Below are 143,534 nucleotides of genomic sequence, written 5' to 3'. Positions count from 1 at the left end.
GCTGCTTCTGCTGCTGCTTCTGCACGTACGGACATGGCACAGGCTCGCGCGCGCACCGAACACCGCGCCGTAATCACCCGCACACCGCAGCGACACAACAAAAGCTGCGGATCGGAGCCGACACGCGCGCGTTCCGCTTCAGAGAGAGAGAGACAGAGACAGAGAGAGACAGAGAGAGAGAGAGAGAGAGAGAGAGAGAGAATGCGGCACCGATTCACCCGCGTGTCTTTTTTTCTGTGTCCACATCAAGCGCGAGGCGATGTCCACCCGGGACAGCGGCAGGACGGACGGCACATGGTCGCGGCACAAGAGGCGACCGCGCGTCAGACACGTCTCCGATCCGCAGCAGCCGCGTCAATCACAAGCGTTCGCGCGCGCGACGCAAGTCAACAACGACACTAATTGACAAGAGCGTGTTTAACCCAAATGCGCGGTGTAAGTTGTGGCAGAACCGTTACAGAACCGTTACGTTCAGCCCGGCACAAAAAAACACACAAAAACGCACGAAACAAGCGCGTATTTTTATTATTATTATTGTTGTTATTATTATTATTATTATTATTATTATTATGATGATGATGATGATTATGATTATTCTACCTTATTCTTCCGATGTCGCGTCTGGGCTCGAGCCGTTACTCCTGGACATGACACCTACATCTCATTGTAATCCCCAGTATTGGTCCTGACGCCGCAGTGCTGGACAGTGCTGGACAGTGCTGGACAGTGCTGGACAGTGCTGGACAGTGCTGGACAGTGCTGGACAGTGCTGGACAGCAACGATCGCTCCGTTTTTTCTGTAAATTACGCGCGCCAAAAAAAAAAAAAGAAGCTGTTGGTACAAAAAAATAACCAAAAAAATATGACGCGTAATTTCAAACAAAAAATCAGTCACGTTTTCACAGCTTTTGTCGTTGTTGGAGTGATGTCTTCTTGCTCCTGCCGCTGCTCCTGCCGCTGCTCCTGCCGCTGCTCCTGCCGCTCCTGCTGATGCTGAAGTGGCGCGCGCCTCTCGCCGCCGCTGTCGCTAAATGAAGCTGCTCTCGACGAGGTCCGCTGTGCTCCGCGGCTCTCGCATTGATTGGCCGAATGTGGCACGCGCGCGCACGCACACACGTACACGCAGACGCGCACACACACGCGCGCGCACGCACACACGCAGACGCACGCGCACACTACGGTGACTTCGCGTTCCTCAACTGGAAGCGGCAGACGCGGCGGGCGCGGCGGCCAATCGCGACGCGCGGTCGGAGCATCGCCGCGCGCGCCTCAAACTGAATTCCCGTTACATGTGAATGCGGTGCGCGGTGTGCGGGTTTTTACCGTTAACGTGACAGGTTCAAGGGGCCACACCTTTGGACCCGGATGATCAACAGTTTTACCGTCAGCGCGCGCGCGTGTTACCGGGAATCTCCGGTGGCGTCGAGCGACTAATTAAGATAATGCGGTTGTTAATGAAGTGAAGTCAACACTTGAAGTCTTTGTTGTTGCGTGATGAGGGGCGGCTCCCAGGGGCGGCTCCCAGGGGCGGCTCTGTTAGATGTTTAGGGGGTGTAATGTGGGATTGAGGTGGTTTGGTGCAGAGGAGGGTGGATAGAACTGGAGTTGCCGGTTTTACTGATCGAATAATCGTTACTCGGACTCGGCACGTGACACGAAAGGAGCTTTTATTGCACAGACAAAGCTAAAACTACATAATAAATGCCACAAAATGTATTCAAACGGCGTGATTTTAGCTTTATACGGATCAAATGTGGTTAAAACGAGTTTAAACTACTATTAATCAAAAGAGTGAGTTGTTTTAATCAAAATAATTGTTGCTTGCACCAGTATAAATAACAAATACTGACTAAAACAGAAAGTCCAAGAGGAACTTGATGGATGTAGTGAAAGAGGACATGGGGTCGGATGGAGCAAAGGTGTTTTATTAAATACTTTGTTGGTTTTCTCTGTTCCAGCGATCATCTGGGCCTAAACGGGGCGTGGCTCGGTCATGTGATGCAGTAACTGACGTCTATGATTTCAAATATAACAACACACAATGACATGACTAGAATGATACTGCAGTACAGGTACAGGTTTAAAAGATGACTCAAAAAAGTACAATTACCTAAAAAAATCCATTCAATTATTTTAACGTGAATATTTATAATTTACTACTTTCAACTCCCTGGAATGAGTCATTAACAGAAACGACAAAACAATTAATAATGCACTATTAATTGTGGAAGTATGGCTAAAAAGTTGTGTCAATCTTTTAATTTTTGTATTGATTAGTGATAGAGTTCAGACCAGATGCCCGTCTCTCACCACCTGAACTTTGTGTCAAAAATCAGACCGCTGAGCCCTGTCCGCGTCGCACATTTTCACCCACGCAAACTCGCGCTTTGAGCCGACAGCTGATTGGCCGAGCTGCCGGACGGACTCGCACGTGCACTTCCTCCTTTCACACTTTAACTGTGGATTATCGCTTCCAGAACGAGACCAAACCATGACTCACTCGGAAACATGACTCGGAAGAATATCGCTTGATAGTAATTGACTTCCTCACTTGGCGGCGCTTGTGTGTGTATGTGTGTGTGTGGTGTGTGTGTGTGTGTCGTGTGTGTGTGTGTGTGTGTGTGTGTGTGGTGTGTGTGTGGTGTGTGTGTGTGTGTCGTGTGTGTGTGTGTGTGTGTGTGTGTGTGGTGTGTGTGTGGTGTGTGTGTGTGTGTCGTGTGTGTGTGTGTGTGTCGTGTGTGTGTGTGTGTGTGTGTGGTGTGTGTGTGTGTGTGTGTGTGTGTGTGTCGTGTGTGTGTGTGTGTGTCATGTGTGTGTGTGTGTGTCGTGTGTGTGTGTGGTGTGTGTGTCGTGTGGTGTGTGTGTCGTGTGTGTGTGTGTGTGTTGTGTGTGTGTGTGTGTCGTGTGTGTGTGTGTGTGTGTCGTGTGTGTGTCGTGTGTGTGTGTGTGGTGTGTGTGTCATGTGTGTTTGTGTGTGTGTGTGTGGTGTGTGTGTCATGTGTGTGTGTGTGTGTGTGTGTCGTGTGTGTGTTGTGTTGTGTGTGTGTGTGTGTGTGTGTGTGTGTCGTGTGTGTGTGTGTGTGTGTTGTGTTGTGTGTGTGTGTGTGTGTGTGTGTCGTGTGTGTGTCGTGTGTGTGTGTGTCGTGTGTGTGTGTGTGTGTGTGTGTGTGTGGTGTGTGTGTGGTGTGTGTGTGTGTGTCGTGTGTGTGTGTGTGTGTGTGTCGTGTGTGTGTGTGTGTGTGTGTGGTGTGTGTGTGTGTGTGTGTGTCGTGTGTGTGTGTGTGTGTTGTGTGTGTGTGTGTGTGTGTGTCATGTGTGTGTGTGTGTGTGTCGTGTGTGTGTCGTGTGTGTGTGTGTGGTGTGTGTGTCATGTGTGTTTGTGTGTGTGTGTGTGGTGTGTGTGTCATGTGTGTGTGTGTGTGTGTCGTGTGTGTGTTGTGTTGTGTGTGTGTGTGTGTGTGTGTCGTGTGTGTGTGTGTGTGTGTGTGTGTGGTGTGTGTGTCGTGTGTGTGTGTGTGTGTGTGTGTCATGTGTGTGTGTGTGTGTGTGTGTCGTGTGTGTGTCGTGTGTGTGTGTGTGGTGTGTGTGTTGTGTTGTGTGTGTGTGTGTGTGTGTGGTGTGCGTTCGTCAGCGCGCGAGTCGAGCTGATTTCGGTGAGTAATTACGTGCGTTCGGGGCGGGGTTGCCCTCCTCTTCCGCCGGCTTTTCAATGGCCGCTTGATGAATGGGCGGAGAGGAGCGGGAGGAAGCGATAATACGGTGCCATCGGTTACCGTGACAACCGCTGCTCACACATCCCAGTCTGTTAATTATATATTTTTTGTCCCTCCCGGGCTCTTTTTGACTTTCGGGGATATTGGCGTCGGCTCGTTCCGCCCCTCGAGAGGAGCGGCGCGGGGGAGCTTTCCGCTCGACCGCAGACAACGTGCAAGTGAGTACGTTATGCAGGTAAGTACGTTTATGCAGGTGAGTACGTTTATGCAGGTGAGTACGTTTATGCAGGTGAGTACGTTTATGCAGGTGAGTACGTTATGCAGGTGAGTACGTTTTTATGCAGGTGAGTACGGTATGCAGGTGAGTACGTTTATGCAGGTGAGTACGTTTATGTGAATACGATATGCAGGTGAGTACGTTATGCAGGTGAGTACATTATGCAGGTGAGTACATTATGCAGGTGAGTACATAATGCAGGTGAGTACATGATGAAGGTGAGTACATTATGCAGGTGAGTACGTTATGCAGGTGAGTACATTATGCAGGTGAGTACGTTATGCAGGTGAGTACGTTATGCAGGTGAGTACATTATGCAGGTGAGTACGTTATGCAGGTGAGTACATTATGCAGGTGAGTACGTTATGCAGGTGAGTACGTTATGCAGGTGAGTACATTATGCAGGTGAGTACGTTATGCAGGTGAATACATTATGCAGGTGAGTACGTTATGCAGGTGAGTACATTATGCAGGTGAGTACATTATGCAGGTGAGTACATTATGCAGGTGAGTACGTTATGCAGGTGAGTACATTATGCAGGTGAGTACATTATGCAGGTGAGTACATTATGCAGGTGAGTACGTTATGCAGGTGAATACATTATGCAGGTGAGTACGTTATGCAGGTGAATACATTATGCAGGTGAGTACATTATGCAGGTGAGTACGTTATGCAGGTGAGTACGTTATGCAGGTGAGTACATTATGCAGGTGAGTACGTTATGCAGGTGAGTACATTATGCAGGTGAGTACATTATGCAGGTGAGTACATAATGCAGGTGAGTACATGATGAAGGTGAGTACATTATGCAGGTGAGTACGTTATGCAGGTGAGTACATTATGCAGGTGAGTACGTTATGCAGGTGAGTACGTTATGCAGGTGAGTACATTATGCAGGTGAGTACGTTATGCAGGTGAGTACATTATGCAGGTGAGTACGTTATGCAGGTGAGTACGTTATGCAGGTGAGTACATTATGCAGGTGAGTACGTTATGCAGGTGAATACATTATGCAGGTGAGTACGTTATGCAGGTGAGTACATTATGCAGGTGAGTACATTATGCAGGTGAGTACATTATGCAGGTGAGTACGTTATGCAGGTGAGTACATTATGCAGGTGAGTACATTATGCAGGTGAGTACATTATGCAGGTGAGTACGTTATGCAGGTGAATACATTATGCAGGTGAGTACGTTATGCAGGTGAATACATTATGCAGGTGAGTACATTATGCAGGTGAATACATTATGCAGGTGAGTACGTTATGCAGGTGAATACATTATGCAGGTGAGTACGTTATGCAGGTGAGTACATTATGCAGGTGAGTACATTATGCAGGTGAGTACGTTATGCAGGTGAGTACATTATGCAGGTGAGTACATTATGCAGGTGAGTACGTTATGCAGGTGAATACATTATGCAGGTGAGTACGTTATGCAGGTGAATACATTATGCAGGTGAGTACATTATGCAGGTGAATACATTATGCAGGTGAGTACGTTATGCAGGTGAATACATTATGCAGGTGAGTACGTTATGCAGGTGAGTACATTATGCAGGTGAATACAATATGCAGGTGAATACATTATGCAGGTGAGTACGTTATGCAGGTGAGTACAATATGCAGGTGAGTACATTATGCAGGTGAGTATGTTATGCAGGTGAGTATGTTATGCAGGTGAATACATTATGCAGGTGAGTACATTATGCAGGTGAGTACGTTATGCAGGTGAATACATTATGCAGGTGAGTACATTATGCAGGTGAGTACATTATGCAGATTATGCTGATAGTTCTTATTAACAGTCTCTGTAGACTCTGATCAGATAAAAGGCGGATTAGACGCGTTGAGCTCCGTATGTTGTGGAGGCAGAAGCCCGTCTCCTGATACGAAGGTCAGCGGTTCAAATCCCGCTGCCGACATTAACGTTGCGGTGCGATCCGAGCTGCCTCAGGTGAATACTGCTGTTGTGTCTTTGGGCAGGACACGACTTCTTTGTCATAAAGCGCCTGAATGTAGAAAAGCGCTATATAAATCTGACTTATTTACCGTATTCTGATTTGATTTACCGAGTGATTCAAATATATATGATATGATAGATTTGGTTGAAAATATTCAAGTTTGTGACAGTCCGATCTGAAAAAAACAAGAAACAATCTCATTCAATATTCTACTTTTTGGATGATGGATTACCATAACTGTTCAATGGGGAAAAATAGACCTTTTCTTACCCCCCCCCCCCCCCCCCCCCCCAAAAAAAAAAAAAAAAAAAAAATCACATCTGTATTTGAAAATGATCTGAAACATATTGAACACTGCCGTATACTCTTATTAAATCTGTTATTTTGCATTGCATTGTCGCTCTGCTCTTTGTGCTGCTGCCTCTTGATCATCATCACTGTAAATGAGAATTAGCTCCGTAATAAAGTGCAGCAAAGTATAAAAACAGCCGGCCTGGACTAGAGGAGATTTATGGACTTAAAAAAACAGGGATGATTTTCGCTGGCGTGAGAGACATGTAAATTGATGAGTTGCCCACACATAAAAATAGCCAAAAGACATATTTACTGTAAACTTTTCCACCAGTTGTTGCTGAGGTTGTGGGTGTCTGGAGCCCACACTGGTCACACACTGGGACGTGTTTAACAGACAGAGCAGGGCCTCCAGATAGATTCACTCTGACAGCGTCACATGGACGTCATCAATGACCTGACGACGTCCACAGACACACAACATGTTTCAAATGAATTACACATTCAAAGGCCAAAGGTACACGACACTGGGACTATGATAATAAGCAATTTAGGGATTTGGGTTTGGATACGAGAATCTTTATTTGTCCCACATTGGGGACATTCCAGTGTTGCAACACAGATTAGGAAGTGCAATAATACAAAAAGATAAACTTCCTTAAAACATACTTAAGAGCAAAAAAGAAAAGAAATGTAACAGTTTTATTTACAGTAAGTGGCTGTTGAATGGACAGAAAATATTGCACCATTGACGATTCGAATTATGTCACAGTATTGCACATGATTATGACAGTATTGCACATGAATATAACAGTATTGATCATGATTCTAACAGTGTTGCACATGACAATGACAGCATTGCACAATATTATCACAGTATTATAACAGTATAGCACATGATTATGACAGTATAGCACATGATTATGACAGTATTGCACATGATTATGACAGTATTGCACATGATTATGACAGTATTGCACATGATTATGACAGTATTGCACATGATTATGACAGTATAGCACATGATTATGACAGTATTGCACATGATTATGACATTATTGCACATGATTATGACAGTATTGCACATGATTATGACAGTATTGCACATGGGTATGACAGTATTGCACATGATTATGACAGTATTGCACATGGGTATGACAGTGTCTGTTATAAAGTCTGACAGAGGCAGAAGGAAAGACCTATGAAACCTTTCCTTCACACAGCGAGGGTGGATCAGTCTCTCACTGAAGCTGCTCTCCAGAGCGGACAGAGTGTCCTGCAGGGGGCGACACTCATGGTCCAGCATAGACGTGAGTTTAGTCAGGACCCTTCTGTCCCAGAGCACAGCCCAGGACGGAGCTTCTCTGTGAGGGCCACAGCACAGGAGGCTGATGCCACCTCAGAGTGGCAGAAGGTCCTCAGGAACACAGTATAAAGGTCGTTTCAACATGTACAGTGCAGTTTTATTTCTTTTTTTACTCATTTGTCATGTGCAGCTCTTTGGAATCGTGTTTATAAAATGTGCTGTATAATAAAGTGGATTGGATAATTACCTCATTATATTTCTAATGTAATACATTTAAAATGTGCAGAAAAAAACATCCCTGTGATGAAAACACCTTCGGGTTCGTTAAGTCTCACGCTTCAGTCGCTTTGTTGTAGAAGCAACGCCACATCCACAGCTGCTAAAGATATGATTCTTTTCTTTGTACATGATGAAGGCAAATACTTTCATAACACTACCTATGTGAATGTTGAGGTTGCCATAGCGACGGACAATTGAAAACTACATATTACAACTTTTGAATGGCAAAAAGTCCTCAAAATCCATGAATGGTTATTTTACGGCACGGTACGATCTTTTATTTAAGCTGCGCGTGAATGTGATGTTTGTTTACCACCTGCTCGTCTCCATGGAGATGTTATTGAACTGCATGCTATTTAACTGAACTGCAGGTGTTTTTACGCTCACTAATACTCCACAGATAAAAGCAAAGCCGTGGAGAAGAATCCCCCCAGAAAGGTTCCAGAATGCAGCTTTAACGCCCTCTCCCCGATCGCAGTATCAGGCTGTAAAGGCAGTGCAGTTGTTAACATTATTTCCACACCGTTTGAAATGGGCCTTTATTGGATTCCTGGGGCCTGCGTTTGCCTGGTTATTATAGCCCCTCCCATTACGCGGCGGCGAGTACGATCCGTCATGGTGTCGCCCCGTGAGAACGTGAGATTAGATTCACTTTGAGCCCCTCATTTATTCATGTTTATGCAAATGAATTCTTTATTTAAGGCGGGGCGCGTCCGGAGCTTCCTTCTGCCTGAAAAGGTGCGAGCGAGTGGTTTTTATCAGAGCTGCTCCTGATGTCAGAGGAGAATCATTTACTTTATTAAAACTGTGCATCGTGGAAAATTAACTGGCAAATGTTAATTCATCAAATACAAATTCATGAAGGCAAATCACTGCAGGAAAAGCTTTTCATGATATGTTTTTGGGACATTATAACTTATGTCTTCTGAGCCCAAGCTCGAGGTTGGAATCCTGGTCTTGACATGAAAAAAACATCCTTGGTTGAGCAGATCAAACGTTTCACCTCTGTCTGCAGATCTAACTCATTCTAGCAGGTCTTTACAGGCTGTTACAGGCTATTACAGGCCGTTACAGGCTGTTACAGGCTGTTACAGGCCGTCACAGGGTGTTACAGGCTGTTACAGGCTGTTACAGGCCGTCACAGGCGGTTACAGGCTGTTACAGGCCGTAACAGGGTGTTACAGGCTGTCACAGGCTGTCACAGGGTGTTACAGGGTGTTACAGGCCGTTACAGGGTGTTACAGGCTGTTACAGGGTGTTACAGGCTGTCACAGGGTGTTACAGGCTGTCACAGGCTGTTACAGGCTGTCACAGGGTGTTACAGGCTGTCACAGGCTGTTACAGGCCGTCACAGGCTGTTACATGCTGTTACAGGTCGTTACAGGGTGTTACAGTCTGTCACAGGCCGTCACAGGCTGTTACAGGCTGTTACAGGCCGTTACAGGCCGTTACAGGGTGTTACAGGCTGTCACAGGCTGTCACAGGGTGTTACAGGCCGTTACAGGGTGTTACAGGCTGTTACAGGCCGTTACAGGCTGTTACAGGGTGTCACAGGGTGTTACAGGCTGTCACAGGCTGTTACAGGCTGTCACAGGGTGTTACAGGCTGTCACAGGCTGTCACAGGCTGTTACAGGCCGTTACAGGCTGTTACAGGCTGTTACAGGCTGTTACAGGCCGTCACAGGCTGTTACAGGGTGTTACAGGCCGTTACAGGCCGTTACAGGGTGTTACAGGCTGTTACAGGCCGTTACAGGGTGTCACAGGCCATCACAGGCTGTTACAGGCTGTTACAGGCCGTTACAGGCTGTTACAGGCCGTTACAGGCTGTTACAGGCCGTTACAGGGTGTCACAGGCTGTCACAGGCTGTTACAGGCCCTTACAGGCCGTTACAGGGTGTTACAGGGTGTCACAGGCCGTCACAGGCTGTTACAGGCTGTTACAGGCCGTTACAGGCTGTTACAGGCTGTTACAGGCCGTTACAGGCTGTTACAGGCCGTCACAGGGTGTTACAGGCTGTTACAGGCCGTCACAGGCTGTTACAGGCTGTTACAGGCCGTTACAGGGTGTTACAGGCTGTTACAGGCCGTTACAGGGTGTTACAGACTGTCACAGGCTGTTACAGGCTGTTACAGGCCGTCACAGGGTGTTACAGGCTGTTACAGGCTGTTACAGGCCGTCACAGGCCGTTACAGGCTGTTACAGGCCGTTACAGGCTGTCACAGGCTGTTACAGGCCGTTACAGGCCGTTACAGGGTGTTACAGGCTGTCACAGGCTGTCACAGGGTGTTACAGGCTGTTACAGGCCGTTACAGGGTGTTACAGGGTGTTACAGGCTGTCACAGGGTGTTACAGGTTGTCACAGGCTGTTACAGGCCGTTATAGATCGTTACAGGCCGTTACAGGTCGTTACAGGCTGTTACAGGTCATCACAGGCCGTTATAGGTCGTTACAGGCCGTTACAGGTCGTTACAGGCTGTTACAGGTCATCACAGGCCGTTATAGGTCGTTACAGGGAGTTACAGGCTGTTACAGGCCGTTATAGATCGTTACAGGCTGTTACAGGTCGTTACAGGTCATCACAGGCCGTTATAGGTCGTTACAGGGTGTTACAAGCTGTTACAGGCCGTTATAGATCGTTACAGGCCGTTATAGGTCATTACAGGCTGTTATAGGTCGTTACAGCTCATTTAAAGCTCATATAAATCAAGCTTGTAAAACAGCCTATTTCCATTTGCGCAACATAGCCAAAATCAGAAGAATTCTGCCTAAAAGTGATGCCGAAAAACTTATCCATGCATTTGTAACGACTAGATTAGACTACTGTAACTCCCTGCTTGCAGCGTGTCCTAAAAGCTCCATAAAAAGCTTTCAACTGGTTCAAAATGCAGCAGCAAGATTACTAACAGGAACAAAAAGAAGAGAGCACATTACGCCAGTGCTGGAGTCTCTTCACTGGCTCCCCGTCGAGTCTAGAATCAAATTTAAAATTCTACTCTTGACCTACAAAGCCATAAATGACATGGCCCCATCCTACCTCAAAGATGCTATAGAACCATATAATCCAAACAGAGCTCTTCGCTCTCAGAATGCCGGCCTTCTGGTGGTGCCAAGAGTCTCTAAAAGTACTGTAGGAGGTAGAGCGTTTAGCTACCAAGCTCCTGTGTTATGGAATCAGCTCCCGACCCATGTTAAATATGCTGACACAGTCTCTTCATTTAAGTCCAGGCTTAAAACGTTCCTCTTCGAAATCGCTTATGGTCGGACTAGTTAGGAACAGAAACATAAACCCACAGCTTCAGCTACGCTGCCCTAGGAGTAACTATGCTGGGGGAAGTATGACAGCTTGAGCACTATCCTCTTCTTCTGACTACTTATGCTATCAAACAATATTTATTTTTTGATTCCACTTGCAAACTGTTCACCGCCTTCTTTTTCTTTCTCTCACTCCTGAGGGCCTGTGGACCCAGATGCCCCTCCCCTGGTGAAGTGGTCCCTGCCCTGTGTGGATGGTCCCTCATTTGCCTGAGGAGTGGGTCCAGCTCGCCCCCGACGGTCCCTCATCTGCCTGAAGAGTGGGTCCAGCTCGCCTCCGACGGTCCCTCATCTGCCTGAAGAGTGGGTCCAGCTCGCCTCAGACGGTCCCTCATCTGCCTGAAGAGTGGGTCCAGCTCGCCTCAGTCGGTCCCTCATCTGCCTGAAGAGTGGCTCCAGCTCCAGTCTCCTCGTGTCCGTCTGTGAGAGTCGGATCTCTCCTTCACTGGAACTCCTCCAGGTTTCTACGCTTTTTTCCCAAAGAGGTTTTTTTTGTAGTTTTTCCTGGCCGAGAAGGAGAGTCTAAGGACATAGGACCCTGGGACATCGTCCCTCGCCACCACAGACATTGTCTGACTCCATCGCCACCACAGACATTGTTGATTCATTTCTCCCTGTGGCCCTCAGAGGCAACTGTTGTTGTGATTTTGGGCCTTACAAAAATAAATTGATTTGATTTGATGATGATACAGGGTGTTATAGGCCATTACAGGCCGTTACAGGCCGTTACAGGCCGTTACAGGCCGTTACAGATCATCACAGGCCGTTACAGGCCGTTACAGGCCGTTACAGGTCGTTACAGGTCGTTACAGGTCGTCGCAGGCCGTTACAGGCCGTTACAGGTCATCACAGGCCGTTACAGGCCGTTACAGGCCGTTACAGGTCGTTACAGGTCGTCGCAGGCCGTTACAGGCCGTTACAGGTCATCACAGGCCGTCACAGGCCGTTACAGGTCGTTACAGGTCGTCACAGGCCGTTACAGGTCGTCGCAGGCCGTTACAGGCCGTTACAGGTCGTTACAGGCCGTTACAGGTCGTTGCAGGCCGTTACAGGCCGTTACAGGTCGTCGCAGGCCGTTACAGGCCGTTACAGGTCGTTACAGGTCGTCACAGGTCGTTACAGGTCGTCACAGGCCGTTACAGGTCGTCGCAGGCCGTTACAGGTCGTTACAGGTCGTTACAGGCCGTTATAGGCCGTCACAGGCCGTTACAGGCCGTTACAGGCCGTTACAGGTCGTTACAGGCCGTCACAGGTCGTTACAGGCCGTTATAGGCCGTCACAGGCCGTTACAGGTCGTTGCAGGCCGTTACAGGCCGTCACAGGCCGTTACAGGCCGTCACAGGCCGTTACAGGCCGTTACAGGCCGTTACAGGCCGTCACAGGCCGTTACAGGTCGTTGCAGGCCGTTACAGGCCGTCACAGGTCGTTACAGGCCGTTACAGGCCGTTACAGGTCGTTACAGGCCGTCACAGGTCGTTACAGGCCGTCACAGGCCGTCACAGGTCGTTACAGGCCGTTACAGGTCGTTACAGGTCGTTGCAGGCCGTTACAGGCCGTTACAGGTCGTTATAGGCCGTCACAGGTCGTTGCAGGCCGTTACAGGTCGTTACAGGCCGTCACAGGCCGTCACAGGCCGTTACAGGCCGTTACAGGCCGTCACAGGCCGTTACAGGCCGTCACAGGCCGTTACAGGCCGTTACAGGCCGTTACAGGCCGTCGCAGGCCGTTACAGGTCGTCGCAGGCCGTTACAGGCCGTTACAGGCCGTCACAGGCCGTTACAGGTCGTCACAGGCCGTTACAGGTCGTTACAGGCCGTTACAGGTCGTTACAGGCCGTTACAGGTCGTCGCAGGCCGTTACAGGCCGTTACAGGCCGTTACAGGTCGTTACAGGTCGTTACAGGCCGTCACAGGCCGTCACAGGTCGTTACAGGCCGTTACAGGTCGTCGCAGGCCGTTACAGGTCGTTGCAGGCCGTTACAGGCCGTTACAGGCCGTTACAGGCCGTTACAGGCCGTCACAGGCCGTTACAGGTCGTCACAGGCCGTTACAGGTCGTTACAGGCCGTTACAGGGCGGTTAGGATACAAAGGTTCCGTCTGGTGGACGGGCTTACGTATGTTACGTAATCCACCTTTAAGAACCTTTAAGCCCATCCCACCAGCTCGAGAGTCACAGTCCAATCCTCAAACATGTTGTTGTGTCCTTGGGCAAGACATTCCATTCCAATCCCACAAAGATAAGACAAACGTTGGACAACAGAATGCACTTCTTTAACATTCAGGAAAGATCCAGTTTTGTTCAATGACTTACTTTAATTTCCCCCCAGTATCGATACTTGTTCAAATCTAGTTTGATGCTAGTTTTTTATTGTCTGGGTATGGAGTATGTGAATATGTGAATATGTAAGTATTTTTGCATTATAATTCAGACGTATCCCAGTTTCCACATGATTATTGAAAGCTCCTGCAGTGGAGCCACAACTTAAGCACCTACAAACTGACCAAAGTGCCTTGCCCTGGTTAAATCTCTCCTTCAGATGGATTTGAAAGAGTCCTTCCTGTTCCCTTTCTCCCACACCATTCATATTTAATGTTCAGTCCTGAGGTTTGAGCCGAGGAGCTGCCACACGGAGCTCAGCACAATCTGTGTGTGCGGCTCAAACTTTACAAACACTGGCCTACTTTAGTTTCACTTCAAGTATTCCTGGGACTTTGCTCAAACAGAGATCGATTCATTTTTGTTCTAATATTTTCTCTCCCAAAGCTGCATTTTGCCTCCCTGGATTCTCATACATGAGTGAGGTCAGTGTGATGGATGTGCTGCTGCTGCTGACCGGTCATAATCGATGACACGGTGGTCAGAGGGTAAAGGACGAGTCTGTGAATCTGAGACATGATCACGGCTCAGACCAGGTCCATTACACAGGGCTAAAGATAAGATAAGATATTCCTTTATTGTCCCACATGGGGAAATTTCATTGGTGCAACGCAGGTAGATACAGAGGTAGATACAGAAGAAAAGAACAGATCACTTATAGGAAGTCTGAAAAACACTTTCAGTGTAAAGAAGGGTCTATGGAAACTGGCAGAGTGGTTAGCCCTGGAGCCTGGTCCTTATGGGGAAAGATGAAGACTCTCCCGATCCTCCCAATCCTCCCGATCTTCCGATTCCGTCTCCCATCTCCTCCACATGAACAGTTCTGTCTCCCTTGCGTCCTGTCTGACAGGCTTAGACAGGGAACCCTGGGACATTTGTCCAAGGTCACGAAAGCTTGGGACATTTGTCTAAAGACACGGGACCCTGGGACATTTATCTAAGGACAGGAGACCCTGGGACATTTATCTAAGGACAGGAGACCCTGGGACATTTGTCTAAAGACAGGGGAGCTTGGGACATTTGTCTAAGGACATGGGATGCTGGGACATTGTCTAAGGATACGGGATGCTGGGACATTTGTCTAAGGACACGGGATGCTGGGACATTTGTCTAAGGACACGGGATGCTGGGACATTTGTCTAAGGACAGGGGACCCTGGGACATTTGTCTAAGGACACGGGACGCTGGGAGATTTGTCTAAGGACAGGGGACCCTGGGACATTTGTCTAAGGACATGGGATGCTGGGACATTGTCTAAGGACACGGGATGCTGGGACATTTGTCTAAGGACACGGGATGCTGGGACATTTGTCTAAGGACAGGGGACCCTGGGACATTTGTCTAAGGACACGGGACGCTGGGACATAACTTGAATGCTGATGTGATCATCATGAGACTGAACACACTGTTGACTCTGATGTGTTAAGTGACACTAACCTAAAGTCAATATTGTCCCATGAGACATCAGACAGTTTGGACACGATGATAAAAAGCTCTTGAATATTTAATGAAGTCAGAGCACTTTTCTCTTTTCTTTCCTGGATGTGTTGAAGACAAAGCTGGAGACGAGACGGAACGTCCAGTTTGACCCCTGAGAACGAGGCGGACGCAACAGTCGGATAGCGACCGCATCAGGTCACTCTCGGGTCACACTCAGGTCACTCACAGGTCACTCTCAGGTCACTCTCAGGTTACACTCAGGTCACTCTCAGGTCACTCACAGGTCACTCTCAGGTCACTCACAGGTCACTCTCAGGTCACTCTCAGGTCACTCACAGGTCACTCTCAGGTCACTCAGGTCACACTCAGGTCACTCTCGGGTCACACTCAGGTCACACTCAAGTCACTCACAGGTCACTCTCAGGTCACTCAGGTCACACTCAGGTCACACTCAGGTCACTCTCGGGTCACACTCAGGTCACACTCAGGTCACTCACAGGTCACACTCATGTCACTCTCAGGTCACACTTAGGTCACACTCAGGTCACTCTCAGGTCACACTCAGGTCACACTCAGGTCACACTCAGGTCACTCTCGGGTCACACTCAGGTCACTCACAGGTCACTCTCAGGTCACTCTCAGGTCACTCACAGGTCACACTCAGGTCACTCTCAGGTCACACTCATGTCACTCTCAGGTTACACTCAGGTCACTCACAGGTCACTCACAGGTCACTCTCAGGTCACTCTCAGGTCACTCAGGTCACACTCATGTCACTCTCAGGTCACACTCAGGTCCCTCACAGGTCACTCTCAGGTCACACTCAGGTCACACTCAGGTCACACTCAGGTCACACTCAGGTCACTCTCGGGTCACACTCAGGTCATTCACAGGTCACTCTCAGGTCACTCTCAGGTCACACTCAGGTCACTCACAGGTCACTCTCAGGTCACACTCAGGTCACACTCAGGTCACACTCAGGTCACTCTCGGGTCACACTCAGGTCATTCACAGGTCACTCTCAGGTCACTCACAGGTCACACTCAGGTCACTCACAGGTCACACTCAGGTCACTCTCAGGTCACACTCATGTCACTCTCAGGTCACACTCAGGTCACTCTCAGGTCACTCACAGGTCACACTCAGGTCACTCTCGGGTCACTCTTGTACATGACACTTTGACCTCTGGGTTTGAATGATCAGAATGTCGGTGACACCAGCATCGGTCACCTTCAGCCGCAGTCGCACTCTTGGAGATCTGATCCGATTCTTTTCTTCTACCTTCACGCTGCAGGTCATTTACCTTTTCTTTGCCCATGTGACCTGGACAGTGTGAACATCAAATTTTCTTCAAATACGACTTTCATATGTGAAAATAAATCCGTACCGTCCTTTTCCGTCCTTTTAGAATGTGACTTCGGTCTGAACGCTCAGGTCCGGTTCATGCGACCTGAACGTCATCAATAGGCGACATTTCGAGGATAAACGTCACATTTCTGAGTCAAAAAGGAGAGAAATTGCAGACAAAAGAGACAAAAAGTTGGGAACTAATCAATATACGAGGTGACGAATCGATTCAGGCAAAAACAGAGGCTTCGTACCGTGATCGTGCGGGATGTGAGGAGATGAGAAAGAGCCTTCATGACTGTGAGATGCTACACAAACGCAGAGCTGTCGGGGGCCGCACAAGAGGACGATGAAACCCCTGAATCCTCGCTCGTCACGCACCGTCCAAACAGAAGCTGTGGACGGACGACACAAAGGATCTGAAGCTCAGACTGTGTGGAGGAGGCAAACATATGATTCACTCCAGGTCCTTCAGCAGCAGACTCTCCTGTCGTCGTGTGAAGAGGACGCAGCGCTCTGATTGGACCAGAGCGGTCACATGGACAGGGCCGCTAAGGCATTTTTGATTCAGTTTTATGTTGTCCAACCGAAGACTTTGACCTCTGACAGTTTGAATCTAAAACAAAACAACAATGAATCACTTTCTTTCACGGTTTAAAATCAAATTGATGATGATGAAAAGGATTTTTGTTCAAATTGTGTCAAACGTTCCAAATGCTTCAATAATTCTTCCTTTTTTCCTTTTTCTTTTTGATTCCAGCTCGTCGCGTTTCGCCCGGTCTGAATCAGAATGCTTCTCCAAAATAAACAGCGAGCGGTTCGAGCCAGGTCAGTCACCTTTGACCCCGGACAACATCATCATTAGGTTACCGTGGAAACAGCAGCCGCCAAACAATGTCCCATTCTCTGACACCAAACACAGAGGAGTGACTTCGACTATGATGATGCAGCGAGAGAACCTGGAGAAGGGAACGCTCAAATGTACATCTTAAACCAGGAAGACACGTATATGTTCCACCTATATGTCTCCCAGCTCATGGAGACACGTATATGTTCCACCTATATGTCTCCCAGCTCATGGAGACACGTATATGTTCCACCGATATGTCTCCCAGCTCATGGAGACACGTATATGTTCCACCTATATGTCTCCCAGCTCATGGAGACACGTATATGTTCCTCTTACACGTCTCACAGCTCATGGAGACACGTATATGTTCCTCTTATACGTCTCACAGCTCATGGAGACACGTATATGTTCCTCTTATTCGTCTCCCAGCTCATGGAGACACGTATATGTTCCTCTTACACGTCTCACAGCTCATGGAGACACGTATATGTTCCTCTCACACGTCTCACAGCTCATGGAGACACGTATATGTTCCTCTTATACGTCTCACAGCTCATGGAGACACGTATATGTTCCTCTCACACGTCTCACAGCTCATGGAGACACGTATATGCTCCTCTCACACGTATATGTTCCTCTCACACGTCTCACAGCTCATGGAGACACGTATATGTTCCTCTTACACGTCTCACAGCTCATGGAGACACGTATATGTTCCTCTCACACGTCTCACAGCTCATGGAGACACGTATATGTTCCTCTTATTCGTCTCCCAGCTCATGGAGACACGTATATGTTCCTCTTACACGTCTCACAGCTCATGGAGACACGTATATGTTCCTCTCACACGTCTCACAGCTCATGGAGACACGTATATGCTCCTCTCACACGTATATGTTCCTCTCACACGTCTCACAGCTCATGGAGACACGTATATGTTCCTCTCACATGTCTCACAGCTCATGGAGACACGTATATGTTCCTCTCACACGTCTCACAGCTCATGGAGACACGTATATGTTCCTCTTATACGTCTCACAGCTCATGGAGACACGTATATGTTCCTCTTACACGTCTCACAGCTCATGGAGACACGTATATGTTCCTCTTATACGTCTCACAGCTCATGGAGACACGTATATGTTCCTCTTACACGTCTCACAGCTCATGGAGACACGTATATGTTCCTCTCATACGTCTCACAGCTCATGGAGACACGTATATGTTCCTCTCACACGTCTCACAGCTCATGGAGACACGTATATGCTCCTCTCACACGTATATGTTCCTCTCACATGTCTCACAGCTCATGGAGACACGTATATGTTCCTCTCACACGTCTCACAGCTCATGGAGACACGTATATGTTCCTCTTATACGTCTCACAGCTCATGGAGACACGTATATGTTCCTCTCACACGTCTCACAGCTCATGGAGACACGTATATGTTCCTCTTATTCGTCTCACAGCTCATGGAGACACGTATATGTTCCTCTTACACGTCTCACAGCTCATGGAGACACGTATATGTTCCTCTTATACACGTCTCACAGCTCATGGAGACACGTATATGTTCCTCTTATACACGTCTCACAGCTCATGGAGACACGTATATGTTCCTCTTACACGTCTCACAGCTCATGGAGACACGTATATGTTCCTCTTATACGTCTCACAGCTCATGGAGACACGTATATGTTCCTCTTACACGTCTCACAGCTCATGGAGACACGTATATGTTCCTCTTATACGTCTCACAGCTCATGGAGACACGTATATGTTCCTCTCACACGTCTCACAGCTCATGGAGACACGTATATGTTCCTCTTATACGTCTCACAGCTCATGGAGACACGTATATGTTCCTCTTACACGTCTCACAGCTCATGGAGACACGTATATGTTCCTCTTATACACGTCTCACAGCTCATGGAGACACGTATATGTTCCTCTTACACGTCTCACAGCTCATGGAGACACGTATATGTTCCTCTTATACACGTCTCACAGCTCATGGAGACACGTATATGTTCCTCTTATACGTCTCACAGCTCATGGAGACACGTATATGTTCCTCTCACACGTCTCACAGCTCATGGAGACACGTATATGTTCCTCTTATACGTCTCACAGCTCATGGAGACACGTATATGTTCCTCTTACACGTCTCACAGCTCATGGAGACACGTATATGTTCCTCTTATACGTCTCACAGCTCATGGAGACACGTATATGTTCCTCTCACACGTCTCACAGCTCATGGAGACACGTATATGTTCCTCTTATACGTCTCACAGCTCATGGAGACACGTATATGTTCCTCTCACACGTCTCACAGCTCATGGAGACACGTATATGTTCCTCTTATACGTCTCACAGCTCATGGAGACACGTATATGTTCCTCTCACACGTCTCACAGCTCATGGAGACACGTATATGTTCCTCTTATACGTCTCACAGCTCATGGAGACACGTATATGTTCCTCTCACACGTCTCACAGCTCATGGAGACACGTATATGTTCCTCTTATACGTCTCACAGCTCATGGAGACACGTATATGTTCCTCTCACACGTCTCACAGCTCATGGAGACACGTATATGTTCCTCTTATACGTCTCACAGCTCATGGAGACACGTATATGTTCCTCTCACACGTATAATGCTGAATCAAAGGTAAATTTAAAATGGTGGTCGAAATAAAGAATATAAGTGATAACTATAATTGTGTAGATAATGTAGAGGTGGGAGTAGGGCCTATATATTCTAAGAATCCAAGAAAATGATTTAGAATAAAATTGTATTTTCAAATCCAACTCTTGCTTCTAGACGGTGGATGTAAATGAAGTCATGAGCTGCATCATTTATAAAATATGTGGCTCTTCATTGTGACAGCTGCATGTTGTGTTCTGCTGCCCGGACTAAATTCACTTAACTTAAGTTCTGACTTATTGTGTTGCCTCCAAGTTTATTGACTTAAAACTGCAGTTTATTGATGCTATTAAGGCCTTTTGTGATAAAAGCATTTTCATTTTAATAAAGTATCTTCTAATTCAAGTCCTCATGAAAATAAGACTACATCAGTATTAACAGCACTCCTCTTGAGTCTTCAGCGACAGTGTGAGGGGGGAGGGGCTGTCAGTGTGAGGAGGGGAGGGGCTGTCAGTGTGAGGAGGGGAGGGGCTGTCAGTGTGAGGGGGGAGGGGCTGTCAGTGTGAGGGGGGAGGGGCTTATTTCAATGAGATGCAAATGAGCACATTGTCCTTCCTGTGACTCAGGTGAGAAACACTTTAAGCCCAGTTTTCTAAGGAAAAGGATTTCACAGTTGTTTACATTCAAATGACCACAACTTCAAATTCAAATATGATCAGATCTACACGAGACATCATTGCATAACTTTCAGAATCTGTGACTCAATAACTCAGAATGTCTCTGGAGAGACTTGAGCCTGGTTGTGATGGTCGGTCACATATGTTCCTCTTATACGTCTTTGCCTCGCTGTGTCGTAGATGTGCTGTATATGAACCTGCCCTGGGCCTGATGGACCTGTACTTTAAAAGGGTCGTGGGTTAGGTTATTATGGTTGTCATGGTTATCGGCGATATATACGATCACGCTACTTTGAGCCTGATACAATATGTACTGCGGCTTCAGTGTAGTGTCATACATAAGATACTGCAAGGGAAAGAGGGGGAAAGACAATACACAAAGTTGATTGGTTCAATATAAGGAACTGCAATACTTTGCCATGAAGTACTTTAAGTACGACAAAAAGCATCAGTAAATGAGGCATTTGTGGGTTTTTCTTACCATGACGACAACACCAGCTTTGTCCACTTAGTCATCAAACATAAGTATATTTAAGAACCACATGAATGACAGAATGTATGTCTACTATAAGTATACTATAAGTATAAGTATACTTATACTTATAGTATAAGTACACTTATATACACTTGCATACTTATACTTATAGTATAAGTATATACTGTATGACGTTTTGTTAATGTACTTAAAGTAATACATGGTTCTGTAACAATTTTTACAAAACTCTAATCTAGTTCTGTCGTTAATGTCTGGTGTTGTCTGAGCCCATGTGCCACGCCCCGTTTGTCCTCAGGGCATCTGACACAATATGTGTTTAACACACAATATTTAATTTCCCAGACAAATACATTCAGTTTTTATTTTTAGTTAATTTGTGCACCTGCATATAACATAACATAACATAACAAAAATTGGTTAGTCTTCTTATGGATTTTAAAATGATCAATCAATCAATCAATCAATCACTCATCATTATCTGGGTTAAAGAGCGGTGGAAGAAGAGATATAATACTTGTTATATCTCTGCTATATAAAAAGCACATTTGGGTTAAACTTATTACCACATGTTCAATATAAAACACTGTAACTCTGAGTCTTTGAGGCTCAAACAGACTTTACTTTGTGATCGTGAGTCGACTGAAGACGCTGCAGCTTGTTACTCTCCTCCGTCTGCGCTCTGATTGGCTGCGGTGGCTTTGACTCATAGTTTAGCTTCCCCTGCAGGCTGTTAGCATGTTCTGTTAGCATGTTCTGTTAGCATGTTCTGTTTGCATGTTCCGCTCACATCTCGGGCCCAAACCGGGTCCAGAACCAGAACGGGCCCCCGGCGACCTCCAGACGACCTTCACACCCTTTCCTGCCTCCATCAAAATGAGCAGAAAAACCAGGAAACTTGTGAAACGTTCTCCGGGCATTTCCCGCCTCCGTAGCTCGTCGCTATAGTTACACGTATGAACGGATAAGCATCAAACCAGAATCTAGGTCAAAGCAAAGATGGCGTCCGCTCGCTCTGAGGTACGAGCATGAAACGGACCGAGAGGAATGTTCTTCAAAAGTCGCACTCGTTCCTGCAGCGTTCCTCTCTCCAGGGATCGACTCGCTGCACGATCACCACATGCAACATTTACATATAGAAGAGTATAATATGTATATAATATGTATATGATATGTATATAATATGTATATGATGCAGTTTGTGACGACAGAGGAGACGATGGCGGCCAAATACATCACCAGGAACAATCGTTTTGACAAAGTACACGGTTTGTTTCTTTGTATTTTAAACGTAAACAACGGAAATTAGAAGCGGAAAGTTATCATTTGTACTTAAAAAAAAAGTATTTACCGTATTTTCCGAAGTATAAATTACACCAGCCAAAAAAATGCATAATAGAGAAGAAAAAAACATATATAAGTCGCACTGGAGTATGAAATGTGGTTGCAAGTGTATAAGTATATAAGTGTAAATATAAGTATAAGTCGCACACTGGCCCAAACTATGAAAAAAGGTGTGACTTATAGTCCGGAAAATACGGTATTCAAATGACTCAAAGATTGTCTGTGCCAAAGTGTAACTCCTTCATCTACTTTTACTTTCTCTTGAGATTACTCGCCGTGTTTAGACACTTGGAGATTACAAGGCAAAATAAAATACTTTTAACGAGTTTAAATGGAAATGCAACGGTTCATATTTACAAAGATACTTATGAAAACTATATTTATTTAACTGAAGTACAGACTATGGCCTCACTTACATTACTTCTAGCTTAATCCTTGCAGAACCAGACCCCTACGGCCCCTCTGGCCCCTCCTCCTGCCCCGGCCCCTCCGGCCCCTGCACCATATGTTCTCTCCATAAAAACTATGAACAGAACCGGTGACAAAAGGCAGCCCTGAGGAATCCCACCTGCACTGGGAACATGGTCAGACTTACAGCCGGTCAGAAAGTATAATTGTGTGGCTGTAGTGACCGGTTGTACTCCTCCGGGGCAGATCCAGGCCGGGTCCACGTGGAGGGTCCCGCACAGAGGCGGTGGTTCCTGGGGACTGAGGACTGACGTGGTTCTCTGTCCCAGACCAGCTTGACCCGAGTACCAGTCACATGAGTCAGAGTGCTGAGGTCAGAGGTCAGAGGTGACCAGTGTACACTGAGAAAATACATTGAGCCAAGTCTTTTATGTGAAGCTCCTCCTCCCATAATGCAACAGCAGCTTTTGAACTCACACAAACCTTTTTACTGAGGAAAAGTATTTCACTTCAAGTATTGGCAAGTTTCTCTTGGAAAATACTTCAATTTAGGGATTAAAAAAACATATATTTTACCATTTTGAGTGTTGTCAATGTAAAGGACCAGACCCAGTGCTACAAGATCTTTAAACTGTATCACTCTTTTCACCACCTGCCTGTCGCCATGGAGATGTTCCACAGTCTGGCATTAATCTACAGGCAGAGGATGCCATCGATACGACTTATTTCTGTTTCTCGTACTTCTACTTCGTATATGAACAGCTTCTCCTGATGGAGCAGTAGTTTCCTGATATACTGTGTGCTTCTGTGATATATTGAAGTACTTGTACTGCACTCTTCCGTCCTGTAGCGCTCCAGGTATCGCTCTGAGTGTTTGAGAAAGTCACACATGAAGTAAAGTCTGACCCCACATCTGCAGCTCTGTCCTGGGGGAGAGTGCCCCGCCCTCCCCCACATTCACCCAGTCTGGACCCAACAGCACAACATATGGCCCCACGCCTCCTCCATATGCTGGAGAGGGAGAGGGGGAGAGGGGGAGAGAGAGGAGGAGAGAGGGGGGAGAGGGAGAGAGGGAGAGGGGGAGAGAGAGGAGGAGAGAGGGGGGAGAGGGAGAGAGGGAGAGAGGGAGAGGGGGAGAGAGAGGAGGAGAGAGGGGGGAGAGGGAGAGAGGGAGAGAGGGGGAGAGAGAGGAGGAGAGAGGGGGGAGAGGGAGAGAGGGAGAGAGGGGGAGAGAGAGGAGGAGAGAGGGGGGAGAGGGAGAGAGGGAGAGAGAGGGGGGAGAGGGAGAGAGGGAGAGGGGGAGAGAGAGGAGGAGAGAGGGGGGAGAGGGAGAGAGGGAGAGAGGGGGAGAGAGAGGAGGAGAGAGGGGGGAGAGGGAGAGAGGGAGAGAGGGGGAGAGAGAGGAGGAGAGAGGGGGGAGAGGGAGAGAGGGAGAGAGGGGGAGAGAGAGGAGGAGAGAGGGGGGAGAGGGAGAGAGGGAGAGAGGGGGAGAGAGAGGAGGAGAGAGGGGGGAGAGGGAGAGAGGGAGAGAGGGGGAGAGAGAGGAGGAGAGAGGGGGGAGAGGGAGAGAGGGAGAGAGGGGGAGAGAGAGGAGGAGAGAGGGGGGAGAGGGGGGAGAGGGAGAGAGGGAGAGGGGGAGAGAGAGGAGGAGAGAGGGGGGAGAGGGAGAGAGGGAGAGAGGGGGGAGAGGGAGAGAGGGAGAGAGAGAGAGAGAGAGAGGGGGCGAGAGGGGGGAGGGAGAGAGGAGGGGGAGAGAGGGGGGAGAGGGGGGAGAGAGAGGGAGAGAGGGGGAGAGAGAGGGAGAGAGGAGGGGGAAAGAGCAGAGGGGAGAGAGAGAGCTCTCTCTGGAGAGGGCGGAGCTAGGGGGTAGGTGGAAACAGCAATTTTCTGAACTCTCAAACTTCCAAACACAAGACACAGAACGACTCAAACATGAACGAATCCTTCAGAATTCAACCTTGAGTAAACTGAAGTGGGTTAAAGCTGACTTCTGTCGAGCGGTTGTCCGGGGCAACAGCTGTGTCTTCACACACACACACTCGGCTCAGGAGCGGTCTGAGCGCTGAGCGAGGGCTGAGCGGGCGCTGAGCGAGGGCTGAGCGGGCGCTGAGCGAGGGCTGAGCGGGCGCTGAGCGAGGGCTGAGCGGGCGCAGCGGGCGCTGAGCGAGGGCTGAGCGGGCGCTGAGAGCCTGTTCTCCACATTAGTGTCACCTGCTCGCTCAGGCTGAACCTCACGGAGCCGCTCGGGCCCTTCACCTGCGACGGGGCCACAAAGCTTTTATTCACTCACACGCATTAGCACAGCCGCTCTTCCTGTTCCACGTCTTTACACAACCAGGTCAGAGCCAGAGCACCAACTTCAGCTCTTTCTGACGCTTTGAAGCCGGGGCCCATGTGACTCTGAGTGAGGCCCCTGCAGGTCGCCCCAGAACAAGACCCCGCAATTCTACAGACTCTGGGACGGTTTTTTCGTGTTGTTCTTTTTCAGTTTGTTTCTTTATGTTCGTTCTTTAATTAAAAAAAGGAGGTCCACTGCCAGAGTCCAGACACAATGTGCACGAGCAGCGCCCCCTGCAGGACGACTCCATGAACTAACACTCAGTTAAGATAAATATATTTTGAATGATGCTAAAAATTATAACATTTTATCACAGAATAGAACATGTTTTGGGTTTATATTTTCACTTCCTGTTTGTAATTAATGACATCACACTAGGAAATTACCCAGCAACCACTGGGTCAAAGCTCATCTGATGTCACAATGTTTTTTATTTGACAAATACATAAATATTCAAGCGCTTTTATTTTGTTGAATTCATGTTTAGAGAGTCAAAAAATATATAGATTTTGTAAAAATTATGCATAAATTTTGGCTGGAATGAGTGTTCCTGGTGTGATGTCACTTCCTGTCATTATTCAACAGATTTTCCAACATTTTCTCCACAAATACCTGCTCGGTCGGTGCATAACTATCATTTATATGTACAACAGGTACAAATACACCAAATAAAGACGACTACAGTTACCATGGCTACAAGCTGGACCATAACTGGAGAATAACTGGGATGGCAAAAGGTAAATGTATTTGCGCAGCCAATGGTACTCGAGTACAAACACAATGTAGTGATCCAAACAATTACTCGAGTCACGTTACGAGTAAAAATAAAAGTATTTGGATGTGAATTATTATTTCACAAGCCGGGACCACGCCACAACAATGGAGTATGAAAGAATATTTATTGATAATAACGACGATGGAGCGAGGATGCAGCGACGATGGGGATCGACGATGGAGAGATTATGGATCGACGATGGAGAGATTATGGAGCGACGATGGAGAGATTATGGAGCGACGATGGAGAGACGATGGAGAGATTATGGATCGACGATGGAGAGATTATGGAACGACGATGGGGATCGACGATGGAGCAACGATGGGGCGACGATGGAGCAACGATGGAGCGGCGATGAGGAGCGACGATGGGGAGCGAAGATGGGGAGCGACGATGGGGAGCGACGATGGATCAACGATGTAGCGACGATGGGGAGCGACGATGGGGAGCGACGATGCAGCGACGATGGGGAGCGACGATGGGGAGCGACGATGGGGAGCGACGATGGGGAGCGACGATGGATCAACGATGGATCAACGATGTAGCGACGATGTAGCGACGATGCAGCGACGATGGGGAGCGACGATGTAGCGACGAAGGGGCGACGATGGGGAGCGACGATGTAGCGACGAAGGGGCGACGATGGGGCGACGATCGAGCAACGAGAGTTGGCTGGGTAGAGACTCGGGGGCTCTGTGTGGGGTAATCAGCCCAGCCGTCTCAGAACCCCCCGAGAGCAGAGACGACAAGAAATGCTGTGAATATGTCTTATAAACAGGGCTTCTGGGTAATTAGAGGTGTGGTCAGAGAGTGGGCGTGTTTACTGGTGGAGTAGAGGTTGAGGCGTGGTCTCGCTCCTGAACCCCCGTTGGCGATTACCATCTCCAACTCCACTTAAAATCATTCATGTCTGAAGGTGTAAGAAGTGCAAATGTTACACTAGTTTAATACAGTCACCGTAAAGTTATGACAAAACCTTTACTCGCATTAGAATACTGTTACTTCAAACTAAATATGACTCAAGTACAAGTCTTATGACATTAAAGTAGTTATTACATGTTATTAGCATTAGCATTAACATGTTATAACTGCGCAGCCAATGATTCTCATTCTGAACTTTTGCTTTTATGCACTTCCTCTGGGTCAGTCCTGGATTAAACCTTCTGTAGAATCATGAGCAGCAGAAAACAGAAGCCCACGTCATAATTATATATAACTTATACTTATAATTGGCCTTTATTTAACCAGGAGAGTACGTCAAACACGCTGCGACGTCTCAGCGGATACGATTAGCTTCACAAACCACAAACCACAAGGGGGATTTTCTGAAAAGTAATTCTTTTATTAATATTTTACAATCCTTTATTCGTGGTTATGTCATTATTAGGTTTCGCTGCCACTCGGCTTCCGCACCTGTCAGGGTCCGTCAGGGTCCGTGTCCGTCAGGGTTCGGGTCCGGTTCCGGGTCAGTCGGCATCTGTACAACACGTCGAGGAGCGGTATTCACATTTGAGCCGGCCTTGCCCTCTCGCTGAAGGGTTAAAGGCGCGGCTGTCAGTCAAATCTGTCCGGCCGGGAAAAGGCCACGCCCACATCGGAAGAGCGTCATTTTAAAAACAGGTTTAAAACGCTTTCCGCCGTTTCCGGAAAAGGGGGGGGAAAGTGTACGAGCTGCGACGACGAATCCAACGCGTGGAAAACACACACGGCAGAGTTTGGAAATAAAAGAAAGAAAAAGGGGCGGAGCTGGAGGAGGGGCGCCGGTGTGGAGGGGGGAGGAGGGGGGGACAAACGTGATTGTAGAAGGTTGTAGAAGGTGTAGAAGGGTGTAGAAGGTGTAGAAGGTTGTAGAAAGTTGTAGAAGGTGTAGAAGGTTGTAGAAAGTTGTAGAAGGTGTAGAAGGTCGTAGGTGTAGAAGGTTGTAGAAAGTTGTAGGTGTAGAAGGTTGTAGAAAGTTGTAGAAGGTGTAGAAGGTGTAGAAGGTTGTAGGTCGTAGAAGGTTGTAGAAGGTCGTAGGTGTAGAAGGTTGTAGAAAGTTGTAGAAGGTGTAGAAGGTCGTAGAAGGTTGTAGGTCGTAGAAGGTTGTAGAAGGTGTAGAAGGTCGTAGAAGGTGTAGAAGGTTGTAGAAGGTTGTAGAAGGTGTAGAAGGTTGTAGGTGTAGAAGATTGTAGGTGTAGAAGCTCGTAGAAGGTGTAGAAGGTCGTAGAAGGTGTAGAAGGTCGTAGAAGGTTGTAGAAGGTCGTAGAAGGTTGTAGAAGGTCGTAGAAGGTTGTAGAAGGTGTAGAAGGTTGTAGGTGTAGAAGGTCGTAGAAGGTTGTAGAAGGTTGTAGAAGGTCGTAGGTGTAGAAGGTTGTAGAAGGTTGTAGAAGGGTGTAGAAGGGTGTAGAAGGTTGTAGAAGGTTGTAGAAGGTCGTAGAAGGTTGTAGAAGGTGTAGAAGGTTGTAGAAGGTTGTAGAGGGTGTAGAAGGTTGTAGAAGGTCGTAGAAGATGTAGAAGGTTGTAGAAGGTTGTAGAGGGTGTAGAAGGTTGTAGAAGGTCGTAGAAGATGTAGAAGGTGTAGAAGGTTGTAGAAGGTGTAGGTCGTAGAAGATGTAGAAGGTGTAGAAGGTTGTAGAAGGTCGTAGAAAGTTGTAGAAGGGTGTAGAAGGTTGTAGAAGGTCGTAGAAGATGTAGAAGGTTGTAGAAGGTTGTAGAGGGTGTAGAAGGTTGTAGAAGGTCGTAGAAGATGTAGAAGGTGTAGAAGGTTGTAGAAGGTGTAGGTCGTAGAAGATGTAGAAGGTGTAGAAGGTTGTAGAAGGTCGTAGAAAGTTGTAGAAGGGTGTAGAAGGTTGTAGAAGGTCGTAGAAGATGTAGAAGGTCGTAGAAGGTTGTTCTGCTGCTGGCGATACATTTCCTCTGAAAAGATACTTCCTGAGAAATAAGGAAACTTCTACCTGGACTCGGCCACAAAGAAGGTCAAAGTAAAAGTGTAAAAAAGGTCTAAGAGTCACAAACGTGTCTCACTCTGGTCTAAACCCGGCTCAGCTTTAACTCTACGTCAATATTTGTTAAAAATGGTCGATCTTCAAGCGTTAAATTCATTCTTCTAAAACGAAGATTTGCTACTTTTATTTTTTAGGTTTGGCAAAAAAAAAAAAAAAAATAATTCACAATTTATCTTTAAATGTATATTTTTTGGCAAAAGATATATAAAAACGATCTAAAAATACAACTTATTAACACTCGCTATAGGCAACAAGATTGAAATAGTTTTGTATGTGGAAATATTTTTTATAACAAGTGAATTATGTGTCACTTTCATATGTTCAAATAAATATGTGTTTTTTTTAATAATAATTTGCCTTTTCTCATCTTATCTAAACAGAACACGTCTGCAGAATGTTACCGCCATCTGGTTTTGGAGAGTTCACATCGCGTTTGTCGCTTGAGACCAGTTTGAGACCAGTTTGAGAGCCTGGGTCAGTCGAGGCTGGACTCAGACAATGGGCCGTCGTGTGTGTCGTGGGCTTGGTGCAAACTTGGAGCAGAAGGGCGCGGCAGAAGGGCGTGGCAGAAGGGCGTGGCAGAAGGGCGTGGCTGCTGGTGATTTTTGTGTTAGTGGCGCTCGGAGGAGAGACACGGGGAAAATGGTCAAAAATACTCTCAGCCGGTGAAATGTGAGGAAACTTTCACAAACTGCACTAACACAAAGTGGCCATTAGGGGCACAAGGACTAATCATCAGTAGAATCTCACATTTGCATGATTATCTCATGTAGAATATTGGGTTCATCGTTTATTCTCAAGATGTTTTAAATTGAGCTGAAAAGACAGAATAAAGTGAGTTCTTTCGTTTCTCATTTGTCTGATACTGAACTCATCTAATGCATTTATAGACGTTTTATATCACACTCCAGATGTTATTGTGATTCAAATATATTTAGACTCTTTTGTGGTTATTTACAGGCATGTTTCTGTTTCCGACTGTGAAAAACGATTATAGTTATTGAGATTATTAGTCAGTATTTTTGCAAAGCTGCTGAAAAGGCGAGTTCACTCGAGGTGCAACACTTTGTCCAAACACATTAAAATATAAATGATTAAAAAGCACCAGCTAAAAGTTTAAAAACTAAAACAGCACAAAATGAGCTGAGGTAAACAGACTTTGACAAGTTGCATAATCGGAATGTGATGTTAAGGTATAAAAATGAACAACGTCCCGAGTCAGTCCTGAGCCATGTCGAGGGAGGGCATCTGCTGTAAAGTCTGCATCTGCTGTAACGTCTACATCTGCTGTAAAGTCTACACCTGCTGTAAAGTCTGCACCTGCTGTAAAGTCTGCACCTGCTGTAAAGTCTGCACCTGCTGTAAAGTCTGCACCTGCTGTAAAGTCTGCACCTGCTGTAAAGTCTACACCTGCTGTAAAGTCTGCACCTGCTGTAAAGTCTACACCTGCTGTAAAGTCTGCACCTGCTGTAAAGTCTACAGCTGCTGTAAAGTCTGCACCTGCTGTAAAGTCTACACCTGCTGTAAAGTCTGCACCTGCTGTAAAGTTTACACCTGCTGTAAAGTCTACACCTGCTGTAAAGTCTGCATCTGCTGTAAAGTCTACATCTGCTGTAAAGTCTACATCTGCTGTAAAGTCTACAGCTGCTGTAAAGTCTGCACCTGCTGTAAAGTCTGCACCTGCTGTAAAGTCTGCACCTGCTGTAAAGTCTACAGCTGCTGTAAAGTCTACACCTGCTGTAAAGTCCATACCTGCTGTAAAGTCTACAGCTGCTGTAAAGTCTACACCTGCTGTAAAGTCTACACCTGCTGTAAAGTCTACAGCTGCTGTAAAGTCTACACCTGCTGTCAAGTCCACACCTGCTGTAAAGTCTGCACCTGCTGTAAAGTCTACATCTGCTGTAAAGTCCACACCTGCTGTAAAGTCTACAGCTGCTGTAAAGTCTACATCTGCTGTAAAGTCTACACCTGCTGTAAAGTCTACACCTGCTGTAAAGTCTACACCTGCTGTAAAGTCTACACCTGCTGTAAAGTCCATACCTGCTGTAAAGTCTACACCTGCTGTAAAGTCTACACCTGCTGTAAAGTCCATACCTGCTGTAAAGTCTACACCTGCTGTAAAGTCTACACCTGCTGTAAAGTCTACAGCTGCTGTAAAGTCTACACCTGCTGTAAAGTCCACACCTGCTGTAAAGTCTGCACCTGCTGTAAAGTCTACATCTGCTGTAAAGTCCACACCTGCTGTAAAGTCTACAGCTGCTGTAAAGTCTACATCTGCTGTAAAGTCTACACCTGCTGTAAAGTCTACACCTGCTGTAAAGTCTACACCTGCTGTAAAGTCTGCATTTGCTGGGGTCGATGTGAAATTCCTAAATCAGGAATTAAACCTTAAAAGTATTTTTTTTAGGATTTCAATTTTTTTTTACAAAAACTGATCCCAGTTACCACGGCAACTCATTCTGTACTTGACTACACCTGATGCCCTCCCATTGGGCCACACACTGAGGGGGCTGGACCACAAAACCACAGCAATTAAAAAAGGTAATTAGCATAAACTAACCATTTCAACTGAGACAATCGATGATCTTTGAAATACATGAAGATTTTAGTCATGCCTCAAAGGGCCCATAAAACTACTACTAATACTTATTTAATGTACCTCACATTTCACCATTACCATAGTTAGTTTAGGAAAACGTTTATGACATTTTCTGAAAGCAGCGTCCTGACTAAAGGTGCACTGTGGAACATCTCCTGGGGAACATCTACTGTGGAACATCTACTGTGGAACATCTCCTGGGGAACATCTAGTGTGGAACATCTACTGTGGAACATCTCCTGGGGAACATCTACTGTGGAACATCTACTGTGGAACATCTCCTGGGGAACATCTAGTGTGGAACATCTACTGTGGAACATCTACTGTGGAACATCTCCTGTGGAACATCTCCTGGGGAACATCTCCTGGGGAACATCTAGTGTGGAACATCTCCTGTGGAACATCTCCTGGGGAACATCTCCTGGGGAACATCTAGTGTGGAACATCTAGTGTGGAACATCTAGTGTGGAACATCTCCTGGGGAACATCTAGTGTGGAACATCTAGTGTGGAACATCTCCTGTGGAACATCTCCTGGGGAACATCTACTGTGGAACATCTACTGTGGAACATCTACTGTGGAACATCTACTGTGGAACATCTAGTGTGGAACATCTAGTGTGGAACATCTCCTGTGGAACATCTCCTGGGGAACATCTCCTGGGGAACATCTACTGTGGAACATCTCCTGTGGAACATCTACTGTGGAACATCTAGTGTGGAACATCTAGTGTGGAACATCTCCTGTGGAACATCTCCTGTGGAACATCTCCTGGGGAACATCTACTGTGGAACATCTACTGTGGAACATCTAGTGTGGAACATCTAGTGTGGAACATCTCCTGTGGAACATCTACTGTGGAACATCTCCTGGGGAACATCTACTGTGGAACATCTCCTGGGGAACATCTACTGTGGAACATCTACTGTGGAACATCTACTGTGGAACATCTCCTGTGGAACATCTACTGTGGAACATTTACTGTGGACTCCTGCCGTCGCCATGGAGATGGTATGGCTTTGCCTTCAATGTTTCTAAGAACAAACTTGTCAAACTTGTCTTGTATTTATTAAATTACTCATAAGATCTGACCTGTAACTCAAGCTCGTGTCTCCATGGAGACTGTGTATGTCCAGTGTGACTAAATACATGTACTTTCATTTGGTAGTACTCAGAATACATTTACTCTAAACTCCACAGAACACGTGGCTTTTAAACGGTTTGAGTGGAAACCATGGAAACCGCTGCTGCTGAGGCGCAGACGTGTGATTGGTGGAATAAACGTAATAAACGTAACTGTTTATGACATGATTCAGAATGCAGCTCTCTGATTGGACCAGCTTCTGGAACGTGTTCAATACATTTTCATTCATATTCAGATTTCTGTGACGCGAGGAGTTTCCAACACTGTTAATGCCGCACTGTGGAACCCTCCAGGCAACGCAATTTCCATGGAGACGAGTATAAAGGTTCCATGGTGCAGCTTTGAGCCTGAGCCAGCTCTTCAATCATGCCAACGTCCTTAAACGGGCCCCTGCCCACCGGGTGCTGTTGCCATGACGCCCCTGTACTCGCTCACTCCTCCAGCTCCTGAACACTTCATTATTAATGTAAAGTGTGATTATTATAAAGTATCTACTGCAGCTGGGCAATGTACACAAATGTAAATACTGTGAATGTTACTTTGGAGTTCTGCACAACTGTAATAGAATAAAGTGAAAAGTGTTGTAAACATTTAAACAAGGACATGTGGTCGCTTGTGTTTCATTTTAGGGAGATTTAAAATGTCTTTGAACATTGTTTTTAACACATTTATGTTCGACTATAGTTATCGTCTGAGACACTCCAAAAAATACATCTAGATATTCATTTTTGATCTGCAATTCATTTCAGGAAACAAATGCAAGCGAGAGAAGCAGCCAATCAGATTTTGGGGGTGTGGTTAAACAAAACGGCGGGAAAAACTGTATGAAAAACTATCCTGGTGCTGTTTAGCGGCCGTGATCGCGCTCAGGGATGAGACTCGTTTCAAACCTCGTGTAAAGTTTGGCTTTTAAACTCCATTTCCATAAATCAGAATATTCTTCTCATTAAACTACATAAACTGAGGTGTGGGTGTCCCTCAGTCGCCCCGGCGTGTTCAGATGCGAATCAGGTACTCAGGGAGGAGAGCGATGGTGAGCCAGGGACAATAGGAGGCCGATGGCCCATTAAAGGACTGATAGTAAACAAAGAGGCTAGTTTGATAGAAAACAAAGAGGTTTAGTTCCTGGTGAAACCAAAAACACCTTTTCATTAGGAGGACCCGCCCGGTGGGCAGGGCCTACACAGAGTAGGATAAATATCTGAGTTCCCGGTCTTGATTGGCAGATTGAGAATGACTCTTGGATGAGAGTCCAGATGAAACAACTGAAAATTTTTCTACATAAACTGAGCTTTAACTATATTTTGAAATGCTCCACTTTCTTTGCACTGAAATCTTTAATACCTTTAATTCTGAAACGGTTTTGAAATACTAGAATAGTAAAACGGAATAAAAAAACAAGCAATATTTAAGGGATTTAGAATAACTTTTGAATTGTATTAAATGGTTTCAAAATGTACTAATTCAAATGAAAAAGGGAAAAAATGAATAAAAGCAATTTATTCATTTTTAAGAATTTTCAAGATATTTAAAACATCTCCTCCTGAATTTCATTTATTAAAACAAAAAAGGAAAGCATGATTTTTAAATAAAACCGCTGATTCGGTGCCGATTCCACATTCCACGCTTGTTGCCCCCGGCTACAGATGGGCCACTGTCTGAGTCCACACAGTCAAAAGGATGATGTCGTTAGAAGCTTCTAGTCTAGCTGCCTGTTTCACACCAAAACAAATGGGACTAAACCAGTTTCTTTGGTTCTTAAAGGGACGAGTACAAATAAAAACAGGAGGATTTTAAAGCCGACGAACAGAGATGAGGAAACCTGTGGCAGGAGTAAAACAGATCCAGTTTGAGATGCGGGACGAGCCTGCCGATGATGTGACCGCGGCAGGACGAGCCTGCCGATGATGTGGCCGCGGCAGGACGAGCCTGCCGATGATGTGACCGTGGCGGGACGAGCCTGCCGATGATGTGACCGCGGCAGGACGAGCCTGCCGATGATGTGACCGTGGCGGGACGAGCCTGCCGATGGTGTGACCGCGGCGGGGGGAGCGGGACGAGCCTGCAGATGGTGTGACTGCGGTGGGACGAGCCTGCTGATGGTGTGACCGCGGCGGGACGAGCCTGCCGATGGTGTGACCGCGGTGGGACGTTTCAGAGGAGAAAAGTGTCTGTGCGCGCCCCCCATCCCGTCCAGGCCTGTCCCGAGAGGAGAGGAATGTGGGCTGGGATCGGGCCGGACCCCCTTCTCTGTGTGTGCTGAGGTCCATCTGCTTCCGGGCCGTCCCGCCGTGGAGGGGGGGCCAAAGGGCCGGGTCACTGCAGGTCCCTGTCCTCCAGATACCGGTACTCGAATGTAAAACCCTCCTTCTTCCTCTGGCCCCACTTCTCATAGTCAAAGTAAATGTATGTTCCCTGGAATGAAGCAGAAAGACAGTTTATTCTAGTTTCCACAAAACAAATAGCAATAGTTTAACCTGTTTCCATCCGCCTATTTGGCCCTGTGCACAACGGTTGGACCCAAATGGCATTGCTTATTAAAAGAGGATCTTACAGCCCACATGTGAGTGTGATGCATCATTATAAAGCTTAGGCCTTCTAGTTTCTGCAGATGTGCACATGAACACTGTCAGGGCTTCAGAACTCACACTACAGAAACCCAAACATAAACAAAACATCCTTTTTTTTTTAGTCTCGCTTGAGTATTGTCAATTTGTAATGGTCCTGAGCATGACATACTTCATTGTGTGCATATGCTGTTCACTGTACATGCTTTTTATCTTGTTGACAACAACTGTGTAAAGTTTCAGATCTTTAGGAACAGGCATTTTGGTGCTGTTGACCTTTTTGTATCAAAAAGTATATTCGGAGTAATCCAAATATGTGCCAACTGTGCCAAACTGTTTTATTACAATTTTAGCTCCTCTATGATAAAAAAAAATACATTTTGATGTTTTGTAGGCCACTAATACCTATTATAACTGCTAAAAACAATGTATGTGAAAATGCGTAAATATGAGTTTACCCATGAATTTCCCATTAAGAGGTGAAAAAACAAAAAAAAAGAATGTTTTTATTTTATTTTTGTATTGGTATAATAATAATACATATATCTTATAAAATGCGCGTCCAAAAGGCTAATTAAATCAGAAAACGTGATGCGTAAAATCTAGTCGCCTCCTGCCGAAAAATCTAGGCTCTGACTGTCTTTACGCACGTGAATAGAGACGATTCTGTGTGAGGGACCCCTAAGTCCCACCCACCATTCGAAAGCTATTCTCATTGGCTAGAATAATATGTCAATCAAAGTCTTCTACGTCACCGTTAGCTCGCGCATTCTCAATGTAAACTGAGGCTGTAAAAAGCAAACGTGGATGGTCTCATTCTGTAGCTAACAGTCTGAAGAAAAGATCGATGCTAAACACCATCTTATAAGTCAAAGAGGTCATTTGTTATGGACGGAGAAATGTGCCGGACGAGCCTTAATCCTGAATATTTTCACTGAAGAAAACTTTGTTTACTTGACAATATCTCAAAATCGGAAAACTTCAGGAAAAATGGATATTGTTTTTCTATGGATTCTTACGGACAGACTGAGTACAAGAATGTACAGATTGAAAGCCGCTTCGTCCATCATAAACAGCAAACAGGAAATGCGTTTGTAAAAGTTGAGACTTTCTCACAAACTATTGGCAATTGCTTCTTGAGGCATATCATTCAATCAATGACATTCGTTTTGTTGAGAAAATAACCTTTAAAATTATGTATAACCTGCTGGTATTGACCATGGAAATAAAAGTGATGATGTAAGAGAACTTTTCTTCAGGTGGATGGTAAACAGGTTAAATCATAAGACCGGTCTCAGTTCAGTCACTCCAAGTTTGTGGTGAGTCGAGACGTCGCTAAAGCGCTAAAGCTAATGTAAAAGAGCCAGTTCATCGTCCACTTTTTTTCCATGTCTTTAAAAAGTTCTGAGTTCAGTCCGCTGTCCCACAAACACTCTGGTTCATACAGTGAACATGGGCCCCAGAGCCACTGTGGCACAAACATGTACTATTGTTAGTTTCACCTGCTCAAACTCGTCTGTGATGGTTTTAGGCTCCTCGTGTCGCTGGAACCACATCATGTACTTTGTGTGAAACCTCCACGACTGCTTCTTCAGGGCTTTGGCTGCCAGATACTGGGCCTTAGTGCCCTGTGAGGGGAGAAAAGACACATCTTCATACAGTATATATATACAAAATCAGTCAGTTAATAAACTAGTTATATCACATTTTGTGGCCTTTTCAACATTTGTATTTTTAACTCTCGCTCTCTTTATTAGAGCTCCCTCTGCTGACACCAAGAGGCATTAACCATAAGAAAAAGCCTTTTAGCGGCTAATTAGCGACAGGGCTGTCATTTTAGAGCAGAAATGATAAGGACTGTAATAGTTTATAGAGTTAAAACTAGCGGGTTGCTTTCATGTTACACAACTACTGAGGGAAAATTGAAATGGAGTGATTTCTGAGGTGAAGATGTTCTCGTAAACAGGATAAACGAAAGTGTGAATGATGTAAATACAACTCCACATGTGTTTTTGATGAGGGAACATTATCATTATTTCTCCATATGTTGTACCTCCAGGTAGTAGAAGATGAAGAAGAGCGTCTCCGTGGACAGTCTCTGGTAGAACTCCACCGTGTCCGAGTGCGGTGGCGGCACCTGGTGGTGGAAAGGCAGCGTGGGACAGGGGTTCCTCATCAGGTACTGTCTGTAACGCACACACAAGGAAACCATTAGTACAAGAGAAATCCGACCACAGCCGGCGTAACCGAGGCGACGGAAAGGACAGCCGATGTTTGTCCAATAGTTGTTGGGCTGAAAGGACGGGGAAGAGACATTCAGCAAACCCACCACATGTTCCACTGAGCACACAACAAAAGGCCTTAGATCGCAGCCCGGCCCCCCAAGAGTTCACACCTTTCTATTCCACGTGATTGACAGGTGGATTAGCCAATCAGAGAAGCACGCCAGTATAACAAACACTGCAGCTTAAGTCATTAAACCTTGATTCCGTGGCTGTGTCTGCGTTTTGGCCTGAGACACAGAGGAGATGGTGCCCAGACTGACACGGGGAGAACCAGTCTGGATGCCAGGCTAGCAAACAAACACGTGCTTATAATATTCATAGCTCAAACGCTCAATAAGATAAACTACGATGAAAAAGGACATACGGTTCTAGCTTTGGGCGCTGAGTACAAGATGTGGAAACAAGATGAGTTCGAGCTCTTTAGAATGGACGAATCTGCACATGTGGCTCCACATGTACAGATTCATCCATTCTAAAGAATTCTCTTTCCTGATGCACTCTAAATAACAGGACTCTAACATGAGCTCTATGTTCTTCTGTCAGCTCCATCTGTCACTCACACCGTGCTACACCAGCCATACAAGAGAAATGAGGTAAAAGTGACTATAAACAAGACTTTAGAGACTATTGGTTCTAGTTACTGCTTGGTGGACGTTTTTGGGGGACAGAGCACTAGATTCTGTGGTTATTGACCAGAAGAGATCGATATCCCAAATGGATCTGTGCAGAGTTGGAAAGTCCGGTCGCCACAGCCACACGACCACCACTGACATTTAAAGCGACACATTTAAACACTCTTTTAAAAAGGTGCTCGCTTTCTGACTTAATGTATTGGAGGAGTCTCGTCCGAGCTCTTAAACACAGAGGATTTTAGGGAATCCTTTGTAAACGCGTTCAGAATTAAAGCATGATTCTGATGGAGTCAGATCACAAGCATCTGTTAAAGGAGGTTATGTAGCTTGTGCTTTTACTGTGTGAATCATACAATCAGAACTGAAGCTGAGAAAAAGCTCATGATCTGAAAGAAGGAAAGAAACAAAACACCACCAACACCAGCAGTTTGTTTTGACAGAAAAATGTAGAGTGTGAAGGACGTTCTCCCTGCAGTTCCAACTCAGGACGGGTTTAAGCGAGCACTACTCCATCCAGATCGAACCGCTTACAATGAGGCGGAGGTCATGGAAATTGTTTAGGCCAATCGCAAGACACACTTCAAACTAAAAGACAAAGATAGTGGCTCATGTTCAGCAGCTCCAGAATTCCAGACTCACCGGTTCATGATGGGTGCTGGGCTTTGGGGTCCAGGCCATTCAGATCAGATTAAATGATTAGCATCTCGAGAATTGAAAGACATGACCAAAAACCACTTGGGTTGAATCACTTCTGTCATTTCAATGTAGAAGACCTGCTCTATGACCCGCTGTTTAACAACTACAGGAGTTTAGATTGTAGCAAACACATGGAGAAAAACAACACGGTCCAACAGCCCAAACCTGTACGAACAGCCAAGAATGCTAACGGCTAAAAGCTACCATGACATGCGCCACCTGCAGTTCAATAGTTTAGTTTTCTGAACCCACAACGTCCATCAAGCCTCGACACCGCTCGAATACGTTGCTGCTCGTGACACTGTGATGGAGTTTGATGAAGGTTGACTTTCCCCTCCCCGTCCTCAACGCAAACGCGCTAAACTTAAAAACGACCGCGGTAAAATGGCAAAATAGCTAAAACCTGATTCTCTCGGAGTCAGACGGGTGCGGCATGTGTGTCCAGGCCGACTCCTCCATGGCCTGCTGGTAAACCTGGTCTTTGGACAGCGGGACCGGCCCCAGAGGACAGACGCCCAGAGACGGGGGGATGTTCACCTCCGACAGAGAGGGCTGCGGGGCCGAGGGCGGGCCGGAGGGCGCCGTGGAGCTGGGGAACATGTCTGAGGAGAAAGGAGACACTTGTGTTGTATTCATTATTTATAAGTCATTTTAATAAGGAGGACCCCCACAGGAAATATCTTGAATGTAGCGGTTAGCGGTGGGCGTTTGTATCCCCCGATTAGCTTGTGAATTACACAGGTATTCAACATTAAGTCCATCAAATATGTAATAAAAAAGCCGTCTTGAACTAGTTTTACAATTGCAAAACTGAAATAAATCCCCCACCTACATTCTTATTCATGAGATACTGATTGATGCCCATTAAATAGAAGTAAACGTAGATTTGTCTCTTAAATATTTGATTAACATGTGACTAAAACAAGTATGCTATAAACCCAAAAGGTCAGTAAATAACAGCCAATAGGGTTAGATACAGGGTTATATAGCGTGTCATAGGACTGCTGTTGTAAAGGAGTAAGAGCGCTTGATACAGCTTTTTAAATGATATTCAATACAGTAAAACAATTATAAAACGCAAAAGATTCAAGTGTCTGTCCATATTTCCTCTTAAAGACTTTTTAATAGAAAAAGTGGGACTCAGAGGGACAAAGAGACCAGAGCTTCAGCAGAAGTTGAAGCTCAATTATTCTTTTTTTTTACCATCAGCAGTTTTTAAACTCGGGAGCAGCAGTTGATTTATGCCTTTAGAAACTTTCCCCGTTCCTCTGCACTTCAGCACTAACCCTTCATGGAGTCACACGGAGGGTCTAAGTGTCATTTATGTTCCCACAGTGTCGGGACAGAGTGTAAAAGGCCTGAGCAGTGACATTCTGGGCTGAAGACAGGGACAAATTACATCTGATAAGAATCGATATCAACTCCCTTATTTCTACTTAACAAACCACATTTCTGAGTAGTACAAAAAGGACATAAGTGAATATAAACTCTATGAATGTGATTTGTATCTCGCTTGTATTTTTATACCCAGTGTCTAGTATTTAGAAGATGTAATATCTAAAAAGGGTCAATTCAAATTCTAACTAACTGCACCAAGTCGTCTGCATTTTCCTGTCCCTATTTTATTTTGTATTGTTTATTATAATCTTCTTCAACAGTGGACGCTTCTGCTTTAAATTTTCTCCTCAACACTTTTATCACGTCCCATACGCTTTGTACACGCCCACTGGAGGAGGAGCAGCAGCAGGAGGAAGAGGAGCAGCAGGAGGAGGAGCATGAGGAGGAGGAGCACTGTACCTGTCGGGAGGTGCAGCGAGGACACGTCTCCATCTAACCCTGAGCTGTGTGCGGCGCGCTCGGCCATCGACTTCAGGCTGCTCAGAGGCTCCTGCGGCACGCACGCACGCACGCACGCACGCACAAACAAACAAACAAACAGGTAAGACAGTGGTTTATACTCTGATGTCCTTAAAATCTAAAGAGGTGCAGTCGTGAAATCCTCCTAAAGCTGCAGCGCCTGTAGCACTGGTGTATGAGCGTGACAGGAGTCGATCACTAGAATAATCACATAACCCAGTCATTAGGTCTGAGTTCTTCAATAACGTGTCAGTTAATTAGTGGCTTTTTAGTTTAGTTTAGCTTTGAAGTACAATGACTTTTTGTCCTTGCCACATCAGGTTTTACACCTTTATTGAAGCATCGTTTTCCTTCTCACCACCTGCACACGTGTGAGCAATCAGAAAGAAATCCCATCATGATCAGATTTAGGTGTCCATGTGACCATAGTGTGCAACATCGTGACGGAGAGACGTGTGACCTCTGACCTTGATGCCGTCCCCGGCCTGAGAGTACGACATGGGCCCGTTCAGCAGAGACCCGCTTCCTGTTTTGGCTTCACTGAAGGAGGCGGGCGACGGCGAGCTGGAGGAGAAGCTCATGGAGGCCAGAAGACTGGAGCCGCTGTCTTTACTGGACACACACATCAATGCAGATATAGTGAGTATAAACAGCTAAAAATGAGACCGCCGTGTGCCGTCTGCATCTAACTATGGAGCGATTTTATTAGCGACTTGATTCGACTCACGGCTGATTGGCTGCGGAGGAGAGAGACGAGGACTGGCTGTTCTGCGATTGGCTGGCACTGCTGAGGGCGGAGTCTGTTGTGCTGTCGGCCACCACGGCGCTGTAACCTGGGGAAACGCAGTCATAAAGCTTTATGTAGGACATGGAAATGCAAGAGTCAAACATGCATTACTTTTATTTTTAGGTTTTAAATGTCACTTCCTGTTTGTAATCGATGAAATCACACAAGGAAACTGGGCCAAAAACTCATCTAATGTCACAATTATATTTATTTGACAAATAAAAACATATGAGAGTGAATTTATTTAGCTGAATTAATGTTTAAAGAGTCAAACAAGTTGTTTATTTGTGTAGATTCTGCATAAACTTTGACTGGAATAAGTGTCCCTGGTGTGATGTCACTTCCTGTCATTTTCCACACATTTATCCACGTTTTCTCCACAAATACCTGCTCGATTGGTGTAAAATCTTTTACATGCACAACAGGCATAAATAAACCAAATAAAGTTAAAATTAGAACATCGTAAAAACCTGTCATGGGCACTTAAGTTTGCCCTTTTGTTTTTTTTGCGCGTCAATTTAATATTGATCATGTGATATTTAAGGTTTTTAAATAACTTTTTGACCCTTTTGGGTGCCTCAGCTTCTTTCTACTTTTCATTCAAGACTGAACACCAAAAGGTTTAATGACACCAAATGGCACTTCTAAAAAAATTCTAATTTAAATATGTTTATAATAACATTGATATATAGCAATGTTACAACTCAAAGTCAAATTAATTTACATATACATCATCATCGACTAATTAACGGACTGAACATCTAAAGAACTACGGCCGTACTAGTTGCAATTTTGTTTGACTTTCAATTCATTGCACTTTAAATTGCACAAAACCCCCAATAAATCCAGCTTTTAAAGAAGTGGTACATCCACACGTCTCCGTTAATCCGCTCCATTACGGCCGATCTTAAAGAATAAAGATCTCCGGGGCCTCGTGCTCCCGCTGCATTGGCGCCGATGTGATTAACTATTAGCGAGCTCTAAGTGTGATGCGCGAGCCGGCTCGTCTCTCGCTGTAACGGGGCCCGCTCTCCTACCGATAATGCTCGGCTAATGAATTATTTGTTGCCTGCGCGGCGCGGCCGGCGTTGCGAGATCCCCGCGCGATAACAAAGGCACTTAAAGAGCTTTGAGAGTGTTACTGTGGAGGGGAAGATAATTAAGATCGTTATCGTTATTCAGAGCGGTGGTTCAGAACTGTGTAGCTTTACAATGACAAGCAATTACGGCTCCTATATTATGCTGAACAGACTCTTTAAACTTTAACCATCTCTAAGTTTAGTGGCCATTCTTTTACTTCAGTGACTATTACTTTGGACCGTGGTAAAAAAAAAAAAAGGGATATAATCTATGAACCGTATTTTCCGCGCTATACTACTACTTATATACTTATACTATGGAGCTACTTATATGTGATCTTATTTGTTATTTTCACACTTGCAACTGAATTTCATACTCCAGTGCAACTTATATATGTTTTTTTCGTCTCTATTATGCATTTTTTGGCTGGTACGACTTATACTCCAGTGCGACTTATATATGTTTTTTTCTTCTCTATTATGCATTTTTTGGCTGGTACGACTTATACTCCGGTGCGACTTATACTCTGGAAAATACGGTAGTAATACTATAAATATATTTTTTTAGTTTGGCAGATGACAAATACTTACTATGCCAAGTATTGCAGGATCGATCAGAATAAGTGACCAAAATGTGACCTGACGCCAATGAGTTTTGTATAAAATGCACTGAAACTCTTGAAAAAAAGAAAAAATTGTCCCTTACGTATTTATAGAAGTGATTATTGTTGCTCTATTTTGCTTATCGATGTGTGTAAAATTAATAAAAAGAAGTGTTAAGTAAAATATACAATATGAAATGTATTAAAATTGTATTGGAAACAGAGAAAAAAACCTTTTAAAGTACTGTGTTGATACTTCAGCAGCAGAATCCATACCTCTGTACTTTTCTATACCTCGTCAGTATAAATCAAGCGTTTGGTATTGATCCGTCCGTCACTACTTTTCATTCCTACTGAAACGCTCCTTCAAAACGTCTCCGTGTTTGTCGTTCTTCACTGAAAACGCCTCGCATTTTGTTTAGTTTTTTTTCCTGGTCTGAAGGCTTTATTTGAGAGCAAACTGGAGAAATGGGGAGAGAACGTGGATAGACATTCAGAAAACTGTCACCACCGGGAGTCGAACCCACAAGGCCGAGGTGGTAACTGCACCCAACAGTCGTTTTTGTTTCATTCATTTTTTTTATCAAGTCAATACTCCTCCGCCAGATTATTTCAATGACATTTCTTTGCCTTTGCTACTTCTTTTAGCCTCATTTAAACCGCTTCACATCTAGTGGTGTTATAGAATGTTTAAGAGCTAGAACTACATATGATCAAAGAATGACAGTCTGCGTACAATACTCACTGGAGCTCCCGTTCTGCTTCTGCTGGCTGGGCGGCCTGATGGGCAGCGTGTTGCCCGCTCCGCCGCCGGACCCCGAGCTCGGCCCGTTGCTGCCGATGGCGCCCAGTCCGCCGCCCGGCGCCAGACTCGCCGCCGGGCTTTGGCTGAGCAGCGACGACCCCTGCGCCGCGGAGGAACCTGAAGACCCTAAACCCAAAATCCCCGCCGCGATCGCGCTCCCCACCACCGAGCTGGACGTGGGGCCGCCCACGGTCACCGAACACAGCGAAGTGCTGACCCCGCCGAGCGACCCGGGGAGGCCGGACGACGCCCCGATCGCCGCCGCCTGGGCGTACGGCGCCGGCGTTGAGCCGGACAACAAGTTTGACAGCGAACTGAGGGACGCCGGCATCCCTGATAAACCGAGACTGCTGGACATGGGACTCGGCGCCATGAGACCGGGCGCTTTCCCCAGAGAGAGCCCCAAACTTAGCCCTAAACTATTGGACGCCGACCCTATGGGGGGCTGAGATGAGGGCGCGATCGGGCCGTGGAGGCTCGCGTTCGGGGGCGACGGACCCGAAGACGCCGGGTGGTTGTTGTTGCTGCTGGCGACGGAGGCGGTGGCGTTTGAGAGCTTGGGCAGGGCGTTCTGCGGTGGCGCCAGAGGGTGCGGCGGTTGCTGCGTGGCGTTGCTGTAGCTGCCGGCGGAGGTGTTGTTGGACAGGTGGAGCGAGGAGGAGGCGGCGGCGGAGGCGGAGATGGAGGAGATGGAGGAGGAGATGGAGGCGTGGCTGATGTTGATGAGGCTGTTGCTGATCATGCTGCTGCTGCTGATGATGCTGCTGCTGTTGGCCACGCCCCCTGAGATATTCGCCATGGAGACGAAAGAAGAAGAGGTGAACCCCGAGATGGAGGAGGAGGAGGAGGATGAGGAGGAGGAAGAGGATGAGGAAGAGGAGGAGGAGGAGAGCAGCGACGGGTTTCCGTTTTTCACAGGCGACTGCAAACAGGACAGAGGCGTTAGTGTGATGACCTTTGACCTGTGAGTCGGGCCGCACCATATTGGAAAAGACGTGTTAATTATGCTGTTAATTACTTCAATTTTTAAATGTTATATTGAAACTAAAATGAACCTTAATTTACTGATACAGAAAGTCAAAATAGAAACTTGACACGATTAAATCAAGGTTAATTTAGCACTTATTTTTCATTTAAAAACACTATTATTTATTTAAAAAACAGTTAATATTGTATTTAGTTTTAAACATTGCGATATTGATGTTTTGCCATATATTGTGCGGCCCCTTAAGGACATTTGTTTATAATTTCCTCCTTGAAATCATCATCTTTGGACTGACTCTACAACCTTTGAATGAGACTTCTAAACACAAGGACGTTGTATTCATTTATCCCCAAAATGAAAGTCGTATTCGGTGAACGTTGTAGTTTGAGCTGAAACTGACAAAACGGTAACGGAACGAACACAAAATGTACCTGACAAACTTCGCTGTCGGTTGATCGCCCTCTTTTTTTGTCATCCTCCGAATTCTCCTGCAAAGAAAAAATATTATATAACAAACGGCTTCAACGTTTTCTTCATCAGTCGTCGATTAAAAAGGCAAAATAACTCGATATGATGAAGATCTTGTGCAAAAATGACAATGTAAAGGTGAAAAAGCAGATTTAACAGTTCATTTCAGTATCAACAAGTGGCACAAGTCAGTTCTTCTGCCACTTTGTTTGTTCTAGACATTTTGCATAATTAGAGACGGAGAATATATGGATCTTATTGGTGGATTTTACACCTTTAATATTAATAATGGACATGTGTTGGCTGTACCACCATCTGAACCCTTTATTATCAGAGTCACATATAGTGCGAGCCTTAAACTTCTTATCAGAACCCTTTAATATCATTGTCACATATAGTGCGAGCCTTAAACTTCTTATCAGAACCCTTTAATATCATTGTCACATATAGTGCGAGCCTTAAACTTCTTATCAGAACCCTTTAATCAGTGTTACATATAGTGCGAGCCTTAAACTTCTTATCAGAACCCTTTAATATCAGTGTTACATATAGTGCGAGCCTTAAACTTCTTATCAGAACCCTTTAATATCAGAGTCACATATAGTGCGAGCCTTAAACTTCTTATCAGAACCCTTTAATATCAGTGTCACATATAGTGCGAGCCTTAAACTTCTTATCAGAACCCTTTAATATCAGTGTCACATATAGTGCGAGCCTTAAACTTCTTATCGGAACCCTTTAATATCAGTGTCACATATAGTGCGAGCCTTAAACTTCTAATCAGAACCCTTTAATATCAGTGTCACATATAGTGCGAGCCTTAAACTTCTTATCAGAACCCTTTAATATCAGTGTCACATATAGTTCGAGCCTTAAACTTCTTATCAGAACCCTTTAATATCAGTGTTACATATAGTGCGAGCCTTAAACTTCTTATCAGAACCCTTTAATATCAGAGTCACATATAGTGCGAGCCTTAAACTTCTTATCAGAACCCTTTAATATCAGTGTCACATATAGTGCGAGCCTTAAACTTCTTATCAGAACCCTTTAATATCAGTGTCACATATAGTGCGAGCCTTAAACTTCTAATCAGAACCCTTTAATATCAGTGTCACATATAGTGCGAGTCTTAAACTTCTTATCAGAACCCTTTAATATCAGTGTTACATATAGTGCGAGCCTTAAACTTCTTATCAGAACCCTTTAATATCAGAGTCACATATAGTTCGAGCCTTAAACTTCTTATCAGAACCCTTTAATATCAGAGTCACATATAGTGCGAGCCTTAAACTTCTTATCGGAACCCTTTAATATCATTGTCACATATAGTGCGAGCCTTAAACTTCTTATCAGAACCCTTTAATATCAGTGTCACATATAGTGCGAGCCTTAAACTTCTTATCAGAACCCTTTAATATCAGTGTTACATATAGTGCGAGCCTTAAACTTCTAATCAGAACCCTTTAATATCAGTCTCACATATAGTGCGAGCCTTAAACTTCTTATCAGAACCCTTTAATATCAGTGTTACATATAGTGCGAGCCTTAAACTTCTTATCAGAACCCTTTAATATCAGTGTCACATATAGTGCGAGCCTTAAACTTCTTATCAGAACCCTTTAATATCAGTGTTACATATAGTGCGAGCCTTAAACTTCTTATCAGAACCCTTTAATATCAGTGTCACATATAGTGCGAGCCTTAAACTTCTAATCAGAACCCTTTAATATCCGTGTCACATATAGTGCGAGCCTTAAACTTCTAATCAGAACCCTTTAATATCACATATAGTGCGAGCCTTAAACTTCTTATCAGAACCCTTTAATATCAGTGTCACATATAGTGCGAGCCTTAAACTTCTTATCAGAACCCTTTAATATCAGTGTTACATATAGTGCGAGCCTTAAACTTCTAATCAGAACCCTTTAATATCACATATAGTGCGAGCCTTAAACTTCTTATCAGAACCCTTTAATATCATTGTCACATATAGTGCGAGCCTTAAACTTCTTATCAGAACCCTTTAATATCAGTGTTACATATAGTGCGAGCCTTAAACTTCTTATCAGAACCCTTTAATATCAGTGTCACATATAGTGCGAGCCTTAAACTTCTTATCAGAACCCTTTAATATCAGTGTCACATATAGTGCGAGCCTTAAACTTCTTATCAGAACCCTTTAATATCATTGTCACATATAGTGCGAGCCTTAAACTTCTTATCAGAACCCTTTAATATCAGTGTCACATATAGTGTGAGCCTTAAACTTCTAATCAGAACCCTTTAATATCAGTGTCACATATAGTGCGAGCCTTAAACTTCTTATCAGAACCCTTTAATATCAGTGTCACATATAGTGCGAGCCTTAAACTTCTAATCAGAACCCTTTAATATCACATATAGTGCGAGCCTTAAACTTCTTTTGTCGCGGCGTTAAACTTGAAGCACCGCCCACCTCCTCATTGTCATGGCGAACACCTCTGCAGCGTCTGTACGTGTGGGAGGAAGCGTTCAGCGGGCGACGTAAAGGCGCCGCGCCGCCACAATATGTGCAATTATCCCACACGGAGTTAAATAATGGCTTGACCCAGCCCCACAAAGAGCGGCGGTTCACTCAAGTGCTAATATTACGCTGTCGGGCTCGTTAGACACGCGCTTGTTTGCACAGCCTTTCAAATGTGAAACTGGAGCAGGTTCTGAGCACATTTCAGCAAGATTTTCACCTTAAAAATGTGTAATAATGATGACGATTTAGGCCTTGCATAACCTGCTGCTTCTTATAAGTCTGACCTCATGTATAATTAAAGTACTTCATACAGCATAACTCTGGAGTGTGTAAAAGTATATGACTCTGGAGTGTGTAAAAGTATGTTTGGACAATATCTCAAGGCCCTAGTCCAGCGCCTCCTGCTGGCTTTAGTTAGTCCAGCGCCTCCTGCTGGCTTTAGTTAGTCCTGCGCCTCCTCTAGGCTTTAGTTAGTCCTGCGCCTCCTGCTGGCTTTAGTTAGTCCTGCGCCTCCTGCTGGCTTTAGTTAGTCCTGCGCCTCCTGCTGGCTTTAGTTAGTCCTGCGCCTCCTGCTGGCTTGCTTTAGTCCAGCGAGAAGTAATGATTATAAGACACAAAAATAATAATCTGAAGGCAAAACAAAAAGAAAAGGCTCCACTAACAATTATAAACCTCTATATAAACATGCAGTTATTGGAAGTTAATAGCTTTTTTCTAGCTTTAAAGTTAGATTTTTTAACAGAGCGGAGGTCAATTGTTTAAACACAAATAAAGTGTATTTTTGATGAAAATCAGATTATTATTTTCTTAAACATTTTGATTTGTTATAAAAAACTTTTAGAGTCTGAATAGTCCAGATAACAACTGTAATGATCAGACTTTTTACAGTCAAAGTCAGGACTGTTTACAGCTTTGGAGCAGGATTACTGTGATTACTGTACGACTGTACCGACTGCAGTGACTGTACAGACTGTTGTGACTGTAGTGCATGTACTGACTGTACTGACTGTAGTGCATGTACTGACTGTAGTGCATGTACTGACTGTAGTGCATGTACTGACAGTAGTGCATGTACCGACTGTACTGACTGTAGTGACAGTACTGACTGTAGTGCATGTACTGACTGTAGTGCATGTACCGACTGTACTGACTCTAGTGACTGTACTGACTGTAGTGCCTGTACTGACTGTAGTGCATGTACTGACTGTAGTGCATGTACTGACTGTAGTGCATGTGCATGTAGTGCATGTAGTGACTGTAGTGCATGTACTGACTGTAGTGCATGTACTGACTGTAGTGCATGTGCATGTAGTGCATGTAGTGACTGTAGTGCATGTAGTGACTGTACTGACTGTAGTGAGTGTAGTGCATGTACTGACTGTAGTGACTGTAGTGCAAGTACTGTAGTGACTGTAGTGCATGTACTGACTGTAGTGACTGTAGTGCATGTAGTGACTGTAGTGCATGTAGTGACATCGAAGGAAACCTTAGGATCTTAAAGCAGAGTAGGACCCGTTTCCGGCGAGTCGTGGTTCACGCAGGCGGTAACGACGCCCGGCGGAGTCAATCAGAGGTGCTCAAAGTTCAAGTAGCCGCGGTGTGTGACCTAGCGAAGTCGATGTCAGACACTGTAATATTTTCTGGTCCCCTGCCCAATCGGATCAATGCTGAATTGTACAGCCGTCTCTCAGCATTCAACAACTGGTTATCCAGATGGTGCCCTCAAAACAACGTTGTCTTTATTGATAACTGGAGTGCGTTTTGGGGAAAGCCCGGGCTCATACGCAGGGATGGCATCCATCCGACTTCGGAGGGTACATCCCTATTAGTTCGGAATTTGACCGATAGTCTTAGTCGTGTTAAGTGACCATCTAGGGATGAGCCCCAGGTGCAGAGCAGCAGTTCAAGACGCTCCTCTGTCGCCGAACTCTCGCCCGTTCTGTTACATGTGAAGTGTTCAGATTCAAGACAGATAGAGACTGTGTGTGTCCCTCGTGTCCCTCGTGTCCCTCGTACAAATAATGCCAAAAAGTCACATCTCAGAAAAAATATTTCCGGCGTCAGACCAAATAACTTAATGAAAATAACAATCACAAATGACACAAATACACAAATGAATAAACACGTAAAATGTGGACTGCTAAACATTAGAGCAATTTCCTCCAAATCGCTCTTAGTTAATGAATTAATTAGTGACTATAACATAGATCTTCTAGCTCTAACTGAAACGTGGCTTCAACAAGACGACTACGTCAGACTAAATGAGTCCACCCCACCCAGCCATGTTAACTTTCAGACTGCCAGGAGCACAGGCCGAGGTGGTGGTGTGGCAGTGATCTCCCACTCAAGCCTACTCATGAGCCCTAAAACTAACAATGCATTTCACTCATTTGAAAGCCTTATGCTGTCGATCACATGTCCAAATATGAAAAACCTAAAAGGAGTTTTGTTCATAGTTATCTACCGACCTCCTGGTCCCTATTCAGAGTTTTTAACAGAGTTTTCTGACTTTATATCAAACTTAGTGTTAGCCTGGGATAAAATAGTTATAGTTGGAGACTTTAATATCCACGTGAACATGAGGCTCTCAGTAATGCCTTCAGCGCCTTGTTAGACAGCATTGGTTTCACTCAGAATGTAAATAAACCGACTCACACTCACAAGAACACTCTGGATCTTGTCCTAACGTATGGAACAGAGATTAGTGACCTCATTGTCCTCCCTCAAACCCCTATATTGTCAGATCATTTCCTAATTACCTTTCAGTTTATTCTTAAAGATCATCCAGTCCCACAAAATAAAGTTATAATGAAAAGGACAATATCTGAAAAATCTATCTCAAAATTCAAAGAAATAATAGAGCCAATATTCAGTGACATGTCATGTGATCCTGCTGAGAACAGTTTTAGTCCCAGTTTAAGTGATCAATGTGTCGACTTGACCATGAATTCTCTGAAGTCTGCTCTTGACGTTGTAGCGCCGTTAAAACAGAAGGTTATTAGGCCAAAGCGCGCCTCCCCATGGTACAACCAAGAACTGCGTTCACATAAACAAAGAGTTAGAAAGTTAGAGGGATTATTTCGTCGCTCTCACACAGAAGAATCCCTAAAAGCATGGAAAAGTTGCCTGCTGTCCTATAAGCAGGCTCTGCGTAAGGCCCAAACCAGATATTATTCAAATCTAATAGAAGTCAACAAAAGTAACACTAAATTCCTTTTCAGCACTGTAGCTAGGCTAACAAACTGTCACAGTGCAGTAGAGCCCTCAATCCCAGCTACACTTAGCTCTGATGATTTCCTCCTATTTTTTAATAATAAAATAAAAACAATCAGAGATAAATTAGATGAAATTACCCCCGCTATTAGCCCTGAACTAGCCCAAGCTCTAAATCTAACGTCCCATATAAATCCACCTGTAAACCTAGAAAGGTTCACAGCTGTTGATCAAGCAGAGCTAACTTCAGCCATTATGTCCTCTAAAAGCTCAACTTGTGTCCTAGACCCCATTCCAAGCAGACTCCTCAAAGACATTCTCCCCCTAATTATAGACCCTATTCTTAATATAATAAATACTTCACTCCAAAGTGGCTATGTTCCACAGTCCTTCAAACATGCAGTCATTAAACCTCTTCTGAAAAAGCCTAATCTAGATCCCGACCTATTGGTAAACTACAGACCTATTTCAAATCTTCCCTTCGTCTCTAAAATCCTTGAAAAAGTTGTAGTAAAACAGCTTTGTCGCCACCTGCAGGACAATAACTTATTTGAAGTTTTCCAGTCAGGGTTCAGAGCCCACCACAGCACTGAAACTGCACTAGTTAAAGTCACAAATGATTTGTTATTAGCCGCTGACGATGGACTGGTCTCAATCCTGGTTCTGTTGGACCTCAGCGCAGCGTTTGACACCATTGACCACAACATTCTACTGCAGAGGTTAGAATGTGATGTAGGTGTTGGAGGAACAGCCCTCAGCTGGTTTAAATCCTATCTATCTGATAGGTTCCAATTTGTTAATGTAAACCAGAGCTCCTCACCAAGCTCTAAAGTAATTTACGGTGTGCCACAGGGTTCGGTACTCGGTCCAATTCTGTTTACTCTTTATATGCTGCCATTAGGCAACATTATCAGAAAGCATGACATTAACTTCCACTGCTATGCAGATGACACTCAGCTGTATTTATCAATGAAACCTGATCAGAGCGATCAAGTAGACAGACTTAGTACTTGTGTGAAGGAGATAAAAACCTGGATGACACTAAACTACCTGCTTCTTAACCCTGAAAAAACCGAGGTCATTGTGCTTGGCCCTAAGCATCTACGAGACGCTCTATCTGAGCAGATAGTCACACTGGACAATGTCAGTGTAGCCTCCAGTTCTACTGTAAGAAACCTTGGAGTCTTATTTGACCAGGAGCTCTCATTTAAAGCTCATATAAATCAAGCTTGTAAAACAGCCTATTTCCATTTGCGCAACATCGCCAAAATCAGAAGAATCCTGCCTAAAAGTGATGCCGAAAAACTTATCCATGCATTTGTAACGACTAGATTAGACTACTGTAACTCCCTGCTTGCAGCGTGTCCTAAAAGATCCATAAAAAGCTTTCAACTGGTTCAAAATGCAGCAGCAAGATTACTAACAGGAACAAAAAGAAGAGAGCACATTACGCCGGTGCTGAAGTCTCTTCACTGGCTCCCCGTCGAGTCTAGAATCAAATTCAAAATTCTACTCTTGACCTACAAAGCCATAAATGACATGGCCCCATCCTACCTCAAAGATTCTATAGAACCATATCATCCAAACAGAGCTCTTCGCTCTCAGAATGCCGGCCTTCTGGTGGTGCCAAGAGTCTCTAAAAGTACTGTAGGAGGTAGAGCGTTTAGCTACCAAGCTCCTGTGTTATGGAATCAGCTCCCGACCCATGTTAAATATGCTGACACAGTCTCTTCATTTAAGTCCAGGCTTAAAACGTTCCTCTTCGAAATCGCTTATGGTCAGAGTAGTTAGGAACAGAAAGATAAACCCACAGCTTCAGCTACGCTGCCCTAGGAGTAACTATGCTGGGGGAAGTATGACAGCTTGAGCACTATCCTCTTCTTCTTCTGACTACTTATGCTATCAAACAATATTTATTTTTTGATTCCACTTGCAAACTGTTCACCGCCTTCTTTTCTATCTCTCACTCCTGAGGACCTGTGGACCCAGATGCCCCTCCCCTGGTGAAGTGGTCCCTGCCCTGTGTGGACGGTCCCTCATCTGCCTGAAGAGTGGCTCCAGTTCGCCTCAGTCGGTCCCTCATCTGCCTGAAGAGTGGGTCCAGCTCGCCTCCGACGGTCCCTCATCTGCCTGAAGAGTGGGTCCAGCTCGACTCCGACGGTCCCTCTTCTGCCTGAAGAGTGGGTCCAGCTCCAGTCTCCTTGTGTCCGTCTGTCCGTCTGTGAGAGTCGGATCTCTCCTTCACTGGAACTCCTCCAGGTTTCTACGCTTTTTTTCCCAAAGAGGTTTTTTTTGTAGTTTTTCCTGGCCGAGAAGGAGAGTCTAAGGACAGAGGACCCTGGGACATCGTCCCTCGCCACCACAGACATTGTCTGACTTCATCGCCACCACAGACATTGTTGATTCATTTCTCCCTGTGGCCCTCAGAGGCAACTGTTGTTGTGATTTTGGGCCTTACAAAAATAAATTGATTTGATTTGATTTGATTAGTGCATGTACTGACTGTAGTGCATGTACTGACTGTACTGACTGTAGTGCATGTACTGTAGTGACTGTAGTGCATGTACTGACTGTAGTGACTGTAGTGACTTTAGTGAGTGTAGTGCATGTACTGACTGTAGTGACTGTACTGACTGTAGTGACTGTAGTGCATGTACTGACTGTAGTGACTGTACTGACTTTAGTGAGTGTAGTGCATGTACTGACTGTAGTGACTGTAGTGCATGTACTGACTGTAGTGACTGTACTGACTAGTGACTGTAGTGAGTGTAGTGCATGTAGTGACTGTAGTGCATGTACTGACTGTAGTGACTGTAGTGTATGTACTGACTGTAGTGACTGTACTGACTAGTGACTGTAGTGAGTGTAGTGCATGTAGTGCATGTACTGACTGTAGTGCTTGTTGTGACTGTAGTGCATGTACTGACTGTAGTGACTGTAGTGCATGTACTGACTGTAGTGCATGTACTGACTGTAGTGACTGTACTGACTGTAGTGACTGTACTGACTAGTGACTGTAGTGAGTGTAGTGCATGTAGTGACTGTAGTGCATGTACTGACTGTAGTGACTATAGTGCTTGTTGTGACTGTAGTGCATGTACTGACTGTAGTGCATGTACTGACTGTAGTGCATGTAGTGACTGTAGTGCATGTACTGACTGTAGTGCATGTGCTGACTAGTGACTGTAGTGAGTGTAGTGCATGTAGTGCCTGTAGTGCATGTACTGACTGTAGTGACTGTAGTGCATGTACTGACTGTAGTGCATGTACTGACTGTAGTGCATGTGGCGGGCGAAGGCGGGATGGGGGACGAGGACGTGGTGGAGGTCGGCGTGCTGCTCGAGTGCTGGAAGATCTCGTCTTCTAAAGTTCCTGGAGACGTGGCCATCAACGACGGAGCGGCTGAAGAGACAAGAGCAGAGCCATCTAACATCTGCATTTGACCCGGATCTGGACAAACATGAATCTATCACGAGGAACATTATAACATGAACGCTCATGAAGGATATGACCTGCACGTGAAGGACACATGTTTCCACACTGGACCTGATTGATGATTGACAGCAGGTGCTGGGCTAAGGCGGGTTCAAACCAACACGAGGCTCATTCTGCTTTCTGATTGGACGATCATGTCTTAACGTTTTTGTAATTAAGAACAAAATCAACACCACAATTGTTAAAGCTATATTTGATTTGAGCATGTTTACCTCACATCGGGGGCACAGACTGGTCAAGATTATGTTCACAGTTCTTTTAATCAGCATTTTAGTTTAGTTTATTATAGTTAAATGTTTATTTCTCATATTTTTAGCAGAGTTAAAATCATTACAAACCCCGGCACGTTCTAGACAAGTGACTGACCTGAACTTCAAATCGAACATAATTAACGCAAACTAATTAGCCGCGTGCCTCGTTAAACGTCTAAACTCTGTACTCACGAAGATCTTCCAGGTCGATGTCGTCGTAGATGAACTCGTTCTCCTCGAAGTCCGGATCCTGCGATGAGTCGATGTAGTACTCCACGTCGTCCTGCGGGGGGGAGTAAAGAGCTCAGAGTAAAGACTTCCGGAGAGATTCGACGCGGGACAATCACCGACGGCGACGGACCTTGATCTTCCGGATGGCATCCACCTGCACCGAGTCGTTGTCCAGCATCCTCAGAATGGTCTCCAGCATCCGGATATGGAAGCGGTGCCTTTCGATGAACTTCTTCAGCTCTTCAATCCGGTCCTGTTTCTATGACGACAAGCGCCAATCACTGGAGAGGTCAACGTTCTGCATATATACGGCTGCAGAGTTTGGGGGAGTCACTAATTACGACGAACTGCGATTACGATTACAACTCGCAATTGATACGACGACTGTTTTGTTGTTGTTGTTTTTTTATAATAATACAGCAGAATGTGTCGTTTGCAAAGGAAATGACGTCAATAATCGCGGTTCTTGTGATTTGTTAATTGGAGCGACTCAAATTGCGATTTCAATGTAATTATTTCAGAAGGCGACGAGTCAAACAAGGACATTTTAAAGACATTTTTAAAGAAATAAAGGTGTAAATATGGTGAGTGAAGGCTTCTAGACAGAGAATATTTACAATGAACGTATATTATCGATTGTCTATTCCTTTTTCACAGAGTTAACCAAAAATACAACGATTATTTTGTTGAATAATCATCGCCAAAAGACGATTAAACATTTCAGCTGATACTACATATATCTGTATACATGTTTAAATTGGTAACGAGCTCTAAAACTGGTCATATAAAACGTGTTCTGAAATGTGATTTTTACTCATTTTAATTCAGTCTTTGTGCAAATGCTCACGGACGTGCTAAAAAGAACTAATAAACGTAATAAACATAAAAACATAATGTCCAAAAGGCCTTCTAGATGAGCTTAAATCATTCATATTCACCTCTGCAGTGTTTCCTCTACAATGACATTACTTATGTATTGCTAATATTATGTAATGTAATATCCAGCACTGGGAGCGTTGGGACATAACACACAGTCATCAATGGTTAAGAGGGAATTATTCATTGTAAGGAAGTTTCCGACAGCTCAAAAACACAGACTTTAAAGTTTAAACAGGTGAGGCGCGGCAGCACGAGCAGGTGTAGCACTAATGGATTAATGTACTTCAATATTTAATCCTCCACATGCGTCGCTCCGGCACTTTCACCGCACAAATATATGTTTGTGTTTAGAGCCGCGGTTTGTGGGCTTCAGACAGGAAAATGTGATCAAATATGTGGTTTTTTGAGTACCATCAGTACTAAAGCGAGAACCAGGTCTAAACCAGGTCTGAACCAGGTCCAAACCAGGTCTAAACCAGGTCTAAAGCAGGTCTAAAGCCAGGTCTAAAGCCAGGTCTAAAGCCAGGTCTAAAGCCAGGTCTAAAGCAGGTCTAAAGCAGGTCTAAAGCAGGTCTAAAGCAGGTCTTGTCAGGTTGTTTGAGGCCCTCTGCTCTGTACAAGTTTTAAAATGCTCTTCTGTGAAAACATTTTAGACACGCCTGATGTTGAGGTTTCATTCATGTATTACTTAATGAACTTATATAAAGAGCATATTCTTGAATTAACAAACAAACATTGGGTTTGGCCCTTTTTTTGTTATTATTATTATTATTGTGCGTCTCACAGAGACAGGACTGAGGAAAGGCTCATGCTCCAGTTTTTAGCCCAAAAGGGCTCATCTGGTTTGGTGTTGTTCTCTGACATAAAGTGTAGGGTAAACTCATGTGTTCTGGACCATCAGCTGCATTAGAGGGCCATGTACTGCGTCTCATTTATCAATAGTGATACAATAATGCTGGCGTGAGTGTGGAGGCATTACTCTGAGCACAACTGCTAATGCAGGACACAAATGCACACACAGGACTGAGCCATGTCATAATGTAATGATCTGATTATGCTCAAGTCTAATCCGGTTATTAATGCCATTATCAGCCACCGCCGAGAGAGAATGTATGTCCAGGATTTACAGAGTTATAATCCTTTTATTCCAACATGGTTTAAAGGTCAATCACCAGCTTCATGCTCTTCCTCTGCATCCACATATCTCCTCTTTGCTGTTCCTCTCATGTTTCCTGCACCTCATGATCCTTCTTCTTTTGTCTGAGCCATTTGCAAGAACTAATCACATTCTGTTTTCCTCACGTTCATCAATCTCACTTTTGGATTTTTCTTCTTGTCGAAAACACAATAATTGAATGATTTCATGAACTTAAACGATACGGACTTTTAATGATCTGCCATTAAACATAAAACTCTGTCAAACGTCTTCCTCTGAAGTCTGAGCATGGCCCGGCCCTAATATTCTACACTTATACTCACTCTTGGTCCTCTGCACACGTCCAGAGCTTCTCCATCTGGACGCTCGGTGACAGAAAGGGGACCCCAAACAGGTGCATCATGGGCCGTACTCACCTCTTTGTCTCCTTTCTTTTTCCTGGTTTGGACCGATAAAGACTCCACTTCGCTCTCGAACTGGTCCACCTGCATGTTCAGAGTGTCGATCGTATTCTGCAACAGACAACGGAAGAAAATCACCAACAAACTCCTTAAAAAGAGAAACACAATGAGCTTTCCGTGCCTTTGCAGGCTCCAGGAACACGCTCAGCATCACCACCGCTGCAAAATGAAATACTACAACAACTACTGCAGGGTAAATCCTTCCTCCAGTATTCAGAGGGTTTGTATATATTCAGGCACAGTTAGAACCAGGAACCTATGAGTGAGTGAACCATGGACCTCTGAGTGAGTGAACCAGGGACCTCTGAGTAAGCAAACCAGGAACCTCTGAGTGAACCAGGAACTTCTGAGCGAGTGAACCAGGAACTTCTGAGCGAGTGAACCAGGAACCTCTGAGCGAGTGAACCAGGAACCTCTGAGTGAGTGAACCAGGAACCTCTGAGTGAGTGAACCAGGAATCTCTGAGTGAGTGAACCAGGAACCTCTGAGTGAGTGAACCAGGAACCTCTGAGTGAGTGAACCAGGAACCTCTGAGCAAGTGAACCAGGAACCTCTGAGCAAGTGAACCAGGAACCTCTGAGTGAGTGAACCAGGAACCTCTGAGTGAGTGAGCCAGGGACCTCTGAGCGAGTGAACCAGGAACCTCTGAGTGAGTGAACCAGGAACCTCTGAGTGAGTGAACCAGGAACCTCTGAGTGAACCAGGAACCTCTGAGCAAGTGAACCAGGAACCTCTGAGCGAGTGAGCCAGGGACCTCTGAGCGAGTGAGCCAGGGACCTCTGAGCGAGTGAACCAGGAACCTCTGAGTGAGTGAACCAGGAACCTCTGAGTGAGTGAACCAGGAACCTCTGAGTGAGTGAACCAGGAACCTCTGAGTGAGTGAACCAGGAACCTCTGAGTGAGTGAACCAGGAACCTCTGAGTGAGTGAACCAGGAACCTCTGAGTGAGTGAACCAGGAACCTCTGAGCAAGTGAACCAGGAACCTCTGAGCAAGTGAACCAGGAACCTCTGAGTGAGTGAACCAGGAACCTCTGAGTGAGTGAGCCAGGGACCTCTGAGCGAGTGAACCAGGAACCTCTGAGTGAGTGAACCAGGAACCTCTGAGTGAGTGAACCAGGAACCTCTGAGTGAACCAGGAACCTCTGAGTGAACCAGGAACCTCTGAGCGAGTGAGCCAGGGACCTCTGAGCGAGTGAGCCAGGGACCTCTGAGCGAGTGAACCAGGAACCTCTGAGTGAGTGAACCAGGAACCTCTGAGTGAGTGAACCAGGAACCTCTGAGTGAGTGAACCAGGAACCTCTGAGTGAGTGAACCAGGAACCTCTGAGTGAGTGAACCAGGAACCTCTGAGTGAACCAGAAACCTCTGAGTGAGTGAACCAGGAACCTCTGAGTGAACCAGAAACCTCTGAGTGAGTGAACCAGGAACCTCTGAGTGAGTGAACCAGGAACCTCTGAGTGAACCAGAAACCTCTGAGTGAGTGAACGCCGGGGCCGCAGCGACTCGCCAGAATAACCGTGACTCGTCGTGACTAATCGGCAGCGACTGTTTTAAAATGTCCTAATTGAGATGCCGTACTGTTAACACACGTGTAACATGACATCATTATTAAACCAAAATGGCAAAGAATAAATAATTTGGGCCTTTCAGGAGATCTACCGTGGCACTTCAGGGATAAAGCCTTCAGCAGATATATTTAACATGTATTTTATGTGTTTTTTAAATATCTGTGTATATACTGCAAACATAAACACTGACTACTGTATTTTCTGTACTATAAGTCGCACATTTTTTCATAGTTTTTGCCGGGGTGCGACTTATACTCAACCACAAGAGGGCGCTCTAGGCTCTAAGCGACGCAGAAGAAGAATCTGCACTTCCTCTTCCTCTGGAGTTTGTGGAGTTGTTTAGAAGTGACACAGAGGAAGAAGAATTCAATGGATTTAGTGATTTGGGGTAAAACTGATGCTTTGGTAAACTTGTTAGCATGTTCTTTATGCTATAGTTATCTGAATAACTGTTCATATGTTACGTTAACAACCCCCCCCAAAAAAAAAAACTCCCAACAATGCGACTTATACTCCAGTGAGACTTAAATTAGTTTTTTTCTTCTCTATTATGTATTTTTTGGCCGGTGCGACTTATAGTCCAGAAAATACGATACTCGGCTACTAAAACAGTTGTTAGTTTATGTTTATGTCACATCTTACTAAGCTTGTTTTGTTTTAAGCGAGGTAAAAAGGTAAAAAACACATGTATTGAAATAAATAAAAGTAATGAAATAAATGATGAATGCATAAATAGTGTAAGTCAAACGTTCATGATCCATTATAAAAGCCTTTGGAGCATTGTTGTGACATGGTTAGAAGCTCATGCAGCTGATTTAAAGTCATTATATTTGAGCACTCACCGTGAGCCACGTGCCCACCTCCTCCTTCTCCTTCTGGGCCGGGTCCACTTTCTGGGCCAGGCCGAGGCCCTCTTTAGAGTACGCTTTGGTCTTAGTTTCTCTTTCTACGATCTTGAACCGCTCCATTTGCTGCAGACATCAAACGACAGAAAAGTATTATTAGACGCTGGACAATCTCAGCAGGACGCCCCGTCTGGGTCAATATAAATACAACTTTCAAGCGTTTCAGGAAAGAGTTTGACATCAAAAACAATACTTCAACTAATGCTAAAGTCAAGAGTGAATGAGTCGCTCAAAAAAGGTCAGATTCAATGACCTCTGCACTAATAAAACAATTATTTATCAAGTTTCTACAACCCAAATGTCCATGTGTAGACTGGGCAGTAAACAAATGCATACTCTGTAGTACTTGTACATGTAAACAGACTCACTCTGTTGTATTTGTACATGTAAACAGATTCACACTCTGTAGTACTTGTACATGTAAACAGACTCACTCTCTGTAGTACTTGTACATGTAAACAGACTCACTCTCTGTAGTCCTTGTACATGTAAACAGACTCACACTCTGTAGTACTTGTACATGTAAACAGACTCACACTCTGTAGTACTTGTACATGTAAACAGACTCACACTCTGTAGTACTTATACATGTAAACAGACTCACTCTGTTGTATTTGTACATGTAAACAGACTCACACTCTGTAGTACTTGTACATGTAAACAGACTCACACTCTGTAGTACTTGTACATGTAAACAGACTCACACTCTGTAGTACTTGTACATGTAAACAGACTCACACTCTGTAGTACTTGTACATGTAAACAGACTCACTCTCTGTAGTACTTGTACATGTAAACAGACTCACACTCTGTAGTACTTGTACATGTAAACAGACTCACTCTCTGTAGTACTTGTACATGTAAACAGACTCACACTCTGTAGTACTTGTACATATAAACAGACTCAAACTCTGTAGTACTTGTACATGTAAACAGACTCACACTCTGTTGTATTTGTACATGTAAACAGACTCACTCTGTAGTACTTGTACATGTAAACACTCACACTCTGTTGTATTTGTGCATGTAAACAGACTCACTCTGTAGTACTTGTACATGTAAACAGACTCACACTCTGTAGTACTTGTACATATAAACAGACTCACACTCTGTAGTACTTGTACATGTAAACAGACTCACACTCTGTAGTACTTGTACATATAAACAGACTCACACTCTGTAGTACTTGTACATGTAAACAGACTCACACTCTGTAGTACTTGTACATGTAAACAGACTCACACTCTGTAGTACTTGTACATGTAAACAGACTCACACTCTGTAGTACTTGTACATATAAACAGACTCACACTCTGTAGTACTTGTACATGTAAACAGACTCACACTCTGTAATATTTGTACATGTTCGGAGGACAGAGCGTGCTCGCAGATGGCATAAACAATCGACCACGACGCGCTCCAGTGCCAGCTCAGCACAGCGGCCATATTGTGTGTCACTTTGCACTTTTCACACATTCAATCTATTCTGAGGCGAGCCAGACCCTGGTGCTCCTGCGAACGAGGGAGGAACCAGGGCTAAAGGAGGAACCAGGGCTAAAGGAGGAACAAGGAGGAACCAGGGCTAAAGGAGGGAGCCAGGGCTAAAGGAGGAACAAGTAGGAACCAGGGCTAAAGGAGAGAGCCAGGGCTAAAGGAGGAACCAGGAGGAACCAGGGCTAAAGGAGGGAGCCAGGGCTAAAGGAGGAACCAGGGCTAAAGGAGGGAGCCAGGGCTAAAGGAGGAACCAGGGCTAAAGGAGGAACAAGTAGGAACCAGGGCTAAAGGAGGGAGCCAGGGCTAAAGGAGGAACCAGGGCTAAAGGAGGAACCAGGGCTAAAGGAGGAACCAGGGCTAAAGGAGGAACCAGGGCTAAAGAAGGAACCAGGGATAAAGGAGGAACCAGGGCTAAAGGAGGAACCAGGGGGAACCAGGGCTAAAGGGGGAACCAGGGCTAAAGGAGGAACCAGGACTAAAGGAGGAACAAAGCCCTCCATCTTTCTGCACGCTGGCCCATGGACAAACTTGTGGCCCCTGTACATGTGTTTAAGGCGGGGGAGAGGGAGAGAGGTAGAGAGGCCGGTGAAGTTTGGAGAGGAAACTGTGGCTCAGACAATTTGGCACATTTACACTTCCAGGTGCTCCAGCTTCAACAGCCCATTCAGGTGTTTTCTTTGTGTTCTTAAAAACGTCACTCAAGGCACCTTTTCCCAAAACACCACCGCCGTTCAGTTTGTGTGTGGCAGAATCTACTTTCCATAATGTGATTTTACGCCAAAAAACTGTGTGTTTTGTGATAAAGCGCCTCCTGTAGTGCGGGTTTGTGGTTATCTATTTAATCTATTCTGTTCCCCTGCTCCCCTGGCTCTCGCTCCCTCATTCCCTTGTTCTCCTGCTCCCTCGTTCCCTCACTGCCCCGCTCCCCTGCTCCCTCGCTCCCCCGCGCCGTTACTCACCGTCTCTATGAGTTTGCGGTTCTCCACTAGCTGCCGTTTGTCTTTGATCTCGTTGGAGGCCACCCACGTCTTGATCTGGTCTCGAAGACGCTGCGGGACCCGGCGGCGAGCGCGACGGCGAGCGGAGAGAGGGAAACACGGAGACGTCAGACAAAACGAGTGCAGACTTGTCATTACAGTTTTGATGATGTGAACTTTTTTGGCTTGGTTTGGTCCAGAATGAGGCCGAATGTGGCTGACTGAGGAGAAACACGAGAGGCCCAAACACAAACACATCCTGACCCGTGGGCTGAGCTCGTTTATCATATTCACAACAAGTCAATTCAACTGGAGTAATGACTGAAACAACTACTTTATTTCTGTGTCCTAAATCTTGGCTATAATAAAACCATGACAAAATATATTTGTTTAAAGGTGAAACTATGTCTTTTTTTCTGGTGAAGGGTCCACCAACTGCTTTAATATAATTATTAAAAGTTTTCTTCTGAACACAAAACCTTGAAAAGCATTCATAGTGCACTTTAGCGTTGTAGCATTGGATCTGTGCTGTGATTGGCTAAAACTCTGCTGAACAATTCAAACTGTCTACAGAGACGTGTCGGTGTAATCCCTCATTCGTCCAGGTGTGTTCCATAGTAGAAAAAGCTTCAGTTGTAGTCATCTGGACTCAGTTTGAAAAAATAGACGTTTCGACTCTCATCCAAGAGTCATTGTCAATAAAAGAGTTACACTTTAAGACAAAAACGGGTTCACCCTAAGGACAAGTTGCCGACTCAAAAACAGAGCAATGTAGTTTATTCGATCCAATGCAGTGAAGAAAGCTGTAAAGAACGGTACATAGGTGAGATAAAACAGCCTCTACACAAGAGGCTCTATCAGCACAGAAGAAATACAAGTTCAGGACCTCAGAGTGTCGTGCATCTCCATCTTGAAGCCTCTAATCACTCGTTTGAAGACGATGAGGTGAAGGTTTTAAGCAGGGAGAAAAGATGGTTTGAAAGAGGAGTCAAGGAAGCTATTTTTGTTAAAAAAGAAAGACCTTCTTTAAACAGAAATGGAGGGCTAAGGTTTAATCTTCCTGTTATTTATAATGGGTTACTGAACCCCTGGAAAGGTAGAGGACCAGGCATTTAGATGCTAATCAGGTACTCAGGGTGGTTGAGCCAGGGTCTCACAAAGACAAAGAGGATTCTAATAGCCCATTAAGATTCTGAATAGGCTAGCTCGGTAGATACAAGGGGGGAGTTTCTGTTGAAACAAACAACTCTTTCTACAGATGACTACAACTGAAGCTTTTTCTACTGTCGACAGAGACATTAAAAAGGAGACGCAAGAAGCTCTACATTCATCTGTTGTGACCACTCTTGGCTCGTGCTTCCCAGAGTTACGTCCCATACTAATCCTCATTAATTTATTTCATTAACCAGTTTATTTCATGACTTTCGTGTGATGTGTGGTCAGCGTTTAGCTCAGATGACCCGTTTCAAACTCTAATATTGCCAGGCCACACTAGGCTCCAGGACTCACGCCGGAGCCGGAGCGCCCAGAGTAAACCCCGCCCAGGCACGAGCAGAAACTGTGGCTGTACATGCGTTTGCGGTGACGTCGTACATCCGGGACTTCCCCATAGCGGCCATTTTGAAAGGGCCACGCGGTATACTAGCAACCACCACGACTGCATCCTACAGAACGCAGGTTTTTGGCATTTTGGCCTCATATATCCTGGGTATCGTATGTAATAGACGTGCTGTTGTGCCCCTTTCAAAATGGCGGACTCGATTGCTACTGTACAAGTTCCCGGATGTGCTAACGCATGTATTGTGAAGTGATCAGTAGCATTAGAATCCAACGCCGCATCTCCTTCTCTGTGCCGTTCGATATTAAAGAGCTCGTTTCGTAGCTCGGTGACATCAGTCCGGCTCCAGCACCGCGGCCTCACCTGTAGCTTTTTAATCTCTTTCTTGAGGTCGGCTTCATATTTCTCTTTCTGGTTTGCGTTAGCTGCATTGTGAAGCTGTGCAAATTAAACATAACAATTAAACATGTCATATGAACAACCGCTTTGTCTTGTCGAGTCGTAGCTTCGTCACGTTTTATCTTACCTTTTGCCAAATGTCTTCGAACTGTTCCACTCCTTCCGCTACTTTTTTCAGACATCGATCTATTTCCCCTGAAAACGAGAGAAAGCAGAGGTGAAGTTACGAGGCGAGCGCGGGCAGGTGTAGCGAGCGCGAACGGCTGCTTTTGTGCACGTGCAGGTACGTCACTTTCCTTCATTCGAGCACTTAAACTGTTGATCATGAAAGATTCAAGCCGTGAAAAGTGCATTATTTACACCGACGCTCGCTTTTTTGCTGATTTCTGACAAAAAAGCCCAACATTTTAAAGCCGGCGTTTCCATTAGTGCGACGGGAGCGGAGGAAAAACACGACAAAGCGAGCTTTTTTTTTTTTTTTTTAAATGGAAAACAGGCACAAATACAACTAAAGCGACAAAATGTTCGGATTGCATTTTACAGAGGTTTATGCATGTGCTGAAGTCAGACTATCGACAGTAAACGTCTTGTTTGTTGTGGCGCCCAATGTCAGTATTGTCAGATTAAAAAAATGAATTAAATATTGGTCAGATACTGAAAGATTCCCCCATATTTTACATCAATACTTTTACACGCTGTTCAGTCTCTGTCAGTTTGATGTGAGTGGAAAAGCAATGAAGCTAAAGAGCTGAAATACACAATAACCGTCATGTGTTCTGGGATTGTCCTGTTGCTCAGAGGTTTTGGATTGAGATCAATAAAGATATAAAGAAAAATATATGATACTGATGTACCGCTGGATTTCAGAACTCTGTATTTGGGCCTCAGAACTCCTGCCATGGATACAACCGGCACATATCACAGCAAAAAAGGCCCTCACAAAAATCAATGACACAAAATGCACCGATAATCAAAAATTGGACAGACATTAGATTGGATATTAGAAAAATGAAAAAAAAAAAAAAAAAAAAAAAAAAAAAAATCACATTTGGACTAAAACTGAACATAAACAAATTGGACATTTTGTGGGGAAAATGGGATAATTTTTTGGGTGCTTAGGCCGCAGTTATTTTACGGATTTTTAAAGGAAACATATTGAACGGGCGGACGAAATATGAATATAATTTCCATTTCAAAAGATTTTTTCTTCCGGGTTTTCCCAAAATGGACCACGGGAGGAAAGGGTGGCGCGGAGGTGAGTGAAACAGTAGATTTAGCCCGTTTTGCATTGGTAGAACTGACGCTTCTAAGTGTGCATCCTTAACTCACGGCAAAACGCGCTGGAGAAAATGTGCTAAACGGGTTTAAAATGTGTATTTTCGATATAAAGGCGCGCAGCAGAAAGGGAAACGGGCGCGTGCGCTCTCCCGGGGCCGCGCACAGGGACGTCGCTCCGTCACAGACTCCCGCAGGATTTTGACAAAAAATTGCCTCACGCGCTCTTATCTTTTGACTTAATACCGCTTTTTTTCATTTAATGCTATTTTGCGTTGTCGGCGGTATTTTATGAAAAAAATTAAACATTTTTTTAATTTATATTGTAGAAATCAATCATTTAAGTGCGGCGGATCCGTAAACCAAGTCATAAAATAACCGTGGCCTTATGCTTTGAAAAATAAATACAAATCTTAATCTAAAAAAAAAAAACTAAAACTAAAACATGAACTTCCAATTTGTGAACTTTGCAATGGATTAAAATAAACTGGATTTTGGCTGAAGATTGTTTTAAACTTACGTTGACAAAGGCTTGATTTTGATTTGTCTTTCTAAAAAAAAAAAAAAAAAATATATAAAAACTGATTTCAATATAAATTCCTTGAAACTTTTTACAATTTTATCCCAATAGTTTGGAACATTTCTTTCTCGAAAATCTGAATTCTGCTCCAAAACAGTGCATGGCCTCCTCTTTACACACAGACACTGGCAGGCAATTAAAACAACAAAAGCCGATCAGAAATATCCCAATCACAGCCTCAATTTAAATGTAAATAACTGCACGGCCTCATATCAAACACATTGCATAGCCTCTGTGTATAATCCTGCATTTTATGGTTGTAATTCATATTTTCTTCTACTCCTTGTGTCCAAATGTATTGCTAAACCATTAACACAAATCGTATGAATAAAAGACCCAAAGACTCAAAGCGAACTCGTGCGTTTTGAAGCGCCGTCCCAGATGTTGGCGGCGCGGACGAGTTGCGGGGCCGAGCGTAAACAGGAAGCGTGTATTTCGGTCCCGTTTTATCATTTCTGACCTGGATGTTCGGCGCGGCGGTGACGCAAACGCTCACTGTACGTTCCCGCATGACGCTCGTCTTTTGTGATTCCTCAAAACTCGCTTAATGGTCTGAAAAGCTCGAAATGCGCTGCTCGTCTAACGGAGCGTGGACGTGTGCTAATGGAATGATGAATCAAAGCGTTGCATCGTGTGAGCGAGCGGCGGTTCTGGACCAGACTCAGAAGAACCGCCGTTTGTGACGCTGCGTGAGTCATGGTTTAGACAGACTTTTTGAACTTGTGTAAAAAGTAGGATTGGATGTATAACGCTGGGTTTAAATATATCCCTGTGATGCTCAGACGTGAAGGGAAGAAACATTTATTTAGAAGTCGCAGTTATGAGAGTTTTAAGTCAGAATTTGCTTTTTAACCGTTGGATTGCCGATTGGTTGATCTGGTTTATGGTTCATACGTCTGTAATTACTGGGTCTATTCACAAGAAACAAAAACAGGCACAAAGTTCAGCATCTTCTCCGTCAGCATATTTCAAAAGAGACATACCGTATTTTCCGGACTATATACTTTTTCATAGTTTGGTGCGACTTAGACTCCAGAGCAACTTATATGTGATATTATACTTATTTTCACACGGAGAACTGCATTTCACATGTTGATTATTTTCACACTGACAACCACAAGAGGGCACGAGTTGTTTAGAAGTGACACAGAGGAAGAATTCAATGGATTTAGTGATTTGGGGTAAAACTGATGCTTTGCTAAACTTGTTAGCATGTTCTTTATGCTATAGTTATCTGAATAACTGTTCATATGTTAACATACCAGACACGACAGTTCGTTGTCTATGCGTCATGTAGCTGAAGGACCTTCTCCTTCTTCTTCTCCTCCTCCAGTGTTTTATGGCGACTGGTATCCAAGTGTTACATTACCTCCAGACTTTTATTCATCTTCATTTACTTCTTCTTTGGTGTGTTGTGGCGGTTGTTGTTGTTTTATGGCGGTTGGCATCCAAGTGTTGCATTACCGCCAGACTTTATGCCTCAGACTTTGTCGTATTCTTTAGAAGTTCTTCTTCCATTTCTTTGGCGTTTCGAAAAGCCCATGAGTTCAACGCACGTTAGAAAATCCTCTTGTTCCTCATCCTCCAAAACACCCCAACTCTATGGTATCCAACTGTTACATTACCGCCAGACTTTATTCTTTAGACTTTATTCTTTAGACTTTGTTCTTTAGACTTTGTTCTTTAGACTTTGTTCTTTAGACTTTGTTCTTTAGACCTTATTCTTCAGTTCAAAGCCCACGAATTCCAAGCACATGAGATCCTCTTCTTCCTCCGCCTCATCTTCTTCCTCTTCTTCTTTGGTGTTTTGTCTTCTCCATTTCCATGGGTGGGGGATACCGTGGGTTCTCTCCGGGTACTCCGGCTCCTCTCACCGTCCAAAGACATGTATGTATTAGGCAAATTGGCAACTTTAAATTGGCCCAATGGACAGGTGTTGAAAATGAGCATATTCTGCTACATACACTTAAAACATTGCATCTGGTTCGTCCAATGTAAATGCTATGTCATTAAATAAATAAATAAATGTCCTCTCGCCGCATGGAGTGCGACTTATTCTCCACTGTGTACTCCGGTGCGACTTATACCCCGGTGCGACTCGCGTACTCCGATGCGACTTATACACGTTTTTTTCTTCTCTATCATCAGCGATTTATAATCCGGAAAATACGGTCAATTTTTTTTCACACTAGCTTCAGAAAGGTGTCATTAATCAACAAAAGTGACATGATTGTTGTTGTTGTTGTTGTTGTTTTCAGCACATGGACATTGTCTTTGAGTTACTTTTCAACAGCGCCACCAAGGACCCTGGCATATGTATTACAACGTTTTCAGTCGTCGAGTGATGCACACATTTAAAGAGAGCTTCCCGTGTTTACAGAGAGCATTTCGAAATTCAGACTTTGGAGGAAGAAATTGGACTATTTGCTGGTGTTAAAGGGTTATAAATCTATCATTTAGCTTCAGGAAATGATTATTGAAATGTATTTTTCTTTGTTTGTAATAAGACGAAACCAAATGGAATCAGAAATTGTGATGAATCAATATGAGGAAAGACTCCTGTGATATCGTGCGTGTTGCTATAGCGTCCAGCCCTTACGTCCCCTTAAAATAAGATAAGATATTCCTTTATTGTCCCATATGGGGAAATTTCATTGGTGCAACGCAGGTAGATACAGAGGCAGATACAGAAGAAAAGAACAGATCACTTATAGGAATTTATTTAATCACTTATAGCATTTATTTCTGAAGTAATATCTGAGAAGTGTTAAATATTCAGATTTCCCCCCGATCCAAACCAAGGTTATGATCCCGCCTGCAGCTCCACGGGATTATTAGTGGAAACATGAGCCTTTACTGTACCAACAGAGTCTAACACTTCCTGGGAACACCCCCCGTGGCCCCCGGCTCCGTGAGTACTCGGTGATGAAACGCTCAAACGTGAATGGAGAGTGTCGACAGATGCGACAGGGGCCGGACCTGACCTTCAGCAGACGCGATGTGAAGATACTGCTGCGCCCACGTGTTATTTTTAGATGAAAGAAATAATACATAACTCTGTGCTCGATCCGCTCGCGTGGAGCCGGGATTTAGGAGAAAGAGCCACTTTTGTCTCTGCGCTCGCGGGAAGTTTGGACCGAGAGACTGAATTTAGACGATGTGCACAGGATCCCGCGGAAATACTTCCTCCATCTAACCTAAGAAAGTGTGGGTTTCTATTGTGCAGTGGTAGTTAAAATGTGCTTTTATGTGATGCTTGTCACTCAAAGCCATTTACAAGCACATTTTAGCACACGCAGAAGATCATTTGCTGAATTATTATCTGATTATTGTCATCAAGAGACTTTAATCAGCCTTAAATGTCCAGCAGAGGCATTAAGCAAACACACTCCTTTTATTTGAATGTGACTTCACCGTGTTGTGGAAAAAATATAATCTGGCCCTTTACTTTTTAACTTTCAATTCTATTTCTAATCAGATTTAGTTCTAACAGCCTGACAACCCCTTTTGGCCTGGATATTTACATGTCCGGACTCCCTGGAGTGGCTAGGAAGTCCCACGTTATGTTTCACACTAGGCAAGACATGTGAATTGAATGAATGCAAATGTTATGTACTGTCTCCTTCCTGAAACCACTGTTTCTTTGATGTCCCATTTGCTCCTTGGTTCCTTTGTACCTGAGAGACCAGTGACCGGGAACTTCTGTGTGTGTGTGGTCATGTGATCATCGGTGATTTAAGGAAGGGGACAGAGGGGGGACGGGAGGATTTGGGAGACAGACATTTTGGGAAGCAGGCAAGAGACAGACGCGTGGACTCGGCCTTCTATGAGAATGGCCGAGTCCACTCGAGTTTCTTTCTGATTCAGCCACAAGATTAAACAGTTTACTTTTGAAACGAGACAACTTGCTTCTTTGTCTTAACTAGAGATTTTTGCCACTACAATTTGGCGTTGTTGACAGGGTCCCTCGACCGGCAATTCCAATTTCCAGGGACCGTGTGATTCAGCAATTTTGCCACCTAAGCCTCGTACCTCCACTTCTGAGACGTGAGGGCTGCATCACAGGGGCCCTGGAGAAAGGACTCCGGCGCTGGGTGAAAAGGACCTTGTGTGTAAGTTGTTTTGTTTTGATTTTTGTATTTCAATTGTAAGACTAGGATATATATATGAAGACAATTGGGTTTGAGCTGTGTGAATGACTTAAAGACATGTTCTAAATAGAACATGTCTTTTAGTTTAACTGTAACTCAAAAAATAAAAGAACTGTGTGCAAATATAATCTGTAAGATAGCCACCTAGCCACAACGGGTAACTTGTTTTCGGAGTCCAACTCCTTTTTAAATCAGTCCAACTGATTGTACGTACTTTTACACGTGTAACGTGTTTTCGGAGTCCAACTCCATTTTTTTTTATTATTTTTTTTTTATTTATTTTGTATTTAAACAAATTTTTGGGTTAGAGCTGTGTGGATGAGTTAGGGCTTTGTTTTAAACTCTGTGTGATTAAACAAAGCTCTAATTCTAACTGTAACTCAGAAACAAATATATTATGATTGAGTTAGAGCTGTGTGAATGAGTTAGCGCTTTGTTTGAAACTTTGTTATTAAGCAAAGCTCTAATTCTAACTGTAACTTCAACAAATAGAGCTGTGTGCGAATAATGATCGAGTTAGAGCTGTGTGAATGAGTTAGCGCTTTGTTTGAAACTCTGTGATTAAACAAAGCTCTAATTCTAACTGTAACTCCAAAATATTAGAGCTGTGTGCTAGATTACGACGCCAATCCTATTTCGAGTTGGATTGGAATCTTAATTTTAACTCTAACATTTTTATTTATTGATTTTTTTGTAATTTTGTTTTTTTGTAGACCCTGCAGAAAAGATGCTGGATACTGTTTGAATGAGTTTGAGATATAATGAGTTGATGTTAAAAAAAAAGGAGATATTGAACACATTTGTGATTTTTGGATTTTTTATAATTATTTGATGAAATATTGAATGTATGCAATATAGTTTTGGGAAACTGTAATAATGTGAAAAAGAGAGAGCGAAAATCCTTGTCCACATAACACACACACACACAAACATCCGCACCTCCACTTACAACATAACACACAACAACAAAAAGAACAAATTACTGTGTGCAGAATTTTTCTCTTTACACAGAGTGGACCTGTCGGCGCAGCTGGGCTCATCCTCCTTCTCAGTCAGTCAACCCATCAAAACATCTGAAGAAAACTACACTGGAGCCACTTCGTTCAGAGAAGCAGAGGATCATACAAGAAACGCTGGACACGCCGTGCGAGGCGTCCACTGTTTGGGCGAAACTCAAAGACCCGAGCCAGAACATTGTCCAAAATATTGAACTAACTTGTGTGTGCGGCATTGGGCAACCAACGCTCAACGAACTGTACAGGCACACACGCCATTATGACACTCTATGCAGTAGCAGTAGCAGCAGCAGCAGCAGCAGCAGCAACAACAACAGCAGCAGCAGCAGCAGCAGCAGCAGAGCCAACAAAGCCAAAGACGCAAATGTGGCGCACGTAACGTACAGAGGGTTTGGATACGACAGCAGCATGGAATCACCAGATCTGACTGAGAGGGGAAAGAGTCCCAGCTCGCCACAGAAACCACAGCCTGGACAACACAAAGACAAGCCCAAGACAAGATAAAAGTGCAAGCCTGAGCGCTGCTTTTCATCTGCACCCATTTACACTCACACAAACACACATTCATGTCTCCAGACACAAACATGTCCCACCCTCCGCGTGAGGTGGGAACCTTGGACACACAGAGCTCTAAATGGACCCTACTGGATGAGAAGATTGAATCTAAAACCAGAACATTGAACTTTAGAATCGTGATTTACGCTATTGGGTTGGTTTTTGCCCTGATTCTTTTGACATTATGGTTTCATAGCCTTTGCGATCGTTATAGTAGTCATTCTGATTCTGTTCGCCTGTGTGATCCCATGTTTACAAAGCGCGATCAGCATCACACTAACGGGCCATAAAACCTGTTTTTTTTTTTATTTCTATCCTTTTACTTTTGGTTGTCACCCTTATTTTTGACAGTGAACATGATTACATTGTTGTTGGTTTTCATTTTACTTATCTTTTTATTATCCTTTTACTTTTTGACTTATTTTCATACTGTAATATTTCTATATTGTGATCTGGTTTCTACATAACTTTGATTGGTTTACTTCATCTCACAATCTTATGTTGTTTGTACAATGACCATTTGTCTTTCAACTGCTGGAGTTTATTATGTTTTGTTTATTGTTTCATTTTATTTTGTTTGTTGGTTTCCTCCATGAATCCTATGCCTGTGTAGAACTTTAAGATAGACTTTGGATGGAATTTTTAAATTTTTTTACTCTTCCAAACAGCAGCTCATTAATGGTGTATTGACGTAGTGATATTTTATTTTTTCTTTCTGATTGTGATTAATTAGGAAAGCGAGTTTCCTAAATTATCACGGGAGAGGTCTGTTGTGGAAAAAATATAATCTGGCCCTTTACTTTTTAACTTTCAATTCTATTTCTAATCAGATTTAGTTCTAACAGCCTGACAACCCCTTTTGGCCTGGATATTTACATGTCCGGACTCCCTGGAGTGGCTAGGAAGTCCCACGTTATGTTTCACACTAGGCAAGACATGTGAATTGAATGAATGCAAATGTTATGTACTGTCTCCTTCCTGAAACCACTGTTTCTTTGATGTCCCATTTGCTCCTTGGTTCCTTTGTACCTGAGAGACCAGTGACCGGGAACTTCTGTGTGTGTGTGGTCATGTGATCATCGGTGATTTAAGGAAGGGGACAGAGGGGGGACGGGAGGATTTGGGAGACAGACATTTTGGGAAGCAGGCAAGAGACAGACGCGTGGACTCGGCCTTCTATGAGAATGGCCGAGTCCACTCGAGTTTCTTTCTGATTCAGCCACAAGATTAAACAGTTTACTTTTGAAACGAGACAACTTGCTTCTTTGTCTTATCTAGAGATTTTTGCTACTACAACCGCTTTCTCATCCCATTTGGGCTGCAAAATACGGGGAAAAAATCATCAAAAATTGTCCCTACTCATATCTAATCCACACTCACACTTCAAGACATTTACAGACATGTTTCCTCTGTGCTTTTGTGGATTGCAAGATTATAATCGTTATCCAGAGAATTAAATAAATGCATTAAAGCTTTTGTCTGCGAAACCCAACTACAGCCGATATAAAGCAGTTTTTTGTTTGTTTTGTGCCTGGGGTGAGAAATGTCCACAAACTGGACTGGACTCATAACACAGACGCACTGTACAGGAAGAGCCAGAGTCGGCTCTACCTCCTGAGGAGACTCAGGTCTTTTGGAGTGACAGGGCCACTCCTGAAGACCTTCTAAGACTCTGTGGTGGCATCGGCCCTCCTGTATGGTGTGGCCTGCTGGAGCAGCAGCATCACAGAGAGGGAGAGGAAGAGGCTGGACAGAGTCATCAAGAAGTCCAGCTCCGTCCTGGGCTGTGCTCTGGACTCGGTGCAGGAGGTGGGGGACAGGAGGGTCCTGGCTAGATTCACATCTATGCTGGACCATGAGTGTCACCCCCTGCAGGACACTCTCTCCGCTCTGGAGAGCAGCTTCAGTGAGAGACTGATCCACCCTCGATGTGCGAAGGAAAGGTTCCGTAGGTCTTTCCTTCCTGCTGCTGTCAGACTTTATAACAAAAACTGTTAGTACTGAACACTCGCAATACTGACCTAACCTAATACTGATGTGCAATTCTGTCATATGTGCAATTGTTGGAATTCATGTGCAATTCATGTGCAATTACTGTGAAATTCATGTGCAATCTATGTGCTGTCGTGACACATATTCATGTGCAATTACTGTCGTGCTCACATGCAATGGTATTTATGTATTTATTTATTTGTCTATGGGAGTTTTTATTTATTTATAGGAGATCTTCTACTGAAAGTGTTTTTCAGACTTCCTATAAGTGATCTGTTCTTCTGTATCTACCTCTGTATCTACCTGCGTTGCACCAATGAAATTTCCCCATGTGGGACAATAAAGGAATATCTTATCTTAATTCTAGACAATTCTATCCACGACTCAAGTGTAATGAAATGTAACACGTCTTTACGGTCCAGCTGATGATGCCACGACGGCTTCTGTTATGCAGTGAACTCGCACAGAACTCCTGGACTGACGCCGACATAAAAAGCGGATTCTCAAATTGATGACGTTGGACTTTTCGAGACATTGTGCAGAAAACAGCATTTCACTAACGGAAAAACGTGCGAGTGATTTAGAGCATTATGCAACCGTAACACGACAGACTGACAGCTTCCACAACAAGCCTCTGGACCGCCGCCGCTCCTGCTCCTGCTCCTGCTGCTGCTCCTGCTGCTGCTCCTGCTGCTGCTGCTGCTGCTGCTGCTGCTGCTCCTGCTGCTGCTGCTGCTGCTGCTGCTGCTGCTCCTGCTGCTGCTGCTGCTGCTACTACTACAAACGCCGCCTTGAGCATCTCCTCTTTGTCTTCTCCAGTTTCCTGCAGCTCTGATCTCATCATCATTATGGACAAAGAGAACCGCAAACACCTCCAACATCAGGACCTTTATGAATATTACTGTCAAACATTTCCATGGCGACGAGCAGGAGGAGGCTCTTCCAGGCCAAGTACGAGTCGAGTCAGGTTTGCGGAGAACATGGTAGGTTTGTCTATTTTCCCCCCAGTGCAATAAAAACATCAAAATGTAAAAAAAAAAAACACGCTTTTATAGAATTTTAGTATTTTTTTTGTTGCTAAAAAGTTATTATCACTTCAGCTGTAGAAATTTACCCCCCAAAAAAGCACTCCACAAATGCTCAATCAGATGAAGATGAATCATGTTGTACAATTATTACACAAATGGCACATTAAAAGGCCTCTTATATTGAGTCCAGTGTTGTCAAGCTACTCACATATATTAAATAAACTAAGGAAAAGGCTTGTTACACGATGCCAGTTTCATTTCAAAAGTAAAGAATAGTTCATTTTAAAAATCATTGAGGAAAGGTTGTTCAGATAAGTGCTATGTCATACTCGCTTTAGAATCGACCTGTATCTGGGAATCAACCGTTACAACGAAACGACTACAGGCGGCCGTGAAGTTGTATTTTAACCGGCCGGAAACAAGACAACGTCAGCTGCAGCTCGAACATGTCCACGTCTGGATTCAGCAGAGAACGTCAACGGAACCACAACAAACAAACAAACAAACACACGCTCATTTGAATATGAACGCCGCAGAGCTGGTCCTCACCTTGGAGTTTCCTTTTATCGGCCATGACTGACTAGGATGATGTCTTCATGCCTTTCACTGAAACAGAAGAGAAACAGTCAGTGATAGAGCTCAGTTTGTAGCAGCTTTATGATTTGTCACCTTAAATACAATAACTACTTTATAACTACTTTATAACTAATACAAGATGAAAGGGCAGAGGCCATTCAAATCCACAGAAATACTTCAATTGCATTAATGGATTGAAGAAAACAAGCAATAATCGACTATTAAAATAATGACTGACTATTTCAATGATTAAATGTCATCTAAACAAAAGCATCTAAAAATACTTGTACTTTATGCATCATTTTGCACACTTTTCACTTTACCTGGTTATAAATGAGTTTTGTGCAAAGAAAATGAGTTTAAATCAATTGTTGCTCCTATAAAACAGTAAAATCAGATGTATATAGTTTAGGAGAATATTGATAATGAACAAAACAAAGTGTGAGTGATTTTAGTGGGATTCTGCAAATGTACAAACACAAAACTGCACTTTTTAACTCAACGAAGTGCAGTATTTATGACGAGCGACGCAGTTACAACAAGGTTTTAACTGTTCACATTTATTATTATTATTAACACTTGAAACTGCTAAACTAATACAAGACTCACATGAAAGTCTAAAGTACAGGCGCACAGTAACTCGAGCGCACGGTAACTCGAGCGTAACTCGAGCGTAACTCGAGCGTAACTTACGCTCGAGCGTAACTCGAGCGTAACTCGAGCGTAACTCGAGCGTAACTCGAGCGTAACTCGAGCGTAACTCGAGCGTAACTCGAGCGTAACTCGAGCGTAACTCGAGCGCACGGTAACACGAGCGCAACTCGAGCGTAACTCGAGCATAACTCGAGCATAACTCGAGCGTAACTCGAGCGCACGGTAACTCGAGCGTAACTCGAGCGCACGGTAACTCGAGCGTAACTCGAGCGCACGGTAACTCGAGCGTAACTCGAGCGCACGGTAACTCGAGCGTAACTCGAGCGCACGGTAACTCGAGCGTAACTCGAGCGCACGGTAACTCGAGCGTAACTCGAGCGCACAGTAACTCGAGCGCACGGTAACTCGAGCGCACGGTAACTCGAGCGCACGGTAACTCGAGCGCACGGTAACTCGAGCGCACGGTAACTCGAGCGCACGGTAACTCGAGCGCACGGTAACTCGAGCGCACGGTAACTCGAGCGTAACTCGACGCACAGTAACATAACAGTAACTCGCGGATACGTCGTTATAACATTCACGCAGTCGAACAGAGCTTCCCACAGTCACGACAATAATTTTGCGATTATATTGTGACCTGAATAATCAGGATTGCATGAAATACTTCTGCAGTATCTCTATGGCAGAGAAGTTACAGCTCAGATCTGCGGAGGGGGGAGCGTGCGAACAGTAAGAAACGGCATAACCACTCAAGCATTAGTGATTGCATCTTATTCATACTTTATAAATTGATTTTTTTTTTTTTTGACAGTTTGACGGGTAAATTAAGGCACATCTTTGTATCACTTTAAAATGTTAAAATAATGCAATAACAAAAATCTGACATGCAAGTTGCAATAGCAAACTGATCTAATGTAGAATGTAACACTTGAAAAAACTAGGAAAGCAGAGGGATTGAGTAAGTAGTAATATATAGTACATACTACTATATACTATTGTGTACTACTATATACTACTATATACTACATAGTATTCTTCACTTCAGCTTTAATACAATTCATGCAAAATGACAATATATCAACTGGATGGCATTGATTACAAGTGTCACTATATGTAAGTTACTGTAGTAAACCAGAGTATGTTACTGTAGTAAACCAGAGTATGTTACTGTAGTAAACCAGTGTGTGTTACTGTAGTAAACCAGAGTGTGTTACTGTAGTAAACCAGTGTATGTTACTGTAGTAAACCAGAGTATGTTACTGTAGTAAACCAGTGTGTGTTACTGTAGTAAACCAGTGTATGTTACTGTAGTAAACCAGAGTGTGTTACTGTAGTAAACTAGTGTGTTACTGTAGTAAACCAGAGTGTGTTACTGTAGTAAACCAGTGTATGTTACTGTAGTAAACCAGAGTATGTTACTGTAGTAAACCAGTGTATGTTACTGTAGTAAACCAGAGTGTGTTACTGTAGTAAACCAGTGTGTTACTGTAGTAAACCAGAGTATGTTACTGTAGTAAACCAGTGTGTTACTGTAGTAAACCAGAGTGTGTTACTGTAGTAAACCAGTGTATGTTACTGTAGTAAACCAGAGTGTGTTACTGTAGTAAACCAGAGTATGTTACTGTAGTAAACCAGAGTGTGTTACTGTAGTAAACCAGAGTATGTTACTGTAGTAAACCAGTGTATGTTACTGTAGTAAACCAGTGTATGTTACTGTAGTAAACCAGAGTGTGTTACTGTAGTAAACCAGAGTATGTTACTGTAGTAAACCAGTGTATGTTACTGTAGTAAACCAGTGTATGTTACTGTAGTAAACCAGTGTGTGTTACTGTAGTAAACCAGTGTGTGTTACTGTAGTAAACCAGAGTGTGTTACTGTAGTAAACCAGTGTATGTTACTGTAGTAAACCAGAGTGTGTTACTGTAGTAAACCAGAGTATGTTACTGTAGTAAACCAGTGTATGTTACTGTAGTAAACCAGTGTATGTTACTGTAGTAAACCAGTGTGTGTTACTGTAGTAAACCAGTGTGTGTTACTGTAGTAAACCAGAGTGTGTTACTGTAGTAAACCAGAGTGTGTTACTGTAGTAAACCAGTGTGTGTTACTGTAGTAAACCAGTGTGTGTTACTGTAGTAAACCAGTGTGTGTTACTGTAGTAAACCAGAGTGTGTTACTGTAGTAAACCAGTGTATGTTACTGTAGTAAACCAGAGTATGTTACTGTAGTAAACCAGTGTATGTTACTGTAGTAAACCAGAGTGTGTTACTGTAGTAAACCAGAGTATGTTACTGTAGTAAACCAGTGTATGTTACTGTAGTAAACCAGTGTATGTTACTGTAGTAAACCAGTGTGTGTTACTGTAGTAAACCAGTGTGTGTTACTGTAGTAAACCAGAGTGTGTTACTGTAGTAAACCAGAGTGTGTTACTGTAGTAAACCAGTGTGTGTTACTGTAGTAAACCAGTGTGTGTTACTGTAGTAAACCAGAGTGTGTTACTGTAGTAAACCAGTGTATGTTACTGTAGTAAACCAGTGTATGTTACTGTAGTAAACCAGAGTATTTTACTGTAGTAAACCAGTGTATGTTACTGTAGTAAACCAGAGTGTGTTACTGTAGTAAACCAGTGTGTTACTGTAGTAAACCAGAGTGTGTTACTGTAGTAAACCAGTGTATGTTACTGTAGTAAACCAGAGTGTGTTACTGTAGTAAACCAGTGTGTGTTACTGTAGTAAACCAGTGTGTGTTACTGTAGTAAACCAGTGTGTGTTACTGTAGTAAACCAGTGTATGTTACTGTAGTAAACCGGTGTATGTTACTGTAGTAAACCAGAGTGTGTTACTGTAGTAAACCAGTGTATGTTACTGTAGTAAACCAGAGTGTGTTACTGTAGTAAACCAGTGTGTGTTACTGTAGTAAACCAGTGTGTGTTACTGTAGTAAACCAGTGTGTGTTACTGTAGTAAACCAGTGTGTGTTACTGTAGTAAACCAGAGTGTGTTACTGTAGTAAACCAGTGTATGTTACTGTAGTAAACCAGTGTATGTTACTGTAGTAAACCAGAGTATTTTACTGTAGTAAACCAGTGTATGTTACTGTAGTAAACCAGAGTGTGTTACTGTAGTAAACCAGTGTGTTACTGTAGTAAACCAGAGTATGTTACTGTAGTAAACCAGTGTGTTACTGTAGTAAACCAGAGTGTGTTACTGTAGTAAACCAGTGTATGTTACTGTAGTAAACCAGAGTGTGTTACTGTAGTAAACCAGAGTATGTTACTGTAGTAAACCAGTGTATGTTACTGTAGTAAACCAGTGTATGTTACTGTAGTAAACCAGTGTGTGTTACTGTAGTAAACCAGTGTGTGTTACTGTAGTAAACCAGAGTGTGTTACTGTAGTAAACCAGAGTGTGTTACTGTAGTAAACCAGTGTGTGTTACTGTAGTAAACCAGTGTGTGTTACTGTAGTAAACCAGAGTGTGTTACTGTAGTAAACCAGTGTGTGTTACTGTAGTAAACCAGTGTATGTTACTGTAGTAAACCAGAGTGTGTTACTGTAGTAAACCAGTGTGTTACTGTAGTAAACCAGAGTATGTTACTGTAGTAAACCAGTGTATGTTACTGTAGTAAACCAGAGTATGTTACTGTAGTAAACCAGTGTGTTACTGTAGTAAACCAGAGTGTGTTACTGTAGTAAACCAGAGTGTGTTACTGTAGTAAACCAGTGTGTTACTGTAGTAAACCAGAGTATGTTACTGTAGTAAACCAGTGTATGTTACTGTAGTAAACCAGTGTATGTTACTGTAGTAAACCAGAGTATGTTACTGTAGTAAACCAGAGCATCTTACTGTAGTAAACTAGAGCATCTTACTGTAGTAAACTAGAGCATCTTACTGTAGTAAACTAGAGCATTTTACTGTAGTAAACTAGAGCATTTTACTGTAGTAAACTAGAGCATCTTACTATATAAACCAGAGCATCTTACTGTAGTAATCTAGAGCATCTTACTATATAAACCAGGGCATCTTACTGTAGTAAACTAGAGCATCTTACTGTAGTAAACTAGAGCATCTTACTATATAAACCAGGGCATCTTACTGTAGTAAACTAGAGCATCTTACTGTAGTAAACAAGAGCATCTTACTGTATTAAACTAGAGCATCTTACTATATAAACCAGGGCATCTTACTGTAGTAAACTAGAGCATCTTACTGTATTAAACTAGAGCATCTTACTATATAAACCAGAGCATCTTACTGTAGTAAACAAGAGCATCTTACTATAGTAAACAAGAGGATCTTACTATATAAACCAGAGCATCTTACTGTAGTAATCTAGAGCATCTTACTATATAAACCAGGGCATCTTACTGTAGTAAACTAGAGCATCTTACTGTAGTAAACTAGAGCATCTTACTATATAAACCAGGGCATCTTACTGTAGTAAACTAGAGCATCTTACTGTAGTAAACAAGAGCATCTTACTGTATTAAACTAGAGCATCTTACTATATAAACCAGGGCATCTTACTGTAGTAAACTAGAGCATCTTACTGTATTAAACTAGAGCATCTTACTATATAAACCAGAGCATCTTACTGTAGTAAACAAGAGCATCTTACTATAGTAAACAAGAGGATCTTACTATATAAACCAGAGCATCTTACTATATAAACCAGAGCATCTTACTGTAGTAAACTAGAGCATCTTACTGTTGTAAACTAGAGCATCTTACTGTTGTAAACTAGAGCATCTTACTGTAGTAAACTAGAGCATCTTACTGTAGTAAACTAGGGCATCTTACTATATAAACCAGGGCATCTTACGGTAGTAAACTAGAGCATCTTATTGTATTAAACTAGAGCATCTTACTGTAGTAAACAAGAGCATCTTACTATAGTAAACAAGAGCATCTTACTGTATTAAACTAGAGCATCTTACTGTAGTAAACAAGAGCATCTTACTATAGTAAACAAGAGCATCTTACTATATAAACCAGAGCATCTTACTGTAGTAAACTAGAGCATCTTACTGTAGTAAACTAGAGCATCTTACTGTAGTAAACTAGAGCATCTTACTGTAGTAAACTAGGGCATCTTACTATAGTAAACAAGAGCATCTTACTATAGTAAACAAGAGCATCTTACTATATAAACCAGAGCATCTTACTGTAGTAAACTAGAGCATCTTACTATATAAACCAGAGCATCTTACTGTAGTAAACAAGAGCATCTTACTATATAAACCAGATCATCTTACAATAGTAAACTAGAGCATCTTACTAACTACATCTGCTGTATATTAATAAAACTAAATGTTTAACATTCTGATCATTATGAACAGCAGCATCACTTGATCTGACGCCTCATTACGCGCTTATGTAAGACCCTCCTGAGTGCATCATTAGCCGTGTGTGGTGGGCCTGGGTCAGAATGTGTGCAGGGGTCAGACTGTGTGCAGGGGTCAGACTGTGTGCAGGGGTCAGACTGTGTGCAGGTGAGCCCCGCAGGTGAGCCCCGTGCACCGGGGAAGCCCTCCGCACCGAGTGTCACGGTGCACAGCCCGGGATGTTTATAAACAATGCGGGCATCTTTGGCGGCGTCAGCGCCCGGGCACCATCTTTCTGCACGCTGGCCCCTGCACAAACTTGTGGCCCCTGCACATGTGTTTAAGGCGGGAGAGAGGGAGAAAGGCCGGTGAAGTTTGGAGCGGACACTGTGGCTCCACCGGCTGTGCTGTTTGATGTGGAACAGACAATTTTGGAAAAGGGAGAGCGGCAGAGCTGTGCCGACACTACGGACCAGTTATGGACACGGAGAGTTTACCTGAATTTCCCCGACCACTTTCTTCACTCGTCTGGATGCAGCAAATCTTCAGGGGACGAATATAAAAGCTAACATTTAATAAAATGTCAATTCTTTTCGCTAAACAATCAGTCCGCACATCCAAGATGGCTTCCAGGAACACCTCCTCCTCCGATGCCCCGCTGGACACAGGCCCCGCCCCGCTGCCTCCTGATTGGACAGCAGAGACATCTCCCGCTTTTCTATTGGTCGAAACTCGCTGTCGGTCAAAACTTGCGAGTTTTACTACTTCCCGCTAAACTTTAGATTGTGATTGGTCCAGAGGGAGGTTAAAGGGCAAACTGCAAGTGGATGTGGGAAATGAAGTTCCTACAAATCTCCAACGTTAAAACGATCCCAAAATGATTTATTGCTGTAAAAATTGTCCGTTTTTACTTCCTAATCTAAACTTGATTAACTTTACTTGAAAGGACATTGAATACATGAGTGATATTAAAGGGAACATTTGCAAATCAAACTTTATATAAGCGTATAAAAGCGTTTAGCCAGGTTTTAACTGTGTTCCCTTGTCATTAGTTGAATTCAGGTTTGATTCATGTTTTTTTAGTAATCTTTTATTGGTCTGCATTTGAGGCTAGAGTGTTGAAATGTCCGTTTTCACCTACCACCTATACCCGGCCACGTCCCTTACGTACATGTGTTTGTACGAATAATTGTGATTGCTCCAGGTCGTACGTGTAAAGTTTGGGGATTTTGTGCTTTCTACGGTGAAATACAACTATATATAAATCAATTCAAGAACACGGTAGTAAAAAGCTTAGTAAATAGCACTTGACTAGATCTATTATAGAAGGATTTTGCCACCAGAAGACGCAATAGCTCTTAGTTCCTCTGGAGGGCGCTGTAGGCTCAATAACCAAGACAAGTATTTGCAAATCTTGATTTTTTTTATAATTTTGTGTTCATTGCAACTTTTAAATTTTCAAAACAAACCAAAAATATTGTTAATTGTGAAGTTAACAAAACATAACTTGAGGATAAAATAACATAACTAACATACAACATTTCCCCAAGTTATGCGCTTCCATAAATAAATAATAAAACAAAATATCTTGGCTATTAAAATTCAAGCCCATCAAAATAATACAATCTTTATATTCTGCTTTTTACATAACACAGAACGAACGTGAACAAAGCAGAGTTCAGTGAACATACAGGCTCCGCACTCGACATTGTTGGCCCCGGACTGGTCTGCAGGGGTCAGTTTCTGAACCTGTAGGAGATGGGCAGCAGCTTGTGAGTCTTCTTCATGGTCTGGACTTTGGCATGAGTCTCTTCGTCCATCATTTTGTAACAGCGGCGGGCGTAATCCAAGAGTTTCTCCTTCGACGCCTCGAACTCTCCCACTTCCGCCATCTGGAATGAACGCACGAGTCACAGGGGTCACAGGGGTCACAGCAACATTTCAAACTCAAACGACAAGCAAAAGCCACATTTTAAAAAGGATTGATTGGCGTGTCAAACTACAACTACTACAGATACTTCTATTAATACTACTACTCCTACTCCTGTAACTACTACTACTACTACTTCTGTAACTACTACTACTACTACTTCTGTAACTACTACTGTAACTACTACTTCTGTAACTACTACTTCTGTAACTACTACTACTACTTCTGTAACTACTACTTCTGTAACTACTACTACTACTTCTGTAACTACTACTTCTGTAACTACTACTTCTGTAACTACTACTACTACTTCTGTAACTACTACTTCTGTAACTACTACTGTAACTACTACTGTAACTACTACTACTACTACTACTACTACTACTACTACTACTACTACTACTACTACTACTACTACTACTACTACTACTACTACTACTACTACTACTACTACTACTACTACTACTACTACTACTACTACTACTACTACTACTACTAGACTTTAAAGACTTTTTCTACTAGAACATTTTGGGGTGAAATGGGGAAGAAGAGCGGGGTGGACATTCAGCAAACTGCCAGGCTGATACTATCGGACAACAAAAATGTTTCTTATACATGATCACATTATATTATGCGAGTTTAGATAAAGAACAAGACCCAGGAAAGGTCCTACTGAGAGTCAGCCATGTAACTGTACTTTTGAGCACACGTTTCCTCGGACTGAGCTCTTTGTACCTTCTCCGGCGCGATGAGCAGCAGCTCGGCGATGGGCGAGGTGGAGGCCATGGTGTTCCGGTCGACTCCGTGGACCTGAAAAGCTCTGGACATGCTCCTCACCCTCTGGTACGTGGTCAGGATCTTCTTGTAGCGGATCAACACGCCGTCGGGGTCCTTCACTGAGGAGGGACGCGAGCCGGAGGAGAAAAGCATGAGCATGCGTGTGGACTCGCAGCAGGCACGCCCATAAATATGTGGAGAAATGACGGTAACTAATACTTACATTAACTTACAATACAAGTATTCTTAGCAGTAATCCACGTGCTCTATGTACAGTATATTCATGCACTGATTGGATGACTGACCTCTTTGCCTCTCGCGGCCATGTGTGATCCTAAAGATGCGTCTCATTTTCATACGCGGCTCTCCGCTCGCTCGGCCCCGGCTCTTCTTTGATCCTTGCTCCACCGACGAGTCTTCCTCCTCCTCCTCCTCCTCTGCCTCCTCCACAAACTCATCCTCTGTGTAGAACTCTCCTCTCTCCTCCTCCAGATGGTACTCTTGTTTCACTACAACCACCAAGTCCAGACAGATAGAAATACATTTAACCAATTTGAGATTCAAGTCCATTTCAAGGGTTTGCAAGGCAAAATGTGAGGCTTTTTAATCGTTACGTGATTATTTAAAACCAGTTTGGCTGGTACCATTATATATGTATATACATTTTATTTGTTTTAATTAAAAAGGGGGGGAAAATTGTTCTATCATTTATTTTGCTTGAACTGGGCCGTTTCAAATCCCATCCAGCATCATGTCCAGGTTCAGTCCAGGTCGTTTAGGTTTAGTCCCCAATTTAGTTCCAGTTTTGAACCAATGTTAATGCTGTGTGTGTTCTAGCATCCAGAGTACCACATTTTAGTTAAAAAAAATGAATAGAAGCAAATTAAATCTGTGTTTAAATAACCTTCATTTAATCAGGAAAATCCCACTGAAGGACACAATGCCCAGACCCTGTTGCTGTGAGTCCAGAGTGCTAATCCAAGCTGTTATTGCACTGATGATCGTATCTGCAGTCGAGATATATGAGAGTAAATAATGTGGCATGGATGTCTTACCGGGTATGGCCGCGCCGCGGTGGCGTATCCTGGCCCCTGCCCCCTGCAGCCGCTTCAGGGTCATGCCCGATCGGGTCGTCATTGGAGACGGAGGAGATGGACAGCTGTCGGGCTGAACCTTCGCACTGCGCTGAGGATCCGTGCACCAGTCTGACAATCGACACCGTATCCATGAGTTTCAGAGTTATTAACCATCAAAACTAAATATTACATTCTTTTGAAAGGTGAAAAGTGCTAAAAACATACATTGCGATATATCTCCAGGTCTAAAGCAGATATAAAACCTTATTATTGCGGTCATTACCAACAACAAACACACGCGTCTTGTATACAGTACCCTCTTGTGCCCTCGTGATGAGCTTGTGTACAGTACCCTCTTGTGCCCTCGTGATGAGCTTGTGTACAGTACCCTCTTGTGCCCTCATGATGAGCTTGTGTACAGTACCCTCTTGTGCCCTCATGATGATCTTGTGTACAGTACCCTCTTGTGCCCTCATGATGAGCTTGTGTACAGTACCCTCTTGTGCCCTCATGATGAACTTGTGTACAGTACCCTCTTGTGCCCTCATGATGAGCTTGTGTACATTACCCTCTTGTGGCCTCATGATGAGCTTGTGTACAGTACCCTCTTGTGCCCTCATGATGATCTTGTGTCCAGTACCCTCTTGTGCCCTCATGATGAGCTTGTGTACAGTACCATCTTGTGCCCTTATGATGAGCTTGTGTACAGTACCCTCTTGTGCCCTCATGTTGAGCTTGTGTACAGTACCCTCTTGTGCCCTCATGATGATCTTGTGTACAGTACCCTCTTGTGCCCTCATGATGAGCTTGTGTACAGTACCCTCTTGTGCCCTCATGATGATCTTGTGTACAGTACCCTCTTGTGCCCTCATGATGATCTTGTGTACAGTACCCTCTTGTGCCCTCATGATGATCTTGTGTACAGTACCCTCTTGTGCCCTCATGATGATCTTGTGTACAGTACCCTCTTGTGCCCTCATGATGAGCTTGTATACAGTACCCTCTTGTGCCCTCATGATGAGCTTGTGTACAGTACCCTCTTGTGGCCTCATGATGAGCTTGTGTACAGTACCCTCTTGTGCCCTCATGATGAGCTTGTGTACAGTACCCTCTTGTGCCCTCATGATGAGCTTGTGTACAGTACCCTCTTGTGCCCTCATGATGATCTTGTGTACAGTACCCTCTTGTGCCCTCATGATGATCTTGTGTACAGTACCCTCTTGTGCCCTCATGATGATCTTGTGTACAGTACCCTCTTGTGCCCTCATGATGAGCTTGTGTACAGTACCCTCTTGTGCCCTCATGATGAGCTTGTGTACAGTACCCTCTTGTGCCCTCATGATGAGCTTGTGTACAGTATCCTCTTGTGCCCTCATGATGATCTTGTGTACAGTACCCTCTTGTGCCCTCATGATGATCTTGTGTACAGTACCCTCTTGTGCCCTCATGTTGAGCTTGTGTACAGTACCCTCTTGTGCCCTCATGATGAGCTTGTGTACAGTACCCTCTTGTGCCCTCATGATGAGCTTGTGTACAGTACCCTCTTGTGCCCTCATGATGATCTTGTGTACAGTACCCTCTTGTGCCCTCATGATGAGCTTGTGTACAGTACCCTCTTGTGCCCTCATGATGAGCTTGTGTACAGTACCCTCTTGTGCCCTCATGATGAGCTTGTGTACAGTACCCTCTTGTGCCCATGATGAGCTTGTGTACAGTACCCTCTTGTGCCCTCATGATGAGCTTGTGTACAGTACCCTCTTGTGCCCTCATGATGAGCTTGTGTACAGTACCCTCTTGTGCCCTCATGATGAGCTTGTGTACAGTACCCTCTTGTGCCCTCATGATGAGCTTGTGTACAGTACCCTCTTGTGCCCTCATGATGAGCTTGTGTACAGTACCCTCTTGTGCCCTCATGATGATCTTGTGTACAGTACCCTCTTGTGCCCTCATGATGATCTTGTGTACAGTACCCTCTTGTGCCCTCATGATGATCTTGTGTACAGTACCCTCTTGTGCCCTCATGATGAGCTTGTGTACAGTACCCTCTTGTGCCCTCATGATGAGCTTGTGTACAGTACCCTCTTGTGCCCTCATGATGAGCTTGTGTACAGTACCCTCTTGTGCCCTCATGATGATCTTGTGTACAGTACCCTCTTGTGCCCTCATGATGATCTTGTGTACAGTACCCTCTTGTGCCCTCATGTTGAGCTTGTGTACAGTACCCTCTTGTGCCCTCATGATGAGCTTGTGTACAGTACCCTCTTGTGCCCTCATGATGAGCTTGTGTACAGTACCCTCTTGTGCCCTCATGATGATCTTGTGTACAGTACCCTCTTGTGCCCTCATGATGAGCTTGTGTACAGTACCCTCTTGTGCCCTCATGATGAGCTTGTGTACAGTACCCTCTTGTGCCCTCATGATGAGCTTGTGTACAGTACCCTCTTGTGCCCATGATGAGCTTGTGTACAGTACCCTCTTGTGCCCTCATGATGAGCTTGTGTACAGTACCCTCTTGTGCCCTCATGATGAGCTTGTGTACAGTACCCTCTTGTGCCCTCATGATGAGCTTGTGTACAGTACCCTCTTGTGCCCTCATGATGAGCTTGTGTACAGTACCCTCTTGTGCCCTCATGATGAGCTTGTGTACAGTACCCTCTTGTGCCCTCATGATGAGCTTGTGTACAGTACCCTCTTGTGCCCTCATGATGAGCTTGTGTACAGTACCCTCTTGTGCCCTCATGATGAGCTTGTGTACAGTACCCTCTTGTGCCCTCATGTTGACGATGAAGCGGTCCAGTTGGCAGCGCAGGAAGTTCCTCTCCTCCTCCAGCTCCTCGATGCGCTTCAGGAGCCAGGCGTTCTTCTCCAGTGCCACGTAGAGGTGGGCGCGCAGGTTTGACACCAGGATGAAGGGGCTGTAGGGCGAGGGCTCCTGGACCACGCCCTCTGGAACAAGGACATAAAACATTAATACTTGGCTGTACCCGCACCTTCAATGACCCCCTCAAACTATGACCAGACCGACATATCATTTTGTCTTTCAGTGAGGTCATGAGCATATAGCAGACTTTTCATCAAAGCGATAATGTCTAGTACAATAATAGTAGTATTAATAGTAGTATTAATAATACTGCATAATCAATTTGTTCCACTTGGTGGTGGTAAGCTACTTTTGTAGCCGCAGCTGCCCTGGGGCAGACTGATGCATGTGAGGCTGCCTATCTGCCATACGCCTCTGACTCACACATACTCATACTAGTGTCTTATCTAAGGATACGACAGTTGTAGTAGTAGTTGTAGTAGTTGCAGTAGTAGTAGTATTAGTAGTAGTAGTAGTTGCAGTAGTTGCAGTAGTTGTAGTTGCAGTAGTAGTATTAATAGAAGTATCTGTAGTAGTTGTAGTTGCAGTAGTTGTAGTAGTAGTTGCAGTAGTAGTAGTATTAATAGAACTATCTGTAGTAGTTGTAGTAGCAGTAGTAGTATTAATAGAAGTAGTAGTAGTAGTATTAATATAAGTAGTTGTAGTAGTATTAATAGAAGTAGTAATAGAAGTAGTTGTAGTAGTAGTAATATAAGTAGTAGTAATACAAGTAGTAGTAATATAAAGTAGTAGTAATATAAAGTAGTAGTAGTAGAAGTAGTAGTAGCAGTAGCAGTATTAATAGTAGGAGTAGGAGTAGTAGTCGTATTAGTAGTAGTATTAATAGTTTTAATAGGAGTAGTAGTCGTATTAGTAGTAGTAGTATTAATAGTAGTAGTATTAGTAGTAGTAGTATTAGTAGTAGTAGGAGTAGTAGTCGTAGTCGTATTAGTAGTAGTATTAGTAGTAGTAGTAGAAGCACATGTACCGTCCACCATCCTCGGGCCTTGGTTGATGTGATAGGCCTGAGGTCGCTCCACACTTTCATCCAAAGGGAAGGACACTTCGTAGGCGTCCAGGTACAGACCTCCACCTCCCGAGCCACCTCCTCCTCTTCTAGCTGGGGCCTCCTCGTAGGCGTCTAGATACAGACCTCCACCTCCCGAGCCACCTCCTCCTCCTCCTCTTCTGGCTGGGGCCTCCTCTGAGGGGCCCGGCACCAGGTAGTGCTCTGGAACAACACAGGGACATTTTCACACTATCCTCGACTGAGCGGTTTAGTGAACGTGTATAGAGTCATGACTGAGGAAAATGAAACTACAATCAGCATATAAATGTATAATAGTTATGTTTATAGTTAGTAGGCCACAAGTTTACTGATGATGTACATGTGGCTGCAGACGTGCATACGTCAGTAAGAGGGTGTTTTAGTCAGAAAAGGTTCCAATAAATGACACAGTGTTAATGATACAAGACAAACTGATAAAATAGTGAATGATCCGCAGTTTGTTAGCCACAAAAAGCACACGCGCCATGTGCAAACCAATTAGTGCAATGTTACTGTCAATGGCCATGATATGCACGTGATATGCACATGATAATGCACGTGAAAAGCACGTGAAAAGCACGGGTCACACGGAGCATTACCGTCTTTCTTCCAGTCAAATTGTGCAAAAGACGATGTTTTGTGCACAATTGCCTGATTTGTTTGGCACACTTGCACTGCAGGAGTGACTGCGGCGTTACCTGGGTTTGCGTCCTCTCTGCCGCTCCGAGGGTCCATGTCTGCGTAATAATGAGGTTTTAGTGCGTTATTATGCCTCCAATCCTTGAGTGTAGACTTATACTTGAGTAATACGGTCTGGGACGCGCAGCTGCCGCTCTGCGCTCTGAGCTCACGCTGTCAGCGGCAATTACCTGATTATAAGTGGCGCACAGGTGGCGCACAGGTGGCGCACAGGTGCTGCTCACACATGCGCAAAGGGGAGACGCGCAGGTGATGAGGAGGTGCGCCAAACAGGCCCGGGGTCGGGGCTTTTGGGCGCGTCTCTGAGCGTGTCTCTGCGCCAGTGTCTCTGCGCGTGTCTCTGTCACATTTCACTCCAACGCTTTTAGTTTGAAAGGCTTTGTGCTAAGGAGGAAGTGCGTCAGAGCCGGGCGTGGCGCGGGGCAGGTGAAGACAAGCAGCAGAAAGGCGCAAACACGCAACAAAAGTGCGCTGCAAAACAATGTGCAAAACCCCCAAAACCCCGCAACGACATTTGTGAAGAGAGTTTCTGAGGACGAGTGAGCGACACGATCAGGTGAGAGGAAGAAACGCCTCAAAGATGAACTTTGACCTGTTTTTAAAGTGTTTTATCGAGACACAAAGTTTGGAGATGTTTTTGGGGGTTTTGGGTTTGGACCTGAAACAAGGACATGAAAGTGTAAAACAAACTCTGCATTTTAGCACTTACTATTTCATTAATAGTTTACTAACTCTAATATAATCTAATAAAAGTCTAAGTGTAGTGTTGATGTTCTGTGTAAAACTCTTACTGTTTAAAATGTAGATAATTAAAGTAGCAAAAGATAAGATACACATACATACAGATGAGTATAAGTACAAGTTGAATAAATACAAGTTTATTTAAAGTATATCTAATTATAACAAAGGAGGCATACAGAGAGCGGGCTTTGACTAGAGCTGAAAGTCTCTGGGTTTAGGACTTTAGTTTTAAAACACAATAACATTCTGAAACTGAAGACATAAGATGACCTACATTAATAACGTTACATTTAAATATCTTGTTTTATTGTGGAAAGTCAGGAGCCGTGTGCAGAAAGCTCATTGATCTGTGTCGCCTTGTGCCTCCCCCAGGTGTAACATGTGTGGGGGTCTGTCCCACTGTAAACTGGCCCTGGGCTTCGCTGTGTTCATGGACTTACTGGGAGGCTCCGCTCTGCTGGTGGGGGTCTTTGCACCGCTCCGGTTCAGAGGGAAGGACTTCGGAGACCTGTTTGTGTACACGGGTAAGAGAATGTCTGAAATGTGGCTTCTAAAACAGCACGAATCCACAAATGCATCTGAAAACGGTCAAATAGTCACAAACTTGACCTGTTCTTTCAGTAGAAGTGCTTCAGCATCGATCCGTTCATGACGAGGGTGAAAACATGAGGCTTCTTCTGTTGAATGTGTCTAAATTGAGATTATTCATAGAAAACATATTGTACTTTAGTAATTTAAAGTGCTTTACAGAATAAGAAAATGCATTAGAATCAAATCAAAGGCCGGTCCATGTTTAGTCCTGACTCTGGCACCAGCAGGAGGCCGGTCCATGTTTAGTCCTGACTCTGGCACCAGCAGGAGGCCGGTCCATGTTTAGTCCTGACTCTGGCACCAGCAGGAGGCCGGTCCATGTTTAGTCCTGACTCTGGCACCAGCAGGAGGCCGGTCCATGTTTAGTCCTGACTCTGGCACCAGCAGGAGGCCTGTCCATGTTTAGTCCTGACTCTGGCACCAGCAGGAGGCCGGTCCATGTTTAGTCCTGACTCTGGCACCAGCAGGAGGCCTGTCCATGTTTAGTCCTGACTCTGGGCACCAGCAAGAGGCCGGTCCATGTTTAGTCCTGACTCTAGGCACCAGCAGGAGGCCGGTCCATGTTTAGTCCTGACTCTAGGCACCAGCAGGAGGCCGGTCCATGTTTAGTCCTGACTCTAGGCACCAGCAGGAGGCCGGTCCATGTTTAGTCCTGACTCTGGCACCAGCAGGAGGCCGGTCCATGTTTAGTCCTGACTCTGGCACCAGCAGGAGGCCGGTCCATGTTTAGTCCTGACTCTGGGCACCAGCAGGAGGCCGGTCCATGTTTAGTCCTGACTCTGGGCACCAGCAGGAGGCCGGTCCATGTTTAGTCCTGACTCTGGGCACCAGCAGGAGGCCGGTCCATGTTTAGTCCTGACTCTGGCACCAGCAGGAGGCCGGTCCATGTTTAGTCCTGACTCTGGCACCAGCAGGAGGCCGGTCCATGTTTAGTCCTGACTCTGGCACCAGCAGGAGGCCGGTCCATGTTTAGTCCTGACTCTGGCACCAGCAGGAGGCCGGTCCATGTTTAGTCCTGACTCTGGGCACCAGCAGGAGGCCGGTCCATGTTTAGTCCTGACTCTGGCACCAGCAGGAGGCCGGTCCATGTTTAGTCCTGACTCTGGGCACCAGCAGGAGGCCGGTCCATGTTTAGTCCTGACTCTGGGCACCAGCAGGAGGCCGGTCCATGTTTAGTCCTGACTCTGGGCACCAGCAGGAGGCCGGTCCATGTTTAGTCCTGACTCTGGGCACCAGCAGGAGGCCGGTCCATGTTTAGTCCTGACTCTGGCACCAGCAGGAGGCCGGTCCATGTTTAGTCCTGACTCTGGGCACCAGCAGGAGGCCGGTCCATGTTTAGTCCTGACTCTGGCACCAGCAGGAGGCCGGCCCATGTTTAGTCCTGACTCTGGGCACCAGCAGGAGGCCGGTCCATGTTTAGTCCTGACTCTGGCACCAGCAGGAGGCCGGCCCATGTTTAGTCCTGACTCTAGGCACCAGCAGGAGGCCTGTCCATGTTTAGTCCTGACTCTGGCACCAGCAGGAGGCTGGTCCATGTTTAGTCCTGACTCTGGCACCAGCAGGAGGCCTGTCCATGTTTAGTCCTGACTCTGGGCACCAGCAAGAGGCCGGTCCATGTTCAGTCCTGACTCTAGGCACCAGCAGGAGGCCGGTCCATGTTTAGTCCTGACTCTAGGCACCAGCAGGAGGCCGGTCCATGTTTAGTCCTGCCTCTAGGCACCAGCAGGAGGCCGGTCCATGTTTAGTCCTGACTCTGGCACCAGCAGGAGGCCGGTCCATGTTTAGTCCTGACTCTGGCACCAGCAGGAGGCCGGTCCATGTTTAGTCCTGACTCTGGGCACTAGCAGGAGGCCGGTCCATGTTTAGTCTTGACTCTGGCACCAGCAGGAGGCCGGTCCACGTTTAGTCCTGACTCTGGCACCAGCAGGAGGCCGGTCCATGTTTAGTCCTGACTCTTGGCACCAGCAGGAGGCCGGTCCATGTTTAGTCCTGACTCTGGCACCAGCAGGAGGCCGGTCCATGTTTAGTCCTGACTCTGGCACCAGCAGGAGGCCTGTCCATGTTTAGTCCTGACTCTGGGCACCAGCAGGAGGCCGGTCCATGTTTAGTCCTGACTCTGGCACCAGCAGGAGGCCTGTCCATGTTTAGTCCTGACTCTGGGCACCAGCAGGAGGCCGGTCCATGTTTAGTCCTGACTCTGGGCACCAGCAGGAGGCCGGTCCATGTTTAGTCCTGACTCTGGCACCAGCAGGAGGCCGGTCCATGTTTAGTCCTGACTCTGGCACCAGCAGGAGGCCTGTCCATGTTTAGTCCTGACTCTGGGCACCAGCAGGAGGCCGGTCCATGTTTAGTCCTGACTCTGGCACCAGCAGGAGGCCGGCCCATGTTTAGTCCTGACTCTGGGTACCAGCAGGAGGCCGGTCCATGTTTAGTCCTGACTCTGGCACCAGCAGCAGGCCGGTCCATGTTTAGTCCTGACTCTAGGCACCAGCAGGAGGCCGGTCCATGTTTAGTCCTGACTCTGGCACCAGCAGGAGGCCGGTCCATGTTTAGTCCTGACTCTGGCACCAGCAGGAGGCCTGTCCATGTTTAGTCCTGACTCTGGCACCAGCAGGAGGCTGGTCCATGTTTAGTCCTGACTCTGGCACCAGCAGGAGGCCTGTCCATGTTTAGTCCTGACTCTGGCACCAGCAGGAGGCTGGTCCATGTTTAGTCCTGACTCTGGCACCAGCAAGAGGCCGGTCCATGTTCAGTCCTGACTCTGGCACCAGCAGGAGGCCGGTCCATGTTTAGTCCTGACTCTGGCACCAGCAGGAGGAATAGTGAATGTGTAGGTAAAAGATGCAAGAAACAGGAGGCTAAGACGAAGAGGAGACTTGTGGATGTATAAGATCTAATATGTGTATATGACATTTGCATTGCAGGGGCCCTGTTCGTGCTGATGTCCCTGGGAGGTTGGGTGCTGTGGTACACCGGCAACATCGAGGGCCTGAGTTCCAGGAAGGAGCTGGGACACATCGGCAGCGCCGTCGACCGATTGGCCCGGAATCTCAGTCGCAGGTTCCGCGGCTACCAGAGCCACCGCTGAGCGATACTGAGCAATACTAAGCAGCACGGAGCATTTCAAGTCCAGTGGTTGAGGCGCCATCTGCTGGAGACAGTATTACATTACAAGGAGGGTCTAAACTTTCATACCAAGTACAATTTCAAAATAATTTAGCCTTCAAAGTATTATTTCAATCATAAAAATGGTCTCAAGCTGTTGTCGGTCTAATACTGGACTAGACCTGATTTCTCTGGAGAATAAGTTGTAACTAAAACAGATCTAAACCAGGACTTCAGTTCATCTTGGTTAAAAAGGCTAAATTCAAATGAAAGGTGCTTTGTGTAACTTTAGTTGAGACGTCTCCATGGAGACGAGCAGGCCACACTGCGTTGTTGTGTCATGTTTTTCAAGATTTATTTGGTAATGAAATCAATCATCCTACACAAGTTTAATGCCATAGTGTGGAATATTCAAGTAAAATAACATCTCCATGGAGACGAGAGCTGCCCCTTGAAACAGGAGCTATACTGGCCTAAAACAGACTGAATAAGGTTTAAATGACGTTAAACCTGTAATTATCAGACCGAAATGGATCACGGCAACACTAACACATGTACTTTTATTTAAAACCAACATTATCTGCTTCAGAGTGAATTGTTATATTTCTGTTTTTAAACTTTATCAGTGTTACAGTATTATGCATGCTTTTAGTTTGTTACATGTACTGTATTTCAATTCAAAACTTAAACTTGCTTTATATACCAATTAAAATAACTGTATGTTCTCTTTTTATGAATGACTTAAAATTTCTTACAGGTGTATTTATAATAAAATACCTGCACAAATCTGTAAGATTCATTCTTTTTAATGGAAAATGTACCATGCGACTATAACTATACTCATTTAAGCAAGTATCGATAGTAAAAATATAATTTATATACAAGACTTGTCTAAGACCACATGATAAAGTGTTTAATATTGTGTAATTGAAATAGTCACAGAAGCAGGTCCATTCCTTATATAACACATGGTGGTTTCTTAGTGTCTCATTCCACATGACACACCCTCTACTAATGAAAGTAAACAGGAAATGACGTCACAGGAGATTCCTCAGAGGAAACTCCCCTCGTTCTAATCCCACTCACCTTTGACCTTTATTTCCACAGACTTTAAAAATGGCGTCAAACCCAGGGATTAATTGTGGATTAGTGACCTCCTGTGTCGTCACCACACTGCCCTCTAGAGGGGACTTTATGTATTATTTCATCTAAATTATTTTAAAATTCATTGCTGCAATGCAATTGCATGTTATTTATGTAGAAAGTATAGTGTGTGTATATATATATATATATATATATATGAGTATATTTATATATTCATATATATATATTCCTCCAGTTTGGGAGTCACTGCCCTAAGTGCTCCGGTCACGTTGGGCACCACTGATACTTTCAGGCTCCAGGCCTTCTCCAGCTCCTCCCTGAGGCCTTGGTATTCCTCTAGTTTCTCATGTTCCTTTTTCCGGATGTTACCGTCCCATGATGCACTGCAATGTCCACCACCACGGCTTTCCTCTGACCCTTCTCCACCACCACTATGTCTGGTTGGTTCCATTACCATTCGGTCTGTGTCTGGAAGTCCCAGAGGAGCTCGGCTCAGTCGTGTGTGACACTGTTTCCTCTGAGCTGCATCTGTGCGTTTGCACAATGTTCACACACTCAGCACAACAACATGTATGGAGCGCAGAAAATAAAATTCACACACGTGTGTGTGTGTGTGTGTGTGTGTGTGTACGCACACACGCACATACGTATGTATGTGTATGTATGTATATAAAAATGTATGTATATGCTTTGTCAATAATAATTGGTTCATGTATGTGAGTATGTACTCACATACATGTATCATGTATGTGAGTACATGATACATGTATGTGAGTACATACTCACATACATGTATCATGTATGTGAGTATATACGTACTCACATACATGAGACCTGTTTCTTGTCACGTCCCCTTTTCAGATCATCATTAAGTAGAAGTGAAAAGTGCAGCATTAGCATTAGCATTAGCCGCAGACAGTGGCTCTAATTGGATTACGCTCTCCGTGTCCCGAAGCAGTAAAGTTCAAGGCTGGAGTTTGGGACAGTCAAATACATCAAAGGCCAAACAGTTCTAAATGGACTGTTTTTGTGGTTGTTTCTCATCAATAAATATACGTTGTATTTTGTGTCGTTCATAGTTCGTTAGGCTGTGCAATTAATCACATTTTGATGAAGGTCCATTGCCAGTCCTCCTATGTCAGTAAAAGTGTGTGTTTGGAGCAGAATATCTCACTATTTTTATGTTTTAAATGGGAATTATTAAAAGTCTGTCTTGTTTATGCTCATGAAATTGATATTGAGAAGACAAAACTAAATGATATCCAGCTCGTGCACGTGTGAGTCAGTCATTTAGTCTCAAAACGCTCAAATCTGGCTTATGTGAAATCGAACATCTGATCATATCTGACCATATCTGATCATATCTGACCATATCTGACCGTATCTGACCATATCTGATCATATCTGACCATATCTGACCATATCTGATCATATCTGACCATATCTGACCGTATCTGACCATATCTGACCATATCTGATCATATCTGACCATATCTGACCGTATCTGACCATATCTGATCATATCTGACCATATCTGACCATATCTGATCATATCTGACCATATCTGACCGTATCTGACCATATCTGACCATATCTGATCATATCTGACCATATCTGACCATATCTGACCATATCTGACCATATCTGACCATATCTGACCATATCTGACCGCGGTGTTCGTGACAGCGGCAGATTAGAGCCGTTTTTGGCCTGGACTCTTTAAAGGACAAGCCCTGGTCCTAATCGAGTGCCTCTGAAGCTTTGGATGTTTGCTTTGTCCTGCTGCCAAATCCTGTCCAACCCCCACAATGCACCTCCTCACAAGTATCTCCTCCACTTTAGCTTCTAATCCTGCTTTTAATGGATTCTCCTTCTGATTCCTCCAACTACAACGAGGCGGGAGTGTCCAGGTTCTGCACAACAGCCAAATGTAATCCAGGAAACACGTTTCATTTAGTCATTGGTCTCAAACATCTTTCTGATGGTCAAAGTTCATGTGAGGTGAGCGGCAGCAGCAGAGGGTGAAGCCCCATCAGCCCAGGCTCCTGAAGGTGTGACACTGTCACTCACTCCAAAAACTGCTTTACTTTACTTGACTTGACTTTTATTTCCAGTTTATCCTAGACCAGCTTTAAAGAACATATCAAACACATGTATTCAGAACAACACGTGCACACTCAAAAGTGCTTTACAACCATAACAATATAAAATCACACATTTGATACTTATTGTAGAAGAAGGTTCAGTTTTATCATCTGGAGAAAAAACAAGGTTTTTTTTGTTTTTTCTAACCTGAGTCAGGATGATAAAACTGAACCTTCTTCTACATTGGAACACTCCTGGATGAATGAGGGATTACACCCACATTTGATACTTATAAATAAAACAAAGTAATCCCCATGTGACGTAATACATTATGTTTTAATAAGTAGTTATGTGTAACGAATGACTTTTGAGTCATAAACACAGAGCGCCACAGTTTAGATCCTGTGAGGCTGGACACATGTTTACACAGTTATTTTTACAGCAGATCAAACTTCTCTAATCTCATTAATGTTTGGAGTGAGTCCTGACCCGAGGTGCAGGAGGCGCGGGAGGTGCAGGAGGCACGGGAGCTGCAGGAGGCACAGGAGGTGCAGGGGGCAGAGGAGGTGCAGGGGGCAGAGGAGGTACAGGAGGCAGAGGAGGTACAGGAGGCAGAGGAGGTACAGGAGGCAGAGGAGGTACAGGAGGCAGAGGAGGTGCAGGAGGCAGAGGAGGTGCAGGGGGCGCAGGAGGCAGAGGAGGTGCAGGAGGCAGAGGAGGTGCAGGGGGCGCAGGAGGCAGAGGAGGTGCAGGAGGCAGAGGAGGTGCAGGGGGCAGAGGAGGTACAGGAGGCAGAGGAGGTACAGGAGGCAGAGGAGGTACAGGAGGCAGAGGAGGTACAGGAGGCAGAGGAGGTACAGGAGGCAGAGGAGGTACAGGAGGCACAGGAGGTGCAGGGGGCAGAGGAGGTGCAGGGGGCAGAGGAGGTACAGGAGGCAGAGGAGGTACAGGAGGCAGAGGAGGTACAGGAGGCAGAGGAGGTACAGGAGGCAGAGGAGGTGCAGGAGGCAGAGGAGGTGCAGGGGGCGCAGGAGGCAGAGGAGGTGCAGGAGGCAGAGGAGGTGCAGGGGGCAGAGGAGGTACAGGAGGCAGAGGAGGTGCAGGGGGCAGAGGAGGTACAGGAGGTACAGGAGGTGCAGGAGGCAGAGGAGGTACAGGAGGCAGAGGAGGTGCAGGAGGCAAAGGAGGTACAGGGGGCAGAGGAGGTACAGGAGGCAGAGGAGGTGCAGGAGGCAGAGGAGGTGCAGGGGGCAGAGGAGGTACAGGAGGCAGAGGAGGTGCAGGAGGCAGAGGAGGTGCAGGGGGCGCAGGAGGCAGAGGAGGTGCAGGGGGCAGAGGAGGTACAGGAGGCAGAGGAGGTGCAGGGGGCAGAGGAGGTACAGGAGGTACAGGAGGTGCAGGAGGCAGAGGAGGTACAGGAGGCAGAGGAGGTGCAGGAGGCAAAGGACGTACAGGAGGCAGAGGAGGTGCAGGGGGCAGAGGAGGTGCAGGAGGCAGAGGAGGTGCAGGGGGCAGAGGAGGTACAGGAGGCAGAGGAGGTGCAGGAGGCAGAGGAGGTACAGGAGGCAGAGAAGGTGCAAGAGGAGGTGCAGGAGGCAGAGGAGGTACAGGAGGCAGAGGAGGTGCAGGAGGCAAAGGAGGTGCAGGGGGCAGAGGAGGTACAGGAGGTACAGGAGGTGCAGGAGGCAGAGGAGGTGCAGGTTCAGACACCCAGAGAGGAGGCTCCAAGGAACAAACTGGATTTTTATGGTAAAAACTGCTCCTTTAGTTGGATAGACATCTTTAAAGCTACACTATGGAACATAGTAACCATGGAGACAAGCAGGTGGAGAGCCCTCCTCCACATTACACCTTTAATCTTCTTCACTTCAGATTATCTGACCTGACTAACTCACTTGTTTACGATGGTGCAAACATCTCCGCCCTGTGGCTCCGCCCGTGTGGCTCCGCCCTCGTCCTGGTTTGAACCACTTGGACTTATGTGTTCAGGTGTCACAGCTCCAGACACTGCTCAGAGCTGCACCTGGACTCAGCGGACAGGTAATACTCACACTGTGATCTGTGTTTGTGTCGTGCTCTCACAAGGACACTCCTCACTCTGACATCAGCTGCACTCTTTAAGAAAAGGAAGGATTTTTGAGCTCTAACTGGGCCTGGGTTTAGCAAAAAGTGACATAGTGCACCTTTAAGTAAGTTTGTCATTCATAACCAAACAGATGATTGTAATATTTCCTTCTGATTTCCAAAATTAGTCAAAATCCTTTTGTTTTCCACTATTTCAGTTTGAGTGCTTTGTATTTTTTGCAGATATTTTTGGCATCGAGTTTAAAACGTTTTGACTAAACCTTTGGGCAGCGTATACAGAGACAGACGTGGTTAATCCGTCTGAAATTCCCCCGAACTAAGTCATCCGCAGTAACCATGGGCAACAAGAGTGGCGCCGTGTCCAAGGAAATCCTGGAGGACCTCAAACTCAACACCAAATTCTCTGAGACGGAGATCGTTCAGTGGTACGAGAACTTCCAGAAGCAGTGTCCCTCGGGAAAGATCTCCAAGCAGGACTTCCAGGCCATTTACACCAAGTTCTTCCCGGAGAGCGACGCCCACACTTACGCCCAGCACGTGTTCCGCTCCTTCGACGCCAACGACGACGGCACTCTGGACTTCAGGGAGTACATCATCGCCCTGCACATGACCTCCACCGGGAAGACTGACCGCAAACTGGAGTGGGCCTTCTCCCTCTTCGACGTGGACAAGAACGGATACATCACCAAGAACGAGGTCAAGGAGATCTGTGCGGTGAGTGTACTGAGGGTGCAGAGGAAGAGTGTGAGATCTGTGCGGTGAGTGTACTGAGGGTGCAGAGGAAGAGTGTAAGATCTGTGCGGTGAGTGTACTGAGGGTGCGGAGGAAGAGTGTGAGATCTGTGCGGTGAGTGTACTGAGGGTGCGGAGGAAGAGTGTGAGATCTGTGCGGTGAGTGTACTGAGGGTGCGGAGGAAGAGTGTGAGATCTGTGCGGTGAGTGTACTGAGGGTGCGGAGGAAGAGTGAGAGATCTGTGCGGTGAGTGTACTGAGGGTGCAGAGGAAGAGTGTGAGATATGTGCGGTGAGTGTACTGAGGGTGCGGAGGAAGAGTGAGAGATCTGTGCGGTGAGTGTACTGAGGGTGCAGAGGAAGAGTGTGAGATATGTGCGGTGTGTGTACTGAGGGTGCAGAGGAAGAGTGTGAGATCTGTGTGGTGAGTGTACTGAGGGTGCAGAGGAAGAGTGTGAGATATGTGCGGTGTGTGTACTGAGGGTGCAGAGGAAGAGTGTGAGATCTGTGCGGTGAGTGTACTGAGGGTGCAGAGGAAGAGTGTGAGATCTGTGCGGTGAGTGTACTGAGGGTGCGGAGGAAGAGTGTGAGATCTGTGCGGTGAGTGTACTGAGGGTGCGGAGGAAGAGTGAGAGATCTGTGCGGTGAGTGTACTGAGGGTGCAGAGGAAGAGTGTGAGATATGTGCGGTGAGTGTACTGAGGGTGCGGAGGAAGAGTGAGAGATCTGTGCGGTGAGTGTACTGAGGGTGCAGAGGAAGAGTGTGAGATATGTGCGGTGTGTGTACTGAGGGTGCAGAGGAAGAGTGTGAGATCTGTGTGGTGAGTGTACTGAGGGTGCAGAGGAAGAGTGTGAGATATGTGCGGTGTGTGTACTGAGGGTGCAGAGGAAGAGTGAGATCTGTGTGGTGAGTGTACTGAGGGTGCAGAGGAAGAGTGTGAGATATGTGCGGTGTGTGTACTGAGGGTGCCGAGGAAGAGTGTGAGATATGTGCGGTGAGTGTACTGAGGGTGCAGAGGAAGAGTGTGAGATCTGTGCGGTGAGTGTACTGAGGGTACAGAGGAAGAGTGAGATCTGTGCGGTGAGTGTACTGAGGGTGCAGAGGAAGAGTGAGATCTGTGCGGTGAGTGTACTGAGGGTACAGAGGAAGAGTGAGATCTGTGCGGTGAGTGTACTGAGGGTGCAGAGGAAGAGTGTAAGATCTGTGCGGTGAGTGTACTGAGGGTGCAGAGGAAGAGTGAGATCTGTGCGGTGAGTGTACTGAGGGTGCAGAGGAAGAGTGAGATCTGTGTGGTGAGTGTACTGAGGATGCAGAGGAAGAGTGTGAGATCTGTGTGGTGAGTGTACTGAGGGTGCAGAGGAAGAGTGTGAGATCTGTGTGGTGAGTGTACTGAGGGTGCAGAGGAAGAGTGAGATCTGTGCGGTGAGTGTACTGAGGGTGCAGAGGAAGAGTGTGAGATCTGTGTGGTGAGTGTACTGAGGGTGCAGAGGAAGAGTGTGAGATCTGTGTGGTGAGTGTACTGAGGGTGCAGAGGAAGAGTGTGAGATCTGTGTGGTGAGTGTACTGAGGGTGCAGAGGAAGAGTGTGAGATCTGTGTGGTGAGTGTACTGAGGGTGCAGAGGAAGAGTGTGAGATCTGTGTGGTGAGTGTACTGAGGGTGCAGAGGAAGAGTGAGATCTGTGCGGTGAGTGTACTGAGGGTGCAGAGGAAGAGTGTGACAGGTTTTTGCGGCTTTCTAATGTAATAAATCAAGAAGGTATTCTGTGTGTAGAAAAGTGGAAACATTTGTAGAAAATGACAGGAAGTGACATCACACCAGGGACGCTCATACAGGAAGTGACATCACACCAGGTACACTCATTCAGGAAGTGACATCATCACACCAGGGACACTCATACAGGAAGTGACATCACACCAGGTACACTCATTCAGGAAGTGACATCACACCAGGGACACTCATACAGGAAGTGACATCACACCAGGGACACTCATACAGGAAGTGACATCACACCAGGGACATACAGGAAGTGACATAACACCAGGGACATACAGGAAGTGAAATCACACCAGGGACATTCATACAGGAAGTGACGTCACACCAGGGACACTCATACAGGAAGTGACGTCACACCAGGGACACTCATACAGGAAGTGACATCACACCAGGGACACTCATACAGGAAGTGACATCACACCAGGGACACTCATACAGGAAGTGACATCACACCAGGGACACTCATACAGGAAGTGACATCACACCAGGGACACTCATTCCAGACAAAGTTTATGAAGAATTTACACAAAGAAACATATTATTTTTAAGCATGAATTCAACAAATTAAAGATGCTTCCATATGGTTTTATTCATCAAAAAATAATTAATTAAATGTTTGATTAATTTCCTAGTGTGATGTCATCAATTACAAACAGGAAGTTAAATCATAAAACTCAAAAAATGAGCCATTCTGGGACAAAATGTGTGAAATGTTTCATTAAAATGTTAAATATATTGATCTTGACTGCGTTTTGAGCAATGATTGGTCCCGACATAAGCACTTGAAAGCCTGTTTCCCATTGGCTGAAACAAGTGAATCCATTCAATGCAACTAATCAATGATTGAAATAAACGTCAATTAATTGAGTAATCGTTACGTAGTCCAACCGCAGACTCCTAAACACACTGTTGCTGAGAAATTTCATCCAAACGACAAAAGAAACATGAATATTTTGGGTTTTACATGAAAAAATGGAGTAAAACCTTATTGTAAGTGTTTTTTGTGCGAAGTTAATTTGCAAAAACAAGAAGAAGAAGAAGAAGAAGAAGAAGAAGAAGAAGAAGAAGAAGAAGAAGAAGAGTGGAGAGGCTCACATTTTACTCTTTGTCCAGCTGAGTTTTTAAAAGCAAAATGTTACTACAATTTGGGGTCAAAAATGAATGTGACTAAACTTCTCAATAGTTTTACCTACAAGAAATACAAGCGCGCCCTCTGGTGGTTCAAAGTGATATGACATGTGCAGTAGCGGTGACGATTGTTCAGGATTGTGAGACATTCTCTTTGTTGAGAAGTTATTGACCAGCTTTATGAAAATCATCCTAGTAAATAAAGATAAATAAGATAATGTGGCCAAAACATCAAGATGATTACATTACAAGCTGTTTACATTTAGGTGTATTTTTGGAATATATATTGAAGTAAAAGACTTTATTTAGCTTCTAAAATTGTTACGATATTTGTTTTTTAATTCTAATTAGTTTATTTTGACCTGAACCATTCTAAATGACTAAAATCATCTTGACATGGCTAATCTGCAGCATCTGAGCCTGTTGTGAAGAGTTATTTTCACTAGTGCACATGTGACGCAGTCTGAGGCTGATGCTTATTTATAGATCCACGTCTGAGGTCAAAAGATTAATGTTGATTTAATCAGACGGTCAGAGCGGAGTTAATCTGCAGCTCGGACACAAATGGCCGTTAGATTTAGGTGAAACAATACGAGAAACATCTACATTATAGTGTGTTTCAGTTACTGGACTTATCCACCGATCTCTGCAAGAACTGACCCCAGCTCAGAAAGTGACGTTCAACACCAAAAACAACTGTATTATATTATATAACTATATATTATTATTATTATTATTATTATTATTATTATCATCATTATTATTATTATTATTATTATTATTATTATTATTATTATAAGTTAAGAAGTAAATAAGTTTGGATATTTCTTCAACCACATATTCATACCGCCATAGCCCAGAGCCCACATACCGCAAGAGCGCAGAGCCCACGTACTGGAGCCCACGTACTGGAGCCCACGTACCTCCAGTGCCCTCATACCACAAGAGCCCTCGTACCGCCAGAGCCCTCGTACCTCCAGAGCCCGTGTACCACCAGAGCCCTCGTACCACCAGAGCCCTCATACCTCCAGAGCCCTCGTACCACCAGAGCCCTCGTACCTCCAGAGCCCTCGTACCTCCAGAGCCCTCGTACCTCCAGAGCCCGTGTACCACCAGAGCCCTCGTACCACCAGAGCCCTCGTACCTCCAGAGCCCTCGTACCTCCAGAGCCTGTTTACCACCAGAGCCCTCGTACCTCCAGAGCCCTCGTACCTCCAGAGCCCGTGTACCACCAGAGCCCTCGTACCACCAGAGCCCTCGTACCTCCAGAGCCCTCGTACCTCCAGAGCCTGTTTACCACCAGAGCCCTCGTACCACCAGAGCCCTCGTACCTCCAGAGCCCTCGTACCTCCAGAGCCTGTTTACCACCAGAGCCCTCGTACCTCCAGAGCCCTCGTACCTCCAGAGCCCGTGTACCACCAGAGCCCTCGTACCACCAGAGCCCTCATACCTCCAGAGCCCTCGTACCACCAGAGCCCTCGTACCTCCAGAGCCCTCGTACCTCCAGAGCCCTCGTACCTCCAGAGCCCGTGTACCACCAGAGCCCTCGTACCACCAGAGCCCTCGTACCTCCAGAGCCCGTTTACCACCAGAGCCCTCGTACCTCCAGAGCCCTCGTACCTCCAGAGCCCTCGTACCACCAGAGCCCTCGTACCACCAGAGCCCTCGTACCTCCAGAGCCCTTGTACCACCAGACCCCTCGTACCACCAGAGCCCTCATACCTCCAGAGCCCTCGTACCACCAGACCCCTCGTACCACCAGAGCCCTCGTACCACCAGAATCCTCGTACCACCAGAACCCTCGTACCACCAGAACCCTCGTACCACCAGAGCCCTCGTACCTCCAGAGCCCTCGTACCACCAGAGCCCGTGTACCACCAGAACCCTTGTACCACCAGAACCCTCGTACCACCAGAACCCTCGTACCACCAGAGCCCTCGTACCTCCAGAGCCCTCGTACCACCAGAGCCCGTGTACCACCAGAACCCTCGTACCACCAGAACCCTCGTACCACCAGAGCCCTCGTACCACCAGAACCCTTGTACCACCAGAACCCTCGTACCACCAGAGCCTGTGTACCACCAGAACCCTCGTACCACCAGAACCCTCGTACCACTAGAGCCCTCGTACCACCAGAACCCTCGTACCACCAGAGCCCTCGTACCACCAGAGCCCTCGTACCACCAGAGCCCGTGTACCACCAGAGCCCTCGTACCACCAGAACCCTCGTACCACCAGAACCCTCGTACCACCAGAGCCCTCGTACCACCAGAACCCTTGTACCACCAGAACCCTCGTACCACCAGAACCCTCGTACCACTAGAGCCCTCGTACCACCAGAACCCTCGTACCACCAGAGCCCTCGTACCACCAGAGCCCTCGTACCACCAGAGCCCGTGTACCACCAGAGCCCTCGTACCTCCAGAGCCCTCGTACCACCAGAGCCCTCGTACCACCAGAGCCCGTGTACCACCAGAGCCCTCGTACCACCAGAACCCTCGTACCACCAGAGCCCTCGTACCACCAGAGCCCTCGTACCACCAGAGCCCGTGTACCACCAGAGCCCTCGTACCACCAGAACCCTTGTACCACCAGAACCCTCATACCACCAGAACCCTCGTACCACCAGAGCCCTCGTACCACCAGAGCCCTCGTACCACCAGAGCCCTCGTACCACCAGAGCCTGTGTACCACCAGAACCCTCGTACCACCAGAGCCCTCGTACCACCAGAGCCCTCGTACCACCAGAGCCTGTGTACCACCAGAACCCTCGTACCACCAGAACCCTCGTACCACCAGAACCCTCATACCACCAGAACCCGTGTACCACCAGAGCCCAGAGCCCGTGTACATCTAGATCCCGCACGTACATCCAAAGCGCAGATTAAACATCTAAACGTTTTTATTACAGGCCATTTTCAAGATGATCCCGAAAGAGGAGGTCTCCACGTTGCCCGAGGACGAGAACACTCCGGAAAAGAGGGCGGACAAACTGTGGAAGATCTTCGACAAACCGGACGACGGTGAGTGACTCTCAGCAAACATTTAGCGTTCACGTTCTGAGCGGTGCCCTCGGTTTGTGCAGGACGAGTGGCGGAGGGAGAGTTCATTCAGGGCGTTCTGGACGACGACGACGCCCTGCGCCTCATTCAGTACCAGCCTTCAAAATAAAACATCTCAGGAGCTGCGAGAGCAAGAGTGTAATTACAGTATAATTACAATGTAACTACCAAGGCTGCATAATATTACTGCGATACGGCTGCCACATACTGCAATATAGATATTATTACTGCAGATTAATATACTTTTTGACACAGTAATTTAAGTTGTATTAAGATTATCTGGTCTTAATTTATTAGTCATTTATTAGCTTCAAAATAAAACGTAACAGACGGATTAAGAAGGAAATTTAAATACAACTTTTTCATTTCAAATTTAGTACATTTCCCTTAGATGGACCTGGATTGTTGCAATATATTTATTTGCAATATTGATTATTTCATTAACATATAATTAATATTGCGACGTTGACGCTGCAGCCAAAGTAAATACAGTGTAATTACAGTGTTTTTACAGTATTCTTACAGTGTTCTTACTTTGATCTCATTTGTTCCTGTTCCCTCCCAATCGAGTATTATTAAATTATTTATTATTATTATTTATTTTAGTATAAAATATTTGAAATGGGAAAACTTTGATTTGTTTTTTCTGTAAGTTTTGACAGTGGACTGGAATTCTTTTTATAGATGGTATTTCAGTGAAACTTTTACCTGTTACTTACCCGTACTTTGTATTGTGTCCATGTGGGGGCGCTGCGCAGGGTTTTCAAAGCAGTGGTTGTGGGTATAATTTCATAATTGTTTTATAGTAGAAAAAGCTTCAGTTGTAGTCATCTGGACTCAGTTTGAAAAAATAGACGTTTCGACTCTCATCCAAGAGTCATTGTCAATAAAAGAATTTAGATCGAGAACTCCGATATTAATACTGTTCTGTGGTAAGACCCGCCCATTGGGCGGAGCCTTCCTGAAGTAGAAAGAGTTGTTTGTTTCAACAGAAACTCCCCCCTTGTATCTACCGAGCTAGCCTATTCAGAATCTTAATGGCCTATTAGAATCCTCTTTGTCTTTGTGAGACCCTGGCTCAACCACCCTGAGTACCTGATTAGCATCTAAATGTCCTGGTCCTGGTCCTCTACCTTTCCAGGGGTTCAGTATTCCATTATAGATACCAGGAAGATAGAATCTGAGCCCTTCATTTCTGTTTAAAGAAGGTCTTTCTTTTTTAACAAAAATAGCTTCCTTGACTCCTCTTTCAAACCATCTTTTCTCCCTGCTTAAAACCTTCACCTCACCGTCTTCAAACGAGTGATTAGAGGCTTCAAGATGGAGATGCACGGCACTCTGAGGTCCTGAACTTGTATTTCTTCTGTGCTGATAAAGCCTCTTGTGTAGAGGCAGTAAACTGCAGAGAATGTTTAGACAACACGAAGTCCCTGTTTATTTTAAACCAGGAAACACTTTAAGACAAAAACTGGTTCATCCTAAGGACAAGTTGCCGACTCAAAAACAGAGCAATGTATTTTATTCGATCCAATGCAGTGAAGAAAGCTGTGAAGAACGTTACATAGGTGAGACAAAACAGCCTCTACACAAGAGGCTTTATCAGCACAGAAGAAATACAAGTTCAGGACCTCAGAGTGCCGTGCATCTCCATCTTGAAGCCTCTAATCATTCGTTTGAAGACGATGAGGTGAAGGTTTTAAGCAGGGAGAAAAGATGGTTTGAAAGAGGAGTCAAGGAAGCTATTTTTGTTAAAAAAGAAAGACCTTCTTTAAACAGGAATGGAGGGCTAAGGTTTAATCTTCCTGGTATCTATAATGGAATACTGAACCCCTGGAAAGGTAGAGGACCAGGACCAGGACATTTAGATGCTAATCAGGTACTCAGGGTGGTTGAGCCAGGGTCTCACAAAGACAAAGAGGATTCTAATAGCCCATTAAGATTCTGAATAGGCTAGCTCGGTAGATACAAGGGGGGAGTTTCTGTTGAAACAAACAACTCTTTCTACTTCAGGAAGGCTCCTCCCAATGGGCTGGACTTACCACAGAACAGTATTAATATCGGAGTTCTCGATCTAAATTCTTTTATTGACAATGACTCTTGGATGAGAGTCGAAACGTCTATTTTTTCAAACTGAGTCCAGATGACTACAACTGAAGCTTTTTCTACTATGGAACACGCCTGGACGAATGAGGGATTACACCGACATAATTGTTTTATGTTTATTGCAGTTACACATAGTAAAGACTCTAAACTGATTTGGGTTTAAACGGTTTTCTGTATTCAGTACTTTGTTTCTATGGAAACCCTGAGATAGAGCAAAGCCTGTGTTTGTCGGCCATCTTGGTCAGGTTGTCTAGGAGAAGTTCATGTGTACGAGCGTTTGCATCTATGGAATTAATATAGTGTACTGTTTGCCAATCTTCAATAAAGGTTCTATGATTTCACGTATTTATTTATTTTGTTTTACTTTTATAGATATACATATATATGTAATACTTCAATCGTCCAGGAGAGGTCCAGAATACAAAAGGTGTCAGAAGTCATCATTTTTAATTAAATGGAAATTGTTTGAGCAGCTGCATTTCATCTTTCCTGAGCTCCAATTGGCCCCGCCCAAAGGGAGGAGCTATTAACTGAAACTTTTACAAGTCTGTCAGTTTCACTCTCACACTTGGGTCATTAAGGCCCTTTGAGGTCGGTCCACCTCTCCCTCAGAGCCGCGCCTCATTAGAAATGGACTGGTTTGATTTCTGCCAATGTCTAATGAGGCTGTTGTAGACCGAGGGGAGGTTGTAGCTAAGAATATCACGTTTTTAATCAAATATGCTTTAATATAAAGGTGCATTGTGGGACTTCTCCAGTGGGGTGTCCATGCACCTGCCTGTCTCCATGGAGATGTTATTGCTTTGCCTGAAATTTTCCACAGTGTGATATTAAAACACATCTATGTTTATTCAATCCAACGTGTCTTTTCACTGCAGAATAAAACAAAAACGTGGAGTGAGTTGGGCGGCCTCTCCTCAGATCTGACCTGTCACTTTCTCTTGTGGCATCACCTGCTTTCTTGTCTCCATGACGATACTGCAAAGCCATAACCTCTGCCAGTGACGTCAGCGGTTTGTTAAACGTTCCACTCGTCTCAAAGGAGTCGGCCCAGTAAAGAACGGACCTGAAACATCTGCGTAATCCACTGAAACATCTGCGGTGGTGAGCGGGCGCGGCCGTCTCCTCCTCATCACTACCACGCTGCGGCGGAGCTTAAATACGGACTTTATAATCACTCGGTTTGACAAAGCTCCGACCGCAGCCACTGTCAGATTATCGGGCATATTTCAGAATCAAGGGTCAAGGTCGGTGACAACGGGACATGTCGCTTGTAAACCGCTCAGACCTGCACCACACTGAGGATGATTTGGCTTTTTATTTTCTTTTTTATTGGGTCAAGTTAGAGCTGGGTTTCGATTCAAATTTCAAGAATCGATTCGATTCCGATTTTTACATTTCAAAATCGTTTTTTTCCGATTTCTCAGATTCCATCCGATTCGCTCCGATTTCGATTCGATCCGGGGGTTAATGTTATTAAAAATGAAAAATGTATTTGAACCGTTTCCTTCACTTTATGACTGTGTAGAGAAGCAACATATTAAAACTAGTATTATATCAATATTAAACAGCAAATCTTACAAGTATTGGTAGTTACTGATGGAAGACTGATGAAAAGGTTAAGGGTCAATCTACCTTCAAGAAAGATCATCCAGGAGTCCTGAATTATCTTTCTTGAAGGTAGATTGAAGTTCACTGAGGGAAATGTAGAAAAGAATTTTAATCTAAAAAAATAAAAAAATCGGAAAATCGATTATTTTAACCCAGCTCTAGGTCAAGTGCAAACCCAGAGCAGAATTAGCCCTGAGCCTGGTGTCGAATGAATGTCCAGATGTTTGACCATTGTCTTTATAAATCTTTTCCAGGAAGACAAAGACGTTTCGGGCTAAAACAATAGTGTCACTGAAAGATTAATGTCTTATAATCTGGATTGTCTTATTTCTAGTTCTCAAACACACCAGGAGCTACAGTATGTGGACTTTTAAACAGCTGGGCAAATACTTTGGATTTGGAGATTTTTATAATATTTGTGAATACATTTTTTTTTTCTTGATAATTGTTGCCAACGTACAAAAAAACCTGATAAAACAAAACATTTAAATTAAAGATTATCTATGTATATTTCCCACAGGAGGGTGCGCCGCCTGCTTGTCTCCATGGAGATTATATACAGTAGCTAGAAAGTTCCACATTATGGCTTCTTCATTCAGTTACACTTACTGTGAAAAATACGTCATTCGTTCTCTGTGAGTGGGATTGCCTCTACATAGATCTGACTTGTAACTTGGCAATAGTACGTTTAATGCCATACTGTGGACCTCAGGCAAAGCGGCTACATCTCCATGGAGACAAGAAAGTGGCAGGCCCTCCACGAGAGACGTTTCACCTTTAAACACTTTAATCCTTTTCAAACGTCTTTATTATTGTCACTGGTAAAAATCCATCCAAAAATCATCAGCAATGATTTTGCAATAGAAAAATCAAACCTCAAGCAATGCATAATATGTTTGCATAATTCTGTATTTAATTGACATTTTTAATTAGTGGCCGTGAAGCGGCAGTGACCCGCTGATCTGCAGCAGTACAATCACACTGTCTCCTGATTCCCCCAACTCCAGATTAGAACTGTAATCTTCACTGGAGCAGCATCTGTCACAAGATTACAGCTCGCTTTACATTCTTTTATTCTCACTATTACAACTTTTATCCACAGATACTTATGACATTTGCAATTGTTCGTTCAGAAAATTATCGTCATAAATCATGAATCAATTTCCAATCCCGCATTTATGTTCCACTTATGTGCTCTATGCAGTACTTCGTGTACAACACATGGAACACCAAAGCAGTGACCAGTACTTCATGTACAGCACATCAAATACCAAAGCAGACTCCAGTACTTCATGTACAGTACATGGAACACCAAAGCAGTGACCAGTACTTCATGTACAGTACATGGAACACCAAAGCAGTGACCAGTACTTCATGTACAGTACATGGAACACCAAAGCAGTGACCAGTACTTCATGTACAGTACATGGAACACCAAAGCAGTGACCAGTACTTCATGTACAGCACATGGAACACCAAAGCAGTGACCAGTACTTCATGTACAGTACATGGAACACCAAAGCAGTGACCAGTACTTCATGTACAGTACATGGAACACCAAAGCAGTGACCAGTACTTCATGTACAGCACATGGAACACCAAAGCAGTGACCAGTACTTCATGTACAGCACATGGAACACCAAAGCAGTGACCATTATACTTTACTTTCAATACTTTCAATACTTTCATGTACCCGTGGACACAAAGGCAGAATATTTCCCTCGCAGCAGGACCAAACACACCTTCAGCTCCAGCAGCAGCTTCACCGATGAAGAAATAAAAAACGGTCATTTTCAACAGCTGCAGGATTTATTGAGGGGACATTTGTGCAAGACCAAAAATTGTGTCCAGGGCCGTGAGAAGTGTGTCAGTGACATCACACATGGTCCATCCATTTGTCCTGGCCCCTGCTGTCCCCACTGTCCTCAGCAGATGGAGCCCTCCTGCTCCACCTGCAGAGTGTAGTCCATTTCGTCCATCTCTCGCTCACAGTCTTCACACCCCTCAGAGCCGCACCCCTCCAGCATCACCACACTGTGAGGGTCCACCACCCGCGCCATGGCCCCTAGACCCCCCACTGTCTCAGAGCCCATACTGCCCGATGCTCCCATGGGTCCCGCCGGTCCTGTCCCGCCCATGCCCACTCCGCCCAAGCCCACCCCGACGCCCCCTCCACACAGAAGCAAAGCCCCCCCGGCTCCACAGGCCAGGGGCCCCACGGCCGGTCCCTCTCCTCTGGGCCACAGGGGGTCCACCAGCATGCCCTGCTGTGCCAGCTGGATGAGCTGACTGATGGAGAACAGCCCTCCACCTCCGCGGATCACCTCATCGTAGGACGGGGCACAGACGGCAGAGCGAGCCTCCTCCAAACGCACTCTGGCCCGGTGCTTCATCTCTATGAGGGTCTTTGTGTAGGAGTTCAACGTGGCCACAGCCGCAGCCATGCAGCAGCTAAAGGACAGCCACGCCATGCTGCAAAACACACAACAAGATGACGTTCTCATCACGCATTCTCCTACAGCAATAACTTACGCAAAAGACCAGCCATAGTCCCAGGACTGAGGTCTCCAGTCTTTGGGCCCAATGCTGACGGTCATCTGAAACACTGTGGTGTACATCATGTGCGCTACCATCCCCATCAGCCCTGAAGACAGAAGGCGTCAAAAACACAGAGCCAAACAATACAGTCGTCAACATAAGGAGTGTGTCCCCTGCAGGACGCTGTACCTGAGAGGACGGTGCACATGGCGGCGTAGGCGTTGATCTTCAGAGCGTTCATCTCTCTTTTGGCGCATAGACAAATGCACTCGATGCACATGAGTAAGAATCCCATGGCCAGCAGCCCGATGTACGTGAACTCACTGTAGACCGACAACCAGAGGACGCCTGGAGACAACACAGAGGTGAGATGAGACACAGGACGGCTGGACACAACACAGAGGTGAGACGAGACACAGGACGCCTGGAGACAACACAGAGGTGAGATGAGACACAGGACGTCTGGACACAACACAGAGGTGAGACGAGACACAGGACGCCTGGACACAACACAGAGGTGAGACGAGACACAGGACGCCTGGAGACAACACAGAGGTGAGATGAGACACTGGACGCCTGGACACAACACAGACGTGAGATGAGACACAGGACGCCTGGACACAACACAGAGGTGAGACGAGACACAGGACGTCTGGAGACAACACAGAGGTGAGATGAGACACTGGACGCATGGACACAACACAGACGTGAGATGAGACATAGGACGCCGGGACACAACACATAGGTGAGACGAGACACTGGACGGCTGGAGACAACACAGAGGTGAGACGAGACACAGGACGTCTGGACACAACACAGAGGTGAGACGAGACACAGGACGCCTGGACACAACACAGAGGTGAGACGAGACACAGGACGTCTGGACACAACACAGAGGTGAGACGAGACACAGGACGCCTGGACACAACACAGAGGTGAGACGAGACAGGACGTCTGGACACAACACAGAGGTGAGACGAGACAGGACGTCTGGACACAACACAGAGGTGAGACGAGACAGGACGTCTGGACACAACACAGAGGGAAATGACCTTGAGTCTCTCCAGGGGTCAGCTCTATAAAGCTCCGGCACTTCTCTTCTGTGTCAGTTCCTGAAGAAAAACACACATTTCACATTAAATTGTCTTATACACGAGGACGTTTAAAAGGCTCAAATGGACGTGGACATGTCCAGTGCTGACCTTCCTGGTGTTTCTCGCAGGAGAGCCAGAAGCCTGTGTGGAAGTATCGGAGCATGTACTTGTCCTCTCCCGTCTCCCAGATGTACTGCACTGCGTTGGCCAGTTGCTTCTTCCTCAGTCGAGCCAGCTCCTCTTTCTGCAGCGGGGACAGCGTCATGTTGGAGGCCCTCATCTTCGGATCTGGGGTCGGGGCCTCTGGAAAAGGAGAAACGTTTGAATTACTATTAGAGAGTATACATTGTTTAGTATATAATAACTCTCATCTGAAGATGGGTCCTACTGCTCCTCACAGTTGGACCCAGCGGCAGAAGAATGGATCAAATGCAGAGGAGAAATGTCTCTACCGGGACAATAAAGTGTACATTAAAGTCTTTAGGTTATGGCTTAGGGTTTGCATCTTCACACGGCTGATCTATCTTTGATATCATGTCATAGGGTCAGATGTGTGAGATACTAAATGTCAAATGTCTGCTTATTAATGATAATGAACAATAAAAGCTTTGGTCGAGTTTTGTCTGGGACAATTAGTTTAGCAAAAGCTAAATCTAGGGCGGGGCAGACGAGACGTTGAATATACAAAAGCTCCACACATAAAGTGTACGAGAGTCGTAGTAAAAGATACGCTCAGCACAGACGTGTGCAGAGGCAGACAGCGCACTGATGTCTAGAGATGGTCAAACATGGGGAAGAATCAATTTAAAAGCGATGTGCCCGTCCCGGAGACGCCTGTCACGCTGGTAATGTCAAATAAATATGAGAAAGAGTGTCTGCCAGTGTGGGCCAGTGTGGGCCAGTGTGGGCCAGTGTGAGCCAGTGTGGGCCAGTGTGGGCCAGTGTGGGCCAGTGTGGGCCAGTGTGAGCCAGTGTGGGCCAGTGTGGGCCAGTGTGAGCCAGTGTGGGCCAGTGTGAGCCAGTGTGGTCCAAGAGATTTGGTTTTCCATCCAACACTAAGCACGGACAAAATGTATGATTCGTATCAGCAAAACTGTTAAATTGGATGAACAGAAATGAAGGTTTTGTGATTTTAATGCATTTTTTCCTGTCGTGTGAAGTACTTTGAATTGCCTTGTGTTATGTTTTGTGCTGATCTACAACAAATAGTTCATATTTTAAGATGGTCTGTTAAGACATCATCTTATACTATACTACTACAGTATAAGATGAGTATTCTAGTTTAAAAGGAAAGAGCTTAAAGTCAACATTAAATTGTTCGAGTCTAATCATGAATGACATCATGTATTAAAGAGCAGGATCTCATGTTCTCACATTGACCCAAATGGTGATAACTAGTGTTCTAGAGCGCAGGATCCAGCCTCAGACGTTGTTCTGGAGGTAATCTGTTGTCCTCTGCACCATGAAAACAAATAGGTTTAACACAGCGCCAATAAGACAGCGCCAGCAGCTGCAGATACACACTCAGAGATTAGCAGCAGAATCTGGGATTATGAATGTCCTGCTGTCACATCAGAGGAACCGGCTGCACGCGGCGAATGAGTGGACGCCAGACAGAGCTACAGCACACCTACAGGAGGCAGAGGTGTACTACAACTCTGTCCCAAAGGTTTAAAACAACACTTAAAACTGGGCCCTACTGTTTTATCCATGATCATGATCACTCGAGTCGCTGTAGGATCGAGCATCTGAGGAAGAGTAACCACGATGTCACAAAGATGGCCACAAACTCTTAAGAATGTCACTGCGATATGTTGTTATGTTGTTGTCAATTACCAATGTAATTTAACTGTAAAATTATGATTCTTATATTCACGATAAATAAGTGACAGTTTGATTGATTAAACCTCCTTTTCCAGGACAAGGCGCCTGGTGGAGTCTGTTTATTGCCTCGATAACTCTTATAAAATGTGTTGAAATGATGGGTCTAGATCTGTGTTTGACTCCAGACTGAAGGAGCTCGAAAGTGGAGCCTTGTTTTGTCAGCGTTATGAAGAACTGTCCCTCTGCACATGTCAGACATTTATACTGAATGCAACTAGTCCTTGTTTTTACCTTATGTTTCAGCCTCTAAACCTCCAGCTTCCTGACAATACTTGAAGGTTTGTCGTTTGCTGCTGACACATGTGAAGGTCAAAACTGCCCGATATGAACGACTTCATGACAATAAGAAAACATGAGATGTTTGTAGAGGTTTGAGCTACAAGCAGCTTTTATAATAATAATAATAATAATAAATATAGCCGCAAGCGGCAATGATCGGCCCTCGCCACGCCGCCGCCACGCCGCAAGAGGAGGGGGCGCTAACGCGCCCCAATTGTCCTTTTATTACGCCTACTGCTGAATCTGTGACGCTGTCACATCTTCTCCCCTTTGTTTTACCATCAAAAAGCAATTTTATTTTGAATTCTTGGCAAAATGTGCGACTTTGCCGCACAGACACCGTGACTCTTAGAATAAAAATGTGGATAACTTTTGATGGTCCACCCCTGAAGATGAGTCTCACCAAATTTCAGGTTAATATGTCTAACGCCCTAAGAGGAGTTTGTGAAAGTATAAAGTGTAAACATGTTCTGGCGATTTCCCCATTGGAATAACATGGAAGGTTTCGGTCATCGTTACGGCAAAGCCATAACAATTATGACATGGGTCTCATTGACTTTTTTGATGGGGATGCTAAAATTGAGTTGTGTGTCAAATTTCATATAATTTCGCAAAACTAAATATTTAACCTCCATATAAAATCTGTAGGGGGCGCTGTGGCTCCAAATTAATTTATTTCACTTCAAGTAGGTTTAGGGCAAAGAGTTTAACAACTGATTCTAATTTGAAGCAATTCGGACTTTATCTGCGCAAACGGCAGAAATGTTAAATTTGGGAGATTTCTGAAATTCTTGCTACAGTTTGCGGCTTCGCCGCACAGAGACCGTGAGAGATATCAATGTAATTTGGATAACTTTTGATGTCCCACTCCTCAGTAGCATTTTCACCAAATTTCAGCTTTTTAGGGCCACCGCCCTGGGAGGAGTTCGTAAAAGTACGACGTTTGGAAAAACTCCGAAGTCATGTTTAGCCATTTTTGAAGCAATATGGCCGACATTTGGTTGGGCGGACGGCGTTGCCGTGATAATATTTTTTACTTCTCTTGTCACCATCTACCTCTGTGCCAAATTTCATGATTCTACGATCAGATTTTTTTTGGGTCATTTCCCATCTCTCAATGCATTTTTGGTACATTTGGGGGCGCTGACGCGCCAATTTTTTTTTATTTTAGAAAAAGGAAATAGCCAGAATGTAGAGAGGCACGATTTTTAGAGGTGTGCTAATTTTTGTGACTTTTCGTCAATGTTCACTGGGTGAAAAATAGGGGGGTTGGTCCCGAGAAGAAGAAAGAAAGAAAGAAAGAAAGAATTAAAGCCGCAAGCGGCATCCAACGGCCCTCGCGGGCCGCCGGCCTTCCGACTCTGCGCTTTCGACTTGATAAAGATGGCGCCCTTATTGTGTGTTGAGTTAAAAAAGAACTTGACAGACGGCGACACATTGGACATGGCCAATCCAGTGCAAATGAACACAAGTGTCAGTCAAATTTGCTGCTCCGCCGCACAGAGACCGTAGCACTTAGAATATAAATATGGATAACTTTTGATGCCCCGCTTGTGTAGATGATATTTCCCAAAGTAAAGCTTGATCGGGCTATTGCCCACGGAGGAGTTTGTTAAAGTGTGAAGCATAAATGTGAACATTTTAGAGATTTCGCTGTTTTCCCATTTGTGACAACTATTTGCGGATCCGCCACACAAAGACTGTACCACTTAGAATATAAATATGAATATCTTTTGATGCCCCGCTTGTGGAGATGATTTTCCCCAAATATGAGTTTGATCGGACAATCGCCCTAGGAGGAGTTTGTTAAAGTGTGAAGCGTAAAAATGTGGTGATTTGAGCGATTTTGCGATTTTCCCATAAGGATAACATGGGATGTTTCTGTCATCGCTACGGCTACGCTTTACCAAATATGACTTTGGCTCCCATACTTTTAATTTGGGGATGGCAAATGGGAATTGTGTGCAAAATGTCATGTCATTTGGAAAAACTCTTGTTTATAGGCCACTCTGAAGGCCAAATAGTCCAAATTCTGCGAAAAGTTTGCGGCTCAGCTGCACAGAGACCGTAAATGTTATCCATAAAATTTGAATAACTTTAGATGCCCCACTTGTCTAGAGGAGGTACACCGATTTTGAGGTCGGTGGGCCAAACGCACTAGGAGGAGTTTGTTAAAGTGTGAAGCGTAAATGTGAACATTTCAAGGATTTGGTGTTTTTCCCATTTGTGACAGTATATTTGCAGCTCCACGGCACAGAGACCGTACCACTTAAAATCAAAATATGGATACGTTTTGATGCCCCGTTTGTGTAGATGATTTTCCCCAAATATGAGTTTGATCGGCCAATCGCCGTAGGAGGAGTTTGTTAAAGTGTGAAGCGTAAAAATGTGGTGATTTGAGCGATTTTGCGATTTTCCCATAAGGATAACATGGGATGTTTCTGTCATCGCTACGGTTACGCTGTACAAAATATGACTTTGGCTCTCATACTTTTATGATCAGGATGGCAAATTAGAATTTTGTTCAAAATATCATGTCATTTGGAAAAACTCTATTGTTTATAGGCCACTCTGAAGGCCAAATAGTCAGAATTCTGGGAAACGTTTGCAGCTCCGTCGCACAGAGACGATAAAAGTTATCCTTAAAATTTGTATAACTTTAGATGCCCCACTTGTCTAGAGGACGTACACCGATTTTGAGGTTGGTGGGCAAAATGCACTAGGAGGAGTTCGTTAAAGTGTAAAACATAAAAATGTGGTAATTTGAGAGATTTTGTGGTTTTCCCATCGGGATAACATGGGAGGTTTCTGTCATCGCTACGACTACGCCGTAAAAATTTAGGCATTTTTGTGATTGGCTTTTGTGATCGGGACGGCAAAATAGAATTTTGGGTAAAGTTTAGACAATTTTGGTAAAACTAATTTTTGACCTTCAATGTTAATTTAAAGGTCACTCTGTAGGGGGCGCTATCACTGCCATTTCAATTTTGTCAGCCTAAACTGGTCCAAACTAGAAAGTTTAACAACTGATTCAAATTTGGTCCTAATCGGACTTGTTTTGATCAAATGGGAGCAATTTTTAGATCTGCAATATTCCAAAATAAGTTGTCCAACTTTGTGGCTGCGCCGCACACAGACCGTAAAAGGTATCTCAAAAAATTGGATAACTTTAAACGCCCTAGGAGGAGTTCGTCAAAGTTTGACGTGAACAAAATGGCTAACACAGCGTGTTTTCATTTTCAAAGGAAGATGGCGGCCATAGGGTAAGTCTGGGGGCGTGGTCACAATAATATTTTTTTTTTGTCCTCACGAGAGGAATGCGTGTCCCGAATTGCGTAGCTTTACGCCAAAGTTGACCTCGGGGCGTCTCCCATAGGCACAATGTATTTTGACTTTTGTCGGTGGCGCTGTCGCGCCATTTTTTGAGAAAAAAAAAATGGCTCAGAAAAAATAAAATTTTTCGCCGATTCTGAATTTTGGGCAAAATTTGGTGAGTTTTTGAGCATGTTCAGGGGGTCAAATTAGAGTTCAAAGCGCTGAAGAAGAACAAGAAAAATAAAAATAATAATATTTTTAGCAAAAACAATATAGCCGTTTCCACTATAACAACAAATGATACATCGTTTGAAAGCTCTAAGCCTTCCCCATGCCGCCATGGGGTGGAATCATCATTACGAGCGCTTACGCGCTCGTCACTCCCTATTCCGTCGGGATGCCCCGCCCACTCCCCATAGACTTCCATTGATTTGAGCAGATACAAGCATGGCCCATGCCTGCGGCATGGACTCTCGCGTACAGGACGGTGCCAGGAGGGTTTTTGGAGGAATGCAGCGCTTCGCGCTGCTGTTGTCGACAATGAGTGAATGGGCTACGCCCATTCACTCATTGTTGACTATTTCTGTCATAGCAGGAGTAAGTATGCATGATCCATGCCTTCGGCATGGGCTTGTTCACTGTACTTGCCAGGGGCGACGGGGTACCAAACATGCGCCCGCATGTTTGGTCAGACAGTTGCGACGCTGCCTTCGGCTGCTTATTAGGCCCTCCGCCCTGCTGGGGCTCGGGCCTAATAATATTCCAATGCGAAAACAATGTTTCCCATTTTTCAAATATCATGAACTATACATTTTCGCCTACCTCATGGTCTGGGTCCCTGGTCACTGACGGGTACTTTCGTTAATTTTGAGTGGGCTCCGCCCACTTTGTGTTTTTGGCCCTACGTGTGCACTACGTGCACTACAAAAGTGCGCACTACGTGCGCACTTTTGCAGCCGTGCTTCGCACGGCCTTACGAGATTAGTAGGCCTCTCGCCAGCTTGTGGCGCTCGGGCCTAATAATAATATAATACACAGTAAGTACAGTAAGTACCCAAACCAACTTGGCTCTACTACACTTAATCCTCATAATGGGTGAAGGGCTGGGCCCTGCTCCAGAGTGGGCTCTTCTCACCTGTGGTGTAGGGATGGCTGTTGTTCTGACCACAATTCTTCATCTTGACCGGAGACAAACACACGGGTTTGACCACTTTATGAGTCCCGACGCACCAGTAGGACGTGCAAAAGGCCGACACAGACAGCGTGAGGGCCATGGACGTCAAGGACAGGGAGAGCAAGGAGCGGTTTCCCCGGGACATGTTCTCCAACATGGCTCCTCTCATGAGCAGAAGGAACAGGCTCTCAGAGTCTGCTTTGGGCTCTGGTGGTTCTTGAGGTTCTTGTGGTGGCACCGTGGAGTGGTTTAGTCCAGTCAAGTCCTGCTTTGGACTTGGTATAGTCCTAGTTTAGTCCAAGTGGTTTGGTCCTGATCTAGAAGGGGTCAATCCTGGAACAGTTCAGACAGTTCAGAACAGAAGTCCTGGTTTAGTCCTGGTTTGGTCCTGGTTTAGTCCTGGTTTAGACCTGAGTAAGTCCTGGTTTAGCCCTGGTTTAGTCCTAGTTTAGTCCTGCTTTAGTCCTGGTTTAGTCCTAGTTTAGTTAGTCCTGCTTTAGACCTGGTTTAGACCTGGTTTGGACCTGGTTTAGTCCTGGTTTAGTCCTTGGTTTATACCTGAGTAAGTCCTGGTTTAGTCCTGCTTTTGTCCTGGTTTAGTCCAGGTTTAGACCTGAGTAAGTCCTGGTTTAGCCCTGGTTTAGTCCTAGTTTAGTCCTGCTTTAGTCTTGGTTTAGACCTGGTTTAGACCTGCTTTAGTCCTGGGTTAGTCCTGGTTTAGTCCTGGGTTAGTCCTGCTTTAGCCCTGGTTTAGTCCTGGTTTAGTCCTGGGTTAGTCCTGGTTTAGTCCTGGTTTAGACCTGGTTTAGACCTGGTTTAGTCCTGGTTTAGACCTGCTTTAGTCCTGCTTTAGTCTTGGTTTAGTCCTGGATTAGTCCTGCTTTAGTCCTGGTTTAGTCCTGTTTTAGTCCTGGTTTAGTCCTGGATTAGTCCTGGTTTAGCCCTGGTTTAGCCCTGGTTTAGTCCTGGTTTAGTCCTGGTTTAGTCCTGGTTTAGTCCTGGTTTAGACCTGCTTTAGACCTGCTTTAGTCCTGGTTTAGTCCTGGATTAGTCCTGGTTTAGCCCTGGTTTAGCCCTGGTTTAGTCCTGGTTTAGTCCTGGTTTAGTCCTGGGTTAGTCCTGGTTTAGTCCTGGTTTAGCCCTGGTTTAGTCCTGGTTTAGTCCTGGTTTAGTCCTGGTTTAGTCCTGGGTTAGTCCTGGTTTAGTCCTGGTTTAGTCCTGGTTTAGTCCTGGGTTAGTCCTGGTTTAGTCCTGGGTTAGTCCTGGTTTAGCCCTGGGTTAGTCCTGGTTTAGCCCTGGTTTAGTCCTGGTTTAGTCCTGGTTTAGTCCTGGGTTAGTCCTGGTTTAGTCCTGGTTTAGCCCTGGTTTAGTCCTGGTTTAGTCCTGGTTTAGTCCTGGTTTAGTCCTGGGTTAGTCCTGGTTTAGTCCTGGTTTAGTCCTGGTTTAGTCCTGGGTTAGACCTGGTTTAGTCCTGGGTTAGTCCTGGTTTAGCCCTGGGTTAGTCCTGGTTTAGCCCTGGTTTAGCCCTGGGTTAGTCCTGGTTTAGCCCTGGTTTAGTCCTGGTTTAGTCCTGGTTTAGTCCTGGGTTAGTCCTGGTTTAGTCCTGGTTGGTTAGTCTTGTACAGAAACACATGGCGCCAAAAGCTTTAGAATCATTGAGCTAAATTCAAGTTGATACAGTCACATGACCTAATCTCCACCAATCAGGAAGCTCCGTGTCTCCGCTGGGGGAGTCCTCTGCACGTCAGTGATGAGTCGAGGTCGGAGAGGGCGGGGCTGATGCTCCTCTCCATGGAATCTACAGGAAAGTCATGACGTCTTCACGCTGGAGCCAAGTGGGTGGAGCCAAGTGGGTGGAGCCAAGGGGGTGGAGCCAAGGATATTACATTGTAGTGAGAGATCAATGCAGAGACTTATTGTCCTGGAGACTCCCTCATTGGAGCATCAGATCCAACATTCAAACACGTCTCCAGGTGCTCAAAGTCCAGAACACGTCTTGTTCTTCTCGAGCAGCGGTCCAGACACGCCTGAGATGCTCTGGAACGTTCTTCTGAGATGCTCTGGAACGTTCTTCTCGAGGAGTGGTCCAGACACGCCTGAGATGCTCTAGAACGTTCTTCTGAGATGCTCTGGAACGTTCTTCTGAGATGCTCTGGATCGTTCTTCTTGAGGAGCGGTCCTGACGCGCCTGAGATGCTCTAGAACGTTCTTCTCGAGGAGCGGTCCAGATGCTCTAGAACGTTCTTCTGAGATGCTCTGGAACGTTCTTCTGAGATGCTCTGGATCGTTCTTCTTGAGGAGCGGTCCTGACACGCCTGAGATGCACTGGAACGTTCTTCTCGAGGAGCGGTCCAGATGCTCTAGAACGTTCTTCTGAGATGCTCTGGAACGTTCTTCTGAGATGCTCTGGAACGTTCTTCTGAGATGCTCTGGAACGTTCTTCTCGAGCAGCGGTCCAGACACGCCTGAGATGCTCTGGAACGTTCTTCTGAGATGCTCTGGAACGTTCTTATCGAGCAGCGGTCCAGACACGCCTGAGATGCTCTGGAACGTTCTTCTGAGATGCTCTGGAACGTTCTTCTCGAGCAGCGGTCCAGACAAGCCTGAGATGCTCTGGAACGTTCTTCTGAGATGCTCTGGAACGTTCTTCTCGAGCAGCGGTCCAGACACGCCTGAGATGCTCTGGAACGTTCTTCTGAGATGCTCTGGAACGTTCTTCTCGAGCAGCGGTCCAGACAAGCCTGAGATGCTCTGGAACGTTCTTCTGAGATGCTCTGGAACGTTCTTCTCGAGGAGCGGTCCTGACACGCCTGAGATGCTCTGGAACGTTCTTCTCGCCCGCGGCAGCAGCGAGATGTTTTGGAGGATGCACTGATTGCCCGTGCTTTTATAATCCGTCTTAATCTGGAGGTTTAGGTGGAGGAGATTATGTGTCTTTAGAGGCACCTAAAAGAAAAAGTGAAACATCTGGATCAGGAGAGAAAGCGACTTAAAAACGAGTAAACGAGTGGCATTAGCTGAATATAACAAGAAAAACAAATCAAATCACAAGATGGAGCAAAACCAAGCAACTGCCTCATCTAAATGAAAGAAATATATCAAATGAAATAAAATAAAATATATATATTTTTGAATACAAAATTAAAGGCGGTATGGACGATTTTTTTCAGCAAATTTTTTATCATATTTCCTCGTGGCGTGGATAAATCATTTGTCCTGCCCCGTATCAATCATAAAACGCACCTACCGCTCACCTGCAGCCGCGTCAGGCTCGTCCCCACGTTTCCGCGTGCCTAAGCGCATGGATCTATCATAATATAGTTCCCTCAGTGTACGGGGCAAAATGAAGACGGAGAAAGACAGTTCGAGCTGACGCAGAAGTGGACAGAAATCTACGGGAGACGAGAGATGTGAGGCGCTCCGTTGTGCTAATAAACAAACGCACGTGTGTGTTGTATCAGTCCGCACGGGAGTGCGCATGGGCACTTCCGCCAGCGTTCTCAAATCGCCGAAAAATCGTCCATACCGCCTTTAATAAATAATAATAATAAAAACATATTTAAAAAATGAAAGAAAAAAAAAATTAAATAAATATTTTTTCAAAAAATAATATATAATAATAATAATAATAATAATAATAAAACATAAAAAAATGAAATAACAAATAAATTAAAATAACAAATAAATTAAAATAAAATAAATAATTAAAACAAATAAATAAATACAAATATAAAAAATACAATAATAATAATAATGCAAATAAAATAAATAAATGAAATAGAATAAAATAGAATAAAATACAAGACAATAAAAGACTTCCTGGATCCCCTGCGTTAGAAATAAAGCTTGTTAGCGTTAATCACAGAAATATTCCAACTGAAATATTTGTCTTGCTTTTTAGGAATATTACAAAAATGACTGCTATAGTCGGTGCTCTGCCGTGTTAATCTGTGAGTATGTCAGAGTCAGGTTTAACTTGGTCAAATCCATTCTGTCCGTGTAAAACTGTAATCCTCAATGCGCTAACGTACATAACATACATTTGTGTAGATTATGTGTATAAACTTGTGGAGATTGTGCTGGTGGTATTAGTAGTAATTAGTGGTACGGGATAAACATGCTCAATGAACTCTAGAAGTGGAAGACGAATTGGAAAATTGCTGTTGTATCTGATGGATGTATAGAAAACTAGAGTATAAAAGTAAACATAGGATATGGAAGACATTTACAGGTTTATGCACATGAATAATTGTCTGAATAGTCATCAGAATAAACCCCACCAAAATAATGAGAAATACATTATTGACATTTCAAGCTGCAATTCTCGATCATAGTCGTTAGCTGGATTATACAAACTCTAAAGCACATTTGAAAAGACTTTTTTTATAACAAAAACAGTGGTGTCAGTAAATTAAAATGTCAAAAAAGAACTATATCAGATTGTTATTAATAATATACTTTGTTGTTAAAGTTCAACCTTTATTTGATCGATAAAGTATTTTAAAAAAAGTCTCAATGTACAATAGAGATAACAATTTGACTAATAAAATGATCATTATTAGCAGCGTCATTGTAAATATCACCCGCGTGTTACTACATTGTTTCGTATATACACGTATAATCAGAAGTATTGACTGTGGCTCGGACTGCTCTCGTCTGACTTTGACGAGTTGCGGTTTCGATCGGACAGTTTCAGACACAAAAGGTGGACTCACCCCTCGTTGTCCCGGGACCCCAGGACTGTCACTCACGTCCGGGCTGCGTCCCCATGGCGTCTCCTCCTCCTCCTGTTGTCGTCGCCTCCGTCGCTCTGGGGTGTTTGGAGTTTGGAGCGGAGAAAACCCTCCTCTGGCTCTAATCCTCACGGCCCATGAGTGTGTGTGTGTGTGTGTTAGGATATGTGTGTGTGTGAGGATGCCACCGCCCCTCACGCCTCCGCTCATCTCGGCCCCGGGGCTCATCTCAGGGCTTGCCGCTGACCCCTGCTCCGGTCGGATTATCTGTGCTCATGGTATGGAGGGAAAGCTTGATGAGCGCTCTCTAAACTTTCACCCGTCTTAAGCGCTGATCACCACTCAATGTATACAAAAGGTCACATGACTACAGCGCCTAAAAATGTGACATCATACTGAGAAAGAATACCAACGGTTCAGACAAAATACTCTGTACTTTAGGAGCAGCCTTATAGCTTTACAGCAGCAGGTCATGGTCAGACAGCGCCCTCTGACCTTCATGTACCTGGGCGTTGGTCTCAGGTCTGACCAGCAGCAGCAGAAGCTCTTCAACGATCCACAAAAAGGTTCAAAACAAGAGGTGATCGAACGTCTGAATTTGCTGTTCATCTATAATTTTATTTATCATTTATCTTTATCTGAAACTGGGACATTTGTCTCAGGACGGAGGACGCTGGGACATTTGTTTAAGGGCGGGGGACGCTGGGATGTTTGTCTGAGGACGGGAACGCTGGGACGTATGTCTAGGGATGGGGGACGCTGGGATGTTTGTCTGAGGACGGGAACGCTGGGATGTTTGTCTGAGGACGGGAACGCTGGGACGTATGTCTAGGGATGGGGGACGCTGGGATGTTTGTCTGAGGACGGGAACGCTGGGACTTTTGTCTAAGGACGGGGGACGCTGGGACGTATGTCTAGGGATGGGGGACGCTGGGACATTTGTCTGAGGACGGGGACGCTGGGACGTTTCTCTAAGGACGTGGGATGCTGGGACGTTTGTCTAAGGACGGGGGACGCTGGGACGTGTGTCTAAGGATGGGGGACGCTGGGGCGTGTGTCTAATGACAGGGGACGCTGGGACGTTTGTCTAAGGATGGGGGACGATGGGACGTGGGGCACTGACCCACTGACCGGTACATCAGGTGTAAACACAGTGTGTCCCTAATATTCTTTATTTATTCACTTTATTTGACATTTATATAAAGTTATCTTTATATTTAACATTTTTCATCATTTGCAGTAAACTCTTCTGTGCTCTAGTGCGTCCTCTGGTGACTTTGGGGCTCAGTCCCCTCCTGGGGCCCATCGCCATGGAAACAGTGAAACCTCCACCAGAAAAGTTGCCTCATGAACCTTTAAGTTATTCTGCTTGAATATACATCACTCAGACAAGAGAAAATGAAAATACATAAACATTTAAACATTATTATTGTGAAGACAGAACTAAAATGAGCCTCATTTATAACTGAAGCTTTTCCAGAACCGTTTAGAGCTCAAACAAATGTGTGTGATCTGAAGCTCCGACTCTGGAGGTCTGTCCTCTGATGGACTCTGGTTGACTGATTGACTCTGATTGTCTCTGATTGAATCTAATTGACTTTGATTGGCTCTAATTGACTGATTGTCTCTGATTGTCTCTGATTAACACTGATTAACTCTGATTGGCTCTGATTAACACTGATTAACACTGATTAACTCTGATTGTCTCTGTCTCTGATTAACACTGATTAACTCTGATTGGCTCTGATTAACACTGATTAACTCTGATTGGCTCTGATTGGCTCTGATTTGCTCTGATTTGCTCTGATTTGCTCTGATTTGCTCTGATTTGCTCTGATTTGCTTTGATCGTCTCTGATCGTCTCTGATCGTCTCTGGTCGGCTCTGATTGGCTGATTTGCTCTGATTTGCTCTGGTCGTCTCTGGTCGTCTCTGGTCGTCTCTGGTTGACTCTGATTGACTCTGATTGACTCTGATTGACTCTGATTGGCTCTGATTGGCTCTGATTGGCTCTGATTGGCTCTGATTGGCTCTGGTTGGCTCTGGTTGGCTCTGGTTGGCTCTGGTTGGCTCTGGTTGACTCTGGTTGACTCTGGTTGACTCTGGTTGACTCTGGTTGACTTTGATTGACTTTGACTTTGATTGGCTCTAATTGACTGATTGTCTCTGATTGTCTCTGGTTGGCTCTGGTTGTCTCTGATTGTCTCTGGTTGACTCTGGTTGTCTCTGGTTGTCTCTGATTGGCTCTGGTTGGCTCTGGTTGTCTCTGGTTGTCTCTGGTTGTCTCTGGTTGTCTCTGGTTGTCTCTGGTTGTCTCTGGTTGACTCTGATTGTCTCTGGTTGTCTCTGGTTGACTCTGGTTGTCTCTGGTTGTCTCTGGTTGACTCTGGTTGACTTTGGCTCTGATTGACTGAAGTGTGCACAAGCTCAGCTCAGAGGAACGTCAAATTTGAAAAACTTTGGTATGATCTGTTGGGTTTGGGCAATTTTTCTTTCAAAACGGAAGCAATTGTGACTAAATTTGTTTCAGGGATGAAATACATATAAAACTATAAAAGTCTGTTATCGGTTTTATTTGTTTATGTTAATTGGTTTGTATTCATTGTTTTGGAGCTAAAAACGTTCTTTTTATAATTAACATATATTTAACTTTGATCAGGCGGTGGACATAAGGGGCCCGGCTCACAGTCACAGACGAGGCACGTTCTTCATCTCATTCATGTTTAATCCACCAAAACTACACCTGAGAGCGTTAATATTCAGTCGTGACTCTTTTGAAGCTGCGATGACACTTTGTAACTCTAGATGGGGCAATTTCTAGTATGAAACGTGTGAAAAGTGGTCATAATTAGGCTTTTTATCTGGAACAGGTTTGTCCATAAAAACACGCTCAAACTTCTGATTCTTTTCCCTCCGAATGCAAAAAAAGTAAAACGATTCAACATTTCCATGAAGACGCGCAGTAAAGTTACACAGAGCAGCTTTAAAACGGAGGGACATTGGTTTCCAGGCCGGTGGAAAGGACCAGAGCGAGACCATTTGGACTAAAGTCTAAATTAAGCAGATAAAAAGTCTAAGTTTTGGTGCGTGTTTGAAAATCCTCTGGGACTTGTGTGTTTAAAAAAAAAAAAAAAAAGGCAACCCGATGACTCCATCTGACCATCAGTGTCCTAAAGCTGGTGGTCAAGACCTCCATCTGCCTCGACTTTAAACACTTTTAACGCTTAAGCCTGTGTCCGTGCTCAATCAGACCAGTTTCAACAAATGAACTGTCTCTTCTGCCGACTCTAACGCCACTAAAGCCACAGACGTACACGAGATCTGGGACAGCAGGCCTTACGACACAAGCGGTCAGGGCGTGGACGAGGGCAAGAACACCTCACTTCATGTACATTTCATTAAACTCATAATCAAGTCAAAGTAGCTTAATAATCACATTACACTGCTACTACTGCAACATTTACCACTGTTTTTAATTTCCCCCTTTCATAAACACTTCAATTATAATTAATTACCTTCTACCTGCAAACAAGTTTATAGAGCGGTTGAGCGCAACAGACGCCCTCTTGTGGCAACACCTTGAATTACCTTCTAAAATAAATCAATACATATTTTGTTTTGGAGACTCGTCAGTTATTCAATAATTGTGATTATTCAGGTCACGATTATCAAGCGACTGACACTTTTAGACACAAAAACGGGTCGATTCGAGGTGAAATTAAACGTTCAGTGTCACGCAGCAGAGGAAATGTCATCCATGGACAGTGTGAATGAAGTATTTCACTGTATTCGGTGTCAATAATGTATTAATACTTTGGTCATGAAGCTGCATCACTGGCCGGGGAAGTTTGGAACAGAAGTGAAACCTGCAGATTTCTGGGCTCTACAAATCACATATCATGCCATAAAATGTACAAACACGGACAAAATTTGACATGGCACAGTGTAATAAGTATTCTTAAAACACTCTGCAAATAGGACATAATGCGATATAAATGTCATGTATGTTGTTTATTTATATTGAGAACTTGCACATCACTTTCAGAGCATATCCATCCATCCATCCATCTTCTGCCGCTTTATCCGGGGCCGGGTCGCGGGGGCAGCAGTCTGAGCAGGGACTCCCAGACTTCCTTCTCCCCAGACACTTCCTCTAACTCCTCCGGGGGGATCCCGAGGCGTTCCCAGGCCAGCCGAGAGACATAGTCTCTCCAGCGTGTCCTGGGTCTTCCCCGGGGCCTCTTCCCGGTGGGACATGCCTGAAACACCTCCCGAGGGAGGCGCCCAGGAGGCATCCGGAACAGATGCCCGAGCCACCTCAGCTGGCTCCTCTCAACGTGGAGGAGCAGCGGCTCTACTCCGAGCTCCCCCCGTGTGGCCGAGCTCCTCACCTTATCTCTAAGGGAGCGCCCAGCCACACGGCGGAGGAAACTCATTTCGACCGCTTGTATCCGCGATCTTGTTCTTTCGGTCACTACCCAAAGCTCATGACCATAGGTGAGGGTAGGAACGTAGACCGACCGGTAAATAGAGAGCTTTGCCTTTCGGCTCAGCTCCCTCTTTACCACAACGGTCCGCCTGTCGATCTCACGCTCCATCCTTCCCTCACTCGTGAACAAGACCCCGAGATACTTGAACTCCTCCACTTGGGGCAAGGACACCCCACCCACCTGGAGAGGGCAAGCCACCTTTTTCCGGTCGAGAACCATGGCCTCGGATTTGGAGGTGCTGATTCTCATCCCAGCCGCTTCACACTCGGCTGCAAACCGTCCCAGTGCATGTTGCAGGTCCGGGTTTGATGGAGCCATCAGGACAACATCGTCTGCAAACAGCAGAGATGAGATCCTGTGGTCCCCAAACCGGACCCCCTCCAACCCCTGACTGCGCCTAGAAATTCTGTCCATAAAAATTATGAACAGAACCGGTGACACAGGGCAGCCCTGGCGGAGTCCAACATGCACTGGGAACAGGTCTGACTTACTGCCGGCAATGCGAACACAGCTCCTGCTCCGGTCATACAGGGACCGGACAGCCCTGAGCAAAGGGCCCCGGACCCCGTACTCCCGGAGCACCCCCCAAAGGACACCCCGAGGGACACGGTCGAAAGCCTTCTCCAGATCCACAAAGCACATGTGGACTGGTTGGGCAAACTCCCATGAACCCTCGAGCACCCGATGGAGGGTATAGAGCTGGTCCAGTGTTCCACGACCGGGACGAAAACCACTCTGCTCCTCCTGAATCCGAGGTTCGACTATCGGTCGGATTCTCCTCTCCAGTACCTTGGAATAGACCTTACCCGGGAGGCTGAGGAGTGTGATCCCTCTGTAGTTGGAACACACCCTCCGGTCCCCCTTCTTAAATAGAGGGACCACCACCCCGGTCTGCCAGTCCAGAGGCACGGTCCCCGAACGCCACGCGATGTTGCAGAGACGTGTCAACCAAGACAGTCCTACAACATCCAGATACTTTAGGTACTCAGGGCGGATCTCATCCACCCCCGGAGCCCTGCCACCGAGGAGTTTGCGAACAACCTCAGTGACTTCAGCTTGGGTGATGGATGAGCCAGCCTCCGAGTCCCCGGTCTCTACTTCCTCTTCGGAAGACGTGACTGAGGGATTAAGGAGATCCTCAAAGTATTCCTTCCACCGTCCGACGACATCCCCAGTCGAGGTTAGCAGGCCTCCACCCGCACCGTAAACGGTGTTTGTGAGACACTGCTTCCCCTTCCTGAGGCGCCGGACGGTTTGCCAGAATTTCTTTGGTGCCGACCGATAGTCCTCCTCCATGGCCTCCCCGAACTCCTCCCAGGCCCGGGTTTTTGCCTCTGCGACAGCACGAGCCGCGGCTCGCTTGGCCTGCCGATACCCGTCGATGACCTCCGGAGACCTACAAGCCAGAGTGGCCTGATAGGCCTCCTTCTTCAGTCTGACGGCATCCCTTACTTCCGGTGTCCACCACCGGGTTCGGGGGTTGCCGCCACGACAGGCACCGGAGACCTTGCGACCACAGCTCCGAGCAGCCGCATCAACAATGGAGGCGGAGAACATGGTCCACTCGGACTCAATGTCCCCAGCCTCCCCCGGGACATGGGAGAAGCTCTCCCGGAGGTGCGAGTTGAATACCCTACTGACAGAGGGCTCCACTAGACGTTCCCAACAGACCCTCACAATGCGCTTGGGTCTGCCAAGTCTGTCCGGCTTCCTCCTCCGCCAGCGGATCCAACTCACCACCAGGTGGTGATCGGTTGACAACTCTGCCCCTCTCTTCACCCGAGTGTCCAAGACACGCGGCCGGAGGTCTGATGACACGACAACTAAGTCGATCATTGACCTCCGGCCTAGGGTGTCCTGGTGCCACGTGCACTGATGGACACCCTTGTGCTTGAACATGGTGTTCGTTATGGACAATCCGTGGCTAGCACAGAAGTGACTAAAGCATTTCAATGAGACAAAATGTGGTGTAATATTGCATTTCCATTTTATTGATCCGGTTCATACAATAACACATCTGCCTCTGTCCACGAGGCCACGACACAAGTCCAAAGGGGGGAAAACGACAGCAAATCACTGACCGCAGCCCGTGTCACGTGACCGCAGCCCGTGTCACGTGACCGCAGCCCGTGTCACGTGACCGCGGCCCCCGCGGCCCGTGTCACGTGACCGCGGCCCGTGTCACGTGACCGCGGCCCGTGTCACGTGAAACCACAACCACGTGAAACCTGAAGTTGTCGAGAACTTTCCGCACGATAATTGAGAACCATAAATAAATACTCGTTTGTCCTGCAACACTCTGATATACATCTGAGAGTACTATTTACAAGAGCACGATGTACGAGCGCAGTCCACTCATACCACACAGACTCACAGTATGCACAGGCCACAGACACATGCTCCGAGTCGCCACGGCAACGCATTTAACAACATCAGTCAGTGTCGTGCAGGTCCAGAACAAGGAACCACATCAGACCAGGAAAGAATGATCCATCGATCGAACCGCCACATTCACTAAACCTGAGGTCTCATTTATAAACCTGGGGTCTTGTTTATAAACCCGGGGTCTTGTTTATAAACCCGGGGTCTTGTTTATAAACCCGGGATCTATTTCACTAAACCCGGGGTCTCATTTATAAACCTGGGGTCTCATTCACTAAACCTGGGGTCTTGTTCATAAACCTGGGGTCTCATTCACTAAACCTGGGGTCTCATTCACTAAACCTGGGGTCTCATTCACTAAACCTGGGGTCTCGTTCATAAACCTGGGGTCTCATTCACTAAACCTGGGGTCTCGTTCATAAACCTGGGGTCTCATTCACTAAACCTGGGGTCTCATTCACTAAACCTGGGGTCTCATTCACTAAACCTGGGGTCTCATTCACTAAACCTGGGGTCTCGTTCATAAACCTGGGGTCTCATTCACTAAACCTGGGGTCTCGTTCATAAACCTGGGGTCTCATTCACTAAACCTGGGGTCTCATTCACTAAACCTGGGGTCTCATTCACTAAACCTGGGGTCTCATTCACTAAACCTGGGGTCTCATTTCAGTCGTTTTATCTTCCTTGGAGGCTTTTCTAGTAATAATCATTGCTATAGAAACTGTCTCTGACCATTGGTGTCATCCAGCAGCTTTTGAAGTGACCAGCTGATTGTACAGGATTTAGAGCTTGAGCTGATGTCATCACGACACTTTCCCATCAGTGCATCAGGGATTCGCTCAAACGTGTCCGTGAACGTGAATCCAGCATTAAATGAACCGCTAAAGGGAAGAACACTTTACACCTTTGTTTGGGAGATCACACGACACATTTATGTCTCTTTTTGAGGTCATTTTGAACACTTTTGAAGAGATAAATAATATATTAGAATTATGCATTTCTCCTAAACATTGACACATGTCCCACCTCCTCTCGCTACTCGTGTTAGCGGCCGTTTTAAGGTCACATTGTCTCGGCTGAAGCGTCTCTACAAAGGACGTTTCTACAAGAGAAATGGATTATATTGGTCGTTTGTCTGCTTTGTGCTGCTGTTCGGGAATAACTGGTCGGAAACTCCACTTTGCCCTGATGAAGCCGCTCGCCCGAAGCCCGCCAGACCCACCAAATCCCCAAAAAGAGGTGCAGGCTGCGTCGTCCCCTCCCTGAATCCCCCCTGCGTGCCAAATCCCCCCTGCGTCCCGGATCCCCCCTGCGCCCCGAATCCCCCCTGTGCGCCAAATCCCCCCTGCGTCCCGAATCCCCCCTGCGTCCCGGATCCCCCCTGCGTCCCGGATCCCCCCTGCGTCCTGGATCCCCCCTGCATCCTAACTCCCCCCTGCGTCCCAACTCCCCCTCGTGCGAATCCCCCCTGCGTCCCGGATCCCCCCTGCGTCCCGGATCCCCCCTGCGCCCCGGATCCCCCCTGCGTGCCAAATACCCCCTGCGTCCCGGATCCCCCCTGCGCCCCGAATCCCCCCTGCGCCCCAAATCCCCCCTGCGTCCCGAATCCCCCCTGCGTCCCGGATCCCCCCTGCGTCCCGGATCCCCCCTGCGTCCCGGATCCCCCCTGCGTCCCGGATCCCCCCTGCGTCCCGAATCCCCCCTGTGTCCCGAATCCCCCCTGCGTCCCGAATCCCCCCTGTGTCCCGAATCCCCCCTGCGTCCCGGGCGTCAGGCCTCGTGACCGATTCTGAGCACTTTGGGCCGTGTCCCAACCTAAATTCGACCCGTCCCGCGTTGGGAATGAGGACGACGCCGCCGAGTACGAAGGGGTCAAAGTGGAGCCAAAATGTCCGCCAGGTGGAGCCGATGCCAGGTGGTGGAGGGGCGTGGCTACAGGTGCGTTCAAAGCGCCTGGGAAACGTAGTAGCAGGTGATGAAAGAGGCGACGGGGGGAGAGACGGTGGGACAAAAGGTTTAGGACAGTCCAGCAGAAAGACGGGCGGAGGAGGAGAAACTGTTACTGTGGAATAACATGGTCAACGTTTACACTACTGCTCACATACACCACGACATCTACACATGGAGGGCTGAGCCACGGGGGAGACATGAGGCAAAACCCGGGCGCGGGGGAAACATGGGAGTTCTATGTGAAGCTTCCGCAAAGCATTTGACCCATTCGAGTTTTAAATTCAGATGATAAAAACCTCTAACGGGTGAAATAAAGAACTGACATGAGACATAATGAGTGAGAAATAATGGGCCAAATATTAAAGCTCAATATCATATGTACATTTTTATTTATTGACTTTATTTAACGACTAAAGTCTCATTTTGCCCTGAACTGGACAAACTAGATATTACTTTGTGAACTGGTAATTAAACTGTTATTACTATAATCAACTCGTCATTTGGTACATTTAATATTGAGACTCTATATTTATTGTGTGTACATCTACGAGGATTCTTTGTTTGTTTGAATATCATTATAGTATGAATAATTATAGATACGAGGCAGGTACTAAAGTTTAATTTAGCTTTTTACTTGTGGTTTGTACTTTTAGAAAAGGCTTCACTGGGATTATCGGGAGTTATTGTGACAGCGGCTTTAATATTAGAATTTATTGTGATAGTTTTCTGTATCACTATATCACACTTCAATTATTATTATTATTATTTTAATCATAACCGTTCTGTTCATGACAAATCACAACAAACGTACTCGAGGTGTTTTAAAGTGAGTTCAGGCTTTGCAGAAGTTCACATAGAAACACATTGAATCTTTCCCTCAAACAAACCAGCTCGACCTTTCACCCGACACTTTTATGAATATATATATATATATATATATTTACACACAGATCATCCGCGAACAAAACAACGTGGAATGCATTTGACACATCGAGAAACGGAAGAAGTCCGAGGATCGAGAAGAATCGCCGTCCGCGGAGGAAACGCCCGCGTGAGACGCTTCAGCTCGGAGCCGGGGGTCCTTACCGGAGGCTCGGGTTCCAAGCGAAGGACGAGAGGGGAACAAATCGTCCGAGTCGACCAACCGAGCCCCGCCCGGCAACCGAGCCCCGCCCGGCAACCGAGCCCCGCCCGGCAACCGAGCAGTCTTTACAAACATCTCCAGATCCTCCGCGGCTCCTGCAAAATATACAGGTCCAAAATCTACTCTAGAAGGTGTTGTCTTTGGGGGAGGGAGAGGGGGGAGAGAAGGCAGAGAGGTTAGTGGGTTAGCACCAAGGCGTTTGCACACAGTCTGGCATGAGGTGGAGGTGAAATGAAGCAAAGCCAGTTACGAGATATTAATAGATAAAGTTTGGATTAAAAGATGAGATTTAGAGTTGGGAAAATGTTAAAGAAAGTCCAATATCCAATGGCAGGAGAATAAAAGCTGGTTATAACGATTCTTGTGCCAAAAACAGAGCAAACGCAGGTGTAAAGTTAGACTGAAACAGAACTGGGCAAGATTAGAATATGGACCAGTTTAGAAATGTGAAAAAAAAGGTAAATATGTGACTTAAACGGTCGTAGTTTTCAATGGGTTGGAATAGATATTACTGCAGATTTATCTAGTCTACATCAGGAGAAGAACTATTCAAAATAAACGAGGTTAAAACGAGAGCTGCCACGTTAAAACAAATAAAAAATAAATAAATCTAAACTAATTGTGACTAGTCCAATGTAAAAACAAAAACAAATCTCAGTTTTTATATATCATTATCTGGAATATTCAGATTCTCAAAAACAGAATAAACCAAAAACAATAAACAATTTAATTAAAATGTTCATCAATAATTCACTTTATTTGTAATTATTCTCTAGAAGCCTTGAACCCCCATATTTACGTATTTTCCACACCTTTTTTCATAGTTTTGGCTGAGGTGTGACTTATACTTATATACTTATACTTATATTTATACTTATATACTTATACTCCGGAGCGACTTATATGTGATATTATTTGTTATTTTCTCACTTGCGACTGCATTTCATACTCCAGTGCGACTTATATATGTTGTTTTCTTCTCTATTATGCATTTTTTGGCTGGTGCGACTTATACTCCAGAAAATAAGGTTTATTATTTACATTTTTATTTGGTTGATAATGTATTTTATAGTGTACAATAGAAATAATGGCTCTAGTTAGAGTGATTTTGAGACACTTTGATGGCGAGATGGTTTTTAGAGTGAAGACACGTTGCCGGGTGCGTTACCTGAGCCCTGGGTGCTGGTGCTGCTCGGAGCACCCCAGGGATCCTCTTTAGATCCAAACGGGTCGCTGGGGGAGACGAGGGTGGCAGGAGCGCCCCACGCGTCCTCTGTGTTCACCGGAGCTGCAGCTGGAGGAGCAGGAAACTGGTTATTCTACGCCCAGAAACAGTTTAACAGTGCACATGGAGTTAAATGTCACGTTTTTGAGATGGAAAATGAGTTGTAAATAAAACAGAATGAACCGAAGCTATAGATGTTTTTGTGATCTATATATTATCAATCTTTATTGTATAAGCCAAAGATATTGTCTCACTGCTTCTGACACACACTGTTCACTTTTGACACTATCGAGTCAAAAATCCCCCCAAACAACTACTTGTTGTGCATGAATAAATGTTTGAGATAAAACCTCTGCAATGGAAACAATAGATGGATACCTTTGGGATTTGGCAGCAGGAAAAAAAGAATGAAATAAAAGTAACCTTCGCAGTTTAATTTGAAAGTATATTTTTCAAATATTGGCATTAGAGGGACAAAACATTACAATGACAAATGCCAGACGTTATCTAGATTTGCTACACACAGTTTAGTTTGAGCGTTTCCCTCTCTGTGCCCCATCTTCTTTCACTTATCCGGGGCCGGGTCGCGGGGGCAGGCGTTCCCAGGCCACCCGGTGGAGGAAACTCATTTCGACCGCTTGTATCCGCGATCTTGTCCTTTTGGTCATTACCCAAAGCTCATGACCATAGGTGAGGGCAGGAACGTAGACCGACCGGTAAATCCAGAGCTTTGCCTTTCGACTCAGCTCCTTCACCACAACAGTCGATGCAGCGACTGCATCACTGCAGCCGCTGCACCGGTCCAACTGTCGATCTCACGCTCCATCCACGTCAGGACAACATCGTCTGCAAACAGCAGAGATGAGATCCTGTGGTCCCCAAACCGGACACCCTCTGACCCCTGACCACACCCTCCGACCCCTGACCACACCCTCCGACCCCTGACCACACCCTCCGACCCCTGACTGCGCCTAGAAATTCTGTCCATAAAAACTATGAACAGAACCGGTGACAAAGGGCAGCTCTATCCAACATGCACTGGGAACAGGTCTGACTTACTGCCGGCAATGAACACAGCTCCTGCTCCGGTCATAAAGGGACCGGACAGCCCTGAGCAAAGGGCCCCGGACCCCGTACTCCCGGAGCACTCCCCAAAGGACACCCCGAGGGACACGGTCGAAAGCCTTCACCAGATCCACAAAGCACATGTGGACTGGTTGGGCAAACTCCCATGAACCCTCGAGCACCCGATGGAGGGTATAGAGCTGGTCCAGTGTTCCACGACCTGGACGACTCCGCTCTGCTCCTGAATCTGAGGTTTGACTCTCGGTCGGATTCTCCTCTCCAGGACCTGGGACAGACCTTATGGGAGGCTGAGGAGTGTGATCCCTCTGTAGTCTGAACACACCCTCCCGTCCCCCTTCTTGAACAGAGGGATCACCACCCGGACTGCCAGTCCAGAGGCTCTGTCCCCGAACGCCACGCCATGTTACCGAGACGTGTCAGCAAGACAGGTACTCAGGGCGGATCTCATCCACCCCTGGAGCCCTGCCACCGAGGAGTTTGCCAACAACCTCAGTGACTTCAGCTTGGGTGATGGACGAGTCCGCCTCCGAGTCCCCGGTCTCTGCTTACTCTTCGGAAGACGTGACAGTGGGATTAAGGAGGTCCTCAAAGTATTCCTTCCACCGTCTGATGTCGAGGTCAGCAACTCTCCACCCGCACCGTAAACGGTGTTGGTGAAGCACTGCTTCCCCCTCCTGAGGCGCCGGACAATTTGACAGAATTTAGTTTTCAAAATAAATACTTTTAGGTTTTATGGTCAAGCTCAAACTTGGGAAAATGAATCCCTGCTCACGGTTTAGGCTCGGAATCCTAGCATTAAAATGTGATGAGTGATGAGTTTGCTGTGTTTCTCCTGTACCTGGCGCTCCCCACGGGTCCTCGTCAGGTTTGGTCGTGTCTCCAAATGGATCTGAATCATCCACAGGAGATTTGGCGGCGTTTCCCCAGGCGTCCGCTGCTGAGGCGGGCGGAGGGCTGGTCAGCTCCCCCCAGGAGGCTGCGGCTGAGGCGGGCGGAGGACTGGTCGGCTCCCCCCAAGCGGCTGCGGCTGAGGTGGGCGGAGGGCTGGTCAGATCCCCCCAGGCAGCATCGGCTGAGGCGGGCGGAGGGCTGGTCGGTTCACCCCAAGCGGCGGCGGCTGAGGCGGGCGGAGGGCTGGTCGGCTCCCCCCAGGCGGCTGCGCTCTCCGGGGCTGAGGGGGCGCTGAACGGGTCTGACGCCGTGTCTTTGGGAGGAGTCGTGGGGGCGGTGAAGGGGTCGTCTTTAGGAGGCGAGGTCGGGGAGGCAAAGGGGTCTTCTAATGGTCTGTATGGGGCAGGGAATGCGTCCTCTTTCGGGGGGGTGGTTGGGGCCGCAAATGAGTTGTCGGCGGGTGCTGCTGGGTAAAGTAGTCAAAAGTATTATTGTATTGTAGAAATGAAATATAGGTATGAATCATGCTACTAACTAATTGAGATGTACAAATGTTCGTAAAGTGAGCAGCAGAACAAAGGGAAACCCACCTGTGCTGAAGAGGTCGCCTGTGGGTGGTGAGGGTGGAGCTCCGAACGCGTCTTCTATGGGGCTCGTGGGTGAACCGAACGGGTCCTCTGCTGGTTTGGACGGCGCCGCAAACGGGTCATCCTTGGGCGCGCCGAACGGGTCGTCTTTTGGGGCATCAAACGGGTCGCTCTTTGCAGACGTAAATGGGTCGTCCTTGGGCGCACCGAAGGGATCCTCGGCCTGTGCTTTAAACGGTTCTTCTTTCGGAGCGCTGAAGGGATCATCTTTAGGCGCACCAAACGGGTCGTCCGATTTGGAGGAGAAGGGGTCGTCTTTTGGTGTGTCGAACGGGTCGCTTTTTGTCGAGGTAAAGGGGTCTTCCTTGGGTGCAACGAAGGGATCGTCAGCCGGGGTGTTAAAAGGGTCGTCTTTGGGAGCGTTGAACGGGTCTTCTTTATCCGATGCAAAGGGGTCGTCTTTCGCCGCGGTAAACGGGTCGTCTTTCGGTGCACTGAACGGATCATCTTTTTTGGAGGTGAACAAGTCTTTCTCAGACACTGGGAAAGACTCGGGTTTTCCCTCTGGAGATTTGTCCTTCGGGGCTTGGAACGGGTCTTCGCCGTCCTCGTCCGTGAACGTGACCCTTTCTGGAGCGGCGAAAGGATCTTCGCTCTCTACAAAAGGGTCCTCTCCGTTTGTCGGCGCTCCCCAGGCGTCCGGTCCCTCTGCCGTCTCTGCGTCGGGTCGGTCGGGAGTACCCCACGGACCCTCGGCTTCTTCGGGTTGTTTGGGAGCACCCCATGCGTCGGTTTCCTCCTCGGATTTCGTTCCGCCCCAGGCATTGTCTTTAACTCCGGGGCCTTGGTTGGCATCTTCCCATTGCAGCTCGTCCTCGGACATCTTGGCCTGGGATTCAACAGAAACAAATGATACGGTCAGAAACATAACGACCACGTGAAGCTCACAAAAGCTAAACATGTTAGAATGCAGCAGCCTGAAAACACAGTGCAACCATCTAGGGACCCTTATCGATCAAAGGACAGGTGGAAACTCATGGTCAGCGACGCACAGCCCGTTCTATGACCCAAAAAGCAGTGGAACATCTACGCTTCAAAACCCTGGATGGAAAACTCTTGAGGAAGAAGCTGTGCCACTGACCTCCCTCCAGCTGTGCACCGAAACAGAGCTAATCACCACGCAAGCTAATTAACACGACCTATTTTTGTCCCAGAATGGAACCACCATAAACTAAAGTAGTTTTAAGCCTGACAAACATCTTCCCTCAACGGCGTAATATCCATTTAGAGTTTGACGAGTAATCAACCAGAACCATTAATTCACATTTATTTACTTTGTCGAAGTCATTATTAGGTGATAAGCTTTAAGTAAACGCACCGGAACATCCTTTCAATTATTATCATTATTATTATTTTACATTTATTTGACTCTGCTCACTTTAGCTAGTTTAGTAGTTTTCCTCTTTTGTGGCTGGGCTCATCGTTTTCATCTTTATTATATTCGGTGAGTTATTCTATGTCCTGAAAATGATCATTCTCTTATGTTACTATGTCTCCCCCTAGAGGAGCTTCAGGGAACTGCAACGTAATTCAGGGCCAGTCCTGGACTCTTACTTCCAAACGAGAGCCCTTCCTCTAGAATAAAGACAGAGTTCTGACCCTTCTTTCTGCCTCTTTCTTCTCCATCTCCTGTTTCAGTCGCTCCTCTTTACGAGCCGCGAACGAAGCCGTTAAATCAGCCACTGACGGGATGTTGTCCAGGGAGGGAAGTCCAGCTGCTCCGGCCACATAACGCGGCTTATAGTTGGGATCCTTTACAGCATCTGTAGACGAAGCTGATTCAAAAGAATAAAATACACTTGAATTAATTTTCTCTCTTGTAAATCAAAACTGCCATCAAGAGATCAGAGACAAATTAAAGAGATGTTTGTATAAAAGTGTGATTTTAAACACAGACCGGCTGCACTTTTGGAGGTCTTCTCTCTGGTTTTGAAGGCAAAGTCTCGCTCCTCCTTCAGTTTCTCATCATCCTCCATAAGAACAAGAACAATTTTGGCTTTTTCCCGAACATTCACTCCCTGAAGTACAGAAGTCAGCAAATCAAGCGAGTTAAAGAAGTAAAGAAACAACTGTATGAATTTAGAATAATGTGTGATTAGACAGATAATTAATAGAATATACTGACACTTTAGCATTTGTAATTGTTTTGAATGATGTGTCAAACTGCCACAGAAGCGAGTTGAGCTTCTCCAATAACAAACATTTAATATAGAAGAATGTTAAATATGAAATACCTGATCTTTGCCATCTTTATCAGAAAAGCGATATTCAGTTAACGCTTTGACAATGTAGATATTGTCTTTCATTTTCAGAAGCACGCGCTCGTCCCCCGTCTTCAACAGGCACTCGAGAAGAGTCAAGGACTAAAGAGCAAAGAACACACATCTTTAAACATAGAATTATACAAAGGAATACACCGTAAACACACTGTAAAGTCATCTGCAGGAAACATCATACTGCTGTGTCTTCAGTTTGAATTAAATAAATTATGATTCCACTGTTGAACTTGCCAAGGTTAATATCAAACTTTCAAACGGAGCTCAAACTTCACAGACGGCCAACGCTCTAAACTGACTCATATTACGCTCTGGACCTGAGCCACGTGGTTCTTCTACACAGAATATGTGCGAACATAGTCAGGAAAAACCTATGGTATGTAATTCTCCTCTCAGATTGGGGCAAGAGCTGTGTCTTTCAAAAGGCCTCATCTATAAAAGGTACATTACGTTATATTTATCTCACCATCACATCAGAAGATTAGAAAGGATCATACACAATCAGTGATGTCTAAAGATCTAGCAACTTCTTCCAAATGCACAAAATGGACTGAATCAAAAACTCTTAATCAGAGAAAAGTGTATGAGGAAAACTGGAGGAGCATGTGTCGTTTGCACCTTGTGGATGTGCCTCCAGTTTCTGTCGTCTTTCAAACGCTTCCACAGCATCGTCATGATCTCATTACAGGCCACAACGTTGTACGTGAGGTCTGAGAGGTCGGCCATCTGAGTGCTGGACGGGCCCCAGGGGTCATTGGAGGTCGCCTCTCTCACCTGCACAAGAAGGATGCAGTTTCATGGAACAATGTAAAATACTGATGTGAAGCAGAGGAAAAATGGATAATATCACAAGTGTTGTTTTAGACAAAATTAGAGTAATTAGAGTAAATTGTATAATTTAAACTATTAAAAATGACCTCAGAGTATAATCTAAACAATACAATCCAGCAGTTTTTGTAAAATATATTGTATAAATAAGACAAAATAGCAATATAAACCAGACATTTAGCTCTAAACGTCAGCAGAAAGAACAAGGGTATAAAGTGGTCTTTTTGTCCTTTTTTGTTTCATTTAAACTCTAATTACAGTTTGTGCAAAACTTGAGCCTCAACAAAGACATTTTAGCACATTTCTGATTGTTAAAATATCATTTGAATTGAGATAATGAATATAACACCCTCCGCTAGTGTACATACAACTGGTCAAAGCTCATACCTTGACCTCGGCCTCAGAATAGTTCTGGACCAGGTTTTTCAGTTGCCGCCGAAGCATCGAGGACGTCATGATGTCCGGTGGGAGGAAGGGGACTCACTACTGAAGCGTGAAAGAAAAACTAACATTTAATGCTGCTTAATGCTTTAATAATCACAAACACTTCTGCCACTTACCTTTTATAAGATAAAGCTCTGCTCTAAAAGGTTCTGTGCAGCTTGAGTCCAGTTGGCGTCTTAGTAAACAAACATTGTGCTCTTCTCTCCTCCTCAGACTGCATTAGAATGAAGACACCAGATCCTACACAGAGAAGGAACGAGTCGACATAAAATCAGCTGAACCATTGCTTGGCTCTGACACGTCGGTATCAAGGAAGAATCCAAGCTGTGCAATAACGCCTCATAGTGACAGTGTCAAGTCTCTGCTTCGTCACACTCAAATCCTCCACAATTATCAGCCGACTACGACAGAACTGCACAATCACTGCATTATCGCGGCAAATATATTAGAACACTGGGGACATTTACATACGTTTATATTTACATGCACAAGAGAAATCTGATAATAAAAATGTGTCTGCTGATTTATGGATTATTTTTAAATTTGATTTTTTGAACCATTTTCCTGGTCCAAACCTGCTCAAGTGTGAACAATCAGGAACAAATAAGATTCCTCACATCTGATACAACTGTTTACATGACAGTTCAATAATCTGATAACTCCAGAAATCAGATAACGATCAGATTTGTGCTGTGCATGTAAACATAGCCACTGTCAGCCTAATTAGCTTGATGGCTAACAGTAAGCTAGCTAGCTGGCATTCAAACGCTTACCCTGATCCAAAGTACAATATCAAGAACAAAATAGCTTTGCCATACAGTTTCCATAGAGACATTCGTCTTGTAGACTATTAGATAAAAGGTCAAATGTCAAAGCTTTGAGATTTCAGCACCTCGGACAGCGACGGGACACACGGCGATCGTCAAATCTGCGAGATTAACACGTGTATTCTGTCAAAACTCCACACACACAGCTCTGTTCAACCCCCTGATCAGACTGTGAGACCCTCGTGTGAACTGCGAGTGTCAAATGTGCGCAATGAGCGAGTGAAACGTACAAACCCTGAGC

General features: G+C 45.2%; 6 protein-coding genes across 8 annotated transcripts; 2 read left to right on the top strand and 4 right to left on the bottom strand.

Moving 5' to 3' along the window:
- Positions 1–34,140: 34,140 nt before the first annotated feature.
- cnot3b (CCR4-NOT transcription complex, subunit 3b) lies at positions 34,141–75,640 on the bottom strand. 3 transcript variants are annotated; one of them, XM_072448244.1, is made up of 18 exons: positions 75,579–75,640; positions 64,560–64,627; positions 64,397–64,471; positions 62,458–62,547; positions 59,942–60,070; positions 57,487–57,582; positions 55,166–55,294; positions 54,997–55,087; positions 54,333–54,460; positions 45,300–45,356; positions 43,815–44,805; positions 41,338–41,443; positions 41,078–41,222; positions 40,551–40,641; positions 39,157–39,355; positions 37,194–37,326; positions 36,643–36,768; positions 34,141–34,988 (listed from the first exon to the last, which is right to left on the bottom strand). In XM_072448244.1, the coding sequence occupies exons 1-18, from the start codon at positions 75,601–75,603 to the stop codon at positions 34,890–34,892; spliced, it is 2,778 nt and encodes a 925-aa protein (XP_072304345.1). In that variant the 5' UTR covers positions 75,604–75,640; the 3' UTR covers positions 34,141–34,889. The 3 variants fall into 3 exon arrangements, with proteins under 3 accessions (XP_072304345.1, XP_072304346.1, XP_072304347.1); XM_072448245.1 differs by having other exon boundaries at positions 55,166–55,288; XM_072448246.1 differs by having other exon boundaries at positions 34,142–34,988; positions 43,824–44,805.
- Positions 75,641–83,267: 7,627 nt separating this feature from the next.
- ccdc106b (coiled-coil domain containing 106b) lies at positions 83,268–90,004 on the bottom strand. The gene is made up of 7 exons (XM_072447245.1): positions 89,968–90,004; positions 89,210–89,452; positions 88,122–88,307; positions 85,341–85,490; positions 84,591–84,794; positions 84,244–84,404; positions 83,268–83,470 (listed from the first exon to the last, which is right to left on the bottom strand). The coding sequence occupies exons 1-7, from the start codon at positions 90,002–90,004 to the stop codon at positions 83,315–83,317; spliced, it is 1,137 nt and encodes a 378-aa protein (XP_072303346.1). The 3' UTR covers positions 83,268–83,314.
- Positions 90,005–90,435: 431 nt separating this feature from the next.
- tmem238a (transmembrane protein 238a) lies at positions 90,436–95,088 on the top strand. Its single transcript, XM_072447203.1, has 3 exons — positions 90,436–90,524; positions 91,082–91,233; positions 94,225–95,088. The coding sequence occupies exons 2-3, from the start codon at positions 91,089–91,091 to the stop codon at positions 94,386–94,388; spliced, it is 309 nt and encodes a 102-aa protein (XP_072303304.1). The 5' UTR covers positions 90,436–90,524; positions 91,082–91,088; the 3' UTR covers positions 94,389–95,088.
- Positions 95,089–99,881: 4,793 nt separating this feature from the next.
- LOC140362178 (recoverin-like) lies at positions 99,882–106,519 on the top strand. Its single transcript, XM_072448242.1, has 3 exons — positions 99,882–100,393; positions 106,223–106,334; positions 106,397–106,519. Exons 1-3 carry the CDS (start codon positions 100,016–100,018, stop codon positions 106,480–106,482), a joined length of 576 nt encoding a protein of 191 aa, XP_072304343.1. The 5' UTR covers positions 99,882–100,015; the 3' UTR covers positions 106,483–106,519.
- A 5,355-nt stretch (positions 106,520–111,874) lies between these two features.
- On the bottom strand, positions 111,875–120,700 carry LOC140362177 (germ cell-specific gene 1-like protein). Its single transcript, XM_072448241.1, has 6 exons — positions 120,333–120,700; positions 113,828–114,022; positions 113,678–113,737; positions 112,815–112,973; positions 112,620–112,731; positions 111,875–112,559 (listed from the first exon to the last, which is right to left on the bottom strand). Exons 1-6 carry the CDS (start codon positions 120,538–120,540, stop codon positions 112,013–112,015), a joined length of 1,281 nt encoding a protein of 426 aa, XP_072304342.1. The 5' UTR covers positions 120,541–120,700; the 3' UTR covers positions 111,875–112,012.
- Positions 120,701–135,161: 14,461 nt separating this feature from the next.
- On the bottom strand, positions 135,162–142,500 carry epn1b (epsin 1b). The gene is made up of 9 exons (XM_072448240.1): positions 142,410–142,500; positions 141,813–141,968; positions 141,153–141,281; positions 140,816–140,936; positions 140,518–140,693; positions 138,862–139,747; positions 138,219–138,737; positions 136,238–136,363; positions 135,162–135,207 (listed from the first exon to the last, which is right to left on the bottom strand). The coding sequence occupies exons 1-9, from the start codon at positions 142,476–142,478 to the stop codon at positions 135,194–135,196; spliced, it is 2,196 nt and encodes a 731-aa protein (XP_072304341.1). The 5' UTR covers positions 142,479–142,500; the 3' UTR covers positions 135,162–135,193.
- Positions 142,501–143,534: the final 1,034 nt, after the last annotated feature.

Source organism: Eucyclogobius newberryi, unplaced genomic scaffold, assembly GCF_026437365.1.
Source record: "Eucyclogobius newberryi isolate DKJ021-1_F unplaced genomic scaffold, fEucNew1.0.hap1 SCAF_16, whole genome shotgun sequence".
Lineage (NCBI taxonomy): Eukaryota > Metazoa > Chordata > Actinopteri > Gobiiformes > Gobiidae > Eucyclogobius > Eucyclogobius newberryi.
Note: the sequence above shows the minus strand (reverse complement) of the source record. Positions and strands in the feature narration are given on the sequence as shown.

What these genes read in the sequence shown, in the direction of transcription:
- cnot3b (XM_072448244.1), bottom strand. Translation starts at nt 75,603, where the DNA reads ATGGCCGATAAAAGGAAACTCCAAG. An exon ending in TCGAAGACATTTGGCAAAAG is followed by an intron (nt 64,472 to 64,559) that starts GTAAGATAAAAC and finishes TAATTTGCACAG; the next exon opens with CTTCACAATGCAGCTAACGC. An exon ending in ATGCCATCCGGAAGATCAAG is followed by an intron (nt 55,088 to 55,165) that starts GTCCGTCGCCGT and finishes TCCCCCCCGCAG; the next exon opens with GACGACGTGGAGTACTACAT.
- ccdc106b (XM_072447245.1), bottom strand. Translation starts at nt 90,004, where the DNA reads ATGGACCCTCGGAGCGGCAGAGAGGACGCAAACCCAG. An exon ending in CAACATGAGGGCACAAGAGG is followed by an intron (nt 85,491 to 88,121) that starts GTACTGTACACA and finishes GTCGATTGTCAG; the next exon opens with ACTGGTGCACGGATCCTCAG. An exon ending in TGGCCGCGAGAGGCAAAGAG is followed by an intron (nt 84,405 to 84,590) that starts GTCAGTCATCCA and finishes GTCCCTCCTCAG; the next exon opens with TGAAGGACCCCGACGGCGTG.
- tmem238a (XM_072447203.1), top strand. Translation starts at nt 91,089, where the DNA reads ATGTGTGGGGGTCTGTCCCACTGTAAACTGGCCCTGGGCTTCGCTGTG. An exon ending in AGACCTGTTTGTGTACACGG is followed by an intron (nt 91,234 to 94,224) that starts GTAAGAGAATGT and finishes TTTGCATTGCAG; the next exon opens with GGGCCCTGTTCGTGCTGATG.
- LOC140362178 (XM_072448242.1), top strand. Translation starts at nt 100,016, where the DNA reads ATGGGCAACAAGAGTGGCGCCGTGTCCAAGGAAATCCTGGAGGACCTC. An exon ending in AGGTCAAGGAGATCTGTGCG is followed by an intron (nt 100,394 to 106,222) that starts GTGAGTGTACTG and finishes TTTTTATTACAG; the next exon opens with GCCATTTTCAAGATGATCCC. An exon ending in CTTCGACAAACCGGACGACG is followed by an intron (nt 106,335 to 106,396) that starts GTGAGTGACTCT and finishes CGGTTTGTGCAG; the next exon opens with GACGAGTGGCGGAGGGAGAG.
- LOC140362177 (XM_072448241.1), bottom strand. Translation starts at nt 120,540, where the DNA reads ATGAGAGGAGCCATGTTGGAGAACATGTCCCGGGGAAACCGCTCCTTG. An exon ending in CAGCCATCCCTACACCACAG is followed by an intron (nt 114,023 to 120,332) that starts GTGAGAAGAGCC and finishes CTCCTTTTCCAG; the next exon opens with AGGCCCCGACCCCAGATCCG. An exon ending in GACTATGGCTGGTCTTTTGC is followed by an intron (nt 112,560 to 112,619) that starts GTAAGTTATTGC and finishes TGTGTTTTGCAG; the next exon opens with CATGGCGTGGCTGTCCTTTA.
- epn1b (XM_072448240.1), bottom strand. Translation starts at nt 142,478, where the DNA reads ATGACGTCCTCGATGCTTCGGCGGCAACTGAAAAACCTGGTCCAGAAC. An exon ending in ATAAAGATGGCAAAGATCAG is followed by an intron (nt 140,937 to 141,152) that starts GTATTTCATATT and finishes TCTGTACTTCAG; the next exon opens with GGAGTGAATGTTCGGGAAAA. An exon ending in AGGCGACCTCTTCAGCACAG is followed by an intron (nt 138,738 to 138,861) that starts GTGGGTTTCCCT and finishes TACTTTACCCAG; the next exon opens with CAGCACCCGCCGACAACTCA.